This window comes from Neolamprologus multifasciatus, chromosome 18 (assembly GCF_963576455.1).
Source record: "Neolamprologus multifasciatus chromosome 18, fNeoMul1.2, whole genome shotgun sequence".
Classification (NCBI taxonomy): Eukaryota; Metazoa; Chordata; class Actinopteri; order Cichliformes; family Cichlidae; genus Neolamprologus; species Neolamprologus multifasciatus.
The window spans coordinates 26594850-26709514 of NC_140456.1; the positions used below are offsets into that span (position 1 = coordinate 26594850).

Here is a 114665-nt window from a genome sequence, read left to right on the forward strand (position 1 = left end):
ATTTCTCCGGGGCAGTTCCCTGCCGTTATCAATTTGGCTCCATCTACATGGAAATCAAAGCCTTTCCAGAAGTGGAATACGATTAGGGAGGGGGAGAAAAGTCTTTTGGTTCATGCCACCAAAAAACCTACGATGAACCGAGCAAATGAACAACAACAAACACTTCCTGTTATTCTTAATTTAGGGACTGTGTGCGTATTTGCCTAAGTAGAGCCTGTGGAGAGGGGTTTATTAATGCTGACTGGTTGACAGTGGTTGGGAACAGGGAACTGGGGAATTGACAATGGCTGCAGTGGACCCTTTAGTCATTTGTAACTCTTCACTCTTCTCTGTGGATGACTGAAGGGCCATCAATAAGACAAACAATAGTTGCCCACAGACCAGTTGTACCACATATTTTTGACATTGCCCCCATCTGATAACATGTGCTCGCTGCAGGTGGACATTCAACCCACAGCTGCCAATGCGGTGAACCCTAATTTCCCCTTTACAGTGGAGGTGGATGAATGGGTGAACAAGGTGGCACAAAAGTGACGAGTTCCTGCGTAACTCACGAAGCATTTCAACTGCGAGGTTCCTTTTTTGTCTCTGGGCCTTGGAAATGAGGATTAACTCTCGCCTCACAGGACACAGCTGCCTGATTCCACTCCTGACACTGACCTCCTTTGTTTCTTTTTAATGACCAAAGAGTAGATGACTGTGTGTGTTTGTGTGTGTGTGTTTGTGTGCTTGTTTGTGTGTGTGTCCAGTAGCAGGGGTGTCCGATAAAGAGCAGGAGGTTTACAGAGGGGATTAAAACCCAAACAGCAGCTTCCCTCCCTGGTAAACAAAAGTACATGGGGATGTGCAGTGTGTGTGTGTGTGTGTGTGTGTGTGTGTGTGTGTGTGTGTGTGTGTGTGCCACCGCTCGTGACACCAGACAAAAAGAGGAAGACTGAGTCCATCTGTGAAAGCAGCAGGATTAAGCTGAGCTCAAGCCAGGAGCTACACGTCAATCAACCGCTAAGTGTTTGTGCGTGTTCTTGTGCCAATGTGTATATATATGTGTGTGTGTGTGTGTGTGTGTCACATGCACAACTGTACACCCACATACATGTGCTCTTCTGATCCCACAGCGAGGACCCCAACTTTGCTGAATTTGTTCGTAATCTGTGGGATGGAGTGAAGCCAGCGATACGTCAGTCACCCAACATAAAAAAAGAGAAAAACTTTATTTTTCGTGAAATGTGTGAACTCGGTTGGCACCCGAGCATGAATCGTATGTGGCTGACATCTCCTTCATACTGTAATGTGGGATGAAGACGATGCTTTAAAGTGCTTCAAAAACAAGTTTGACAACAAGAGGGCCGACAAAGTAATTAAATAATAATAATAAAATAACATAAATTCATTCTGCAGGAATGTTCTACATCATTAGTGTGCAGTCAGTCCCCCCAACACAGGTCACCCCCTCTCAATGGTTGCTGGTGCTCTGTCTCTCTTTGAGAAGCTTGTTGTCTCCTTGTCAGGACCCCCGACTGTTTGCCCATAATGCACCAGCACTCCTGCATGGCACCCTGTGAGGGGTGGTGGTGGAGGGCAAGTCAGAAGCCTTCAATGCGCGGGCCACAAAGACCAAAGGTAGGCGTGTGCTTGGAGAGGTGGGGGCTTGACCTGGATGTTCCTCAATAAAAGGACCTTGAAGGCAGGGGGTCATTACGCCTGCATGAGCCAGTGAGCGAACCTGGCTTTCTCCCCTTGACAATCTTAAGGGGTAAATTAAAATCAATACAGCCTATGATGAGGCGACTGCAGTGAGACAGGGGTGAGGGAAGGTAGGAGGTGGCGGACAGAGGGAGAGAGAGTGAGCTTGGACTTGATGGATGGCTGGTTAAAGGGGGATGATCAATTACCCTGATGGATTGCTTTTTGGGGATCTCTGAAATGAGACAGATCTCTGCTCTTTAAAGGCAAATTCAGAAGGAATGGAGGCTCCACTCCAGTTTGCATGAGAGCCCTGCAAGGCAGGAATATTATTCACTTACATCTTTGTTGTTGTGAGAAGTGGCAACTGGTCCCTCCTCCTCTCCAGAATCCTTTATTTTTCGAAAATGTTTAATCCCCTTCGTCCCCTCCCCCCTCCACACATTCTCCCTCCAACGGATCCCCTCTCTACATTATTCTCTGTGCATTTTAATTTTTTTCCTTCTTCTGTCACCGGGGGCCCAGTTTTTCCCCGCCTACTCTCCTCATTTAAGCTTGAAACTAGAATACTGGAGCCAAGAAATAGTTAATCTCTCCGGCTGCTGCTATGATTGGCCGCTGTATTCAGCGCTTCAGCCTCCTTGAATGAGAAATAGGGGTAACCAAGCAACTTCAGTGCTGGAGAGAAGAAGATAAAAAAAGCAAAAAGATGATAGGGCTTTACGGGATTTTCACAATGATGGAAGAATTTTGAAGCTGTTAACAGAAGAAAGAAATAAAGAGGCAGAGGCAATGTGATTTCACCTTGAGTGTCCGGCAAATGGAATTAACAAATGGATTTTCTTAAACGCGCTTCCTCCCTCTCTCTCCCTCTCTCGCTCATTGAGGGGGGGAAATAGAGCGCTCAAATGAAGGAGACACAGATGTGGATTAAAACGCACAAATGGGACACTTCAGAAAAGCATCCACTGAGAAAAGGTGAGTAACATCTCAGCTTTTCTTTCTTTTTTTTTGAGGGGTGTGGGGTGAAGAGGTGCTTCAGCATTAAACTGTGAAACTACAGAGCTGTTTAAGGATGCAAGGCAGCTCAGCGACATGTCAAGATTTATAGATGGGATGCGTTGAATGAAAATGGGTTGAGAACCAGTCCGCTGTGGATGACCGGGATACAAACACATACAGAGTGAAAAAAAAATAAAGAAAGAAAAAGGGAAAGAGAAACAAATGTGATCATGAAGCTGTGAACCTGATCGTCGGTGCTGCTTTGATGGATTTGAATGTGGAGTCCTCTGAAGCGCAAACGCCGGTCGCCTGTCAAATAACCCGCTGTCCCACGTCAAATTGCGCATAAATTACAAAGTGACGTTTGGGTTTTGATTGTTTTTAAACGATTTCAGCGCGTTAGCTGCTCATAGGGGCTTTTGGCTGTAGGATTTCGTGTAAAGGAACAAGTGTGAGAACAGGCGAAATCTTTTTTTCTCTCCCCACCACGTCTGTTGCTGTCCCCCCCTCCACAATATTCAAATGAAGAGATGTTCTGCTGCAACAGCAGTAAGTCATCCTCAAACGAGTGCGTGTTAGCCCGCTCCGATGCTGAGCGAATGGATGAATGATGACGCATATGTTGATAAATGTATTGATTTCAGTGCGGAAGCGGTCAGGGAATGCTCGGCGGGCTGCAGTAGTAGGGGCTGAGTACCTGTGGATGAACGGTTGGATGGGAGCGCACAGCGCACAACGGCGCCGGTCTGTCCGGCAGCGGTGAGCAAAAATGTGCCAGAAACCAGTGCGTGGGCCTTCAGTGTGAGTCCTCCGGTCAGCAACGACGTTCGTGGGTCAGTGTGGAGGTGGAAGCATTCCAGTTAGTCTTGGAAGACGTGGATGAGGTGGGTGGGTGGGGGTGGGGGGTAGCGTGAGACACTACTTCCATTTGCGTCATTTAAAATTTTTTATTTTATTTTTTATGTTGATTTTTAATATATGTCTGGATTTGTAGGACTTACTTGCGTTGTATAAGCATGGCTAAACTTTGGTTATTTTATTTTTTTAAAGTCTGTTAACATTCTTGGTTGTATATTTAAAGATAACCCTAGACAACAAGGTGCATCCCTAGTCCAGAGGCATTTCTTTATTAATTAAAAAGAGACAAATATTGACAAAAATATATATTTTTTCTGTTAAATCATTCAATAGAACAGGCTACTGTCCTGGCTGTTTATTATTTTGTTTTTCCCAATCATAACCTCTCAAACCCAACCCCCCTCCCCCTTTGGGTAAAATTGAATTGGAGCCAGTGTTACCAGTTCAAATGCAAAGTTCATTACTGGACCATATGTCAGTCATGATGCTCTGCGTTTTCTACATGGGTGCTTGTATGAGAGCAGCCGTAAATGATGGGAAATGAGCACTGTAGTGGAAATGTAGTAACACAGCAGCCATCAGCTACAGATCAGGGTGCTGCTGAAACACTGTGGCTCACCTGCATCTTGTTCATGCCGTGGTTTGGTGGGATAAAAGCGAAGGTCTGGGGCTCGGATTCTCATGCTGGTGCCAAAATTCACTGGCGATTTCTGCAAGTCGCCCAAACTATCCTTCATAATCTCCTTAGTGAGGATGCTCTGCAACAGAGCCTAAGCTGTGCTCAGTAGGTCGATCGTGGGATGGATGTGTTACCACTCTCACACACACATGCTATAATTTCCGGTTGTCACCCCCAGACATTTCTTTGCAGCCCAGTGTGAATTGTGGGGCTTAAGATAGAGCTCAACAAAACACTAGAGAGCATTAACTTCTCCAGTAAGGCCTTCTTTGTTGGATCTCCCAGTGGAATCAAGGCTCTTCATTTAGCTCCTGAAAGCGAAAGCAGCCGGTGCCTATGGTTGATATAGCTTATCCAATTAAGACCATAATGAATTTTCCCCTTTTGCATTTGGAGGAAAGGTGGTTTGGGTATTTCTTCTCTGTGTTAACTCTTCACGATTGCGTTGCAGCAGTGTTGGAGCGTTTTCAGCCTGTTGTTGTTTTGCACTTCTTAAGTCTTTGGGCTTTTTCACCCCTTTGCCGTACCGTGCACACTCTGCTTCTCTTCTTTTGTTTCTGCTGAAAGCCTGGTGGATTATCGCATTTGTAGTTTCTCTTCATCTCGCAGCGGCATTACCTCAACATGAACTACCAAGTGCTCTGAGGTAATGCGTCTAACGAACAGGGCCTCGTACTGACACTAATGCAGAGTTTCAGACTCAGACACACGACTCCTGGAGTGGCCTGAATCTTTTATAAAAAAAAGTAGCTTTAATGAGCAAGATTGTGCCTGAGTTCTGATTTTTGCTGGTGGCCTTATCACATTTAGTCTGTTCATTAATAAAGATGTGGCCCCTGGCAGAGGCAGGTCAGAGGTGACTTCGCTTGCAGGAGTTGAACAAAAGGGGGGAGATTGCTCCGATAGCGGTGTATTGTAGAAAGCTGAATGATGCACACGTTCACACACCCCCCCCCCCCCCCCCCACCCGCCACCCTCCTGGGAGTGTAATCACCATGACAGGTGCAGGGAGGGTTGGGGCAACTTAATGTGTCAGAAGCAAGAACTCAGACTACATGGTGTGAAATCAAAGAGCAAAAAAAAATAAAACGGCTTTCCATTTTACAGGGTGCCGTGTGCTGCACTAGGTTTTGGGATGAGTAACTTTGTTGAGTTTACATCAGCAAACTGGCACCATCTTGAAATAGTCCAACACAACCCCCCATTAAATTGTTTTGTTTTCTGCTATTTTGATGAACAAACAAAGTGCTAAATTCTAAACTTTAAAGGTATTGGATGGAATAGCAAGTATAAGTTGGTTGTCACATCACACCGTGGAATCTGTCAGTATCACACATTTGACCTGACAATATGTCCATTTTTGCTGTGGTCAGTTTGTGGAAAGCACACGAACTTTGAAGGGAGGACACATTTTGTGATTTTCTTGGGTCAGAGTTTTCATGTTGTTGTTTCTGTATTAAAAATCATACAATATTAGGCATTTAAACTGGACTTTTATTAAAAAGTTGAAGGTAATTGCTTTGATTTGAATCAGTTCTTCACTACCCAACCAAAGCCATTTGGTAGCTAGGTCTCACTGTTACCCTGTGGTTGATTCTTTGTTGACAGAATGGTTTTTGTTGAGCCATAAACCAAAGGAAGTATGGCTTTGATGTGTTGTCTGCTAAAACTGATCTCACAAAGACTTTATCCCTGAAAAACCGAGGTGTATGTTTGTCATGACTGACTTGTGTGATGCTGAGTGATGTATAGGCTTGCTAAATCACAACAAGCAACCTTAAAATGGAGATCCCAGAAACTTTCCTTACCTGGTTGATCGAGCATGCATGAGGACTTAAATGGAGAGCAGTCAATTTGATATTGATGTAGTTCATTTTTCTTCTCACTTTTACACCACCTTGCTCAATATTCCTCTGGTTACCTGTTGGAAAATCTTGCAAAAAAATCTGTTTGTCTTTTAAAATATATACAGAACTTCTGACATTTTTAAAAAATTATATCAGTGATACCATCAGTGGAATTTGTTCTCTGTTGTTTTTGTGGCTTTTATAAAAGTGACATTATTAAAGCACTGAGAATACCTTAATTTCACTGCTCATAATACACAATAATTATCACTTGTTTAAATTCACATTTTAATTACAAGGTGTAATAGATGGTGTTCATTTCTAAATTTACATTTAGAAACACCATTGATAACTATGGAGACAACCAAGCCCAGTTGGTGTTCACAACGTGTCATTGATGGTTAATTACTTTGTGATACAATTAACTGCAAAAATGAAAAGGATACCCATGTTTAGCTAGCACCATAAGCTCTGATTTAACAAAGGAATAGTTATTGAAAGCTATTCAATGTTCAGCAATTCATGCAAGAGCAAAAAGTGTAACAACAAACCCTGGTCTACCCTACTAGCTGTTTGGCTAATGAGGAACTTGGATAGCACCATAAAATAGTGCCTTCCTTTTTTGTTTTATAGTTGCAGAGTTGAGAGTTGCATATGGTCACTAATAGAGATTCATTCCATCCATCATTGTGACTAACAAAGAGCAAAGCACGAGTACTAAAGTCTTCATTCCTGCGCCGGATAAACTTCTGTGCTAACAAGCTAGTGTGCAGCCAGTGGAGCCAAGCTAAAGCTAGCTGTTGCTGTTTGGTTTGAGTCTTTATGCTAAGCTGAGCTCACAGGCTGCTGGCTCCAGCGTCTTATGCAGTTTAAGGTCATGTTGCCCTTATTGATTTTTTCATCTAACTCTCAGCATGAAAGCTGTTTTTAACGTCCTCTAGGACAGCCGTCCTGCTAAGAACCAAAATATCCAGCTTGGACAGACTTCACATCAGCAATATCATGGTAACAGGACTCGCTTATTGAACAATCTCTCAGTAGCGTCAGCAAGCAGTCATACAGAATATAAAATGCGAAACTGGAAAATGTTCAAATGAAAATACTCTTTTTGGACCTGTTTCAGTATAAAAATTGGAAATAGTCCACACTTTACATCCTCCACAGGACAGAGGCTGTAATGCCTTGCAAGTTTCTGTCTTTCTCTTCATAAAGAGTGTCTGAATGGAAAAGCTAATTCTGTTTATGCCTTATTAGTATATATGTTAAATTGTTTCCAATTAAGCTATTATATCCAAAATTAAAGAAAGGCTGAAGATATTAAGCAAATAAATCCACTCACATTTACAAACAATCAAACTTATAAACTTCTCCATCCAAAACTATCTCATTGTGATTTAGACAATTGTAGATAAATATGTACATTCTGCAAAAACAGCAATCGAGTACTGCTTTCCTAACCTCTTGTCACTTATTGCACTGATCCTTTTGAGCTGATAATGTGGCAGTGACCCTAACAGTATAAACAGTTTCACTGGACTCAGATGGGGAAGTGAATTACCAGTCAGTCATACAGTTATTTCCATTGTGCAGAGGCGGGTGGCTAGTAATCCCTGTGCCTTGGCCTGTAACATCTGGTGAGTGAGTGAAGTGTTCAGTGTGAAGCCAGCAGTGTCAGCCTGCCTCCTCGGTTCAACCAAGCAGCCATCACTGCCCGCTTCACTTCCAGAGGACTGGGCAACTTCAATGCATCAGTGACACCAGCCATCACAAGGGACATGTAGCATGCCAAACCAATGATTCATTAGGACTCAATTAGCTGGGAGGCATGGGGCGCCCTGCCATATGCCTCGAGGTTCAACAGCAATCTGTACCCACTCCCCGTTACTATAATCTCAACTGTATTTTGGCACTGTAAAGTCTGTACATGTGTGCTGTATCAGTGGTGTACAGTAGCAGCACAAGGGCTGCAGTCTGCTCCTTTCCGCAGAGGCATCGTCTTTGTGCTATGAAAACAAGTCAGTAGCAGAGTTTTAGCAGCTCTGTTTTCAGCCGCCCAGCTTTTGAGCTGGAAATGAGTCACAATGACCTTCAGCTCAACTCATGTTGCGCCAGTTGGCACCGTATGAAATACTCATCCATCTACTGAAGTATGAGACTGTGGAGCTCCAGATACTGTAAATCTTAGGAGGTAAGAAAGGCCCTCGCTCAGTATCGACTTCTCTTCCCTTGCCAAGAGGCGGCATGCGCTGCAGACAAGATCTATCCGCCCTCAAATCTAGTTTGTCTTCTTATCTGTGCCAAGGTAAAGGACCCCCTCACCTCATTCCACATGCCCCCGCCACTTAATCAAAGTGTTCCATAAACAGAAATAAATGAAATCAGATAGGAGCGGGAGGCAACCCCTTCGGGGTAAAAAAAATCCATTAATCATCAACACTTTTGAGATTTGAAAAGCAAATGCTCATAATTTGCTCTATTTTACATTGATTTGTAGAAATTTTAGGTCAGACGTCCTTGAAGGAACGGCTGAAGCAGGTGTAGGGTTTTCTTTAGCGTATATATTTAAAGTGAAACCTCCCGTGCACATAAGGAAATTAATATCGGCCACACGCCTCCCTCCCTCCATATCTCCAGCGTTTTCCGGCATATGATGGGACGGCTTAGCTGCTCATCCAAATCACATTTGATTGGATAAATTTATATGTAGGGCAATGAAAGCAGGATGAGTCACTGAAAACACTTAACAAGAAAGGGATTTTGGTAAGGCAGTGTTCTCCATACAAACAGGTTTGCATCTCACGTGAAAATCTTTAGCGGAAAATCGGCCATCGTTCAGAAGGTTCTGTTGGTTTGGCTTTTGAATTTTCACATTTTAATTTGTGGAGCCTTTTTTTTGGAGCAAGAAATAGAAAATGAATGCACGTTTTTGCGCATTAAGGCCTAAAGTTTCAATAATACCAGCAATGAGTGAGGATACAGGCAAAGGAAGTCAAGTCGGAGCCACTCTGCCCCAGTTGTAAGCACGTGCAGCCACCCAACTGCACTCCTCCAGCGTTTTCACCGCATTACCCAGAAACGCTGCGTTCGCGTGACCCAATTTATCAGTCTCTCCTCCCCATTCATCTGCTCTCACAGATGCACTACAGGAGGCTCCATAAGAGCATCCATCACCTCAGAGTAGTGCGATCCTTCAGTTTCATCCCGCTGGCCCGTTCTACAACCCTGTTCCCAACAGGCAGGACAGCGGGTCCATATGTGGCTGACGATTATAACAGAGTGCCAGGCTGGCAGCAACAGCCTCGTGTTTCAGTCTGTAAAATATGTAATCAAATATAAGCTTAGCCATGTTTTTCTTCCACTGACAGTCAGTTTAAATATTGTCTCTGCCACATCTCCTTACTGCTGTACTTCTTCAGCCCCCTGGAGATAATTGGGCTGTTTAGTTCAGCCCGGAGGAGCTATCGGATTAAGTTTTCATGTGATTTCATCTCCCCCAGATTCATGTCTTTTTTTTTTTTTTTTCCTAAGTGCTGCCATTTCAATCATTTACAATTTTGGAGTATCTGAGAAGCTAATTTTTTTCAATTCACGAAAAGGAGAACTTTATGCCTCTTATGGGAGGCTGTAGTTTGTGTTTCCAATACTCGGGATGCCCTCATTGGTATAAAAAAGGGAATCCTCACACATCTAAAGAAGTTTCAGCAGCAAAGGCTACGTTACAGCATAACCTTCAGGATTCACCGGAAAGCTGGTGTATTAGACTGCATTAGTATCTTTTTGTAGCGGATAAACTGACTAGTGAGTGTAGAATGTCTTTCATGTGGCCAAGCTGCTACACCGTAAAGATGTAGAAAAGCATAAACAGCATAAATAGATGCTGTAAAACTGCTGTAGCTCTTGCTGAGATCAAAAGAGAAATCTTCAAAAACCAAAGGTTCTCATTCTACCCTTAAAAAACAAAAAAAAAGACAGAATTTATATTCATGCGATCGAAAGTGCGAGGAATGAGAGTACCACCTGAATTATGCTTTTATTTCATCAGCGTACCGCGTGTTTTAATAACCAAGTCTGCTAAATTAAAAGATGCTGGTGCAGAACGTCTCGTAGCAGCGGCTGCAGGGAAGAGCCTCTGTATTTTTTATTTTTTTTGATGTGTGGGAGTTGCACCGAGCAGCGAGCATCTGACACAGCAGCGGCGGTCAGCATGACGCCTTCTGACGAGACCCTTTAGATCACTTCTCATCAGAGCGTCGCAGTTGGAGACCACCCTGATACTTTGCTCTAATCAGCCGTCAAGTGTCATATTCAGAAGGCTTCACTCAGGCTTGTATCCAGCCTCCACTTTTGGTTTATACAAAACAACACCAAACACCGAAGGAGCAGCTCCTTAGAGAGAGAGACGACACTGGTGTTGCTTGTGTGTGCATGATGTTTTTTTGGTGTTGTTTTCGCGATCTGTGTGAGATCCTGACCTTGCGACGCCATTGTAATGAGAGGCAGTGGAATATTTCACTTATCATTAGCAGCATGATTAGCTGCCAATGGGCTGTGCCTGACGTGGTTTAATCCTCCCAGTCTCCAGAGTGCGATAACATATGAGATGACAACAGTTTCACACCCAGTTTCACACCTCCCGTGGTTCCATACGTCGCAGCAGCCTAATCACTCATGTGAGATTAATGAGAGACGTTGAGGTGTGGTGGGAGATTCACTAATTACACCCGCGCATGCTGTAATGTAGTCGGGGGACTGGAGAGTTTGTGTGTCCGAGTGTATGTGTGTGGGTTTCTTAAGCTCCTTTTAATGTACAGTTTTATGAGATACCTGTTACTCCTTAGTGGGCGAGGATGAGCTACAACAAAGGTGACCTCGAGAGGAAAGAAGAAGTGGCTGTGTGGGGAAGTGGAGTAACAAAGTCAAATCACTGCAAAATATCATTAACAAGTAACGTTAACAAGTTGTAGTGTAGAATTATTAAAGGTGCAGTTAGTCATTTCTTTGAGGGGGGGTTATTTTGATGAAAAAAGATTGTTGCACTGATGAATATGTGTGTAATTACGCCTTCAACAATCTGATGCATTCACATAGGTTTGTGGAAGCTGCTAAGTTCCTAGCTTATTTGATTACAATGGCTAGGAAGGACAGCTACCTTCTAATCACATTTCACATATGTGGTTGTTAGAAACATATGTAGTACGCAAAGGAGAAGAAAAGTTGTGTATCACTTGTAGGGACATAAAATTCATGTCTGCGTGAAGGTTCATAGCTACATTTTATTGTTAGAGACGGAGTTCCCTTTAGCAAAGAAGCAAAAAATGAAAAGAAAATGCAAAGAAAAAGAGACAACACCAATAGCATCACACACTCAAGTGTGCATAAACATGTTTGTTTATACTGTCGCACTTACTTATTGTGAGCAGATTAGATTCGATTAGACACGTGACTGTTCAGGCTCTGGACTAGATTATAAATAATAAACTGAATATAAGTTAACATTATGCCAGCTAATTTTATGCTCAAATGTCCTAAAATCACACTTTCCCTCTGATAAACTTAGAGTTTATTCACTAACCATCAGATTCCAATCTTAGATCTACTTCAAAGGCAGTTTTGCTAATGCTGGCTAACAGCAGCAAAAACAGCAACGCTTACCAACAGAAGAGTTCAACATATCCTCATCAACTCACCTCAGTATTGCTGTTATTGGTCAGAACTGAGCTTCACTGACTAATCAACTCATGTATGAGTCTTTTACAAAGGTTCATAACCTCTTTCAGTGTAAATAAAGGTGGCTGTGTTTGACTGACAGCCTACATAACAGGAAAAACCTCAAAGGCAAATCTGGTCGTCACTTTGCTATCTCAGTACACACATTACAGACAAATGGCAGCCAGAGGTTTTGATTTAACTGATTTCATTTAAGTGTTGATATTATTCAAATAAACATTACAAAAAGTAAGGACATTTGTGTGTTGTTACAGCAATTATTTTGTTGCTGTAATGATTGTTCAGCAGAGTTGAGTATGTGGGCTGAATAACTGACCTGGAAAACTTCTCCGTTATCCAGGTCATGATTGTTTAAGGAGCTTGGAAAGACAGAGTATGGACTGTTTTAAGTTTCTTGAAGATGTTTTTTTACCTCTCATCCAAGAGGCTATGTCAGAACTGAGGAAGCCCCTCGAGTGAGAGTTGAAACATCTTCAGGAAACTTAAAGAGGTCTAGACACTTTCTTTCCAAGCTCCTCAATCTGCTACTGAACCCACAGATGCATTACAAATGTGGCACAATTTAAGTGGAAATAAACAGGCATTCCAACACAGTAAGATTTATCGCCAGCAAACATTGTTACAACAAAGAAATAATCCACCAAACTCAATTTCCTTATTTTTTGTGCTAAGTTAAAGTAAAAAATATGGTGTGTACCAAATGTATTTTTATACCAACAGAAAGAAACACACCAGCTGGTTGCAGTCATTATGGAGAAGTCGTAATTTAACGTTTTTAATCTCTCTTGGCTGACTAAACCATACCATTGCTAGGAATATGCATTTGAATTAGGAGGGGTAAGAAAATAAAACTTAGTTGACTGCAATCTGCAATCTACTGACATATATTGGTGAAACTTTACTCACTGTAATCACAGGAATCTTTTGGGCAGTAGATTTGGAGGGGCGACCAAATTAATTGCGGCACTTTTAAAGCAGAACAAGGAATGTTTCAGAATTCAGCTCCACCAGCTTGATGTGCCATAAAAGTGAGAGAGGAGGAGAAAAAGAGGAGAGAAAAATGAGGAGAAATCACTTTTTAGACACAAATAATGGTGCTTTCCTGTTAAGTCACACTGTTAATGTTATAGACAGGCAGGACTGATACGATTTACTGCCCAGCTCCCATTTTAACATTGCTCTTTTATTATTAGCCAAAGCTGCTAGCATCTATCTGAATGATAACCTAACTGGCAGCTAATAAGGCTATGCTAATAGCACTGGTCTTTTGTTTGCTACTGGGAATTTCAGACCTGCTCAGTTTTTCTTTTCTACATTGATTTCTGCTATGAAATTCAGTTTAAGCTTGCATGTCATGTTTTTGAGATACATATCAATGACATTTTGACACTTTTGAATATTAACATATATGGAATTTTAGCAATTTCCCACCAAAATTGTTGAAATGTGTTTAATCTAAAAGCAGAGCAGAAGATGACACTAGAGATCCGTTAAAACATATTTCTGTCAGTTTAACTTAAAATAAAATTAGGTCAGTGTGCTAAAAAATGTTTGCGGCACTTGCTTTTGTCCTTGTACTGCACATCCATCTCTCGTTGCAAGCACCAGCAGTAGCCACCTCATCATACTCGGATCAAATGTTCACTGATAACGTTTTTTCGTCGTGTTTATATCTGAATGAAATCTTTCCCTGCGTTCATTGCTGACATCGTCCAGGTTTGGTGAAAAAAAGTTGAGAGGAGAATGCAAGAAGTGGCATTCTGGGACTCATTTGCTGATACACGTTCAGCATGCTATCAAAAGCTCAGCGTAACTCTCGGCTCTGTGATTGCCAAGAAAATTCTGGGTGACCTGCACAAATGTTTCCCATGTTTCTTTTCTTTTGAACTCATCATGAAGAATTAGTTCACACATTTCAGTAAAAACAAACACTTTCCTTAATTTTGATGCCACTTTTCTCGAGATCAAAGTTTTTTCTTAAATGCTGAAACGCATCACCGTTTCTGTCCAGTCATCCAAGCTGTCTAACACTTTGATTATCATAACTAAACAACTGAACTTTGCAGGAAGAGAAGACGGCACTGTTGGTCAGATGATTACTATCTGATTACCTAATCAGATGTTAATTTTTAGAATCAGCTAGAATCTGAGTAGCATTTTTTTACCACCCTGGTTTGCATATAAAGATTGTATTTCACTTGCTTTGCTTTCAGCAGCTTAGATAAGCCAAATCAGCATTTAGATTGAGATTTCATCTCGCATCCAGCAAATGAAAGTCCAACAAATACCCTTTTCTAGCTCTAATTCAGTTCTCCACCACTCGAAATGGCAAGTTGCTACCTGTTTCTTTCTTTTTTTTGGTCTGCTTGATGCTGAGACATTAGAGTATAGTGGGATTTTCCAAGCACACTTCTGTGCTGTAACTAAAAATTGCACTATGGCTGTTTTCACACATGAACTTCGGAGGTCACGATATTGTTTGGAGTAGTCCTTTCTCAAATCTAAGATACCTTCTCACTTCTGAACATACCTCCTTTTGTTGTGGCTCCTGGTTGACTATTCAGACATGTTCTCACATAAAACTTCTTCTGGTAATATAAAATTTGGGGCTATGGCACATGTGTGAAAATGGCTTGTGAGAACGGTGAGAGTGGAGCAAAAAGATAAACCGTTTAAATCTCAGTAAAGCTGACAGAGCTGCAGGTTTAGCGCATAATTCTCTGCAGGCAAAAACCCACCATCACAATATTATTTTATGGTATTTTTGAAATGTAGACAATACTACTTTGTGACTAATATTATTAATCTACACCTGTTAGAGATCTGAAGAAACTTTCAACAAATCTTTCACACATCTGTTGCTCATTTATTTAGATCTATACAAGGATATACAAATAATACTCCACATTACTACAAATCACTTCCACACGAATGCGTCACTTTTATGGCCGAACATGAAGATGGTGAAAAGAAGTTCTGTTTAAACATTTCTTTCTTCTTTAAAAGAAAGTGCCACAATTTATTTTGGTGCCCCTCCAAATTTCCTGCACAAAAGATTCCTGTGATTGAAGTGTGTAAAGGTTTCACCGCTATTGCAGTCAACTAATTTCCGTTTTCTTACCCCTCCTAATTCAAATGCATAATCCTAGCTATGGTGTCTTCTATAGGACACCCAGTGTTGGGAAGGTTACTCTTAAAATGTATTCCACTACAGATTACAGAATACATGCCCCAAAATGTATTTTGTAACGTATTCGGTTACGTTACTCAGTGAGAGTAACGTATTCTGAATACTTTGGATTACTTAACATATTATCATGCTTTTTACAACTACATGAATGTACTATTGCTGTGTGATTTATTACTATTACTGAAGGCTACTCGCCATACCGATACCAACTAGATTTTTAAATCTTTTTTTTTTTTTTTTTTTTTTTTTTTTTTTTTTTTTTTTTTTTTTTTTTTTTTCGCCTGTCCCATTTGGTTCTTTAGCCGTCAGAATTGTTGTCTGAAGACCAACAAGGATACCCAATGGATTTATTTTGCCAAATGGATCATCATGGCATTGCCGTATTGGTCCATTTGATCGACCTTTGTTTTTATTATTTATTTTATTTTCAGTTGTTACAGACGGGACAGACATGAGTGAGGGATAGGAGAGGGAGAAAGAAAGAGGAAGGAAAAGAAAAACAGAAGGGGAGAGGGACAGTGAGAAAGGGGGGAAGAAAAAATATCTCCGGGATCACCTGTTGAGAGAAAAAGAATAGAAAACAAGCAAAAAACAAAACAAAACAATGCAACATACTATACACAACACCATCGCATTAATCTAGCTAAGTGTAAACAGCAGTAAATACTAAATATTGAATGTTGTTGTGCAGCACGCAGGACAGACAGCGCACAATGTGCTTTGAAGTAGCAGCCAAGAAAGGTGTGATTTAAGTCTACGAATAGTGAACACCCATGTGCACACCTGTGTGGATCGGCGCGCTTGTATTCAAATGGTTTCCCCATGTAATGGTCTGCTAGAGGATGTAGAGAGCCATAGCCCCGTCCCCCAGGGCATGAAGCAGGCATGGAGGAGATCCAGGCCCCAGACATCCAGAGGCCCCAGAGTGCAAGAGCCCAAGGAGGACCACCGGAGGGGCATCCGTGCCACCTTCATGGGAAGGGCTGAGGATCCCCAGATGAGGGGTCACCCAGTAGCCACCGGGCAGAAGCTAGAGGGGGCTGCACCGGCGTGCCCGCCGGCTCTGCCGGCAGCCAGCTGTGCCAGAGTGAACCGAGCCGCAGGCACAGAGGCCGGAGGCCCGAGGGCCCCCCGCGCCCCGGAAGAGGCCTGACCGAGCAGCAGGCGCCAGGCCCCGCCAAGTAGTCACCGGGAGTGAGCTGGTACATACCTGAGCGCCCAGCCCCGGACACCAAGAACCACCAACGCACCGACCCCTGAGGGCATCAGTCACCGGCAGGGAGTGTGGTGAGGGGAGATAGGCCTCCACACTTTGGAGGGCCTTGGAGTTCCCAGAGAGGTGAAGTCTAAGACCCGACCTGACATATAGACACAGACAAACAGGCACACACAGACACAGACATGCATTCCCACCCTCATGCACACATATACAAACACTCAGCACTCACCCAACGCAGGAATAAACGTAAATGGACATGTACACACAATCACACTCCCCAAACATACTCTATATCCCGGGTCCAGGTATCCTCACCCCCAGAGATGGAAACGGCACCCAGACCCAAGAGATGTTACCCTTCCCTCCGGGGTGGAGGCAAGCAGACCGCCCCAGGCTCCGCAGCAGCAGGGAGGCCAATCGGACAGCCAGCATCTCTTCCCAGCCCCCCCGCCCCGATGGCTAGCAGAGAACAGGGGTGTGTTAAGACCCCATACCTCCCTCCTCCCGCTCAAGTGTAGTGTTGCTGCGTGTTGCTCTAAAGTGTATTTAAAACAAGGGAGAGCATGGTGCTGCTGCCAGAGAGCAGCAGGTGTTAGCACGGCCCCTCCCGAGAACCCTCAATGTCTACATGGATTTAAAATTGAGAGGTGGGCACCGGCGCCAGAGGCAGGTTTGAATACACAGACCGTCTACTGGACGCCGTTAACGTGCCCACCCTCAAGGCCCTATATATATATATATATGTGTGTGTTATGAGAGTGTAAGTAATGTGGATGTCTAAGTTGTGAGATAAAATTGAGGCACAGGTGGCCAGAAGAGGACAGAGGGGGGGGGGAATGTCTCCCCTGCACCCTGGTGACACACCCGCACCCCAAAGCCCTACCTGTGTGGGTGGGTGTGGTGGAGCGTGAAGAGGGAGGCAGACGGGGATGGGGAGGAAAAGAAGGGAGGGGAGGGTGTCCCTCCCTAGGGCCAGCTCCCCCGCTGACCCCAATATGCACCCCCGTCCTCTGGTATCCACCAAGGCAAGGGAGCCCAGGCCCATCCAGACCGGGGCCTACGGCAGCAACACCGCCAAGCCCCACAGGACCCGGGGCAGCCCACTCTACCCCACCGCAGAGGAAACTGTACCCACCCCAACATTCAATCATCTCCCAGACTACACAAGACACAGACACCCAGGTTAAGTTTATTCTCCACCTCTCCTATGTCTCTCCCCCACCTGCAGAGTGGACTCCTGCAAAGATGGAACAACCTCCCTGCCAGTTCAAGAGCCCCCCGGTTAGGCCGATGCACAAGAGGCCCCCTGCACCAGGGCTGAGCCCCCGTTTTTTTAAAACGGGGGCTATATTAAGATTTTTAAATCTTAATATAAAATGAGTAACAGTAGGGTGGACATTAGGTAAGGCTGCACTTTTTTCAGCAATCTCGTATACAAAACTATTCTGTACGTATATAAAACAGGTCCGCGGCTCTGAACCGTAGTAAAGGGACCTCTGGCTAATATGTTGGGTTCTGTGTCGGGCTCGTAGCCAAAAAATAGCTTTACTTTGTTGTCTGGGTCAACTTTGCTAGCGAGAGACAAAGAGGCGTTGAAAGGCTGCTCCAACGGAACTTATTGTTTCAGAGGAAAACACGAACACAGCGTACAGTCGAGTCTTAATAGCTTACTTACAACTGGACTACACTGCCCATGAAGCTACATTCTTTAGGGCTATGCCTGTAACACTCTGCCTATTGCCTTCATATTAAATAATTTTTTGAACAATAATTTTAAAAAATATTTCTTCACATCATTACACTGCAAGTAGAGGTGACATGGGCCGCGAGATTGAGACACAGGCATTAGAGCCTCTTAATGCGTGTTTTGTTTCGGTTTTCACCGGCGTGGAATTACCAAAAGTAGAAAGGGGACAGCCTAACATATGAAACAGGAAAAGACCGCCGTGTAATCGCTTTATTTCAACAAAGTAACTGTATTCTAAATACCACCTTTTTAAACGGTAACTGTAACAGAATACAGTTACTCATATTTTGTATTTTAAATACATAACGGCGGTACATGTATTCTGTTACTCCCCAACACTGAGGACAAGCAAGTTTAAGTTAGCCAAGGGAGCTTAAAAACATTAAATTAATGCTACTCCATGACTGAGGTCAGCCGGTGTGTTCCTATTACTGCTGGTGTAAAAATACATTTGATTCATGTTTTTTTGCCATTTCAATCTTCCCCGCAAAAGTCTCAAAAATGGTGTTGAATATTTCCTTGGGTATTGGTATTGACTTTGAAGTTCTGTTACTGTGCCAATCCTAATGGAGCCAGAACTATTGTGTTCTTTAAAATCCTAACCATAAGTGCAATATTGTGCCCATCTCAACATAGGCTTTAGCAAAATGTTGTGACACCAAGTAGAAACACTAAAAACTTTCATTTCAAGTTGGATGTTTTGGGTTTCCCTGAAGTTCATTAATGTTTTCTTGCAGACCACAGGTAAGGCTTTTGTGCTTGATCATGAGCACTTTAATCTCTGCTACACAGGACTGTTGTTGGGAGTACTCCTCATATACCTGTCAATGATTCTGCATTGAACGTGCGTCTTTTAAGATGCGAATAGTTGGAACAACAAACCGTGAAACAAATTCACTGTCAAGTTTCATGAAGAGGCTGCTTGTGTATCTTAATTATACCCATGACCCATGTGTAATTAAAGAGGACACCTTTTGGCTATTTATTTAGTTCAAAGAGAACACAGAGGGAAGAGTGGGGGAAAGCCCTAATTGTCTCATTAATTACTCTCCACATGAAATAATGACCAAACCAAGGTATCCACAGCTCTTTTGTAACTGACAAAAGAGAGCAGAGGAGGGGTGGCAGCAAAATAAAACATGCTTTAACCTCTTTTCACAAACAGGCATTGTGTTGGAAGAGAGGGAGACAAAGAAAAAGAGGGCAAATGAGATCAGGGGCAGGAGGGACGGGAAAAAAGAGGTAAATACGCAATTGAAAGAATAAAAAAGGCTGAGATTGAAAATTATAAATACAGAGCAAATCAAAGAGAGGGAAGCGAGACAGAAGGAGAAAATATTGGCTGTGAGGTATCGTAGTGTTTGTCCAGGCTTTCTGGACTCTGCCCAGTTCTCTCTCCCACCGAACATGGTAAATAGGCTGTTTTAACACACTGTTCAGGCACTGAGACACAAACAAACCAAATCAACACTAAATTAAAGACTCCTCGGGGAGACCACAGACTAACATCAGAGGGGGTGCTTTGGAAAGCCAGATTCAGCAATTAAGTGTTCCAAGAGAGGTCCTGGAGTCTCGTGCCAGTTTCCAGACCTGCTATATTGCCATGGCTGTAATTAGATGAATAAAAGAGGAAATGTATTGTAGCTTGTTTTCTTGCTTTTGTTTACTGCTACCATTGGGAGCAAGTGACACTTTATTAGCCTGAATATGTCTTTTATTGAGGCAGTAGAGGCCTAAGAAATGAAAACTTCCCAAATAAACCCCATTAATATTTGCATCTTGAGACCTATGCTGTGAGTGTATTTCTTTATTTATCTCGTGAGATAAACACACAGACACACACACTCACCCCCTCCTCATACTTGTTTGATCTAAAATGGGCCCAATATCCTCCAGCTAAGCTGGTCAAAAGGATAATGCAGGGGCACTTTGAAGGGCAGCTTCTCACTGCCCTTTGCTTGCCAGCCACGAACATGCTGGAGCCACGCCTTACTGAGTGCACAGCTCAGAGCCCTTTATGGGCAAACCTTAAATCTGCACAGCCAAGCAGCTGCGTTACAACGCTTATTTATACCCTCAACTGAATTTTTTGTATGTATTTTCTTCCCCCTACTTCACAGCTCACACACTTCACTATTCTATCATCAGAGGTCCTCAGTCTTGTCAGAGAGAGGTGAACTAATGGGCCGCGGCTGAGCAGCCTGAGCTCAGAGGCTATCAGTTCCCCCTGGAAGGCCAGGAAGGCAGAGAAAAGGAGAAAGGGGAGGTCCTTCTGTTCTTTAGCCACTATATTTCTTCTTCTTCTCCTTGGGATCACCAACTGCCCTCAGTCTGTTGGTTATCCCTTCCACCACACTGGGCCTTGCAGTCTTTAGAGCAGGGAAAGTGGGACCGTTTGGGGAGGTTAGCACCAATAAGCTTATAAAGACATATTGATCAGAATTGTAACTATGGTTAAGGAAGTGATTCCTCCACACATATCTTCTGTACTGCTATGTCCCAACACAATGCAAAGCAGCTTTCTCAACTCTACTCCCACAGAGGTCCATTATCTTGTGACTAGTGTTATATCCTCATAATACTGTGGCTTATCTGAAAAAGAAGGCAAGCAATAACAGTTGCTTAAGCAGCTGATAACGTGAAAGTTAGAGGAAATGGTCTTGCACTCATTTAGAAGGTCTTATTTTGGCCTCTATTAAAGCAGTCCTCTATAAAGCTGGAACATCTTTCTATTTGTCACCGACTGAGAAAAACGGTAGCTGTTCAGCACTGTAAATAGAGCTCTGTTGAACCAAGTATTCCTTTAACCTTAACTAGAAATGGCTTTATGAATTTCTGCACAGGTAAAACTTTAACCATTAGAGATAAAATATTAACAGCCATCCCACAGATGTGCCTTTAGGTACAGCAACCCTAATAACTACTGATTCTACTTGGATTCTTTCGCTCTGATCAGTCTGCATTATTTTCAATAATGTCTTCCTTTAAATCATTAATATGCATTTTAGACCCCATTCCTAAAATACTGGTCAGGTTTCACCATTAATTAATGCTTCAAATGCATCTATCTTAATAACAGACTACATAGCAGGCTTTTAAGGTGGCAGTAATTATACAAATACTTAAAAAGGCATCACTTGATTAAGCTGCCTTACCTAATTATAGAAAGATTTCTAACCCTTCATTTATTTCAAAAAAATGTTGAACGAGTAGATGTAAAACAGTTAACTGATCATTTATAGAGGATTTGATTATTCAGTAAGGATTTCGAGTCTTCTTTACACACAAAGGTTTATTATGGAGTTCCACAGGGTTCTGTGCTAGGACCAATTCATTTTACATTATGCATGCTTTCTTAGGCAATATTTTTAGAAAACACTGTATACATTTTGAATGCTGAACAGATAACACCCAGCTTTATTAATCCACGAAGCCAGATGAGACAAATTAACTAGTTAAACTACAGGCATATCCTAAAGACATCAGGGCCTGGATGACCTCTGATTTCCAAATTCAGTCCTAGCTGGGACTAGAAAATGAGAGCATATTTCTCCCCTATTAGCTCATCTTTAATGACTCACTGTTAAATTCAGAAATGAATTTAAAACCCTTCTCTTTATAGGCAAAATCTTGAATAATCAATCATATCTTAAAGACCTCGTTATCCTACCTTATTACGCTAACAGTTCAATATCCTAACAGAGAACTTCACTCACAGACTGCATGCTTACTTGTGGTTCCTAAAGTTATCAGAAGCTATAAGCTTTTTGTTAAAGCTTATAGCTAGGGCTGGATCAGGTGACCCTGAACCATCCCTTAGTTGCGGCCTAGGCTGCTGGAGGGCTTCCCATAATGCACTGAGCATTGTTTTATTCACTCACTTCTTCTCGTTGTCTATGTGTTTATACAGCACTCTGCATTTAATGATTAGTAATTATTAAACTCTGGCTTTCTCTCCTGTAGTTTGCCTTTTTTCCTCTCTCTATAAAGTCCTTAAAGTACAGCCTTGCAGAACTATTTCTATGGTGGACCATTACTCTGAAATGCTAACTTTGAAATCTTTAAACATTTTCTCAGTGGCCTTACAGCCATAACTAAGTTTAATGTGATTAACCCTCAGAAAGCCCTGAAACACATGGTCAGAAATGTTAATAGATGCCGTGCTACCATGAAGACCCATGTACCAATGAACCACTCGCTAATCAGGAATCTAATTTGTCCAACAAAATCAAATTAACGTTATCATAGATTAAAGGGCCACCAGACTAGGATGACCTTGTTGTTGATTGTGAACCTGTGATAAGGCCTCTTTCAGAATAGAATAAAATGTCCAAATAAAAATTTTCCAGCAGAAACAGTCGGTCGGTCTGCACGACCGTAGATAACACAAGTTAGCACAGCGAGGCTATTCTGAGAGGAGCTTTCCTAGGCCAGGTTGTGACAGTTGTGTCCCACTCCATAAGCTGGAGGCCATTTAGTAACAAAGATGACCAGCGCGAGGTGCCAGAGCCGGTCTGTCGAACAAATGCTCCACGAGCCCCGGGCCACGCTAGGCTCAGCTAAGAACAGACAGAGATGGTCCTGGGGACGGGGCCTCCCCGCTCCTCAGCTTCAACGTGCAAGCTGGAGTGCAGGCTGCACCTTCCGTCGGGACCACTGTGAATAGAGGTGTAATTGGCCATATCCAGTGATAGATGGGTGTTCAACCTTTGTTGCTCATCAGTGGCAGGATACACAGAGGCTTGTCTCACAATATGAGGTTGATTGTGCAGTCTATTAAACACCAGTCTCAGGAGGAAGTGTTTCTCCTCGGAATGCTGGAGCTTAGAAGAATCTCCAGAAAGATCTGATTCAAAAATTGGCTCGTGCTCAGTGATTGCCTATTATATCCCAGAGACAGTAAACATGATTTAAAAATTGATCACGCTTAATTAATTGCTTTCCTCAGCAGAGACGACTAAAGAACTAGACTCAGTAAATTGTTAGAAAATCACAACCTTTTGTTTCTCGGAAGCATAAATAAAAGCTGTAAATTATAGTTTTTATTTCATTCCAAACCAATTATCATGTTATGCAAATTTCTGGTTGTATGATACATGCAATAATTATGTAATTATGGAAAGCATTTCATCCTAATACAAAGAGTCTGCATGACAAGATACAGACACCTGCATGTCGCCCAGAGGGTCTTTTTGAAGAGAAGGTAAATATTCATATTCCTGTTGAAACTAGAAGGGCTGAATACATTGTGAGCGTCGTGTTAAAGAAGAGCCAACCACACAGTAGATTTGTGATGTTGATTTCTATAAACCAACAGGGTGAAAATTGAGACACAAACAGGTGATGCACATTTCAAGAACAGAGTTTTGAAATTCAGGCAGACAGAAAAAATGCCAGCAGTGAATTAGTGGAGGAAAATAAAGACATGCATGAAGAAATGAAATTGACTTTGCTCAAGGAAGTTTCCCTTTACACGTGAGAGCAGCAGAACAAAAATGAACAAATTAATAAATAAGTGGTGGCTTTTGTCGAGGGCTTTTAACATCCCCTAACAGTTGAGAGAAGCAGGAAAAATGAGCGATGCTCGTTAACTCTGACCCAAATCCTAAGAGACAGTGGGAGCTGTTAAAACACGGAGCAGATTGGGGAGTCTGCGTGACCTAGATAGCATTGGTTTTGAAAAGCAGCCGTACTTCACATTAAATCGCTCCTACGTCTAATATAATGAGGCGTATCTCCCTGGTCGGTAATGAAAATTACATTCTGATAAGGTTCTTTGTGACATAGAAAATACCTCTCCCACCACTGACACTCCGAGGCTCTGTCTGAGTCGCAGTAAAGTGCGCCTTCGTCTGGACTTGGGTGGCATTATCTGGCTCGTAAGTGCACATGAATTGTGACACATGGGCTAGACATCCAGAAGAGAAGCGGTAGTGATGAGACAGCCAGTGGCCAACTGTTGTTCAAAGACGTTATATGTGTCTACAATTGACTTTGGAGACTAGTGGATTAATGCTACACTCACACTGGGAAAAACAGTGATTGGAAGCCATGGTATGACCAAAAGTATTACAGCTGTGTGCAGTGAACTTGTGTGAAGTTGCATATCAAGGGAGTATATGTGACCAGTCGCAGTCACCTACCATCTTCAATGCATCTTTGGCGTGATGGTAGTAACACAGGAATCAGTCAGTCTGCTCTCAGTTTGTGGTCAAATCAGGTCAAGTTGGTGATTATAGGCAATCTATTTGTGATAATATGGTAACTGACTGTAAGAAAGTCCAGCCAAATAGTGATAGATAGTGATGTGGTTGCTGCAGGGCAGCAGTTTAACTACAAAATGAAATAGGTTTTTACTTTTACATAGGAATATAATCATAGTACAACCTCTTAGCAACCAATAGAGCCGAGTCCCATGCTGCAAAGAGATGTGTTGAAAATGAGTTGTGCTTGTCAATGTAGACTGACTCAGTTCATTTCAGTTCAATTTTAGGTATGTAGCCCCAAATCACAACAACGGCCACCTCAATGTGCTTTATATTGTACGAAGAACCCCAACAATCAGACAACCCCCAATGAGAAAGCACTTGGCGACAGTGGGGAGGAGAAACTCCCTTTTAACAGGAAAAAAACCTCTGGCAGAATCAGGCAGCCTTCTGCCATGACCAGCTGGGGGTGAGGGGAGGAAGACTTATACTGATTTGCAATGTGTGGGCAATCTGTCTGTGTTAATGAATAAGAAGGTAATTATTTGTAAACCTTAGCCAGTCGGTCTGAAAGCGTTTGCATTTGAACTGTTGCAGTACTGGAGATTTATTTCATAGATAAAGCTGTTTTTATTGAGTTTGTGGGCAGACAGGAAACACCTCTAGGCTCAGAGAGCACTTATATAAAACAAATTTAAAAATTTATTTTCTAGACTGGGCATAAAAGATGGACACTGTGACTGTGCCACTCATGCGGCAGTATTGCACATATTAGTAGGCAAAATTTGTCCACTGGATACATTGTCTATCCAGGTGTGATGATTAATAAATAGTATGAAATATTTTGAAATTAATCATAAAATGACTAACTGATCACACTCCTACTACACAGACAATGTCAGACAATGTCACACAATGTCACGCGGGACAATGTGTGGCCGGTGCTCGATGGGCTGCATCTCTTTTCAGGACAGCATAGGCTCAAGGCCTCTTTCTCCAACAATGGCACGTCACCATGCCAACAGAAGCTGTGCCAGCCACAGCGTCAGCTTGGCACAGCCGCCGTGTTAGCAGTGGATGATTCAAGGGCATTAAAGCACAGTGTGTGTGTGTGTGTGTGGGGGGGGGTGGTTCTAGTGTATTGGTGGCTGTGCCAGGATTCCCACCACAGTTTGCTCTGAAACAGCCTGTCATTCATTGCTTTCTACTACTTCCCCTCCTCACATGCTGTTGGCCCGAGCTGGGAGCATTACCAATCCATCTTCTGAAAATTTGTTTTGCATGCACAGAAGAACCGGTCATGCTCTAATGTACTATATTTACTCAGAAGCAGAACATAAAAACAAGAACATCAAATATTTCCCCACAGGTCTTCTTCAAGGGTGGGTGCCGAACAGCAAGCATTTGCTGCACTCTCATTACGGACTGATGATCCAGAAGAGATAATAACATCTTTGTTGATTTGTTAAATTAGTTCCTGCCATTTCATATCTTAAATTAATGTTGTAATGAGTGATCAAGGGGCATGTGTCTTTTTAAGTTCTTACCACCTCCATCTTAAAATTAACCATCACCCCCTGTCTCCTTGTCTTGCAGTGCTCAGTGCAAGTGACTGTGATGGGCTGTCAAACCACATCTAAAGTACTCTACCAAAGAATAATATCCACTCCTGACCTACTCTGAAGAAAAATATTTCATTCGATCAATGTCGCAGTCTCCCCCGCAGGGGAATTACTCTTGAACAATAGGTGAACCCTAAGAAAAGAGCAACACTGGACCATGTGATTCTTGACCTTCAAAGAAAGAACTCAGGTGCACTCCAGAAGATGTCAAATCGGATCTGAAGCAGCTCTCGAGAGGATCGCCCAGCTCATAATTCAAGCACTTTTTCATGTTTTGTTTTATCATTACTCAAACACCATGGGCCAAAAGTGACAGAACGTAGTTATTTTTGCTGGATCTTCATCTAATGAGGAGTACCAGACATCTCACCATGGATTTGAAGGAGATTTTCTTCACCAAAGAGCAACAGTGAGAAACATCAGAGTGGGGGGGGGGATTGGACACTGGAGGCTTGGAGGATTAGCTTGGAGTGCTGCTAACCCATGGTGGATCTGCTGTGAGTGGGGAAAGGGACTCAGCGGTGGAGGATGTCAGCAGAGGCCGAACTCCAGCCGGGTGTCAAAACCAGCCAGCGAAAGGAGTCCAGGAGGATCAAAGGTATGTTCTTACCTTTGCAACACCAGAGCGTCTGTAACATAGATGCTTGTAATATATCAGGCTTTATTATGTTTGTTTGGCAAATGAGATAAAGGTCTGAGATATAACGTTAAGGGAAAAGTACTCAAAAGACACGAAACGTGACATGACGAAATGGGAACCTGAAAGCTTTCTTATCTTCATCAGGTGGTGAACGTAACTTTTCACCTCTTGGTGAAACATCTTGGATAGAGTTAAATAGCGCTGGGCTGCACGGAAAAGGCTCCACTCAGTCAGGTTTGTCGAGAGGCTCCCTGTCTCATCCTGGGGATCCAGATGTAGTAACAGCTATTCCATGTAGCCCCAGGCTTCGGTAGCGACGTGATTTAGGTGTCATGGACAGGGTAATTCGCACTCTGTCGCTTTGATGAACAGCATAAGTGAAGTAATAGGACGAGGCATTCTCAGAATGCTCACTGGGAGATTGAAATGGGATTGAAAAGGCTGAGAGGGGGGAGGAACGAGGAGATAGAGGGGCAGAGAGAGTGGGATTCACAGGGAGGGAGAGGAAAGTGAGAAAGAAAAGGATGCTTTCTCTTTCTTCTTCCCCCATCTTCATTTTGGCTTTTTTGTTCTCATTTCTCTGTCCACAAATAAAGCCACTCCCAACTAGTCCTGTAAATCTGGCTTCTGCGGGCTCGCTGTAACGAGGCCACGGGGCCGGGTCCTTTGCGGCTGTTTCATTGGCTCTGTTGACTTGCTCAGATAAATGGCCCGCTGGAGGAGGGCCCATCGATTTCAGTTAAGTGGAGGGGGGGGGAGCAGAGCAAGGGGGCAGTTGCACACGTGGCCATGTGGCTTATTGGCGGGGACTATCAGCACAGGCTATCAGCCCCTGACTTTACCATGCTAATCACATGTGCTGCAGGGACTATTATCACAATCAGCAAACATGCTATTTAGATCCATATAAATGGAAATCAGGCAACATGAATACAAGCAGACTGTCAAGCAGCATGGTGACTTTGAGCCAGCTGGGGCGAGGTGAAGGGCACTATCAAGAATCAGGCTGATGACATACAGAGGAGGGGAGAATTATTGGCCACCATGTACATGTCATTTTTTAATAAGTATTTCCGAAGTGCTGTTAAACAGAGCAAGAAATTTTTAACACAGCTTGTCCAAACATCATGGTTTTATTTTGGATGCTTTCATTATTTAGTTTACACACAAACAGAATAAAACTACAGGTCAACAGGTCAAAATAATTAGCCCTCTTCATGCTAAAAGTCAGTTATGTGGCCTTCTCGCTGGATAACAACCTCCAGTCATTTGTTGTAATTTTCATACGTCTCCTGATCATTTCCAGCCTATTCCTCTTTGGTGAATTTCTCTGAGTTGTCCAGATTTGATGGTCTTCTGCCACAGACCGTAGTCTTCAGTTCATCCTGCAGATTTTTAAGTCAGAGCTTTGTGTTTTGGGTTGTTGTCACGTTGGAAGACAAAGTGATGACCCAGACCCAGTTTTGGTGCTGACTGCTGGAGGTTTTCTTTCAAAATCCTTACCTATCCTTTATTTTTTCAGTGCCTTTTTAGTGTGTGAGCAGGCAGCCACATGCCAAATGGTTAGAACGCAGCGTTCCTTGTTTGAGTCGCCCCGTGGCCCTTTGCTGCATGTCTTGCCCTCTCTTTCTCCCTTATTTCCTATCTATCTCAATTTACTATCCAATAAAAAAGGCCAAAATCAAAACTATTTATCCTTCTTTCTTTATGATTCCTTCCACCTTGACAAGTTTCCCAGTTCCTGATGCACTGAAGCTTACCCACAGCATTATACTTCCACCATCGTGTTTCAGTGTGAGGATAATGTTCTTTAGTTTTAACTGATCTCCCATCTTTCTCCGAGAGTCTCTGTGGCCAAAGATCTCTAGTTACATCCCATCTGACCAAAGAACGTGTTCCCAGTATGCATAATCTCTCTCCAGGTTGTCCTTCCTGTAGTTGTTCTGGGTCTTTAGAAACATCTCTCTCAAGTTTTCTTTCCAGAGTCTTTGAAATCTTTTGTTTCCTAGCTCTGTATATACTCTGTATCTGGAAAATAACACAGGGGGATAATAATATTGACCCTGGTTATTTTGGTTTTTTATCTGAAATAATTTTGTTATTGTGTGTAAATAGAAATAATGAACGCTTTCTAAAGAAAAGTAGAAATACTGTGTTGAAAATCCCCTGCTCTTTAAAAAAACACATGGGAAACATGGAAACCTTTGACAAAATCTTTTAATTTCATAGAGTGGCTAATAATTTAGATTTTATCTGTATATTGATTGATGCATATTTATGTCCACAGGAATATGTAATGACATTTCTGAGTTTAAAGCAGATGGCTGCAATTATTTCATGTTTCTTTCTTGCACAAAAGTTCACTTTAAAAGACAAGTTTAAAAAAACACTACAAAAACATTAGGATACTGAATGAAGAATTCATTCATGGTGGTTTAGCATTTGTCCCACCTGTACAGCACCTGACCAGCGGCGAATGAAAAGAAGTAAATGAATCAACGATCATTCAATCAGCGATGATTCAACAGAACCCAGTGTCCATGCTGTTCCATCAGTTAATGAGTCTGGTACCTAAATGTATTCTCATAACAACAAACTTAAATGTATAGATTTGAATTTCAAAAGATAAACTTATTTGCCTTTTTTTTCTATGAGTTAATTAGAAGGGGTTCTTTGTTTGTTGTTTTAATGAGCCTACTCATAAGGGCTATATACACTCACCAACCAGGTACACCTGTTCAGCTGCTCATTAACACAAATATCTGATTAGTCATTCACATGTAGGCAATTCAATGCATTTAGGCATGTAGACATGCGCGAAATGACCTGCTGAAGTTGAAACTGACATCAGAATATAGAAGAAAGTTGAATTAAGTTACTTTCAGCATGGCATGGTTATTGGTGCCAGACACGCTCATCTGAGCATTTCACAAAGTGCTTATCTCTTAGTCAAACAACCGGCTGTACGGTTCACTGAGAAGGGACTGAAAAAGAGATTATATCTAGTGAGCAGCAGTTCTCTGTGTGAAAATACTTTGATAATGTCGGAGGTCAGAAGAGAATGGCCAGACTGTTTCCAATGGGAAGGAGAAGCTAACTCAAATACTCACTTGTTACTACCAAGCTATGCAGAAGAGCACCTCTGAGCAGAAGACCTCATCACATGTCATGGGTTACAGTTTGTTCGGACTCAACAAAATTGGACAACAGAAGACTGGAAAATGTTGCCTGCTCTGATGAGTCTCAATTTTGGCTGCAACATTCAAATAGGCTCAGAATTGTATGTAAGCATGGATCCATCCTGCCTTGTATCAACGATTCTGGCTGATGGTGGTGCAATAATGGTGTTGGGGAAATTTTCCCGTGACACTCTGGGGCCCTTTTTGCCAGCTGAGCATTGTTTAAGCACCACGGCTTATCTGAGTGTTGTTGCTGACCATCTCTTTTTGACCACAGTGTACCCATCTTCTGATTGTTGCTTCCAGCAGGATGACCCGCCATGTCACAAAGCTTAGATCAAATTGGTTTCTCGAACATGACAATGAGTTCAATGTACTCAAATGGCCTCCAGATCTTGATCCAATATAGCACCTTTGGGGTGTAGTGGAAGGTGCGATTCACATTATGGATGTGCAGCAAACTTATCTGCAGCAACTGTGTGATTCTATCATGTCAATATGGACCGAAATCTCTGAGGAATGTTTCCAGCAACTTGTTGAATCTATGCCACGAATAGCAAATAGTAATAGTTGTACCTAAAAATGATTGTGGTGAGTGTCTGTTTATGTTGATATTGGTTAAAATATCTAATCCAGCTTCATTCTGGACCTGGAACCATAAAGAGGGCATGACAGTGACAGCCTCATTTGTATTTACTGCTCCCCTTCTGCTTTCCCATTCCCATCAAGTTAAGCTTATTTGCAGACTGTTGGACCGATAGACAATGTCTTGCTTTCTTTTCAAGATTGTAAGTAGAACTTTAGAAGTGAATTTAATGAAAGGAAATGACAGAAAAGTAAAGTTTTAGTCAGTCAGAGCAAGAACTGCAAGCCATGGACAGATAGACAGACAAAATATTGTGTTTTTAGTTAATGACCTTGATGATGTTGTTGTTTTTTTAGCAGCTTTGAATTCATTTTATTATTTTTCCACATCTAGCACCTATGTTCCAAGTGCTATTTCCCTGAATTGTGCCAGGACAGGTTTAATAGGCTGTTAGCTTTAACACTAGGTTTTTAAAAAAAGGAAAGAAAGAAATATTTTACTATGAAACAAGAGAATAAATGTTCCTATTTAGCCTTTCAGAGACATGATTCATTCCAAAAAAGTCTCATGGCAGTTTATGACATCTCATCTGCAGAATTACGTTCCTACTGCCCGACCATTCGGTGGTGACCTGGCAAACTACTAGGGGTGCAACGATACACAAAATTGACGGTTCGGTTCGGTTCAATATTTTGGTGTCACGGTTCGATATTTTTTCGATACAAAAAAATGTTCATGCCTTTTTAATTTGTCATTTATTAAAAATATAAATATATATTTTAACTCAAAAGTACAGTTTTTAAATTTAATGTTGCTGAAACAACAAAATAATTGTTTATTACAGAGAAATGGCTCTTTCCAAAATAAAAGCTATACTATACGCTTCTTCTGGGCTATACTCTCAGCAGCATATTAAACATATCAGGTCCCCATAAGGAGAATCATGTGCTAACGGCTGCCTAAACGACTAGGCTAAAGTTTGTAGCATGCGTGCTTGTTGTTTTGTCTGCTTCCACTTGTCTTTGCACTAGGATGATGTCGGCGTAAATGTGCAGTCATATTCGTTGTGTTCCCACTAGTGCTGTCAGCATTAATCTAGTTAAAATGACATTATCGCCATAACGCGGCAAATCTCTGTTAGTTACCGCCCCGTGTGTGGGGCTGGATGGCGTCAACACGTTAACAAGCTAACTGCGCTAACGCACTAATTCCCACAAATTGAGCATTGCGTGGCACATCTGACATACTGTTTTACTTTTGTCCATTACGTGCTTACCATCAGGGTCATGCTTCACATGAAAACCAAGATAGTTCCAAACGCCAGATCTGAATGAGGGTGGGGGAGGTTCAATTTGCCATGTTGCAACGAGAGCTTAACTTCTGTCTCACTAGCTTGCACTGCGCTCAGTGGATCTGCACTAACAGTGCAACCTAGGCGGAGTAGTCGAACGCAGATCCACTGAGCGCTCAACACAGACAGCATCGTCAGAAGAAAAGTTGATAAAATAAATAAGAAATTTTGTATTGTTCGATACATATGCGTACCGAACTGAAAGCACTGTATCGAACGGTTCAATATCGATACGAGTATTGTTGCACCCCTACAAACTACATCAAGTGGTATATTATGGATGCAAAAAATAGGGAAAAGTTTTGAATCCTTTCAAAATGCCACAATATTGCCACTCACAGAATAGAAATAAATTGGAGATAAGCTGCCCATTACAACATAAAAAGATTTGCCCCCTTAGTCATGTCCTGGTTCACCCTCTAATGCATCATCGACCAGTTATTATTTAATTGCTTCTGTATCATTTTCATAAAATTCTGATGCATTTGTGATGAATGCGAAACAATTTAGGGTGAACTTGGTTTTTTGCGTGTCTGTTTTGGTTTTGGCACGCACTTATGTCACTCTCCATTCTTCTCAAAACGGTGAGGAAAAATTCAAACCTGACTGCAGCAAAGTCTGCCGTCATAAAAACCAAAGCTCCCCTCTACCCATCGTCAGAATTGCTTTACATGCGTGACTTTACTCTATCTCCATAGCAACTGTTGCTCTCCCAGTGTAATCTGTGCACCAAAAAAGAGAAACAAAGCAAAAAAGATTCATTTCAAAAAGAAAAGCATGGAGTTGAGGACATGGAAGACACTGAGAGCAGAGGAGAAAAGGGCAGAGAGCAGCTAGCAGACAAGCAGCAGAGTAAATCACTGGTCTCCTCCCATGCTCTAAGAGGCAATACAAATACTACCCATTCAAATCTATTCAAACACTATTTGCCAAGTCATTTGCAGGTATGCTTTTTCCTAACTGTGTCTTGACGTTGCGTCCCCATCAGCTTGGTAATAGCATCATGGAGCCCCCCCCTTCCTAAAGTATCATCCCCACAAAATGCCAGCCAGCACACACCGTCTCCTGTGTGTGACTCCACAGCGAGTCACTGATCTATCCAGTGCACTGACAATTTGCACAAAAGCCTTAATTAATCCTGAAACTGCTTTATTGATCAGCCGTTTAGCCAAACCCTCAATGCTGCGTTTAGTGCCAAAGTTTGGTCGAGGAATTTTCAACGTATTTGTTTATTTTTACATCAGCGAGGGCTGGACGGGGAGAGCACGCACCGCTGTTGAGATTTGTAAATGTGCTTCTGTGTGTTTGCTGAGGCTTGTGAAATTTCTTTTGCGCACATGGAGGGAGGCAGATGGCGCGGACAGATTTTGCTTTTCTCAGACGAGCATTCTCTTCGCTGCTACTTCAGCCTCCTGCGCTGACAGGAAATACCTGTCTTTTTATTTCAGAGAAAATATCGGCTGCTATTGCATATTTCATTATAGCCCGGAGGATGGTGCGTGCGCGTGTGGATGTGTGTGTGGCTAATGGCGAACAGCGACTTTAAAGGAAAAGGACAGGAAGGCACAGATACACACCCAGAGAGGTTCAAAGGTTAAGCTGCCTCTATGCCCAGATCCCCAACAAAAAGTTTCTTGTTGCCAAGTCCTTATATCTGGAGGGGCACTTCTGACTCTCCATCTGCCGCCATCTGTCCCTTTGCTGTCCCCATTCTAGTGTGGCAAGAAGACGGATGCAACACTGTGATCAGAGAGGAGCCCTGAAACAGTATGGAGCAGGGCGAACAGTAATTGTTCTCTCCATGGTCCTGGTGCAGAGCCTGCGTGTCACGTGGGAGGATTGGAGCGTTTGATTTAAAGCCTCTGACATCCTGGATTTTAATGCCCGACTCAGTTTTTTAAAAAAAATCAAATCTTTGTAAGACTACTGAGAAACAAGGGATTTCAGAAATATTGGGAAGCAGGAGACGAGGTCTAAATTTTAACCCTGGACACATGCACTTCAGACCACCAGGCACTAGGACACATAGAGACAAACAGCACACAATACCTCAGGCAATCCACTGTCAGAAAAATTATGAGCATCAGCCTTACGGGCCAGAATCATTGTGAGGACCATTCAACCTTGGGTAATTGTAAATCCAGAAAGCCAGAGGAATATGTGTCACCTCCCGTCACGAACCCATACACACACACGCACACACACCTTCTCGCTTCTCCTCTCTTACAGTGTGTAACAACATGAAACAGCATGCCCCTCAGCTCTTTAGTTTTCAAATACAGCACACTCGCTCATCTGGATCTGAACCCAGAGCACGTAGTGAACAAGTTATGCCACTGACTCAAGACACTCATTTGGTATGCAAGGCCTATTTTTTTTTTTTTTTTTGAGGATCTGTGCATAAATCTCTAAATCCTTCCTGAAGTGTGAGGAGGGCCGTATGCGGTATGTAAAGAAACAAATGGCACAAAACATTTGGTTACAGCTCATCTGAGAGAGTTGCACTGAATTGGACCGATTGTATTTAAAATGCATCTGGAGCAGCATGTATTTTACATTACATTACAGAGTATATGAGTCAGTAAAATCAGGGTGGAATGCATAATAATGCGCGAACAAACTGCGGCCGCTTTGTGAGCAACGATAATTACCTTCCGGGGTTTAGCAAATAGCACACGTGTGGCTACAGTTCGTATTTTTAGGGAGTTCGTCACTAAATCTGAGCGTCCGTTTCTTCACACGCTGCGGTTGATGTTCAGATGTGCCCATTAGCTGTATAACTCCTCTGGCAGTGAAATAAGTCTAAATTAGACCCAGATTTGACAGTCGCTTGCTTAGAGACTTTAATGACTTTAGCATCCTCAAGCCCTTCCCCCTTTTAGAGAATTGTGCCCTCATGAATTAGTGAAGAAGTGTGCACAGCCAAGACAAGCACTTACATTTTACTAAGATGGGGTGGTGGGTGGGTGGGTGGGTGGGGAGACAGACGCTTCTTAATCTGCCCTTTTCGGTTGTTTCCAATTTTTCCTTTTTGGTTTTGACTTGGAAATTGCAGAAACGGAAGACGGGAATTTGGTTAGATGTGGCAGGCAATGGCATTTCTGGGTGGAATAAGCTGATTTTGGCGTAAATGTGACTTTGGAGCACAGCCTGACAGCTTCTGTTAAGGATGTTACACCTTGTCTCGTTGTCGCCCACAGCTTAGCCAGCCCCTTTAATGTGCTGCTAACTGATGTACTGCATGGTCTCCTGACCTAGATTTGAATGAGGAAGAGACTTGAAACTGTTAAATTCTCCAAGGTGCCGGTGACCTTGATTCAAAATCCCTACTATGTCTTTGTGCGACTGCTGCAGGGAGCCGGTGTTTTGCGAGTGACAAAGCCCGCACAGGTTATACAATGTAGACCTACGAGATAACGCTTGAGGCTCGAACCCACATAATCAAAACAGCGAGCGATGAGACAAAATGAGAAAGGTGTCGGTATCAAGGAGATGTCAGGGTGGCTGGAGAGACAGAATAATCAGGAACAAGGAGGGGAGGGGATGACAGTATAGAGCCTGAGGCCATCCAGACACACACGTGAACACCCCCCACTGCCCCCAGCGGCTCACACCATCAGCCCGCCACCTTCTTGCCACCACCCTACATCCATCACACAGAGAGGGCTTGGGTGGATTGTGGGTGAGCGCTGGACCGAGAAGATTCCTCTCAATAGGAGCCATTCAGGCTGGTTTGTCGCTACCAATAGCACCCATGGGAACTCCAGCCATGGGTAGCAACACTGGAGTAAGCACCCCCTCCCTTCAGTCCTGCCTTTGTGTGTGAATGTCCTACAATGCTCTGTGACAGGTGACTGTGGCGCTGACTGTTTTTGATGTTCCAGTTGTTTTCTCATTTAGTGCGCCGGCTTTATCCAACTTCATTTTCAATTTCAAGTTCAATTTTCTTTCCATCTTTGCGCGCCCCTGCTAATTTTCTATTCTTTCTGCATTTCCTATTCCATAAATATTAACACCGGAGCAAAGAGACACGCGCGCAAATACGCACGCACCTACGCACAGACACCGCGCGCAGAAGCCCACGTACCCTCGAGACGGGCACCATACCAAACGCGTTCAATTCAGTTGAGCTCACACGTCTTCATTTCCTGTAATCACTCTCTCGTTCTTATTTCTCCGACTCTTGTCTGTTTCTCTTTCTCTTCCTCTGCAGGTCAGGACCGCACTGAGGCGGGGCTTATTAAGCGTTTCCGCGGAGATGGCGTGCGTTACAAGGCCAAGCTGATTGGGATTGATGAGGTGACAGCCGCACGCGGGGACAAGCTGTGCCAGGACTCCATGATGAAGCTGAAGGTGCAGACTTCTTTGTGTGTGTGTCTGAGGCTGTGTGGACATCACTGAGCATCTTCAATCATCTCAGTCAGATTTGCAAAAAGCATGCTCAGACATGGCTGTGTTGTCTGTTGTTGAATGAATCACAGGAGCTTGTCTTATCCTGTGTATGACTCACTGAAGGTTTGAACTGACCAGATGGAACAAATGAAAGTCCAGCCTTATTATTCCACAGTGTCCTATATAAAGCTACTGTAAGGTTGGCTTGTGCAAAATGGAAGCGGCTTTGTACTTTATTTTAATAGGCTGCTTTATTTTTAGTGTTGCTCAAAGCACTTCGCATATATTCATATGTCTTTGTTTTTTCTTTACCTCCGGGGCAAACTGGCTCCCTATTCTGAGAAATACTTAAATCAGTATATCAGTCAAATAAGAGAATTTTCACTTTTCCGCATGTGCGAGGAAAGTAACCATCCCATCCCCCCACCCCGATCTGTCTCCTGTATGTTTTCTCGTGTCACTCACACTCTATTTTTACAACCAATTTCATGATGTTACACTTGTGGCACATATGCAAACTGCGATAACATGACCCAGATAATACTTCAGCTAGTTTTCCTTGCAAAATATTGAAAGTAAACTAGATCAAATTCAGCCCCAGAGACAGAGAGAGTCAGAAAATGCCTGCATAAAAAGTGGTGGATGAACGAGTTGGGTATTCTTGAACTTACTACATAATCTGCGAGTTGTTTCTATTATTTTTAAATGGGAAGAAGTGTCAGAGAAGTAAGGTAAATGGTGGGGCTGTGGAGAAGGCTTTGTTGGGGATCAGGGGCAGCTGAAATCCCCCCCACCTACAAGCAAGAGGAGAGCGCAGCAGGAGCGAGGCAAATGAAGGGGAGGGTGTGGGACACAAGAAGCAACAACAAACAGGTATGAAGGGCAGCGAGGATTATGATAGGAAGGAGACAGTTTGATGTATGAACTTCTACTTAAAAGGAATTACCTCTATTAAGTCACCTTTCATGAGCTTCTCTCCTCTAAGTGACTGAGCCTGCACATGTTGGATAGACAGATTGGTGAAAATGCTGCCTCTGTTTAGGTTTGTCGATTTAATTTCATGTAAAAGACAAAGTAATAGAGACAGAGTACAGAGTAAATCATGTCTATCATTATAATCAGATGCTTAAATCAGGTCCATTTTATTTTTCAGCTTTGTTTTGAATTTTTAGACCGTGGACAGCTTTAGCTTTTGTGGCTCTTGTTGTTGTTGTTGTTTTTTGTTTATTTATTTGTTTGCAGCCAGAAAAAGTGATTATTATCACATGAGTTGTAGTGGCTATTAGCTGACGCTAGCTTGGTTATCTATGTGCATCACACAGACTTGGGTATCTGCCAATTATAATAAGGTTAAATCAAAAAATTATAATTTAGCTCAGTAAAAGTGGAGCGAAGACTCTTCAGATGGGCTCTTAGTACTCTTAACATTTCAGCGAGCCATCTTTTTTGGTCAGATAATTAGATTGAAAAATATCTCAGAAAGTATCAACACCAGAAATGCAGTCAAGAGGTCCAGTTCAGTGTTGTATATTAGCTGAGCTGAAGCCTGGCAGCTTGCAGCAGCAGCTGTCTGTCCACCTGCCATTCAAAATGGCCACAAATTAGAAGAGTTATTTACAATTCTTCCCATGCACAATAACTATACCGGGTGAAATGAGGTAATAAGATATTTGAAAGAGACAAAAGAAAATCTTATAGAAGGCTGGAAATGCAGTATTATTTTGCTTCAAAGTGTGGCATTTTTGGACTGATTCACTATCGAGCCATGAGTTCTGTTTATCATTTCATTGGCTTCTTCTTCTTAGCGCTGAAAGTTGCTGTTTCTTTGAATTTGGCAATTACAGTGATCTGTTTTGGGGGAAACATTTTGAACTGCCTGATGATTTTAAGATTCACACCTCTGATGTGATTCTTTTCTTTGGTAATGGTCTTATACAAAATTGATGAATAAAACCTGGCTTCTCAGAGACAAAGACGATGTACTCTATTGAGGTGTACTGCAAATAGACCGTTTTAATGTAAACCTGTATCAGGCTCTGGTTTTACATTAAAGGAATAAGACAAATGAATGGCAAGTGATATTTATCAGTTGTGCAAAGAAGCAGCGCGCAAGCATCGCTGCAGTAATTGGCTACAGGATAAGCAGATGAACTGTAAATGCATATTCTCAATGACTTTCCTAGAGCTTAAATGTGTGGGAAGCCCCACTGGAAAAGTAGTATAGCCAGAAGGCAAAACCTCTCATTGCCCATACCCTTTTCAAATGATACAGTACTTCTAATAAAGCAACTTTTTCACTGCTTTGATCAGACATTTCTGCAGTGCCCTCCATATGACTCCGGTAGTCACCAGCTCCCAGCCAGTTACAGTCAATGGAGCAGTCGATACAGAACTGCTATTATCTGGACAGGGGATAGAGAGGGGGTACAGGTCTCTATTGAGCTGCCGTTCACTGCTGTGCTTACTAATCCGCCAAATGGGGATGCCGATGACTGATTGACAACATCCATTGACTCTCCTGCCCACCCACCTCTTTCTCATTTGCTTTATCTCTTTCCTGCTCCTGTTGCTTGTTCTGCTCTTTATCCTTCGCCCTCCTCCTTTATGTACTGTTATTCCTTCAGCTTTTTACTGTATAGTTATTTAAAGCTAGCTCAAAGGTGATTACTGCGAGTCAGGGTTTGTGGTTGTGTTATCAGGTAGGCTTTCAAAGAACTTCTCCTCCCCCTCACATGCCCCACCAGTCGTAGCAGATGGCTCCCCTGCCCCGAGCCTGGTTCTGCCGAAGGTTTCTTCCCGTTAAAAGGGAGTTTTTCCTTCCCACTGTTTCCAAGTGCTTACTCATAGGGGCCCATCTGATTGTTGGGGTTTTCTCTGTGTTATTGTTGAGTCTTTACCTTGCGATTGCCATTGTGATTTGGTGCTATATAAATGAAACTGAACTGAATTGAATTGAATAGCATTGATGCAGTTTTTCCAGACATACTGAGCGCAGAAGGCAAGCTTTTTCTACCCTTATCTCATCTTTCCTCTTCTCCTCTCTTCTATTTTCTCCCAGGCGTTGTTCTGTGAAACACATGTCAAGCACACAGGTCGCATCAAAGGGAACACGGTGGAAATTTTAATTGTTTTCTTTATCAGAGCTGAGAATATGAGAAAAAAGGAGCTGGTGAGATCCATGGGAAAAACATACTTCAAAGGCTGGATTGGGTGTTCAGTCAGCACTATGTGAAGTTGCCGAAGCGAGCTGACGTCGGTCAGCGGCGCGATCCGTTCTGTCAGCAGATCTCACCTTATTGTTGTTAGCCAGCACTTGTGTATTGCCACGTTGAGGTGCAGCACACTTACTTCAAAAAAAGGGAGAGAAAAATGGTTCTAAAGGGGGAAATGGCAATAATAATATAACTCGCTGAACAAGGCGATGTGTGAATTCCTCTGAGAGTGAGGCTTCAAGAAAAAAAGAGCACATGAAAGAACATCCTGTCCTATCACACTTTATGTAACTCCTGTCACCCTGCCCCCAATCTCTACCCCACATCTCCCACTGCCACACTCACCTGAGTCGGAATAGAGGAAGGCTTCATCATCTCCTTTTATCTCCTCATGTCGTTCCCTTTAATCTCCTGCAGGGAATGGCTTCCTCGGCACGTTCCAAAGGGGAGCACAAGCAGAGAGTCTTCTTGACGGTCTCTTTCGGCGGGATCAAGATTTACTGTGAAAGATCAGGGGTGAGTATCACATTAGCGAATAGGCCCGGTTTGTCAGGGCTGCACTGCCAACCTCTGTGCCAGCTGCTGTACCGTGAACCTACAATGCAGGACATCCAGAGGGCAGACGCTCGTACGGCTCAGTTCACAACGGCTGCTCGGGCCGCCATCTTATAAGCCTGACTCCCACAGACATATTCTTGCAGCTGCATTACCTGTAACACATCTTTCGGTGCGTTGACCATATTTCAATCTCTTCTCCAAATGTCAACAGAAATCACGAAATAGCATGATTCATACAGGACAGTTTGCCCTTTAGCCCTTAAAAGTTAAACTTGACAGCACTGGATTGTGGGCCTTGCATTTGCTTTACAACCCAGAGCCAAGTGGTTTTCTCCAGTGCGATTAGGAGAGTGCTGCAGGACCTACTTAAGATCACTCAGGCCCTGTCTGTGTGCTAATGATAGTGCAGTGAGCAGTCTTATGGCGATGATATGAAATGGACTGTTTCCGCCTGCATCCTGGCTTCCACCCCCACCCGGCGGACTCAGAGGCCTGCTGTTCCATTACAGGATGATCAAGGGGCTCGCTTCTCCCCCGTCCCGCGGCGTAGTGTTGGCTAGATAGGCCCACTCTGCTCATCAGCGCTAACCGATAATTAGCACTCAGTTCCACCCCTTAATGATCATTGCCGCTAATGCTAATTACACCGCCGGCTCCACCTCAGCTGTCATTAGAGCTAAACTGATAATTATGCAACAGCGCTCGTCCCATGGCTGCCAGCTCCCGCCCGACCACCAACAGCCTACCCCCCACCCCACCAAACAAAAAAGCCCCTCATCTTTTTGATAATATCTCTTTTCAATGTAACTGGTGGTGATAGTAGTGCGTCTTTCGCCTCTAATGAAAAAGAGCATTAAGCCTCCCGCCACGACCCGCGCAGCTCACCAGCTTTTTGACATGCTCATTTGTTGCTCGGAAATCATGCCCCCTAATGCTCCTCTTTTTATTTACTGATTACTGGCAGTAAATAACACTCCACACTTAATACCCCTCTTGACTTATTTAGGTGGAAATGGGGATCGCTAGAGCACAGGCTGTGTCAGCGAGCATTTAGATGGAAATGCTTCATGTAAAGCTGATGTGATTCGCCACTGAATTGAGTGCCCGAGTCATATTAGTTTTGTATTTTACATTAATCTGAGGCATTACCGGCGACACACGGCGCCGAATATCGGCTAATATTCAAACAAACGCTCCTTCCTGGTGTCTAAGCACATATCTTCTAAGAGAGGAGGAAGCAGATGGGTGTGAAGAGCTGAGTTACTCCTATATACTTATAGTTTTGCAACTGCTAATATCTCTTGCTTGCTAATTTGGCGTTTTTTCATCGAACGGCAACTCGAGTCTTGCTGATATCACAAAACAGCACAAAGCTAAAATCGTGCTACTGGTTTATATCTTTAATGAATGCTAGTTCTGTAGCTACATTATCCATAAAGTTAAATGCGGAGATGAGAGCACTCTTTGAAGCACACTCTGTGTTGTGTTGCATTTGGCTCAACAATATGCAAAAATGTTTTAAGTAGCTTTGACCTACTTTGTCTCCCAGCACAGTTTACAGTACTGTGGTCTGTTTTTTTAAGGGAGGATTTTAAATCATACATCAGGTTTTCATTTCTGCATGTTAAAGTAGAAGAAGACAAATAGGACACGTGAAACAGAAGACCTTTTTTTGTTTAGTTTTAGCTAACACGCTCATCTTTTTTTTGCCATCAAGGTGCTCCTTCATCACCACTCAGTCCATGAGATCAGCTACATTGCCAAGGACACCCGGGATCATCGCGCCTTTGGCTATGTCTGTGGGAAGGAGGGCCACCACAGGTTTGTGGCCATCAAGACCGCGCAGTCTGTGAGTACTTTTCCCCTCTTGATGAATATTTTAATTCTGATTCTTTACATTTGGCAGAAAAGAGAATAACGTTGACTTTGACTCTGACATGTTAGTTGATTAACTTGCCTACAACTCTGTTTAAGGTCTCAGATTATGAACAGTGTATTTCATATTTTAAGTAAAACAATTTCTTCTAGTTATGGATGATGGAGTACTATTAGTACTATAGTATATATGTATATGTATGTATGTATGTGTATATATAGATATAGATATATAGATAGAGAGAGAGAGAGAGAGGTGATACTTTGATTATATACCATCTATTGCTAACCTTTTCTTAATTCAGTCCTTCACCATCATATTCCAATTCTCTCATCCAGGCGGAGCCTCTCATCATTGACCTGCGTGACCTCTTCACACTCATCTACGATATAAAACAGCGGGAGGAGATGGAGAAGAAGGCCCAGAAGGACAAACAGTGCGAGCAGGCAGTGTACCAGGTAGGTTTTCCTGCCTGAAGTCTTTGCGTTTTCTTTTTTTGTTGTTTTCCACTCAGTTTCATTTCTAATTCGGAGGTGAGATCACACATTATAACTCCGCCTGCAATTCATTCACACAACAAATATCTTAACACATTGTAGCTTCCTTTAAAGTGCGACGCTGTTTTGTGTGTTTGTCTGGACCATTGATTTCTGTTCTGAATATCTAACTACAATGGAAAAGCAACAGGTTTTGCTGGTTTGATTTTATCATCATTATTATTATTATTATTATTATTATTACTGTCACTTCTAGGAAATATGTGTTGTTTTGTCTGTGATGTGCCAAATAACTGTTTGATTAAAAAGCAACGTGCTGTCAGTCTATAATTGTGCCTGCTTGCAGGAAATGTCACGCTGCGATGAGTATATTTTTTTGTTGTTGTTGTTGCTGGTGGTGATGTTTGTTTTTTTTTAACATCTTCTCTCAATTTATTCTCTAATGAGACTGAAAAACAAAATGTGTCATCTGCCTTCTGTTCCGCACACACAGACTATCCTGGAAGATGAAGTGGATGATCCAGTTTACCAGGTAGGTCCGTAGGCACTCAGAGCGGGAGCGAAACACGGCTGACTTTGATGCTTTCTAGCTGTTTTCACTTTTTAAGCTTGGAATAAATATATAAACAAATAATCCTTAATTTATATCAGCCACTGACATGCTTGAATTAATGATTCATAAATATTGCACCATTCCAGTAATACACAGTAGACCATCTAGTGGACAGTTTTGTTCAACCATTCAACACCCATTTGCCAGTGCAGTGTTGTAAAACCATATTTTTTCAGTTGATCTGTGTCAATGTTCTGATTTCTTCCAAAGACATGCCCCCCTCCCCTTGACTGGTTGTTATTCCCGTCCCTTTTGCCCTGTGCATTTATTTGGCTCAACATTTTTTTTTCTCTGTGTTTGCTCACACTGAATACAGACAACACTAACTCTTACTCTGAATGCTATGTTCAGTGATACGTCCAACCACCTCCCAGTTCACCTCTGTTCTTTGCTCTTCAAGTATGTTTTCACGTATGATCATTCCATTTGCAGCTTTCAATTTATGTTGATGTTGGTTGACAAAACTCCAGCCTGCTCCCAGAAGGAACTGTTTGACATCTGGGGAAACATGCTTAATTTATTTCTTGCGAAGAGTTAGATAAGTGGACCAGTGCAACTCTCATGTCTGTATCACAGACAGTGTAAAAGCTAGACTTAGCAAACATGACTTCATTCATTGGTTCCTAAAGTCTTAGGATCAGTTTTACGAATGTGTTGTGCCAGCACAAATTGGGTTTAGGCGTAAAAACAAAAGGTACTGTTGGCATTTACAAAGACATCACAGTGACAAGATTGCGTGCAAGAGGTGGGAACTATACTTGTTGCACATGTAGTTCTCAAGATGCAAAATATAGGGACACAAATATTTAAATCAAGTGCACAAAATGATGTATTAATGTTTGTGACATGCAAATTATTGCTAAGTGTGCTAATATTTAATGCCAAAAAAAGCACATCTTATTTTTGTGCTTGATATTGAAATCAACTGACTGGGTTTAGAGAGCAGCGCCACTTTTGTAAATCACCTGAACAACTAAGCACACCTATAAATGCTATTTGGGCATTGCGCTCATGAGCTACTTTAACCCATTTAGTTAATCTGGCCCTTGGTTTTGAAGCCTCGAGGTTGGTGTTCTCACCATCACGATATTGGTTTTAAAAAAAAACACTAACAACCATATGACAAGAGGGGCAGGTCTCATTGTGAACCCGCTCACTGGCTAAAAAAAACTTGTAAGTCATTGGCCAATAAAAACAATACTGATAGTCCTCCATTCTGAAACATAGTATAACCAATATTACATGAAATGAGCAACTCAGCCCATAATGTCATCAGGAAAGACTTTGCCAGCGCATAACAGCTAATGGCTTAACTTGTTGGCCATTTTGGTCACACTGTAGGGTTACTGTTTACAAGAGGAAAACCTGCTAGCTGGGGTTTGATGTTGCTTTTGTTGACGTTGCTTTTTCTCTCACGACCAATGGTTTCATGTCCTGTAGTTTCAACATCACTTTTGAGCATTGTGGGCTTGAAATCACACGAGAAGCCAATATAGGCTCTGTAGTCTTTTTGCAACCACAGCCATCTGGTCTTCTAATAGAATGTAGCTTTGAGCACTTCCACTGGCTTCTCAGATTCAGAGGATACATCCATGTGTTATCCTGCCTATGGTCTCAAAACTGTACCCAAACATGGAACTACAAGACAGTTAGCTTAGCATAAAAAACTAATAGCTAGCCTAACAACCTGGCTGGGTCTAAAGAAAATAAATTAAGCTTACTAGCACCTCTTAAGCTCCCTTTTAAAAAGTAAATTTTGTGTTTTTAGTCCTTGGAAAAATCAAAGGGTAAAAATGACATTTTTGCTAATTTTTCCTCTTCGCTAACTGTGCTAACTTTCTTAAGGTGCTGTCAACCAAAAAAACATCCTAGATTTTTTTTTATAATTCAGTAATTGATATAATACATACTATATACCTTATATCATTAATTAATGTGCTTGTTGCCTGGCTAGCTCTTTTCTGGTCTATATGATAAGCTAATTAGCTGGTTTCAGCTAAGTATTTACGATTGCCAGTGTGATAAAGTAGCAGTTCTCTCATCTTACTCTACACGCAAAATGACTAAGCACATGTCCCAAGATGTGAAACACTTCTTAAACGTTAAAGGAATTAATGACAGATTTTAAGACTTCATTAAAGGATTCAAAGAAAATATTCAGACCAGTAGGTCTGTTTTCTCTGGAAGAGGTGGAGCATTTCTGAGGTTGAAGGAAGACCTCAAGCTAAAACCTCTACACTGCCTTGAACTATTGCCTGACCTGTTATACTTGTGCTCTTTCCTCTTCACACCTCACTTTTTTTCTTCCTCCTTTCATCCTCCCCATTCCTTTTTCCCATGTCCTATTTTTATACACTATCTCATTTCATTTCCCACTTGACACCATCCTCACTCCTGTGTGCTTTCATGTATTCTTGTCATGTTTCACTACCTCTGTCTTTCTGTTTTATATACCAATCTGTCTCTCTCTGCTCTCTCTCTTCCATCTCATTATTCTCTGCACCTATACGCCTTGCCCACTACTTCTGTTCTTTAGTACATAGTGTTTGAGGCTGGACACGAACCCCTCCGTGGCCCCCAGTCAGAGGAGAGCGTTTATCAGGTACAAAGACAAACATTGCCCCCCATTCTTCTTCCCTCTTCATACCCTGTGATAGATAATACAAACAGTACTAATATTATAACTTCGTAGCACATCTTAAAGAATTTAAAAAATGCCAAACTTTCATAAGTACATCAAGCTAATGTTCCTGACGAGGAAATTCTGTAGTAAAATTTCATGCAAACAAAAAAAAAAAACTTTCATGCTGAATATAATTACACGATGAGCACCAGCAGATTATTTTAAAGATGGCTACCTTGCAAACAATGATATCTACTAAATGGTAAAGGGTAACGCTGAAAAGTGTCATAAAGATGATGAATAATGTTGAAAATCTCGAGGGCTGTAACTTTAAAGATGCTGGCATTGAAAAGGCATCAGCTTTACGTTAGAAAAATGATGTCCGAGTCAAGGTCAGTTGTTTAGTCTGAATAGTTCACCCACAGCCTGTATAACATTCTGCTTTTATATATCCAATACGATGACCTTTTGGTTTTAGACCATTTGAAGCTCCAACTAGGACTCCAGGGAGCTGGCGTATGGTTTAATCCAATCCCCCAGCCTCCCTTTTCTTTCGCCCTCTCTTCTCTTCCTCCTCCTCTTTTTGCTTCTCTGTATCTTGCCTTCTTCTGAAGATGAAAGATGCAGAGAGAGTGAGAGATTAATCACTTTCCATGCCATTTGATCTCAGAGTGAAACAAGATCAATAGACTCGGGGAAGAAACGTAACCAAAAGTTAACCAGTCGAAGGAGCGTGGAGGAGTGGGGGGGTGTGACAGATGAGTTTAAGAGCAACAGATAGTTTGGATAATTGTGAACGAAATAAACAGAACAGGCCAGAGCTCAGGAGGTTTTTTTCTTTATATATAGCCAGATAAACTAGTTGAGATGTGGTGTTGCTGATTAACAAATACTCACGAGCCCAGCACACACCGTTCTCAGGCACTGTTTGCAATCGATATTGATTTAAGTAGAATTGATTCGGTGCCGCAACTTTAAAATCTGCATAATCCTATTGCGCTAAACGATGAAAACGCATCTAAATAAATGGCCCAGATAGAAATTGATTCAGACATGTTTCAGCTCTTGTAAGTTCTTGTTCTTAAATACTCAGCCAAGAAAAAAAAAGGTGTTGAATGTGACTTACGTTTGACTCGACCTCCAATCCAATGCAGGTCCCAACCAGTCAGCAGAAGGAAGGGATCTATGATGTCCCAAAACGCCATTTCATGACTGTAGGTGTTTTGTTTTTTTTCGAATTATTATTTACTTTTCCTATTTTTCTACTTGCAAACCTCTCTTTAAGATGCTCTTGAAGGAAGTGCCTTAAGCCACCATCCATTTCTAGTAATTTAATCTGCTGCTATCTAATGGTTTCAGTTATGAATTACAACCGACAGGCTTTTAAAAACAAACTTCTCGAGACAAGGACGAGTCACACAGGGGTGTATGTGTGTGTCTGCGTCTGGTTTTTTTCTGTGACAACAAAGCTACTGATCATGATAAGCATGCTTAAAGAATCGAAACGAATTGATTTGTCAACCAAAAGCATGCATGTCAGCAATTTCACACAACGTTAGAGGACGGGTCTCTTAGCCAAAATCTGAATCTTTGCACAATCTGATTCATGTCAAGACAAAGAGTCTGTTTGCTGGTCCCAACTGACGGTGCAGGGGGCTGATTAGATAAACAAAGGAGTGGCTGCTTCATCTTCCTCAGAGGTCGAGGACGAGAGGTTTGTAGGTGGGGGCGGGTGTCGGGTTGAGCTGCATGAGGTGTAGTCGCAGTTACATACAATCCAAGGCCGCCAAACACTCATAAAAGCTTTACTTTAACAAATAGCATCTGACCAGAGAACAGCATAAAAAGAAATGCACTTTTGACCCCCATCCCCCTGCCATGTCATCTAACTGAAAATATATTTCATCTCATCTTGCTAGGCTTTATGAGTTCTTCACCGCCATGCAGTGACTACGCTGTTACATCTCTCAAGTCGCTTGTAAAGGATAAAAAACATTTATTCAAACCAATTTTGTCAAGCATTAACCCAGTAAGAACCTCCATGTAACCTCTGAAAACAGCTGCGGCAAAGTGCTCTTCTTCTCCTCCTTCTCCTCGCTGTTTCTGTGCTTGTTGCTCAGCCTATCAGACAGATAAACTGTCCCAGCCCCTGTTGCTATCTCACCTGAACAGCCCATGCCAGTATATTAAGTAGCAGCGCTTCCATATCTCTAAGTGTTACTGCTTGTCTGTTCATTCAGTTGGAGCTTTCTGAGAGCCTCGAGCTCCCCTGATGTGTGTCGGTGCCGGCGGGCAGAGATCTCTGTGTACAGTGTTTACCTCGCTCCAAATTCTGACTCATTCTGTCCCCCTCGATGGTTTCGAAATGCAGTTACAATCGGTTATGTCCCAGCTTATCGGAGGAGGACATAAACGCCCTGTCCACAGCAACGTGGATTGCTGTGATTCCTCCCCCTTTTCCTTTCTTTAGTTTGACCACGTTGTGTTTGTGTGTTTGTCTGTTTCTTTTACAGCATGTAAATCCTGTGTGTTTTTGTGCATTTTATGGTGAATCATTGTCTGCTTGTGCATGGCCCCCCCTCCCCTCAGAGACATTTCACGCAACCTAGCCATCTCATAGTCTCTCCCATAGCTAGGTCTCCTCTCCTTTAAGTAGTGTGAGTGGAGGACAGAGGGGACTAGAGCAGGGGTCGCATCTGCCTATAGGGTGAGGTGGCCTCATTGCCTCGGTCGGGTGGTTCCAGGAGCTTCTTCCTTCATTCATTTGATGATATAAACACAGTCCCCCCGTGTATGTGCTCACAGAGGGAAATCAGCATGATAAAGCAGCCCGAGCTCTCATGGGAGGGGTGGGAGTGGAGGGGCTCTTGATTGGCGCACATAAGAATATCTAATCAGAGTCTGCTTTACAGGGCTGAATAGCCTTTTACCCACTCAATTATAGCGAGCTACGAAAGATTCATTTTAGATCCATTTTCTGATAATGAATCGAGGGGACAGTTGTTTCTTGCCATCCGCGGCACAAACTGCCTTTGTGAGTAACATTCACTTCCCCGCACCTACCCACCCATGCAACCACCGTACCCTATCCGGAGATGAATTTAAGGCTTCATGGTTGTGCAAGTCTCATTTGCGTGATGTATCACTGGCCTTTGTCTTTCTCTCTTCCTCATTCTTCGGTTCGACTGACAGAATATCAACCACTTTGATCTTTTCGGCGACATGTCAACTCCTCCTTCGGTGAGTACTATAACACAAACCCTCTTTTTTTTTTAGCTCCAACATGTAATGTCATTTAATTTCATTAGGTTATTTACTGAGATCTAAATGACCTGAATATGTGGCAGACACTGCAGCCAAAGACTTTTAGGTGACTTTGATAGCACGGTGACATCTGTGCGTGTGTGTGTATGCATTTCCTCCCAGATGCCCCCATCACCTGCCAACACACTGGACCCTAGCAGGAGCAGCCGCCAGCAGCAACACACTCCTGCTGAGCTGTACGCCCCCTTCAGCCCCACCTCTGTGCCATCAGGTATCCATACCCAGGCTGAAACGCTTCATCGTTTTCCACAATGCGAGAAAAAATAAAGAACGCCAGTGGCGACGTGGCTCTTTGATGTTCAGTTCATGAAAAATCTTGCCAAGATTTAGCAGTGAGCGAATTTAAGGACCGCACACAGAGATGCAGTTTAATTAGGCTGTAAACCTGTGGTGAGATACAGCAAAGTGGTGTTACTTGAAGGACCACTACAGTGATTTTGCATACTTTACTGAAACAACTGGCATTGTAACAAACTGGAGAAAAAAAGATATATCATTTAAAACAGCAGCTCGCTGAAGAGCAACATCCTTTTAGATGCAAGAAACAACAACCTTCACAATCATTCTTTTCACAGTGTGTCTGTCTAAGATAACAGCGCTTATAATATGAAGTCAGCAGGCCTCATGCAGGAACATTGTTGTAGTTCTTATTTATACTACATGTGCAGCACTGGTTTCCAACTGGATTGTACATTGATTGTACCTCTGTATGTTCCCTAATATACATTTATAGCCAGTCATCTGTCTGACTTTGACTTGGTTTCATTCACAGTAAGATTTAAAGAGTAAGAAGGAAAAATGAAATTTAAGTCATTCTGATGACTTGGAGCACTACAGCAGCAAACCATTTTCAAACAAGTTTGTGACTGTACTATCACAAATAATAGCATAAATGTGACAAAAATATGATTTGGAAAGATTATAGTGCCAAAAGGAGGTCGACAAGAAAAGTCCCTGTGAATCTAAGACTGTAAAAAGAATGATTACATCTCTTTTACTCTTATATTCAGAATTAAATAGCTCATTTTTAAAGATTGGAAGTATTTATAGATGAGTATCTGTCATTTTAATAATGTGCACTGAATTGGTAACCACGGAGACCTTTAATCGTTTCCTTTTCTTTTCTCTGTCACTCTTGTTCCTGTTTCAGGTTATATGACCATGGGCCCTGTGCAGGCAGCACAGTGGGCTCAGCAGCCATTTTCCGCCCAGGCTCAGACTCTGGCCTTCCCTGTGCAGGCACCTCTGCAGGTGGCTCAGGTCCTCCCCAGTGGTCAGCCGGTCATCTGGAGCCAGGCCAACATTTTCCCTGCTACACAGCAGCAGTGGGCAGCTATGGCAGCCTACATGCCGGCCCAGACAGTGGGCGTGGGGGGCCACGCCATCCCGGCCGCCATGCTCCAGGGCTTAGTACCCATAACCACAATGTGCCCCCAGGCCTGCGATCTATCAGCCCCGTCCTCAGCCATCACCAGCCCCCAGCATACGGCCGACCCCACCCTGCTCCAGAAGCAGCTCAGCCTGTGTAAAGAAGGCCTCGACTCAGATGCAGGTGAGGGTCCTTCTACATCGGGAGCAGCTGTATCAGTAGAACCTGGTGCTGTATCAGCAGGGGTGAGCAGGTGCGGCACCCCAGGCCTCATGAGTGTACCGGACACACTGGCCTGCAGTCAGCTCCTGCCACCTCCAGCTGCGACCCAGGAAGAAGAAGGGAGCTGTAGTGACCTTGATCTCTCTAGGATGACTCTGAGCCCAGGTACATCGACTTCACCGTCTACTGAGTCTCGTAAGTGTTTTATATTATTTACCTTCTACATAATTACTCAAACCAGCATCTGTGCCACTTTATATGACTAGCTCAATGCATTTTTTCCATCTTCTCAATCCCCTTTTGAAAAAGGTCAACACTTTGGACAACAGTGGGCTTACAAATGTTTGGTTTAGTTCTGTGCAGATATTCCTCCATAGAGAATGACTGAACAGAAGTATTTTCTAAATCCACCAGGCGTGTGAAATGTTTTTAGTTACTTATATTATTGTAACAATTATATGTACTACCTTAAAATAAGTTACATGCATATAGTTTTAATACATGTAATTAAAAAAAAACTGGCTGCAACGACTTGGCTAACATTAGCTAAGAACTTGTCAATCGCAAGTCATTAATCAATGAAAATACCACATATAATTGTACATTTTGTAACATAAAATGACCAAAATTTACAAAACACTTGTACATGTTTTATATTCACTGTGGTACAAATCAACACCCAGGCTAATTAGCAATTAGCTACTTAATTAGCAATTAGCAACTGGGCTAATGAGCAAATGTTAGCACACTAACATTGCTGTACACCTGCTAAAAATCAAAAAGCTAATATATTAGCATGCAGACATTAGCATTCACCTCAGTTTTATATAGCCTACATAATGTCACAAAACTACTAGCGTCTCTGTACATCGTGCCTTGTGTCTTTACAGCTTTAACCAAAAAACTCTGTTAACCTTAAGAAAATGAAGAGGGTTGTCCTTAGTTTTGTAGAATGTCAAGTACATTAGATAAAAAGGATAGGTGATGACAAGCAATAAAGGTCATAGTTTTACACTTACTGCTTCCCTATAAGCACATCCATGCTACCAGCCACGATGCCAGAATACTCACGGAGCAGATTAGCACAAAATCCATCTATAAGTCCTTTTACTGTGTTCTGTGAATATTTTTCTTTCATCTTTATGATTATGTTCTTCTCCTTAGCATCCACTCCAGCCCCACAGCAGAGCTCATCTTCAGACTGCCCCCCTTCCCAAGGCAGTGACCCACCCACAGATCACTCCCCTGTTGACCCTGAGGGCAACTCCAGCAACGCTAAGGAGGAACAATCGGTGAGGACAGCCCCTCTGGGGGTCATGTCAGTCATTTAGATTCATAGATTTTTCATAGAACAGCTGACTAGCATGATGCTACAATCCATTACTGCCACATGGGTGACCTATTCTCAATTATGTAACATGTAATTACGCAGATTAGAATGTCGTGATTATTATGGCCAAATTCGAGTTTAACCTTTTTTCTAGAAAAATGTCAAGTCAATTAAACACAAAAGGTCAAAAATGATTTAAGTGCTTTGATTAGATCATGTATAATAAGGCAAAATTTCAAGGTAATTAAACTCGATGTCACTTTCCTAAATGTTTTCCTGTTTTTCGGGGGAAATGCAGGAGGTTTAACAAGCTGAGAATCGCCTGATCTTGACAAACACGTCACGTCTAAAGGAGAAATTTTATTGTGTTTTCTCTTTCAGGGCTCTGCCGTTGTGCCCAGCGAAGCTGCTGATCCTCCACAGGATCAGACATGTCCACAGGAAGACAGCTAGAGAACATCAGACAGTGAGTTGGTATTTCATGGCTTCCTTCTTTCTCTGATTTTCTCAGTTAAATATCAGCTGTCTTCACGTTGTTGCATTTGGGTCCTCTCTCGCCAGCTCCTCTCATCCTGCTCTTCCCTCTCTCTGTCTCTTTTTATTATCCTTGTATTTTCACCTGTCAGTATATCTCCTTTTTCCGTGTGAATGAGTGGCCAGTTGAGAAAGGGCCTTGGTTTAAATTCTGTTTCTGTCCTCCAGCTCTCTGCGTCGTCCCAGAAATAAGAAAGGCACAATGTTGCCACCTTGTGACGAAAGTTGTAACAGCACTAGTGCTGCTAAGTGATTTTGAAATTATTGCTGTTTGTCTTTTAGGGTGATGGAAGCTCTAAAGGCCGAAACATGAGCTCACGAGAAAAAGAAGAAAAGAGAGATGAGCGACTGTGAGCAGCAGCATCTCACAGCCTGAAACACAGACTGCTGTTTTTTTTTCAACCTTTAAAGGATATTTTGGCAGTTATGTAATAGCTGGCTATCCTAGGATCTGCTTTCCTCCAGAGGCCGCTTACTGTACTGTACTGTACTCCAGACTTTGGCTTCATCGTCCAATCAATTGACCTTTCAACCAGGAAGTGACCTTTTATCTTTGACCGAAACTGACAACAGGAGGTGATTGCGTCCTCCTGTTCTGGATTAATGAGTTTATATCTGCAATGATGTAAAAGACAAAAGAAAAAAAACAACATGGTTACACTGATGATGCAAATTATTTTTTGGAAAAGAGAGAGGAGCAGCGTCCTACTGGATGCGGTTGACCTTCAAGTTCGTCAGCTGCCACCAGCAAACACTGTGCACAGCAGGAAGATTTGCCAAATGTTCTCATAGCGTCGCTCCACCGACTCAGCCATTTGCATGAACAGACCTAACGTGGGTTCAGCGGACTCGGCTGTGAGCAGAGCTGATCTCCGCAGCTTCCTTCTAGGCCTGCAACAATTTTTTTAAAAAAAAGAAAAGTTATTTCATTTTTGTTTTTATTTTATAAGCTGTGAATTCTCGGTTGATGACGCTGAGTCACTGCAGATATCCACATGACTCTGAGGCATCAGCATGGAAATCAAGATTTGCCAAACATCTATTTTGTAAATAAGAATCTTCCCACTCCCCCACACCCGAGCCTCTGTGCCATAAGATAGCTCTCTGCCTCTTGGATGCCAACTACCTGTGTTTCTCTCAAACAATGCCCTACCAGCACCTCCTTCTTCTTTTTTTTCTTTCTTTTTTTTGACATCTGGACATTTGTCTTGCCTTTTTCTTTTCTTTTTTTAAATTTCAAAAACTGTCTTCTGTTCAGTTAGTGAGAAATGAACTGTGAATCTGTGTTACATTGTCATTAAAAATAAAATTAAAAAAAAACTACTAGACCCAGTTTTTGCTCATTTTGAACTTGAAAAATGACACGAGCGACGGGGCCGAAACGACAACCGCTTTTTCTTTTTTGTTGTAGTGATAGGACGCTTTGCTTTTTAGATATTTGACATTTCCAACCGAGGTCACGTTGTTTACACTTTGCCTGTCATCTAACCGTATCTCTGGTTTAATAGGCGAGCAGAATCAACTCATCCTGCACTGACGCGGCTCGATCACGCCAAGCTCGGAGACGGTCGATAGCGTTTCGATGCCTTATCGCGTTTCTTTTTATCGTCTTTTATCGTTTTCTTTTTCATTTGTCGGTGTATACAGTAAGCAGGTCATTGTTGTGACAAAGCACTTAGGCATACTGTAGGTCTGCTCCACTGAAGTAAGATGGTTGAAAAGACAGGCGACTTTATATAATATGAACAATAGAGATATCACTATTAACTGCTAGACTTACAAAAACAAATGGTAACTGTACCCCTGCTTGTGTAAGAAAAATGAGAAATAGTCCCAAAATATTTTGTAAATTTTATTTATGAAATTAAGAATTGTCATGAAAAAGGAAAAAAAAAGGACTTTTGTACGTCTATGACTTCCCCCATACACTGTACCCATGCCACTGTTCAGTCACAAATAAAATACCATGTGATTCCCACCTTTGCCTTTGCTGTTTTTTGGTTTTTTTTAGTGTGTGTGTATGTGTATGAAAAATTACATCTCCAGATTTTTACAGATTCATCCATATTTAAGCAAGTATTTAGAGGGGAAAAGCTTTTGCTGAAACTGCAAAAAACTCATTATCTGGTTTTCGAAAAGTGGTGACTGTTTTAGTGACAAATCAAAAAGTTACTATTGTGCAGTTTAGTGTATCCGAGTTTTTTCTCCTTGTTTTCCTTCGTTAAAAAAAAGGCTTCCTGACAGCCACCCTCCCACTGAGGCCATTTCTGATTAAAATTCAGCGAACAGTAAATAAATCAGCTGAAGATTCAGATGCGTCTGTCAGGACCTGTGTCGGGTCTTTCCAGGATTTTTCCCCCAGGGTGACTTTCAGATACTGTTCGTCACTTTCTTCTGTCTTCTATTTGTCCAGTTTCCTCAAATTTTTTGAATGACACACTGCACACCATGCTAAGCTAAGTATGTGCAAAAGACATACTTTTGCACATACTGGTGCAAAAGTATGTCTGTAAAACTGTACTTTGGCATTTTTCATAGATGCAACTAAAGAAATGGGAACAAAATATCATTTAAATTGGTTATTGGTTATGTGTAGACACAACACTGGTTTTATTCCTTGTTAGGTGCCTTCTAATGCTTGAAATATCCATAGGTTAGTCTTAAGTGGTTTAACAACAACAACAACGACAACAAAGCCACTCATGTGAAAATGATCAGGTACATAGACAGGACTGAAAATACGTGGAAAAGTAACCAATGTAAGAAAATGTCTAAAGACACAATTTAATTTGCTAGGTTTTGTTATTCTAGCCCAGTTTGAATGAGTAATAGGTCAGTGTTAGTGGCTCAACAACAAACAGAAAACATTCCTGGAAAAATGGCCACTGGACTGAAAATGAGGAGAAAGAAGAACTTTGAAAGACTTTTGGAAAGCCTGGAGAACTATCGCTCAAGACCACTTTAAAACATTACAACAAAGTCTGGCTCCTTCAAAACAAAATAGAAAGAAATTAGGGGTGGCTCAAGACTTTTGCACAGGAGTGTATATACTTTAGTACTGTACTTAAATGTCTGCATATGACTTAGCTTCTACCACTACTATCTTTACAAAGCAGAAGCCTAAATTTTGAATGTATAACATGACAAAGCAGCCGTTGCAGACTCAGTGTGAGTCATGGCAGTTTCATTACTTTCATTGCTTTTCACTAAGTACAGCTGACTCCTGTGGTTGTGTCATTCTGTGAAATCCCGCAAACCAGTCAAGATAAATAAAGCTTAAAGGTCACACGTAGGGAAACATGATTCAAATGACTTTGCTGGAATTTTCTTCATTACAAACTCTTGATATTTCACCACTGGCATATTTTAATGGAAATACTTTATAGGCATCCAGATTCATTGATTCCTAGAGATTATACAGACTAAGGTTTATGAAAACTAAAAATACATCCATATAATTTGGGCTGACCAAACCTGCAAGCTAAGCAAATTCTATAATGTTTAAGTAAACTTGAGGTATGTGTCCCAGCCACACAGACAACACCATAACACTGGCTTTGTGGCCCTGAATGCCTGCAGTATTCTGACTCCAGCTCCACGTCTGACTTTAATGGCAGCAGTTCATATGCAGTCCATTATTGATCAGGCTGTGTTTACATAGAGAGCAGAGTGTCTTCTCCTCATTCACAGTCAGTCACAACACACAAACATGCTTTCTGTGGTGATACAGAGCAGTGCAATCAATTTGCACAGTTGTCTACTCCACGTTACTTTGAGTTTGGTGCTGCTAAGGTAGGAGATTTATTTTTTTTAACTGCAATGAATTGATAAGCTTATTTTTCATTTGCTGAGTAAGTTCCACAGGAATTAATTGTTGTAACTATTTATCTGTCAAAGACCAGCTGACAAACTAGGAAGTTTAGAAGCACCTCATTTGACACTTAAATCTGTATTCCTTTCACAAGCTATTATATTTTGATCAGATGCTTTTGAAAAAAACACATGACCTTTGCTCCCAGTGCCGCATTGCTCTATTTGTTTTGATGTGGGTTTTTAATCTGCATGTAACAGTAACGCTGCAGTGGCCACAGGAAGCAATGAAGACCCTAGCAGTCGTCAAGCCAGGTCAGTGGGTGACCCAGTGGTAATTCACCCAGTGGATTGCATTTTGTCAGAGTGGAGCGCATGGTCACGTTGTGACATCTGTCAAAAGAAGAAAGTAAGTATAATGGCTATGAGATGTTAGTTAAATCAACAAGAACATACGGTGAAATCTGCAGAAATATGACTGGATCTCATCAGACAATCTGATTCATGCAGCTGTGCATAAGCAAAGCATGTGCTGCCTCACAGAGCAGCTGACCAGTGGACAAATACAAGCAGAACTTAAGTCTGAATGCAGTGCTTTAATAAAAAATTAGAAAAAAAATACAGTCATTGTTAGTCCAAGAATGTGGAACAGCCTCTGATTCAGCCTCATGTGAATTTATCCCCAACAATGGTTGGTCATTGGTTATACTGTAGACTGCTTTAGAGATAGGGCAAACAAAATTAAAGACTATTTAAAAGAATTTGTTTGAAAGTAGATGAGCAGAGCTACTATTCTCAAGTCTGAACCATGAAGCTTCAGGCAGCAGTCGGCTAATAGTAGATCATCTACAGTGGAAACGGCTTACCTGGTTCAGTCCAAATGTAGAATTTGCCTAGAAGACCTATATATTTTAAAAATAAATCTGCTAAATTATGCTAAATATAAAAATGCTAAATTAGCCTGCGAGCTAACTTAGCATGGTTTCAAAAATGGGAATTTTTGGCAAAAGGCAAATAAAATATGTTTCCTAAAATATCAAAAGTTGAAACAAAATCTTTCATCTCAAACTCAGAAATCAAGCAATACTATTTTTAGTTGAACTAACCCACAGAATTACAAGCCAGATAAACTTCTTAAATCAAATGTTACATTTCCACAGTCAGATTAGCTTAATTTAGCGTAGTTTAGACTGGATGAATCATTCCTATGGGGCTAGGATTGAGAGCTAAATCTGGAGCATTCTACATTTTGACACTTGTGACCTGTTTTTGTGAAAGCCGAGAGCTCAGTGTCTGGTGAAGGACTCAGCTGATATACTTCAGTGCTCTATTTTATCCACTTTACAAGTAAGGGGATTAATAACCTTGACATGACAAAGTGGAAAGAGCCCGCTAATGTGATTTCAGCTGATAGCTCCCCGGGAGCAGTTTTCAGGCCACCGTTATTGGATACTGGCAAAATCTCTTGTGTTTCTGTGACCCGCAACATCACAGTATCACTATGCCAAAGTGGAGCAGCCTTCTCAGTTTGGAGGGGAACAGTGCAATTCCCATGCCAGGGAGGAGGAAGCCTGTAATGTTCCAGCCCGCTACACTTGTGACAGTGTTCCTCTCTGTGAGGGCTTCCTCTGCACCCAAACAGGTAACTCCAACACTAGTCGGAATAGAAACCGCACAGCAGTAGTTTTTCAATGTTTAAGAATTCCCATTGCATGGATGTTACTGTTATGTGTTTGATATAATCAAGTCTTCCCTCCAGTCAGAAAATTTCAAATTATCTAGCAATTTTACTTTTACTGGGTTCAGCCGCTATATAATCGTAAATGATCTAATTTTAAACAAAGTTTTTGACTGTCAAATCTAGATACAACTTAAATTTTACTGATTGAGCTATTTTCGGAGTGACTGGAAAAACTGGAGATTGCAGCACAAATGAGCATCCTCCAAAGGGTGACAGGGGGTCAGCAGGGTCTTGAAATAGAGTGGCTAGTCCTCCAGGATGCAAGGAGCCAGTCGAGGTGGTTGAGACATCTGACCAGGATGCCTCCTTAGTGCCTCCTAGGTGAGGTGTTCTGGGAAGGGGCCCCAGGGAAGACCCAGGATTCACTGGAGTGATTACATTTTGGGAATAAGTTGTGACTTTCTGGAGTCAAGGTTCTTTATTTGGAGCAGAGTCCAACTTGCTTTATTCCTTAAGATTAGCAAACTGATGACCGCCACTTGACAAAGAGACATGTTGAGAATCAAATCAACTCTTCATCTAATTCTTATCTAACTCTTCACTTGAAAGTAAAAAAAAACTTTTGAAACACATTTTTTTGATTTTATGTTACAGATAATTTTGCAAAATGGATCCAATTCTGCAAACATGCTTATTCTGCACACTGCCTGTCTGGAAAGAAGTTATGGATTAACACCATATATTCCTCTGCTCTGTCAGGTCGCTGTATTCCTAGAACTCTGCAGTGTAATGGGGAGGATGACTGTGGGGACATGTCAGATGAAAATGGCTGCAGGAAGGTTCCCAAGCCCTGCAGGCAGGAGGCTGAGGAGTACTGGGGAATCGAAAACCTTGCCAAAGGGTGAGCTATGTTTCCACTAGTATGTCTTGTCTTGTGTTATTATTTATGTTTTATGTACTTTTTATCTATCCAATCTTCTAAATCCAATCCATGCACAGTTAGAATCATTGCTGTTCTTTCAGAATAAACATCTTGAACAGTAACCTGGAAGGACTGGTGCTTGATAACAGATACTATGCAGGCAGCTGCCTGCCCCACTACATCCAGGACGTCAGATTCAGGAAGCCCTACAACTTACAACAGTACACCTTTCAGGTGAAAAAGCAGACAAATACACTTCTGTCCAGTATTGTGGTCTAGTATTCATAAACGAATTCATTTACTAATGGTTTATTGAAGTTTTAAAACAAAATGTTGCCATGTTGCTATGCCATTGTTATATCATTGCAGTATCATCTGTGTTCAAAGTACTCTTAATATGACTATTTGTTTTAAGTTTTTATTATTTTTTGAACATTTAAAGAAACAGTAGGGGTCCGAGGCACTTTCCAAAGTGTTAAAATAAGACGAACACAGGTCACAAGCCCAGTGTTTAACACTGAAGCCTGCTTTTTCTAGCTCTGGCACCTCGCCTCTGTCCCCCAATAGGCACAGTCTTGGTGATCTAGGAAACTTAAATTTCACCCAGCCCTCCATATATTTTAAAACATTTTCCCATATTGGGGAGACCAGTGGATATTCCCACATAGCATGCACTAGCTTACCCTTTGCTTTTTATGCACTTCCAACACAAGTCATCTTTACTAATTTTATAAAGTCTCATCTGTGTGTAATAGTACCTGTTGAGAATTTTATATTGGATAAATTTACCTCTAGCTTCCCTTATGTAAAACCCATTTTCAGAGATGATTGAATCCCATGTTCCCTTATCAAAGGATCAATTCAGATCTTTTTGTAAGTAAGGGTGTAAGTAAAAGGAAATTATCTAGAAGATTTGTCTCCTGAGACAGCTTTATTTTATCTTTCAAACAATCTCTAATTTGCAAATATTGCCAGAAATGGCCGGGTCCTTCCAAATTAAACTTTACTGTCAGATCGTTAAAAGACATGAGCGTGTTCTCTTCACTTTTTTGTGCCATTGTGGCCAGTAAATTGTTTGTTTACCTTTTTTAATTTTGGGGTTGTGCCACAGGGGTGCACATTTTTGAAAGTATGGGGACAGATTAAAGCTCTTGTGAACCTCTTGCCACACCCTTTTTGAAAACTTTAAAATAGGGTTTTCTACTCTATACCCTTTGTTGTCTTGTTTTTGAGCTAACACCTCAATGGGGATGAACAGAAAGGCCAGTTCACGCTTAATATGACTAATTAACCATTACCATTTAGTTTTCACACAAAACATTTATTCATTTATTTATTTATTTATTTTGTCCACAGACGAGAGGCTCCTATGATTTTAGCCTGCAGGCTTTTGAATCCTACTCTGACTACATGGACTACACCATGAAGGAGCGCACTAGCAAAACCATTGTTTCCTTCGGCTTTAGTTTTCCAGGAATTTTCGAGTTTGGCTTCAACTACAATGATAACAAATACAGCAAGTCAGTTAAGAAACTTCGCAGTGCCTCTGGGAAGGTGAGGTGTCATGTTTTGGGTTGTTTTTAATGCGTGCAGATCTCTTTACATTACCTTGAACTTCTCACTCTGTTTTCAAATATCCACATATCCAAAATGTACGTTGTATTAACTTTGACTTTAACTTTGGTAACTTTGACCTGCATTCTCTGATGCCCAGACAAACAGATTTGTGAGGGCCAAGGCAGAGCTGGAGTTGGCCCAGTACATGCTGAAGCCGGATGATTTAATGCTACACCCCGAGTTTCTACAGCGCCTACGCGCCCTGCCACAGGCTTATGATTATGGGGAATACAGGCAGATTTACAGGGACTATGGCACCCACTATGTCACCGAGGCTGCCCTGGGAGGAGACTATGAGCACACCATTATTTTGGACAAAGAGAAGCTTGCAAAGACAGGTAGGAGTCCTCAACAAGCTTTAGTTAGGCGTTCTCAGTCAGTTGTTTCCATATTTAGATGACATGACAAGAAATCCTAGACCGTTACTGTTAGAAATAAGCTGTCAACACTTTAAGACTGTTTGAACTAGTCTTTAATTTATTCAGTGAAAGAAACGGTCTCTGAGGTTTTTTTCTCTTTATCCCAGAATATTCTTTAGAAGACTACAAGAACTGCGTACAGGCAGGTTTAAAGGCTGGCGCAAACATAGAGGGTGTCTATGTATCAGTGGGGTTTCACGGGGGATCCTGTGATGGCCTGCTGAACGAGATGGGAGGTGGGGTCTCCTGTTTGATCATAGTTCTGTCAGTCTGTCTTACATTGAGCAGATAAGCTTAAGTAAGTAATTTGTGTCTTTCCAGAGGAGAAAGGGACTGACAGTGAGGTGGAAGACTTTGTTGCTATCGTAAGAGGTGGAAGTAGCGAATCCGTCTCTGCTTTGTTGTCCAAAAAGCTTCCCACCCCTGAACTAATGAGGCTATGGGGTGAAGGTGTGCGGTTCAACCCTGACTTCATTCGCCAAACGGTGAGTTCGGTTCATTTCAGTTCAATTAAATTTTATTTATATAGCACCAAATCACAGTAACAGACACCTCAATGTGCTTTCTATTGTAAGGGGAAGATACTAAAATAACAAAGAAAACAACAACAATCAGATGAACTTCTATTAGCAAAGAAGAGCCAGGCTCAGGAAGAGCAGCCAGCCTGGGAACCCCCCAGCAGCCTAGGCCTATTGCAGTCTTTCTGTCTATTGCTTCTATTTTGGCTGTGCTACATGCTGGAGTCCCACACATAATACTCTACAATGGGTGTGTTTGTTTTTGCCTATATATTTTTTTTTTACATGAATCCAGTAAATAGTTCGTTTTGTTCATTTTTTAAAAATATTTCTCAGCTTCGGCTCAGAAATGTGATGGAATTATCCACACGGCATCTGACCTCACTAATTGATGCATGACAAGCACTGGCACAATCACACAGAGGCAAAGTACAAACCTAGCTGATCAATGGCAAGAGCAAACACAAAATGATGCCAAATAGCAAGTGTGCCAAAGACAAATAGGCTGCCATGCTGCAGCACAGTCAGGTTTCAGCACTTGTGGAGCTTCCCAGTAAGCTCAGTACAAAAAAAGGAGAGAATTTTATTTGGACAGTAAAAAGATCCTGGATTTAAAACAGTATTTATGTCTTATTAGACACGGCCACTCTATGAGCTGGTGACCTCCAGAGACTTTTCCCATCATGCTATCCTGAAAAGAAACCTGAAGAGAGCCCTGTCAGAGTACCTGGCAGAGGCTAGTCCGTGCCGGTGTGCTCCCTGTCGCAACAATGGAGTGGCTGTTCTGAAAGGTAACCCAGGGGATAGTTGTTGTTGTTGAGCAACAACTATTAACATGGAGTGATTCCTTTGTTCCATCTCCATCATTTATTCACAGAAAACTCAATGCACTACTTTGTATCATAAGATACTTATGATAGCTTTACTTTGATGTAATAAGGATGTGTCTTTCATCAAAGACTCAAGAAGTAATTGCAACATCTTATTACAATCCCATTTTTCTACTGTTTTGTTTAAGTTTCAGCTGGAAAGCAATCTAAATGTGATATCTGGTGATGATTATAGTGATGGCAAATAGTGACAGTGAAGGAAATATCTTTTTTCCTTCTTAACAGGTACAAGGTGTGACTGTGTGTGTCCTGTTGGCTATACTGGAAGAGCCTGTGAGATCACTAACAGGAAAAAAGGTTAAGACAACTTTAAAAAATAATAACAATAATAATAATCTGGTAACAGTGTTGTATTTGTTTTATTTATGTCCACTAATTGTGCTGAGACACTGACATGAGGTATGGTATCATCCGTTCTGACAGAAATAGCCATTGATGGCAACTGGAGCTGCTGGGGTGCGTGGTCATCCTGCAGCGGAGGGCAAAAGACAAGAAGTCGACAGTGCAACAACCCTCTACCCAGCAATGGAGGCATGGCATGCACAGGACTGCAGCAAGAGTCTACTGCCTGCTTTTAAAATCCCCTGTCAAAGATGCCATAAAGATTTATAAAAGAGATGTTCAGTGTCTGGTACATTTGTCTTGTATTTGACTGTCCAGTGTGACATGATGATTCTCCTTGACAATGCTTCATCTCCCTATGCAAGTATTAAAAAAAATGTTAACCCCAGTGGATTATGTCTTGATTCTAGGCCTCGTCTTTGTATTTTTTATCCCGACCTGTTTCAGATACTTAGCTTCTGTTAACAAGATTCGACCATCAGATTTAAAGTAATTCACAAAACTGTCACATAAAGTACAGTACTGTGCAGCTGGAGGTGCTGGGGTGCGTGGTCATTCTGCAGTGGAGGGCAAAAGACAAGGAGAGAAGTGGTAAATGGACTGGTTCTTATAAAGTGCTTTTAAAAAATAAAAGTATATATATTTATTTATTTATACCATACTTGAGCGCTCAAAGAGCTTTTTACAACATGTCTCATTCATCCATTCATGAAAGCACTTTTCTCTACGTCTAACACTCGCAAACATTAACAGTCAAATGGAACCATTTGGAATAATTTGGGGTTCAGTATTTTGTCCAAGGATACTTTGTCATGCAGGCTGGAGCAGTCCAGGATCAAACTCCCAACCCTCCATCTGGTAGACGATCTGCTTCTACTTCCTGAGCCAAAAAACACCCCACAGTGGAAAAAAGGTGCAGAGATTTATTGAAACATATGAAAGGATCATAATAAATATGTAAGGCAAAAACAGAGTTTGGACAGTAGTAACAACCATTTCTCATTGGTGAGGATCAAATGTCTTTCAGATACTTTTCATTTGCTGTAGATAGTCTTTCAGGCAAGTTACTTTTTAATTTTTCCTCCACTTGTCTAGTTTCCTCAAATTTTTTATTGACACTGCACACTGTGGAAAGCTATGGCAATTTTTCAGTAAATAAAAAATTTTCCACAAACTGCAGACAATTTTTTTGTTTCCTTGCCAGCTTTAGTCAGGCATTGGAAAATATCATTAAATACAATTTATTTTTTTATTTTTTTATTTTTTTATAAATCTACCAAGATACAATTTTTTTATACCCTTAATTGTGGCCCCCAGACTGTGGAACTCTCTCCCTTTGAGCCTAGGATCTGTGGACTCAGTGGTCGCTTTTAAAAACAGCTAAAAACCCATCTTTTTAAACTTGCTTTTGGTTGATTTTTATTTTTAGATTTTAGCTTCTGTGAAGCACTTTGTGATTTTTATCTTGAAAGGTTCTACATAAATAAAGTTTTACTTACTTACTTTACTAAAGACTCTTTGGGAATCAGCTTGTTGGTGCAAAAATACCATTTTATGCCTGTCAACTTGTGTTGTCTTTGATATTCTTCATCAAATTGAAAAAAAAATCAACAAAAGAAAAGAGAACAAATTAAATGTTTTTGTGACAGGCTGCCAGTAACAGTACGGTGCCTAATTTATCATTTAAAATTTGTTCTTTCATCCTAAATTTTAATACCGTTTCATCCCTTGAGTTAGGTGTCTTTTTTTGCTTAAATGACTCATAGGTCAATAAAACAATAAAACCTTCCTGTGAAAATGGTCGGGTACAAAGACTGGACACAAAATCTGCATAAACATACATTTATTCGGAAATACAGAAAATCTGATTTTCTCTTTTATTTGTGAGCACTTTAATGTTTACAAAGGAATACAAAAAATGCTCACTAAGTAGTTAACACATCTTCACTCAGCAATCTGAAAGAAACGTGTGTTTAACAGGGCCAAGTCTGAGAAGCAGAGCCCAAGCAGGTGGCTCCGCCATTCTGAGGTGGAGGATTATTACACACTCGTGTCCTGGTCTTCCTCCTCGATGTACAGGGTGACCAGGCCCCCCAGCAGGACCACGATCCATCTGCCTTGGTTCCTGTTGATGAAAATTAAAGGTGTTGATTATGAACTGTAGGGTGTAGATCCATTAACAGCTCAATTTTTGAGTTTCACTAAAAACAGATTAGATGACTATTTGAATATGAATGTTGAATCAGTGGAGAACTATCACCGCAGTCGGTTCACTCTAGCTCAGCTATTATGTTGCTTTGGGCTACAAAAGGCAACAGTAAAGAGGAGCTGCTCCCTTTTTTTTCCAAGGGGCCACTACAGCAGATGGAGCCACACATTTTGATTTGGCAAAGATCGCATGCCTTATGCTCTTCCTGACACAACCCTGCCATCTAACTGGGCTTGATGACTGGCACTAAGAGCACATTACCTTGTGATCATCCTGAGGGTGGGTTTGTGTTTCCTTCCCTTCTGGAACCGAGGAGCTTTTGGATTTAAGGCGAATGTGTTAACCACTACACCATGGAGCCACACAACAGTCACAGTACTGGGTCGTGTGACCCAGTGTTTAAGTTTTATTGTATTTTGTTATTCATTTGTGTTCTAGCTTCAGTTTAGTTTATCGAATTAATTTCTACGATGCCCAGGTTGCTGTTCTAGTCCTTTGTTTGTGTTTGTTTCTCCTGCTAAACAGGTGAAAATAGATTCAGGAGCAACAGGACTTAATGCTACTAAATCTTTGATTTTATTTATTTTTTGCTGTGTTTTACTTGCATCTATTTGAAAGAGTGAGTGTAAACACAAAAAATTATTTTATATGATGGAATATGCAGAAAATAGGTTTAAATGTTAAACAAATTCCTTCAAATCAAACAATGTTATATATAATTTAATTTTTGCTTGATGCAATGTGCATAAAGTTAAAAGATTAAAACTAATAAAACAAGGTTTTAAAAGAGACTTTTTTATTTGATTCAGTTTTATATGATGGATTATTCAGAAAATAGAATTGGGCTGAAAGGTCTGTTGCTTTATTCAGTTGTGTATCATGTTTTTAAAAAAGTAACTAGGTAATAAAGTAACTAATTACTTTTGAAAATAAGTAATCAGTAAAGTAACAGGATTACGTTCTCGAAGAAGTAATCCGTAATTAGTAACTAATGACTATTTTCAAGTTACTTGACCAACACTGGTCATATACAAGTGAAGCTTGTCTGCTGAATGTTAAAAAATTACGACTACAATATTTGTCACAGTTGTATTTTTACTTGTTTCTAATGTCTTTTGAAATAAGGTGTATGATTTGAACATGTTCAGCTTGTTTCTGTTTCTTCTTCTCACCGCTTCGGTTGGTCTCTTCGCAGGCGTACCCCTGGTAGCCTGAGCTACAGATGCAATTACAAGATGTGCCTGAGAGGACAGGAATCCCATTGTTGCTGCAGGGGGCACAGCGGCACGGGTCAAACTGCTGCAGATACTCATCAATGGCTCGCTGCAAGTTGGCCAGTCTGTCACCTACGTGGTCAGCAGCTGTGCTGATACGTACAAGCTCATGAATCGGCATGATCTAGTTTACAGGGCATGTGGGACAGAGACAGGACGAGAAGAAAGAGGAAAGTTCATTACAAGAAGATGTCAGCAGTGTGTTGAGATAAATGACACTCAGATTTATAACATTTGTTGAAGAGCAAGATATATAATTCATCTTGATTCACACATAATTTTACCTATTTTTACTGAGTTACCTCATAATCAATGAGTGTTGGGTTATATTTAAGAGATAACCCCCACTTCTGGTATATGTCAGGGTTCCTGATAGCCCTCAGACCAGCGCTCCTGTCTGTGATTCCTCCGCTTACTTTTGTAACAACGTCGTGAATAATAGCTGAACCTCCTCTTCTATCTGTGCATACAAAAACAAATCAAAAGAAACTATAACCCTGTTTTTATAAGAAATGAAAAAAGTTACAAATAAAGCAATTTAACTAGCTAATTTAGATAAAGACAGAATTTCCATTTTTCACCTTCACTGAAATCTCCGCCTTTGTCGCATAATTGCCCTGACAGTTTGGGCTCTATTGCTGCACTGCTGCCAACTGGAATACTCAAACCAAACGAGGCACCAAAGCATGAACCAGCTTGATCAGCGTTAATATCTGTAAACATTGGGGAAAAGACAAAACAAGGGTTACTTTACATCGCATGTGATAATGTGGTAGGGTACTCTGATTACAAAATGGAAAACTCCAGTACTTAAGTTTCTCATTGTTGTTTTGTTGACAATCACGACATGTTCCAGGGTTCCACCCATAGTTCCCTCTGTGATATAGTGGGTGCCAAATGTGTTGAAGAAGCGAGAGTACATCCCAAAGTCGTATTCCTCTGGGAGCTCCATGAGTGAAACATAGAAATCTTCATGAAGCATCAGCTTATTAGTTCTCATCTTGAAGCGAGCGGTTTGCACTTCTGAATTAAGCCAAATGAAACTTAAATCCTGAGGGGGAAAAAACAAAAAAACAATATAACAACTAGATTTTGCACTTTGAATGGAAACAACAAATATACAAAGAAACAAAATGTGCCACCCTTCAGTTCTTTATATTTTGTTTCTGTGGCAAAGGGGTCTGGGCCAGACGTGAACCCAAGGTGCTCCATTGAACCTTGTGGTTGAACATAAAATAGTGTTGTTGTTTTTTTACTAATCAGGTGATTGCCAAAGTGCTTTTAGCTGATAACTTTTTCAGTTTGTCCTTAAAAAAAAACTAGAGGAAGAAGTCTACACAGGTGAACGATGTCTGAAAGTTTTCTTCCCAAGAAATAGAAAAATCCAGCAAAATAGGCGGAGCTGAAAGATGCATCTTCACTAGATCCATTTGGATCTTGTTGAAATTGATGGAACTATGAACACAGACAAGTACTTTCATATTTTGAGCTACCACACAATACCCTCTGGGAAGCATCTGATTGGTAACAGGTTCATTGTTCAGCATGACAATGATCCCAAACACACAGTCTTAATATAACATAACATAATAACATATGTGAATTCTGACCAGTCACAAGAGACAGTTTCACATTGACCTAAGTAACAATTTCATGGTTCAAAGAGTGCACCACTCAGTCTCTTATCTCTTGCTTTGTCTCACCAATATGACAGAAACTATATGAATAAGATGACATTTCCTTAATTACACTTTGGATCTCACATTTAAATGAATGGAACGCTTACTTTGGTCTTCGCAGTTCACAGACAAAAATAATAATGATAGCTTTTGAATTGTTCTCTTAATTTGTACATGCGTGTGCTTCTGTAATTATGAGGCTCAGCCCAAACTAATTTGGTCCATTAAAAACCAGAATCCTGACGACATGCCTGCCTGAACATTAACATCACTGAAGCAGTGTGGAATAATTTTGACCATTTTCCTTTGAACGTCCTTCCAGAAGCCTGGAACTTTTCCTGAAAGCTACTCAAAGACATCTTGCTTAGAGAGTTTAGACTATGTTAAAGAGCGAATGGTAGTCATACCAAATCTTGACTTTCAGACTGATTTAAATTGTATACATTTAATTGACATATTTACCATTTTAATCCCAAAATATAAAGCAATGAAGAGGAGCTCAATAGTTCCACACAGTACTGTACAATCTTGCTGACACTATATTCTTGTTTGACCACTGAAGCTAATGCTAGGTAGCTTAAAAGTTCTTAGCTTAAGGCACCTGTTGAGCTAGCTAGCTCAAGCCAGTTGGATTGAATGTGACCTCTTATAAACAATCTAGTTAGCCATAGGTTAATTATTTACTGGTAGCCTCAGTAGCTAGAAATAAGCTATTTAACTCTAAATTATTTAATGCTAAATTAAAAATGAATTAGCAGTGATTTCAAATAATTAACATTAATATATTTTAACAACAACAATATCAACAGTAATTGTTTTCATTTAAAACATTTTAATATTCGAGTGAAAAGAATATACCTGGCTTTTAAACTGTGTTATGTTTTTGAGAAATGAGTTTTCACTGCTGCCATCCAGTCCCACTTCCACATGGTAGATTCCAACTGTGAAGCCACTGTTGGACGATGACACTGTTTTCCTTGCTTTCAGCAGGCTCACCATGTCATCAAAATATTCCGAAGAGCCCTTTGATGATGCTTGGGCCTGTAACAGGTTAGATACGTTAAAATATTTTTGTAGAATAAAATAAAACAAAAAATCAGAACATTACAGTACCATAAAATGGTAAGTATGGTAGTTGTATGGTTTTCTGTAGTTTTTTTCATCTTCATTGTAGTGCAGGTTCTCGCAGAATGCATCATACGTGAATTTTCTCCATTCGCCATTATAGACATATTCACACTCGCCTCCAAAATATCTTGGGTCAAGTACATGATCCATTAATTCTCCACTTAAAACACTATAGCTACAAGAAAGAAGAACAGTGCAAATTAAGAAATTACATTCAGATACAGATCTATCTTTTTTCAAGACAAAGAAATAGTGTGATATGAATGCATATCAAAGGTTCAATTGGATCGGCATTTTACAGCTAAAACTGTTTCTGGAGCAAAGTATTTTGTTTTTTTTTGGGGGGGGGGGGGGGGGGGGGTCGGTCACAGGGGTGCCTGTCAGTAAGAGGGTCCTGGGTTAAAATTCAGGCAGAGGTTTCTGTGTGGAGTTTGCATGTCATTGTCATGGTCCCCGTGCCTGCCCAGCCGGCCTCACAAGGCTACACTTGTGTTTTTGCTTTCTCTCTCTCTCTCTCTCTCTCCCCTACCTCTCTGCCTGGGCGGAGCTCACTGCTGGCTCCCGCCCTTGGCTCACACACCTGTTGGCGATCAGCTGATTTCCCGACTACTATTTGAGGATGGGCCACAGATCTTCTCATCGCTGGATGATTGTGCTACTAACTTTACCTTCCCGGACCTCCCAGCTGTACGAACGTGTGTGAGTTGGATGTGAGCGAGCGTGAGAGAGAGAACCTTCCCCTAATCCCTTGGAACCCTGGATTTTCCCCGTCACTGTATATATTATCGCACTGGTGTGTAAATAAACGGTGCTCTGAGACGTCAACCTGTTCTGCGCTTGAGTCCCTGCTTTCAGATTGTGACAGTCATCCATGCCAGCGTAGGTTCTCTCTGGGTGCTCCAGCTTCCTCTCACAGTCCAGAGTATGGGATAGGTTTATTGTCCACAAGTGGGAATATGAATGGCTGTCTATCTCTCTATGTTATGTATACCTTGCTTCTCATCCTATGACTGCTAGGAGAAGCTCTAGCGCCCCTGTGACCCAGAAATGGATAAGTAGAAAAAAATGGATGGTGGAGTGAAATAGTCACAGTTTTAGATCAACGTAAAAAAATGTGTATTTTAACAATTCTCGACTACAGAAGCAAACTTTAAGAAGAGGTACTTAATTAATGTATTACATAAATATTGATCACCAATTACCAACTGATCACCAATGGGTGTGACCGCTGGAGTATTATCAGGGTTGTGATTCACATTTATCCCAGCTACCATAGAGGGAGAGGCAGGGTACACCCTGGACCTTTTAGACAACGCAGAGAGACAGGCAACCATTCGCGCTCACATTCACAGCTATGGGCAATTTAGAATCACCAATTAACCTAACCCCACTCCCTGCATGTCTTTGGACTGTGGGAGGAAGCCGGAGAACCCAGAGAGACACCCACGCAAATATAAGGAGAACATGCAAACTCCAATCAAACCCAGGACCTTCTTGCTGTGAGGCAACAACGCCACCGTGCTGACATTGTTTGACAACTCCTTCATAAAAAAAAAGCAAAAAATGCTTTTATTGTGGCAGGGTCCTTTTAATGCAGTTATTTTATATATAAGGTCTTGAAACAGCTTGGCATTTTATTGTTCACACAAAATATATTATGACTTGAGGTGGCAAAACTGAGTTCTTTTTTTAAAAAAAATACACACTCAAAGAATCTGCTAACAATCTTTTTACTTGCTGTTATATTTTAGGTCCTATTTTATAGCAACTTCAAAAGGTGCAACTTTTACTTTGAAGGCAAAATGTCAGTTTCTGATATGCGTCGCATGTGTTTTTTCTTTTTTCTTTAATTAGTTTACAGATAATTGAATAAGCTAATGGTTCAGTGAATGGTAATTCACATCTTTATCCAAAACAAAAGGAAGGAAAACTTTAGAGTGACCATTTTCCTCAAGCTACTGGTTGTGATTAAAAATAAATAAATATTAAATCTTAGAATAATACAGAAAATCTCTGTTTGCATGTTTGTTTCTTTGGCCACCAACTCGTCCTACACAATCAGGAGTTGAGCCACCAAACTTGGCGCACAGGTAAAAATTAGGCCCCAGAGGTTTTAATCAATAGCAGAAATTATGCTTCATCGTGTTGCCTAGCAACTACCCAGTAGCATGGGTAAAATGTTGCTGGGTAGTTTTTCACATTTATGCACCTAGAATATTTTGTAAAAACATGACATTATTTTTATTTTACCACAATTTACCACATTTATATCCATAAAGGGTGAATTATAAATTGTACAGTGTCATGTTGCCTGGCAACCACCTAGCAATTAATTACCTATTTCTTTCACATTTATGCACCAAAAAAAACCTTATAAATGTATTTTAATAATTTAAATCTTAGGCCACAAGCAGGCCAAACAATACTGAAAGGTGGCTTTCACCAGGGTCACAGCGGTATGCCAGTTTCAAGGCATAACAATAGACAATATAAAAGATCGCTGTAGCCACTGAGATGCCACTGACTGCTAATCGAAGTCCCATATTGTACAACTTTCCATAGGTGATGTAAACTACATGTGCATGTGCATTCATCACAGCACATTATTTACCCTTGCGTGCCACGCTCCGCACCAGGGATCGGTATGAGGGTGGAACACTTGTCGTTTCTCTGGTTAACATTTTCACATCCATCCTCATCAGAAAAATCATCACAGTCTGACTCTCCATTACATTGAAGCGAACGGCTGATGCAACGCCCTAGAAACAAAGTAAGTAAGGACGCACATTTATCAGAACTGACTTCCTGACACACAAATGCTTGCAGCATGCCATGCATGTTAGTGAAAAGACATAGAGAAATCACCTTCAGCATTTGTCGCCTGAATGGTCGTAGATGGTCCTTACCTGTTTCTTTGCAGGTGAAGCTCTCTTCACAGTAATCTGGGACCAGACATGGCGTGGTTGATCTGGGACATATCTCCCTCCTCCAGAGTATATCAATACACTCAGTCCCACCAAACTGTGAAGGTTTCTCTAAGTATCGGAAACTGAACTAAAACCAAGTTCAAAATGAGTTAAATTCTCTGAATTCATCCATTCATGCTCATAGTAGAAGAATCGTACAACATTTGATATTTATTGATGAGTTATAAAGTTATAAGAGAACTTCCAGGAACATCGGGGACAGAGTACAGCCACGGCCCACTTTATTGACTCTCCTGATGTGATCTGTGTTACTTTGCAAAACAAACTGTGAAATGTCAGTGTTTGGAAGAAAGTTGCAGTAGCAAAGTATTGCACAAGCCAGCCATACCAAACAATGTGAACAACATTAATCATATTTAAATGTTTAGTGAAAAAAAGCATAATCACCTTTCTGTCTGTGCAGGAGTCACATGGTGTCCAAGATGACCAGCTCCCCAGTCTACAGTCAATAGGTGTCGGTTTGTTCACAGCTCTGGCCCTCCTGACCCACATAATTATTATTATTATCTTAGTTCCATTTGTAAATCCCATTGTGTATGGAATATGATAAATAAAAGCTATTAAGGTGTAAAAGCAAAAAGTGGTGAGGTGAAAAATACTGTACCTGTTTTTAGCTGTTGTCCATGGCGTCCTGGATGCGTCAACAATTGTGTCAGAACTGACAAACAGATGCAGTGTGCATAAACCAAGGAGTAAACGAAGGAATGTCCCCATAGTGAAAATAAACAGCGATTCCTAAAGACTCAGAGCCACATCGCAAATCAGATATTGTGATCCTGAAGGGGTCCTGAGGGGACTCTTGACACTGTTGTCTTGATCAGCCACAGTAAATGATTGATCAAGAGTAAACACATGCGATTACAACAGTTAGGAAAGTTTTTCTCTGTCTTTTTTAAAAATCATCTATTACAACCTTTTTCTATGACATACTTTACAAATGTGAAACTGAATCTTCACTGTGTGCAAAGTTGATATCCATTTATTTAAATTATGATATGTAATGAAATTTTCCGACACCTCACCGAATTTCATGAGTCTTCTTGGAGAGGTGAGAGGTTGATATGGACAAAAGAAGAAGAATTAAAATTAAAAACTGTAAGTGGAAAATTAGTTATCATTATCAAAATAAATCCCTATCCACACACGTTGCGCCTTCGACGCTTCTGATTCGTTGATCAAGGAAACGTGAACGCGCACGTAGGTCGAGTGCAGCACGCAGGTGCGTCATTCAGCGGCTCTTTCAAATTGTTTGTTTTAGCCTTCACCGTGATTAACCAGAGCTGTTAGGTCGCTGTTTAAAAAAAATAAAGTAAACAGCGTCTCGGTATTAAAATTGAAACCGTCTTTCAAATGCTCGGTCCTTAACAGTGATGACAGACAGAAGCTACAATGGAAGAGGTAAAGTTACAAGGCTTTTATAGCAGGTTTAATTAGCTAAAGGGCAGTTGAATAGAAAGTTAATTTACTTATATTGCTTTTCTTTATGCTAATGTGCTGCTGCTGCTTTACTCTTTCTAACACATGAGTATGGCTTTCTTAAATAACTGATAGAACGGAGTAAAAAATACTTTTGAAATAACAAATCATCATTTTTACGACCAACCCAGTTAAATATATGAAAGTCGTTTCGGTGCTCACAGTGATAGCAGTTTTTCTTTTGATCGCTTTTGAGAAACATGGATGTCTTAAATTTTCTACATCTATTATTGATTAAAACAATATATGAAGGCTTAATCTGTTCAGTAGCATCTTAATTAACCAACAAACACTTGGGTTTTAATTGACCAGCGACGTGTGAAAAGAAAAGCCTCGTAATTACCAAAAGGGTGTAGTTTTGGTAATTAGAAAGTAAGCTTAAACCAGAGACATTAAATTTAGGGGCGCGGATTACTACTTTAAACTCTGCAGTTAGAAAAATAGTTTTAAATTACCAAAAAAAGGTGCCTTCACGTGTCATTTGTATGATTGGTAGGTAAGGTAGGATTGGAAACTTAGAAAGTTTATTTTCATTCCTGTTTCTCAGCATATGCAAACATTACCTATTGAATTTTGTTGGACAGATGGAACGTAAAATTATTTCTGTATCACTTTCAGGGGAGTAAGTGAGGAAAATACGTATTTTGTCATTTTTGTAGGCTTATCTCTTTACCCCTTGAATGCCAAGCAGCAACCATTGAAGCTTTTTTTTCCTAAACTGAGCAGTTTCTGTCATATTTTGGGCCTGCTTATAGAAACAATGACTGGGTTTGTACCAGAGGTTAGTGAGGGTGGTCTCTGCCCATGTAGCTGTCCTTGGAAAAAGACAAACACTTCTAATGGTTGTCACACCACGTCTTTATGGATATATACTGAGGTGTCAGCGCTCGTCATTAAGGGTTCAGAGGAGGGCATCAAACCTTGTCTTTATGAGGGAAAAGAGTTAAACTAACCTTTTTTTTTTTTTCAGGAGGGACCAATCAACTTCAAAGCACTGAGGGCCAAATTTCAGGAAGAGGCTCTCCTGGCTCAATCCAAAACCAGCCGTCCAGCTGTTGCTGAAAAACCCAAACAGATTCTTCCACCTGGAGGTCACTGCACTGTGGTTAGCAGTATTAATACTGCTGCAGAAAACAAGACACCAGCGGTTCCTCGTGTCATTTTCAGAGATGCACTGCGACTGTCTGGAGGCAAGAGGCCGATTTCCTTTCCGCTGCAACCTCAGCGGACCTCCCTGTCATCTCAGCTTACTAATGGAGACGGCACAGCAAGGCATTCTCGATACATGCCCCTGGTGCTTCCTGTCCTGCCTGCAAAAGATCAGAAGACAGAAACACCAGTCAGGAGAGAGTACAAACCCGAACCAGAGTCGGGGAAGGAAGCCTTGCCACAAACTAAAATCAAGAAGAAGGATTTGCTGCTTCCATTCAAATCAGTCAAAGCATCAAAGGTCAGTGCGGAAAGCGGAGAGGAGCCCACATGTGGTGATTTGACCACCAGACCGTGTAGCGCTCCTGGTGAGTTGCCATCAGTGGAAAAACAAACCACAGAGGATGGGGCTTCACTCCAAAGTGACCAATCAAACAGTGAATACCCCCTCTCCAGTCCAGATGTCCCAGTCACCCCTCCTTCAGCAGAGACCACAGTCGATTCTGACAATAAAATTATGAGCACTTTGGAGAGGGCCAAGAAGAAATTCTCACGCCGAAACATGTTGATCTCTTCCAAACCCAAGAGCTTGCATTCCCCTGACAACACAGGCAAAGAGTTCAGTCCACCACCGAGGACCACTGACCTGCCCACACCCCCACCAGTGTGTCTTTCACATCTGGCTTGTATCTCAGCCCGGCCTTTCTTCAAAACCAACAACGCTTTATGCAGTAAGTTATATGCAGAGTGACAAATGTCAAAATCTGCAGTTTCATTGTGGGTGTTAATGTTAGAACATAAATTATTATATACATTGCTAATACTATTCATATTTAATGCTTTTTCCCCTCAAGAATCAGCACTGGATAAGCAGCTTGGCAGAGAGAAATCTAAGAATCTGCCAGTGAAGACTGTTGAACTTCATCCACCATGTGTCCCACTGAAGAAGCCTCTGCCTGATCTGAGAACACTGGGGCCAGTGCCGGCAAAGCCCCTCAGACCTCCATTAGTAGATCTCAGCTATTACCATGTGCCTCTGTTTACTGGTATGAGAGTCTCAGCAAGTCTACACACATGGCCACTGGGAGCAATAGCAGAGGATAGATTTGCGTTAAAAACCTATTCGAAAATGTCAGCGAAGGTTAGCTGATGCGTTTTAGCAAATTCTGTCCTCCTCTTGCTGTCACATAGACAGTTTACCTGCATCTCAAACTGCACATTAGGTGTCGGAATAATCGGACAAATTACTTGGGCTGCGATCAGTCATATTAGAAAACATAGGTGACAACAAAAGGTTTCTTGATCTTAAGAAAAACCTGATTAATGTTGGAAAAATGTATGTTTATTTTATTTTAGGTTTTAACATCAGCTGCTGTCTATATAGAGTCAGTTAGAATTATTATTTATTAGCAGTACTCCTAATAACATCTCAGGTTAAACAGATGCATGTTGGAAAGGGCTATCAGTCTGTTTATAGACATTAATGTTTCATTTCTTCGTCTTTTCCCTCTTTTTGCATCTTCAGTTCTGTGGCCACAGTTTATGTGCTTAGTCATCAGTGACTTAGCATTATCCTCTCTGCAGTTCACATTATTCCTCTTTTTGTGGTGAGGCCTAACATCTGTTCAAATACTGCTTTTACTTTCTTATTATAGTGGTGTCACCGAACGTTAGCCAAGCAGAGTCTGAGCACCCACCCGTCTCCAACCCTCTGTTGGATGCCCCAGAGTTTCCAGACTTTGAAAATACAGAGATGGAAACAGCAGAAAGTGGAGGTGTTGATGTTGCTGCACTAGAACTGGAGGCCTTAGACTTAGTCAGCGCTAACCCTCACACAGCTGTCGACGCTGAGCATCCACAAGCTGACTTGTCAGCGCATGATCCTGCGGGGCCCGGTGTGATCTCCATCATCCAAGATCTGAACCTTGGCAGTGAAAACATAATACCCCTTGATCCAGCCAGCTTCCCTGAACCAATAAACTTGTTAGAGTTCCCAGAGCCTGCTATACCACAGCAGTGGTCCCAGAGCAAAGAGGTGCTTGTCGATTCTTTTCCTAAATCTCCGTCTGATGAAACTGATGTGGGAGTTGCTGAGTGTCAGTCTTTCCCAGAGGAAAGAGAGCTTAGTAGCCACTCGTGGTAAGTTTTATAGTAACTGGAATTTTTTTTCTTCTTCTTCTTCATATAACAGTGTGCTGTTTATACATTCCCCTTACAGTGGACATCAACAGGACAGTTACTATGAAACATATACTAACATATATGAAGATGTTGAGAATATGAACAAATTCACTTTGAGCCAAAACTCCACTAAAAGAAAAGGCGGACTGAAGAGTAAGTACTTCACACAGATTTTATTCTTAAAATAAAACCATTTGCAGACATTTATTCTCATCTATAATCACTGTTTGTTTTTGTTTTGTACAGATCCATACGCGGACCACCAGCCAAAGGTAACTCATTTTTAAATCAGAGTATATAATTATCTTAGCAACTTTAAAAAGTGTATTTTAGTGTGTTTTATGTATCTAGTGTTGTCTTTTTTGGGTTTTTTCTCAAAAGGAGTCGTCATGTGTTAGAAGGCAAAAGAATCCATGGTATGCTTTTTCTTTTTTCCCTTCTTTCATTCTCGTAAACGTAATACCTTTGTTCTGTCATTGACACTGTGACATCCATTCCCTTCCTATGGTTATCAAACTGCAGGGTTTGTGTATCGGGTGAACATTTGGCACATAATCATATGCACAGGTATGTCAGACATGTAAATCTTTTTCCTGAACATGTGATTTTAAAAAAACAACCAAGAAAAACAAACAAGCTGCTCGTATACCTAATCCCTTTTTTCACATTTTTCTTAGCATGATGAACACTCCCAACCCCGGCGACCATAAAGAACAGAAGAAGCGGGAGAAACAACGATTGGAAAAGGAAAAAAAGGAGCAAAAAGAGAGGGAGAAGAAGGAAAATGAAATGAAAAAGAAGTTTAAAGTAAGGGGGTGATTTGTTTTGAGATGATGACTTTTGATTTTAGTTTTCTTCGGTTACTGTTTATTCAGCTTTTCTAAGTCATCAGTTGGCAAATGTTACTTCCTGAATTTTTAGTTGTTGTTTTTTTTTAAATAAAACTTCAAACATGGAATCAATGCAGCATCTCTTCAAAGATGTAAAACACAAATGTTTTACTTTTTTTGCTGCTTAGGTGTTTGTAAGACAGTGCAGCTCATTGCTAAGATGTGACTCTTATAATGTATAACAGATGGATGTGGCTTTACGGTCTGAAAAAGTACTATATATCTTTCTTTCTAATAGCCAGCAGAGGGTGACACCTCTGTTTTTTGGAAATAAAAAAAAAAATCCTTTCATGTATAACCTCAGTAAATGTGTTCCTGATGTGATCAATTTCACTAACTAGAAGTCTAATTTCAAGTCTTTATGAGTACAGCCTGTGAGTGTTACATCTAAGGACAGCTTCTGAAAATGAAACCAGTGCAGAAAGTGTTAAAAACTCCAGTACCTGTAGGAATCCCCATAGTCTCGGGTTAAACTGTCCAACTTTACAGCATTAAAAAGCGTGTTTACAACCTGGTACAAAAAACAGTTTTCACTGCTGTGGATCGTTCACTTGCTCATAACAACTCTGAGTGGCTAAGTCGATTTTACAGGTGTTCAGACACCAACACCTGAAGCCAATTAGTAAGTGCCTTGTAATCTTAGCAATAATTAGTAGGTAGGTGTGTGTGTGTGTGTGTGTGTGTGTGTGTGTGTGTGTGTGTGTGTGTGTGTGTGTGTGTGTGTGTGTGTGTGTGTGTGTGTGTGTGTGTGTGTGTGTGTGTGTGTGTGTGTGTGTGTGTGTGTGTGTGTGTGTGTGTGTGTGTGTGTGTGTGTGTGTGTACGTTGCAGCCGCAGGGTTTATGAATGCAGCTTGCTCTCCAAGCTTGCAAACATTAGCAGATTAATTGGCACTCCAGCCTCTGTCCATCCAAAAAGAAAAAAGACCGGGCAGTGGTCAAAATGTTAATATTGAACCTTAAAACTCTAACATCATCGTGGATATGTCCATCGTTTACATGCAGTCTTTTACGTGACCTCGTAGGTGACTGGGGATGAAGAGCCGATGTACCATGCCAAGGTGATGGTGGCCAGTAAAGTCCGCAAGAATGATCTGCCTGTGAAGAGCGGGGACACGGTCAGCATTATCCGCACCACCAACTGCCCCAAAGGCAAATGGTTGGCCCGAGACGCCAACAACAAGTGTGAGTTCACTTTTGTGTTATTTGTAAGTATGAAATAAGAATGGCTTAATCACATCTGGACTTTAAAAACATAGCATGGATACAACAGACGTCGATGTAACAGGAGTGTTTCCGCATTTGGTGTCGTTACTTTGCTGCTCTCTCTTTGCAGATGGTTATATTTCAGTGATGAATGTGGAGCTAAATATCAAGGAGATGCTGGAACTCGGCAAGAAGGCTCAAGCAGCAGGGCGAGGAGGCAACATGGAGGGAGATAACATAAGTATTGGAAGCAGGTACTGTGTAGCACACTGATCAAATTTTTAGTTTCTCAATTAAAAGAAAAGTGTCATGATTCACTTTTTTCTTTGTTTTTCAGATCCTCAAACCAGCCTTTTCTAACAAGCAGTTGTAAGTTTCAGGAGGCTCTGCATGACTGACTGAGTGCTGCTGCACTGAGGCTGGATCCCAGCCAGTATCACTTAACTGCTGTCATCTGCTTTACGGCCGGGTGTTATTTTATGATACTGATGGAATTCATGGGCTTTCATTAGCATGCTTGTCAGGCTTCATTGTTTATTTTATTCCCTTTTCCTTCTTCACACAGTCACAGATGACAGTGAGGAGTGGGCCTATGAAGATGAGACCCTCTCACCATTCAGTGAGAGCCAGTGAGATGTTTGGCATTTATTCAAAGCAGCTTTTTGATCAGTGTCACTTCTAAAAATGACAAATGAACACTAAATATTCTTTCTCTTCAATTTGGGTAGCAGCTTTTCTCAGCAGACGGCTTCAGTGCCCGAGACGTGTGAGTACATTTTTATGTCCCGTCCTTTTGAAGTTGAAACGGGCCAACAGAAGATGCCTATCCGCACCCCCACCCTCTCCTGTTTAAAGGGAACTCTGGTTGTTTTATGCAATGGCAGACTGTGGCAGGGCTTTGATGTGCACTTTTACCATATGTTTTTCTTACTTCCTCCCTCTTCAGTCTGCATTTTAACTAACCCCGTTCCTGTCTCGCCCTTCCGCTTACACCTCTGCCCTTCATTTGTTCACTTTGTCAGCATGTGTTCATGCTGGTGCCCAGAACACACCGAATGACGCCAACTTGGACGACCTGCACTCGCAGTAAGTCTCAAACACGGATGTCAGAGCAGACACATTATTTCCCTTTCCAACCCTTCATAAACATTACTGCACAGCTTCTTAGCAAGGGTGTATATGCTGTGTTGTGGACTAATTTATGATCACTTACTGTGTTAATGAGCAAGTAAATATTAAAGGTGGAAGAGAAGCAAAAACAATATTGGGACACATTTTACAAGGTCCTTGAAGCTGTAGCGATACAGGGAGTGTTTCTAGAGACCTCCACTGATTACAGGAGAGACTGAAGACTATCATTGCCACACTGGATGATAAACTTAAAAATCTTAGCTGATTAACAGTCTGCCTGAGAAAGGCGAATCACCACACCGAGAAACCGGCTAATTGCTCAGTTCTCTTTTTGTTAACCTGTTACTTGTGTATGATTTTTCTTGATTGGCATCATTTTCTTTTACAAAATGATTAAAAACTCCAATTATAATCATCTGTGAGGTATTCCAGTTTATTCTTTTGGGCGAGCAACTGTATAAATCTAAAAGCTATTCAATTTGTAATCACATCCAATGAAGGGAGGGCGCCAGCTGGTAAAATGTTGGCCAATTTACTTGAAATTTAAGCGAAACAATTAATCAGAAGTGAGAAAAGCTGCTGATTGTCTAAGTGAGCAAAGCTTGAAGTCCAAAATATTTGGATATTTTAAATCCTAAGTGGCAGAAATGGTTAAATAACCAATGCTTGCTGTGTTATTTAACCTACTTATCAACATCTTACTAATACACAAAGGATCGCCACTATTCTTTTTTGTTTGTTTTTTTTAAACTGTGGATTTGTAACATAAGTTTTTTTCTTTTTTTTTTTTTTTATGGAACACTGAGTTTAGGTTAAGCCTAAAACTAAATTATAAAAATTGACTTTGATAGCATTGCCTTGAAGGCTTTTACCTTAGCTGAAGGAAGCTTTTTGAGCCTTTTATAACCAGGCTTTTATTTTGAAATCTCAGGCCAATACAAATTTGCTAAAACGTTTTGTCTTCTGTTCCAGAAGTACAAAAAGTAGCCTTTAATAAAAAGCTCTGCTTCAAGGACTTTAGTCGAGGTGGTGTTGTGTTGGGTTCTGCTCACCCTGCACAGTCTTGTTTCTGTGTAAGAATTTGGAAGCTGGACAAAATAAAACAACTAAATGTGCAACATTACTTCTGCTCTTCAGAATTAAGCATGAAGCCCTGCAGAAGTTGGCAGTCTTCTTTCACCAGACCAAAGATGAACTTGGTGATGTCCATGATGATGATGGAGCAAAGTTTACAAGGTTTTATTTTTGTAACCTTTAACCTCAGACACTATTTATGCAAACTTGTCGTGTTTCTAGCTGCTTGTCTTTATATTCAACAGCACTGTTCTTTCCTCTTCTTGTGTCCTGTTTAGCCATGAACCTCAGAGTAAGTGGTTTGTTTTGGTTTTCCCCTCCCCTTCTCTGCCATGGCTCCACTGTTGTCACCACATGTCGCCCTCACTGATAATGGTGAAGCTAAACACGGGGTACTCATACACACTGGAGACTTTTTCCCTAATGGAAAATGACTTGAGAAACCTTTATCTGCTTTAAATGACCTGGAGTCATGCTGCTGTTATTTTGTGTTGCTGGTTGTTCAAAGCTGACGTGACACTTGTATCTGTTCGTCTTTATCTAGACTTCTTGAGTGCGGTTGAGGAGCCTCCATATCCGTAAGTGTCGCCTGTTTCCTTCTGATCAGAAAGCCCAACTTTGTTATTATGACAAACATTAAACTGAGTACTCATAGAAGTATGTACTGTAATACTTGGGGTTAGGTAAGATGTTTTTTCTTTCTCATAAACGGGTGTAATGCCTTGTGTTCTTCTTGACAGTGAACAAGAAGTTGACTTCACAGAGCTGGAACTTCTTCCTCCCCCACCGCTATATGCTGACACCTAATTATCACTCTGTGGAGCTTGATGTTATGACTTTGACCCTCTGCTGTGAAGGAAAAAAACCCTCATGAATACTAATTGAACTGTGATATCACCTACTAGTTGCGAATAGTAGTTGTTTTTTTGTTTGTTTGTTTATTTTCATTACTCTGGAAGTCACTGAAATGAGTAGATGGTGCACATATTAAACCGTTACACTTTGTCTAAATACCAGTAACAGTAGTTAAGTGTTCACTTGTGGTTGCTTAGTTATGACTGTTTCCAGAAATGTTGTTTACATTTCTTTCTTTCTTTTTGCTGTTGTTTCAGTGTAACATCTAATAAATAGTTGACATTGAGTTATGCTTTTATGACACAGTTTGGTTTTCCTATCCTGTTTGTGTACAGTCTTTTCTTATGATTGAGTTTGAGGCAGTGGTTGGGGAACTCCAAGCCTCAAGGGCTGGTGTCCTGCAGCTTTTAGATGTGTCCTTGATCCGACACAGCTGATTTAAATTGCTAAATTACCTCAACATGTTTTGAAGTTCTCCAGAGGCCTGGTAAAAAAACGAATCATTTGATTCATGTGTGTTGACCCAGGGTGCAATCTAAAATATGCAGGACACTGTCACATGAGACCTGGACTTCTTCCCCCCTGTGTTAAAGCATCCCAGTACTGAGGCTGTGCTTATCAGGGTTAAAAATGATATCTTAAGAACATATGATATGGGCGGGTGTTCTATCCTTGTATTACTTCACAAATGTGTTCTTTACCTCACGCTGGCGTCCTCAGTCCAAAGACATGCACGCTGGAGTGAATTGCTCTGTTCAGTGATATAAATGAATAATCTGGGCTGGATTTAGGTGGTGGCTGTGCCTCAGTAACTTAATTTTGTCAACTGTAATTAACTTGCATCTATTGCAGTGCTCAAATTGCTTCAGTCCAACTGCAACCCTGAATTGGACAGCAGAAGAAAATGGATGAGCACAAAGTCTGCAAAATCAAGGAAATTTTCCTACTGGTTTTCCCCTCCATCTATGAGTTATTTAAAGTGGAAAATGAGAACTTGCTCCAGAATTTGAAGGAGAGAAAAAAAAGTTTCTTTTTCTTTGCTTTGTTGCTGCTGTGTTGACTGGGGCGCCCCTCAGCCCTGAGAGGTGAGTGGGGTGGGGGGAGTCCCCACCGGGCACATGAAAGAGGAGGAGCCGGAGGAGGGGTTTTCTTGAAAGGCTGTGACAGGACCTATCCCTGCAGAAACGAGTAAAGGATGGTTAGAAGAAGGTGAGCCATTAGTGAGGAGCGAGTAGTTTCCACAGTGTTTTCCAGCTGACTAAAGATACTCGCGTGACCGCTCCTACTAAGGATTCCTGTAGAGACACGTGTTGTAGACCGAGAAATAAACTCCAACAGCTATCAATTCATTTTTATTCTGCTTCCTCCTTCTTTTAACCAAACACGCAAACGCTTTAAATGCAACGCTGTCTGATCTATGAGAAAGCCATGGCAGCCAACACGAAGAACGGCGGGAGTTCGCTCAACAACAATAACTGCAAAGACCACAGCAGGAGGAAGCTGCTGGTCGGAGTGGATCTGTTCTGCCTGTTTTTAGGTAAGAGTCGCGTCACGTTACTGTGGGCACCTTTGGCGGGAAGTTTGCGGGTTCTTGCTCGTTTCATTGTTACTTCTGCCGTGTTTCAAATGGACCGTTTCTCGCTCGTGCGCGGCTGCCCCGGCTTATACTCGATACCAGGGATGCCGAGCTCGTTTGATGTCGTGACACTTTCTTTAAGAGAAAAGTAGTTTTTTACTGCACATTTCATTCCCGAGGCTTCTCAATATAAGAAAAAGAAGTGCAGTTTAGAAATGCTGCAGCATGTTAGTGGAAGAAAGTGGACTCTGCAAGACTCTTTGGGCGGAAATTGTAAGAAATAAATGTGTGAAAGTCTGCCCAGGCTGTCCTGTATTAATAAAGCTAAAAAAAAAAATTGCTAATTCATTCATTGTATTTATTTATTTTCTGTGGAGGCGTAAAAAGAACAGGCATGTAGATTTGTGGAAAAAACGGAACTTTACTGTCATTTAATGATTTATCGGTAGCTTCATTACTGTAGCATGTATGGCTGTGGGGGAAAGTCTTAATCAGTAGAAAAAATTCTGAATATGCAGTTTAAAGGTCAAAATGTATTCCTTATTTTCCAAAGACATCCACATTAAAGTCCTTCCCAGGCCGATTCTAGTCCTCAGACCATATGTTTGACACCACTGAGTAATAATATAAATCTATTTTTCCTGTAGTTCATTTGTGATATTAAAACACTGCATTTGCATCTCTTTTCTTCATGTCTGCTGTAAAAATGTGTATTAAATAAGACAAAAAGTGATAATATCACATGTGATTCTGCCACTCCAGCTTTCACAAACTTTGTAACTAAAACAAAGCATTAGCTACTCTGGCCTGTTTATTTAGCTATTAAAGTACATGTGGTTTTCCAAAAATTACATTAGCTTAACCCCTAAAAAATGCAGTCCAAGTGGAAAGAAATTAATAAAGTGCTCCAGGAGGGATATACATTCCTTTGGTCTCCACCCACACCTGTATGGACTTCTGCTTTGACTGTTCATTTTATTTTCCAGAATGACCCACATTCCAAAGCAGCAGGAATTCTTCAGATCTGAACATCTGGCATAATATTTCTGTGTGTGTGGTGTAATTAAGGGAAGTGGTGAAAAGGTCAGAGCTAAGTGTGTGTGTGGGGATCCATTCTGGTCCTGTGATGTTCAGCAGCTGCACACACTGGGTGAAACATTCAGAACATGAAAGTCCCCGTTTTAAAAGTGGGGAGGGTGCTGTGTGGTTCAGACCCTTGACTTCATTTTCTGCTGTGATACAACCACATGTTTGCATCTTGTTGTTCAGTGGAATATTGGTGTAAAGTCATGATTGCGAACACCGCAGCAGTGGTAAGATAAAGCCGCAACTATACTGGATAGCGGTAAAGCTATTGTTAACAGTGGTTTAGACGACAAACAATCTTTCTTTGACAAGCTATATTTAGTTTAAGTGTAATTTTATTTTTTGTATCTCTGTGGAGGGTAAATCCCCGTCGTTTCTCCTGTATGTACATAACTTCCCACAGAGGAGCTTGTCAACAAACCAAGAGTGTTTTTTCTGGCTAAAGATGTGGCTTTAACAGAGCAACCACAAGGAGGAAACGTCTGGCCAGCGCTGGTTAATCACCACTTCTCCTTCATTCTCACACACTGATTTGTACTTCTGGGGAAAACTGCATCCCAGGATATTGCTCCCCAGCTCTGTCATGCACTTTGTGTGAATGTGCTCCCCATGGACACGCCAGTGCATGTAAAGATAACAACAGGGGGAGTCGGCTGGATGAGAAAGTCATGCTGATTCAGTGTTGACTAGAACTGAATTGGGAGAAGGAAAAAGAAAGATGCCCCTCAATCAGCCCCGAGGCGAGGGGGTGATTGGGTTCACGTTAACTCTAAGCTGTAGCAACTGACTCTCCAGTTAATCGCCTGATCACGTTTACCCGTGCCTTTGCCCAGCTTCACAACTAAGCTGGTGATTGGCGGTTAATGGGTAACCGTCTGAATTTTTTACCACACCTTTTTTTTTTTTTTTTTTTTTTTAATCCCTTAAGGCCTGCTCACCAGAATGAGAAAAACAGAGAACCTCACTTTCATAATGTGTTTCATTACTAATTGTAATTGGATGCGTTGGAAGCCAACACAAGCCTCTACAAGCAAAACAAGCAAAACTGAAACTAAAAATGTCTTTATATTTAGAATTTGGTTTACTATTCCTTTGGGAATAGTAAACGTGAGCTTGGTTTCTTTCTGAAACGAGTTATTTCCAGTTAATCCAGTCTCTTTCCAGGAACTCGTAGGCTCCTCGATTCCTCCTTGTGACACAGTTTCTATAAAAAAAAGCTCGACCCACAGACCTTTTAGAAAAGAGAAAAGCACTGAGGTGTTCCAGTTTAAATGTTTGTGTTAAATGATATTGTGAGTCCAGTGTGGCAGTCAAGATGTGATTCAATTGATTTCACTGGGATTTTCATTAAAACCCAAGCAAGCAGACCTGCGCCAACCCCCCACCCCCCATGCTGAAATTGTGAAGTAGCTCAATTGCTGAATGACTGTGTGTGTGGGGGTGAAAACAACTTCATCTGTGTATATGTCACAGCTGCCTCAGACGTGTATGTATACTTTTTTAGGCCAGCAGACAGTGAGGGATCCCTGCAAGTGGAAAATGTGCGTCTGTTTGTTTTTAATAGCCGTGGTGGCGAATGCCTCCTGGAGTATAGTGAGGATTGAATTCGGAGTGTGCGTCTACTGCATATTTATTCTAGTTTCCACAAGGTGTGGCTGCATGGAGCTGTCACATCTTAATGATGCGTCTTCTGCCGTGTTTCGACGTTACGCCGCGCTCATTCGTGAGCTGAAAAAGTCATCATCGGTCTTTGTTTACAGGGTTTGCCTATTTTCACATTTGGTCTCCACAGTTGTTTTGGAGAAGACGTGCGAGAAGGAGATCATGAACTGCAGGGAAAAAAAAATCTTCCAGCATTCTGCTTGTTTTTTATTGTCTTTGGGCCGATGCTGCTGGCGCGAATGGTAGACTCACGCCTGCTGACTGGTGTTGTTGTTGGCAGTGATGAGGACGCCCTCCACCACCTCGCCCTCCCCCCCTGACTTTTAGATGAGGGGGAAAGGAGGAAGGAGGGCAGGGAAAATCCCAAGATGCCACACTCACTGCTGATGCTGCAGCTCTGTTTCGGATGCAGGGGGTCAAAGGACTGTGGAAGAAAAACCTGAGGCAAGCAGGGCGTCACTTTTTTTTCTTTTTCTTTTTTAATATATTCCAATCACCGCTTTGGAACCGTTGACCTCACGCTGGTTCCTCAAAAGCTGTGACCTCTTAAGTTCATCAGGCCGTTTGCCATCCATTGGTTTCTTTCCATCAGTCTCTGGCCTTGTGGTTTGTGGGTTTGCGAATGTGTTTAGCTGCGGTCGCAGGGGTCGGGGCTCTTGGGTCAAAGTGTTTCACATGTAGCATTTTGAGCTTCTGTGCCCTTTTTTTTTATTATTATTTTCCCTCCCTAAATCCTTTGTATCAGCAGTTTGAACAGACTAAGTCCCTGCTTTGGAAAGGCTCGTGTTGCTCTTTTCATAGCCAGACTAACCAAACTGAAGGGATCAGACATGCAGGATTTAGCAGACTTTAAACTGCAGTGTATTTTTACAGTTCCAGAGCTGTTAATATGTCCCACCCTGCTCTTTTTCTTTTTTCTTCTTCACTGGACCTGCTTCACAGCCGCTCCATCCAGGTGTTTGTTTGAAGAACAACAGTGAAAGCGAGAGAATTAATAATGTGAATCCTGCTGAATGTGGCAGGAGTTACCCCGGCATTCAGAGTGCCAGAGTTCTGTCTGTAACCTGAGGCCAGCCCACAGCTGAACCTTCAAAGGCACCCTCGAGTCAGCTGTATGTTTGTGTGTGTGTGTGTGTGTGTGTGTGTGTGTGTGTGTGTGTGTGTGTAACGGGGCTCAGCAGTGACTGGAGCATGTGTTGACATTTATTTTGAGAAATTGTGCCCGCTCCCCCCCAAAACGACCACCAGTCTGCTTGTTTTTCTTCATGTCTGCAGATCGCGAACGTCTTCAGAGAGTGGCTCGAAAGCTAAACGGTGCTTTGAAGTCGTTTGAAAGTGTGTTTTCCAAATTCTGTCCGAGATTTGAGGCCTCCCCCTGGGTACCCTCAAATATCAAAGTCCTCGCTGAAGTCTGTTAGGAAATTGACGGGGAAAATAAGCTGTTGTTTTGGGGGGGTTGGCTTGCATCTTAGCTACGCCCACTCTGTTTGTTGTCGGAAGACAAATAAGATCTTTTTGGCACTTTTGCCGAAAAACACTCAGTCTATCGGACACAAACACCTCCCCCGAGGCGTCTTTTAAAAGGGCCTTTTTAAGAGTACTTCAGCAGGAAAGGAAGGACTGATAGCATGTGTTTTTTCTTGTCAGTTAACAGCAGCATTGCCTCCTAAGAACAGGGCCCGTCTTACCCTCTTAACGGGAACTTGAAATCATTTGATGCTATTCTCGGCTCAAGCGGTTCACTTAAGTCAAGTGCAAAATGGTGATGATTTGATTTAATGGTTATCATTTTTTCTTCTTTTTACGATAACGGGCAAACGGGATGCGATAAGCTCGTAAACTTACTGTAAATGTTTTAAATGTGTTTTGTTTTTTTCTGTCTGTTGATCCAACATGTCTGTGTTTGTGGTCCTGTGTCTGTCCAACCATGCAGTGATGCTCGTTGCCGTGCTGTTGCACAAATTTCCCTTCCCGCCTTACCAGAGAGGATTCTCCTGCAGTGACAGCAGCATCAATCTGCCTTATAAGAACAGCACAGTGTCCACTGCGGTGCTCACGGCAGTGGGCTTCACTGTGCCTGTGGTCTCAGTAAGTTCCTGCGCGGTGAAGTAAGAAAACGAGAGAACACGTCGGGACGCTCTCAGTTCATTACCGGCTGCACTGTGACACCTTGGGGGGGGTCTGATTGGTTCAGCAGCCTCTCACTCACTCTGTGGTTTTGTCTCATTGACTGTAAATCATGTACATTACCGCCAACCATTTTCCACTGCGCGGTGTCGTTAACTTTCAGATTTAATCGCTGCCCTTCAGGCTGCCTCGGTTTCCATTTATTTCACTGCTTCAATAAAATTAAATATTTTACACTTTAGAAATGGGACTATATAATAATGCAATTACCAGCAAATCCCTAAGATGATCAAAGAGTCATCTAGTCTATGAAATCTTAAAAAATGATCCTAAAAACACACACACACAGTTTCCCACACTCTTGCTTATGTATGTTTTTTAAAAAAGATTTTCACTTCACTAAATTTTCTGTTATATGCTTGGATTTGGATATATGTGTTATCCCAAATCTGAGCTCGTTTTTCTATCAGAGAGAATAAGTCAGTTTTCAGCTGGCTTGGAGAGTTACAGATAAGTCTGAAAGCAGTGATTGTCCAAAATCCGTCTTAAAACAGGTTGTAGTTTAACAAAACTGGAATAATTTCTCCATCGGTTGTGGATAGCAGCCACAGAATGAACTGAGCCGGTCCCACGTGTTTGCTCGTTACCTCTTGCTTGTATCCGCGTCCTCCTGTAATTTGCGTGGCATTAACCCAGCACCTCCGTCTCTCTTTCTCCCTCTCCCTTTCTTCTCCATCACCCATCCCCACCAACCCTCCTTCCTCTCTGTGCCGCTCGCTGCTTCTTCACACTAGCCGGCCTGCCTTTCTTGGTCATTGAAACCAGCGCAGTTCAGCCTTACCATAGAGGGTTTTACTGCGACGATGAGTCCATCAAGTATCCGGCCAAAAACGGAGACACCATTAGCGACGGTGTGCTTAGCGCTGCTGGCATTCTAATCTCCATCCTCTCTGTAAGTCCTCTCACCCTGACCACTAATGTCATCACCTCCTCTCATGTTTTTGCACCTTGCCCATATACTAGCAGCACTGTTGAACTGCAGTTGATCTTAACCATCCTTTGTCATCATCCATCAGTCTTTATTCATTGTTACAGCCAAGTGTCCAGCACAGATTTGTAGTAACGCTGTTACACTTTTCCAGCTGTTAGATTAGAACAGTTGTGTTTTCCACCAAGTAAACCCGCAATCTTCTCTGTGCGCTTTACTGTATGTGCTGAGAAATGCGGGGTTTATCGTTGGGCTTTATCTTACGGTTGATGCGTTCTGGCCATAAACTGAGATTGTCCTGGGAGATGGCTGGAACGACGACTCCTCGTACCTGCATCATCACGCCTTATTATTAGTTTCACCCCGTTCTAGATAACAGCCTGTCAACATTTTCGCAGGGCTTTGCCTTGGGGGATGAGGGGTGGGATTTAAGATGATTTAGGTGATTGCAGCAAAAGGCACTGAGTAGGTTTTTGGAAATTCCTGTGAGAAAGCGATGACGACGAACCTGTGCACATTTCCTGTAAATCAAATCAAATTTTTATTTGCCACGATGATGAAGCCCAACGGCCCTTTCTGCTCCAGATAATGTTGCTGCTTCAGGTTTCAGATGGCCATCACCGGGCCCTTTAGAGAGAAGCCTAACATTTCACAAACACCTCAGAGTGCACAGCTGCACTTAAAATAATCCACGCGTGTAAAACATGTTGATGTGAGTATAGGTGTATAAAAATCCTCAATGTTTAGACCACAGTTTTACTTGACAATTTCATTTGTACAGCAAAAAAATGGAAATTTTTACGAGAGGCCTGATGATGAGTTGATGATTCAGTTATAAATACAGTCAACACCTGGTATTCGCGGGGGTTAGGGACCACAGCTGCCACGAAAAACTCAAATCCACAAATACTTGAAACCCCGTCTAAAAACGCTTATAACTGCATATTTTAATAGTGCAAACACTAAATATATCTTAAGCTATCATCCTTATGAAAATAAGGAGCAAATATTTTAGGTATCCTTTCTGAAAAAAATCCATGAATAGTTTGGAATTAGGGTCCACAGAAAAATCCCCAAATAGGCGAAAGGTCGACTGAAGATTAATTCTATTGTTCTAGTGCAGGGGTGGGCAATCTCAGGCCACGAGGGCCGGTGTCCCTGCAGGTTTTAGATCTCACCTTGGGTCAACAACCCTGAATCACATGATTAGTTTGTTACCAGGCCTCTGGAGAACTTCAGGACATGTTGAGGAGGTAATTTCGCCATTTAAATCAGCTGTGTTGGTTCGAGGACACATCTAAAACCTGCAGGGACACCGGCCCTCGTGGACTGAGATTGCCCTCCCCTGTTCTAGTGCATTTCCAGTTCACTAGTTACGTAAACGGCTATTAAAAATTACGTCTCAGCAAACTACAAACCTTCAGCGTGCATTAAAGGCCTCACACTGGTGATCACGGTAAAGGAACTGTGGTACGATACCGTAGATCCTTTGATCGTGGTTATAGAATTGCGACAGGATAAATGCACACACAGTATTTTACACAAATACCACTGACATGCAAGAAAGTGAGCACAAACATCCAAATCACACGCAATAACGGATAAATAAGACTAAAATAAATGGACAGCAAGGTAACACAGGCACTTTCTTAACTACGTGCGAACCCATTATTCTTACATTTATAGTCTCAGCCAAGAAACACATTGAAATACTCACAGTATGTATACATTACAGGTTGTCATTTTCCAAATGATTTATGTAATGGGTTTGTCAATAAGACAACATCAGACATCACTGAAAAATCTGTGATTTTTCACACGAATGCGTTGACATTTCTATGTGATGCTGCAGCCTGGACAGGAGCATGGAGCATGCACACATTAATGATGATGATGATGATGATAATTCTGCTCAGCGCTGCTGCACATGCTGTCACCTGACAGAGCGACATGTCGCCGGTTGTCATTGTCTCGCCCTGCAGTCACCAGCACAGACTCTGGGCCCTCAGGGGCTTTTAATGGTGAGGAGACCTGGCTGTGCAATTATGGTTGTTTGGTTAAATACTGTAATTGCTGGGGTGGAATTGTGGCGAAAGCCCCAAACAAGAAGGCTCTGCCAAATATCGCATTTTCCCCACTTTAAAATCCACGTTTTCTTTTTTTTTCTTTTTCCCTCCCCCTGGAGCGTTCTGGCCAACCTCTCTGAACCAGAAGGCGCAAACATTAAGCCATTTAGTGCTTCATTTCCCACTATAGAACTAGAATCCAATGTGTCGTAAATGATTTATGCCCAACTTTATTAGAATGGAAGAAAACACTGTGTCACTTTGGAAATGCGAAACTTTCGACATAAGCCACAAATCAGTGTCCTGCCCCACGATTATCTTTGAGGTTTCAGTGCAACAGCCATAGATTCTCGAATGCCAGCTCGTTCGCAAAGTATAAAACAAAAATCTCTCAAAGAAGGAGAACCAGATGTGTTTTGTCCCCCTTCCCCTCTTTCCCATGAAAGCCGCTGAGCTGTGTCGAGCCGGCTCTAAAGGCCTGAGTGGTGGGAAAATGACACGCTCGCACTATCAGCTTGTTAAATCTTCTTAAGGGGCTATCCCTCTGCAGAGAGGCTTTCCTAGAATCCGACTTATTTCTGTGCCGCTCGAAAGAATTTCTTATGAAGCTGAGACACTAACATGAAAACAACCCACAAGTCCCTTGTGAAGTCTGAGCTGTTTCGGTAAGGCGGCCAGCGGAGGGGAAAAACAAACGTGCCCCCGACGAGCGCCTGTGGAGTCTGGCCTCCAGAATCAGACACAGCACCCAGCTCAGCGATTCTCCTGATTAGAACCACCGGGGCCCGGCCCCTCCTCCCTCCTCCGATGCTGACTTCCATCCTTCCACTCTCGAGCTGAGACAACAGCGGATGAGGAGGAAGGGGAGGAGGGAGGCTGAGGGGGGGGTTGCGAGGCGTTTTTGAGGTCCAGCAGCTGTTTTGAGTTACCTCCTCCTAAACACGCCTCACTCCATCAGTCGCTGGTTTAGACTGCGGTCTATTTACACACTTCTAGAAAACTATACAAGGTGGACTCGGTCTGACACCCCCCATCCCCCCCCACCCCGGTCGTCTCACTGTTTTTATAGTTGTAGAATGGCACAGGTAAACACTTCAAACTCTAAACAAGCTCTTCTCAAAGAATCACTGCATTCTCTTGTAGCTGTAATAACAACATCTATGGTCTTAATAGTTAATAGTGTGTTCATTATTTATTTGTTCTGATATTTAACATATAAATGAATAAAAACTCCCTCAGGAATAGGTCTTTGTTGTCTTTGTTACCAGTCGTGTCACTGAAACTGTTTCCCGTCTCTCCCCCTCAGATTATAATTGGTGAGAGCTACAGGATCTACTTTTTGAATGAAGGCTCCAAGTCTTTTGTGGGGAACCCGTACATTTCCGCTCTGTACAAGCAGGTCGGGGTGTTCATCTTCGGCTGTGCAGTCAGCCATTCCTTCACCAATATCGCCAAAGTGTCAGTGGGCCGTCTGCGTCCTCACTTTCTTGACGTGTGCGATCCTGACTTCTCCACGGTCAACTGCTCTCTGGGCTACATCACTGACTACCAGTGTCGGGGCCCGGAGAGCAAAGTTCAAGAGGCCAGGTATAACGGGCAAAGCTCAAAATGTTCTAAATATCCCAAATAAAATGCTTGATTGGCCGCTGTGTTTTTAAGCCGTTTCCAAATGCTGACTGCCATCTGCTCTCCTCAGGAAGTCTTTCTTCTCTGGACATGCATCCTTCTCCATGTACACGATGCTTTATTTGGTGGTAAGTTTCTGACCTTTTTATTCTCGTACCGTCTTACTCATCCTGTTATTCTCTGCATGAATACTCAGTATGTCATCGTCTCTCTCTTGCAGTTTTACCTCCAGTCTCGCTTTACTTGGCATGGAGCCCGTCTGCTTCGCCCTTTAACCCAGTTCACCCTCATCATGATGTCTTTCTACACTGGCTTGTCCCGCGTGTCTGATCACAAGCACCACCCCACTGACGTGCTGGCTGGTTTCGTACAAGGAGCCCTGGTGGCTTACTGCATAGTGAGTGGCTGTGTTGCAAACTAGTGCACTAGATTTGTTCAGAAATTGAAGAGAGCACAGGCTAAATCTTTCTAATAGAATGATGCCATTCTATTGGACAATCCCCTCGCTTTTATTTTATTTTGAAAGTTCAGTCGGTGCTAACCAAAAAGCCCACCTTGCGTTTCTCTAGTGGCTTCTTTGCCCACCAGGTTGGTGTTGTGGATGTCCTCACTCTCATTAGATTTTCTCCAATTACTATCCTACTCCTGCATCACCACAAATGTTTATCTGTAGAAAATGATGTTTTTTGTGTGTGTGGATGCTGTTGGGGTCTATATGTTAAGTCTTAGGATGACAGTGAGCATTATCTATGGAGTGTAAACTAATGGTTTCCATATCAGTATGTAAGAAAATGACAATGGTAATGATGTTCTATATTGGGTGAGACTGTGCCTTGTAAATGATGCAAAGATTTTTTCCTTTCATCATTTAAACGCACAGTCGGTTTATAATTTATGTTGCAAAAAGCATGTTTACAAGTGGAAAAAGCAAAGGGACCACATACAGAACCCTGAGGAACACCAAACTATTTCTAAAGGACAAAGTACGAGTGAAAGTAGGAGGAATAAGACTTTAAATGGGAGGAAAAAAATACATTTGTCTAGTACTGACATACTCCCTCCATATAAACAATGCATTGTCTATTTTCTATCTTACATTCTTAATGTTATTTGATTACATTTTAAACCTTTTGCACCTTTGCTCAGACGTTAAAGGAGTGTTCTCTCTATGCTCTCCACAGGTCTTCTTTGTGTCAGACTTGTTCAAGCCCAAAGGAAGACGCTCTACTTTGTCTTCAACCCCTCTGAAGAAAGAACTTGTCCCCGCCATAGACATCAGAGAGCGGAGCAACCACCTCATCATAGCATAGAGATGGCTGCAGAGTGACTGTATATAACCCTGACCTGTGCCTCTCTTTTTTTTTTAAATCACAACTACAGCCACTAGTCAATACTGAATAATGGAAACTTCAAAGATCTGGAAAATGCAGACAAATCCGGAGTCTTGAACATCTCACTGGATGAGAAGACGCTGCGGAAAAGCAGTTAAGCGACTTTAGCTTTCTGAATGGAAATTTGTCTTTATTTCCCCTCCGATTTACCAGACAATCTCAGAGTGGAAAAGAGAGCTGACCTCCTTTTGATTAAGAGATCCTTGTCCCTGTTTTGTGTTATGAAGATTGCTGGAGATGTCAACTGGCAGCTGTAAACAAAGCTGTGTGCGGCTTTCTTGCCTCAGCTGCATCTATGAGTGCCGGGCGCTACTCGCTCACTGTGTGACCTGTCCTAACAAACCATGGCAACCAAACAAATTCCTTAATTTCAGGAAGGATGTTTTTTTTCGTTTGGTTTGATTGTAAAACAAGCAGTCTGTGTGATTTATAGCACTAAACTCAGTATTCTTTGTCACCACTTGAATGACATAGAGTGAAGCTTTTGGAAAGCTTTGTAAGCCGTCAAGTTTAAAAAAAAAAAAAAAAAATGTGCACGATGTAATGTTGTAGAAGCTGCACAGAAGTAACAGTAGTTGGGAAGTACAGTGAAGGCGTATGTTTTGGATGTGGGCCTGTTTCTGCTGGGCAGGACAAGCCCACACTGAGCCATTTAATGAAATGCCTGTTGTATGTACCAAGCGGGTACTCACAAGTGTTTGAGGTGTGTGTGTGTGTGGCCTTTATGGCCAGTGTACCTTAATGTCAAGTTTGTATATCTCAGTGTTTATAGCCAGAGAACAAACACCTGCTCCAACTGACACAACTCAAAACAGGAGCACTGTTGGGTGCAGGGACTGCTGTACTATTAGTAATAGTACTAATCTTGGTGATGATTCCCATGATGACAAATCCTGTGATGTATTGGATTCTATACAGGTGTGTGTCTGTGTGTGTGTATATATGTTCAGTACATCTGTATATGCACACATACACCTAAAAACAACAAGACGCGCACTCATAGAGCAGCAGCTACCTGTTTCAGTACCAAAGCACAATTTAGTCATTATTCTCAGCACATTGTAAATAACTCAAAGTCATGTAAAGTAACACAAAAGGGCTAGCAACAAGCTAGAGCTAGCTCTGCATTATATAATAGACGACCATTTTATAATGACGCCAGTATATTTGTATGTTTTTAATGTAATTACCTAGCACAATGATAACTGTAACCACTGGGTGAAATATCAAAATGTCATCCTAACTCGACGGAGTTGAAACTTTAGTCTGACGTGTTTATAAATGTACTTTATATAGAATCTGAGCATTCTTGTATATTTTTTATTTTTCCCCCCGCGTGTTGTGTTGTTCGTGCTGTGCTGTGCGTGTGTACAGCAGGCATTTTGGTGAAATGTCCACTATGACTCTGACACCTGTGTAAATGGAATACGAGCTTCTTGAAGAGGCAGAGCATGAATATTAAGTTTTATGAAAAAAACAAAGCTCTCTAAGCAGACAGCTTCAGTACTTTTTTTTTTTTTTAAAGAGTTTGAGTATTTTTCTAACTTTGTGAAATTTTGTACGATGAAACTGTGTGATTATATCAAAAATAAAAATGTCTTTAATAAAACGCCTAAAACCAAGAGCGAGAGTGTGTTTGGTTATGTTATTTTACTTGAAGACAAAAAAGAAAATCTCCAAAATTCTGTTTCTTTATATCTCTGTAGTCGCTGGCAAGCCAGTGCGTGTGATGGAGCGATTTTTGGGTGTGGGGCAATACTAGACTTCCATGCGGAGCTTCCTGTGGGGGAAATGGTGAACATTCCAGGCTTTAACCCCTCTCCCCAATGACTCGCTGGAATAATATAGAGTCCACACAAACTATGGCAGAGCGGTAAAATACATTCACATGTGAAAACGCTTGGAGGCTATATAGTTTGCCTGCCCTTATATAAATGTATATGTTTTCCACAGGTTGTGCTGTTTAACTGTACGTTTCTTTATGTGCCAGCATGTTCTCCTGAGCTGCTGAGGCACGGCGCCCAGAGGGAGACCAGAACTGATTAGTTTAATAAGCTGCAAAATGTGTTTTGTTTATATGACTATGTCAAGAGTAATGCTATTGTGTACTAGCTGCCTTGTGTTATGACTACTGCTAAATTACTGTTTCCAGTGTCTTAATTTGCCACAAGACTACACCATACTGTGTGTTTGTGTGTGTGTGTCCACTCTGAGCTAGGCTACATTATGGATTATTTTTAGGTATTCTATGTGGAACACAGTCCAAAACAAAACATCTCAATAATTCCTGAATGGATTCACATAGCTGCAGTACAGACCGTTTTTGTACACTTCCTAGGTTTCCTCCTTAAAACCTCACGTTACCCTACTCTGCCTTCTCTGTCCCACTGATACTCGCTTCTGCAGATCTGGCAAATGGGCCGTTGCTGGTTCATGTAAAAAGCATTACTACAGCTGTGTTACTGTCACCAGAAACTCTGCATTTAAAAATCGGGCATATTCAGATGCTGATGGGATTAAAAACAGTGTTAAGGGCTTGAATGTAACAGACGTCTGTTTTCACGTAAATATTCAGCACTCCAACTTTGAATTACATTTGCTCTCTATAGAGAATGAACCCAGTTATTTATGGTAGTGATCATCACAGTGTAAAACTAAGGCAGGAATATCAGTCTATGCAGGAATCATAAGCCATTTTGATACCATTTCATTGGCTTTGCTGCAAATGAAAGTGACAATAAGTGCACTGGAGAGGCAACAAAAAGACCCCCGTCAAGAAAGGGAACAGGGAACAGAGGGGGGAACAACTAAGCTGTAGTGCCTCTTCACTTCACTGTGCAATACTTTTTGTGCAATACTTTTTGTTAATAGTCAACGGTACAATAGACTTCAATACTTGAAATGTGCAATTCACTTGTATTTTTATTTTTAATTTTATTCCTATTTATTCTATTTATCCCCTTCGTATATTTTATTTATATATGTCTCTGTATTTATATATGTGTGTGTATATATATAATATTCTGCTCACGCTCTGTAACTTCTGTCGGTGCTGTGCTTTTGGAAACCGAATTTCCCAGAGGAACCCACCCGAGGGATTAATAAAGTCTTATCTTATCTTATCTTATCTTAGTTCCTCTTTCTTAAATATTGCAGATTTGTTGACTGCACATCTGAATGGGTTCACCTGATAAAGTGTCCGGCGAGTGCATACAGCTTGCACCTTTTTCATTAATTATTGCACCTTTCAAAATAAATGAGTAAGAAAAAGTGTGTCAGACTTCAGCAATTACACTATTTCATTTGGGATGCAGTGGTTACATTAGACACGCCCAGCTAAAGTATTCAAATTTTAGTGTCTCACTGCCTTTGTGTAATTAAAAACACAAGACGCTGTGAAAGAATACCAGTTGAATGTATTTGAATTGTTAAAATGAGAACTTTATGCGTAACATGTGTGGTGTAATCAACTCATTTAAATCCTGAAGACATTTCACTTTTAGTTTGATCAACTGTTGGAAGTTTGCGTGCCAAATATGGCAGCATCTTCAAACCCAAGACGCACAGTCGCATTCTCTCTTCAACAAATGCGCACGTCCACCGGCACAAGCTTGACGCGGTGTTTCTGTTTGCGACCCGGTCCTGAACCACTTCATTAAATCATCAGTGGTGCGAGATGTGCTCAAAGCTGTGCTCGTATCAACAGCTGTTACTGAAGGCGACAGGGGCTGTGTGCAGAGTATATTTTTACGAGTCACCACACCAACAAACAAAGTCCTGTTCTGTTTTTGTTTGTTTGTTTCTTTGTTTTCCACTTTTTTTTCTTTCCTGAATGTGATTCAGAGGCTTTCTTAATCAGAAGCTCTCAGCACTGAAGTAATGAAATCCTTGTCATGTGGTTTGGAGGGGGGAACAAAAAGAGAAGTTGCTGCTGTGTTTTCCCACTGTGGTTTAACTCCTGATATTTGTGAAGTAATTACTCTGTGTGACTTACAAATTCTTCCCATGAACTCTGCGGCACTGTTGTGGTCGGTCTGAAGTCTTTCTTCTTTGTTGTTTGCCCCCTGCATACACAGAGACTTTAAAAGCCATCTAAGATTATTTGTCATGCAACTCTTATTAGCGATGGTGTTTCTCGTCATGCGTGCACAATGTTCCGAGGGCATCCTTTCAGATGTTTTTTGGTAGTTTGGACAGAAAAGAAAAACAGCATTTGTGTAGTTGTAGTTTTTTTAACTATTGCAGTTAGAAGAAAACGAGACCTGGTCTATTCTTCGACAAAGTTTGGCCTTGCTGCTCCTTCCGTCAACTTTGAAGCCCGTCGTGGAGTTTGACGCCACATGATATTATTGGCAGGACTTGCTGAGGTCACTGGTCCTCTCCCTCTGACAGATGGAGGGATGCTGAGAGGAAGCGTGGCACACCCTCCGAGTGCCCTCGCTGATAAGTGACCTCATTACGGCTCCGCTGGGCATGTTTTTCTTATTCACAGAACAGAATGATGACGGCTGGCTCCTCGGGGGACCTCGGCTTTTGAGCTGTGCCAAGTTTTCTGACTTTCTGAGAGTTTTTCTCTTCTTGGCTCACGGCTCACAATTAGTTTCAAAGACAATCAATACCAGGCTGAAATACTCACATTACACAGAAACACATCGCGTTATGTGATATCTCTATACCAGCAGCTTGTGAGAACATTTAAAGACCAGGTGTTTTTAACATGTTATTATGTAAGCTTATTTTATCCGCTCCATCACTCATGCTAATACAATACAAGCTAACGCGCCTTCTGAAACCTCTAAGCGCTAATGTTAGCCATAATATATTGCGTCCATGCCCAGAAGCTCTTATTCTTGGCAGAATCTTGGGGTTAAGTTCTGCTGCTGTAAGCAGTTTTCTGAATACGTGTCTCTTTCCTCTCTCCTCGTTTCTCTCTTTGTTCTCCTTGTACCTACAGACTGTAAACATCAGGAGGAAGGCCAAATTTCTGCCATAACATTTGCTATATCAGGACCCTCAGCCTAAAACACTCTGAAATATATAGACTACTTAGAGTTAGTAATGTTAGGATTGTACAGACACTACTGCTTGCTCCTGAAGTTTTGGAGACGTCTCTCTTTGTCTGTGGAAGTCACGTCACGTGTGGATGGCTAGCAATCATTATTTTTTGATAGTGTCTTTTATTGCTTGTGATGGGGTGCTGATGATGATCGAACTATTGATCTGAGAAATTTGTCTCAGATTCTGACATGTCCCAGCCTCAAAAGCCAGGGATCAGACCGACTGGGCCTCCATCTTTGAATGCTTTGAAAAGGAATCAGTTGACATGATTCGGGCATTTTACAGGAATGCCTCCTGGACACCTCGTGGGTGAGGTGTTCCGTGCATGTCTTAATGGGAGGAGGCCCTAGGGTAGACTCAGGATAATCAGGGAAGATTATATCTCTCGGCTGTCCTGGGAGCAACTTGGTGTAAGCGGGAGGAGGTGGCTGGGGAGAGAAAGTTCTGGGCTTCTTTTCTTAGGCTGCTGCCCCCGTGACCCTCGGCCCGGATAAGCTGGAGAAAATGGACGGATGGATTCTGACATCACAACAACCTCTGGGGAAGTTATTTCGGTCCTCAGAGCATTCCTAACTATTATAACGACCTTTTGCCTGTTTAAACAGTCAAGTTCTCTCTTTTAAAATAAAATGGATTTCCTGACAGTGAAAGCTTTTCATTTATTTATAGTATTGATTTTTATACTGTTTCCCCCCCACACATTACATAATGTAAAAGAGCGATTACCATAATATATGGTGCATGTAATGACATTACTCATGTAATCATTCTGTTGAAATTTGGCACTTCTGTGATTTCTTTTGGTAACTGTTTCCTCTCTAAAGCATTGTTGTTGTTGTGGTCGTGAGAGAAAAATGGCCAAGATTTCCTCCAAGTTGATGTGTGCATTAATGTGTGCTCAAATATGGGACTTTGCAGGAGTCCTAGATTATTTTTCCAAATTTTAACTCGCCAGTTCTCCAAGACTTTTTTTTTTTTTTTTTTAGATGTATCTGTCCTAAATTTCAGATCCTGATTCATGTTGATGGTAGGGAAAAGCAGATTTCAGAAAAAGGTTCTGAAAGTGTGTTGAGGGACCAGTATTTGATATATGATGCTAACATTTCACAGCATTCATTATGGATGTTTTGTACCATCATTTTTTATGCAGATCAGAGACGGTCGAGCAGAGCCGCACTGATTTGAGTTGGAATGACCCACATTCAGATTCTCCGAGGGATGATCCGTTTCAAATTTGATAGCATGATTATGAGGTGGACTTTGCAGTTTTAGCTACCCTAACAACTACAACACTAATAGAAGGAATGGTGAAAACTTACAGACGATTGTAAGTTTCATTTAGTGGGAATTTTACTTTACTTTTACTGCTTTCTATCAAGTCAAATATATTGACCTCCATAAAATCTCAATACCCAAGCAACATGTTATTCAAAGCCATTAGTCACAGAAAACCTGCCTCTACATACCCCAGAAACATATTCCATCCCAGCCCCAACTCCTCAAACTGATTTCCCAATCCCAAATCCCAAGGCCATGTACTCCCTCTTATTTCTTTCTCCGCTGAAGAATTTGAACAAATTACCTCCATATGTGTCTGAAGGAGTCCCATGGGAGGAGGGCCGAGAAGAATATAGTGCTGACAGAACACAAACACTGACTTCATCAAACACTGCAAGCATGCTCTGATGCTCACCATATGCTCACCTGGCACTAGCAGGCATTTGCTGACAGCACAGCAGCATCTCACCAGTGAGGTTCTTTATCTTCTTCTGCCACATGTTCAGTATCTGAGGAGCGGAGGAGCGCGGAGGCTGGTCATGGTAGCTGCTATCACCGCTGAGGCAAAACATCACCACACAGCGGAGGGTCTGTGCTTACACAAGCCTTCGAATGATAAGTTAACAGTGAGATAGCAAAGATTGAAAATGCCAATCAAATTTCAATATTTCTTGTGTACGTTAACAGAATCGCTCTCTGTGGAGCCTCAAAGAAGCAGAGGGGAAGACCGAGTATACGTTTCCATTGGTGACTGACGTTACACCTCAGGTACTGCACTCTGTACGGCCCACTGAAACCTGTATTTCCACTGGCACCTGGCCAGAGGCTTTTGACCTTGTTCGCTTTCGTTCTCATGCCATTTGCCAGTGACCTTCCAGGCAATGAAAAGCATGCCTCCGGAGAAATATCGCTTACAGAAAGCCTTCGCCGGTTTTAAAGAGAAAAATCACCTAATTAAGCGCAGCAGTAATTCATACAATCATCAATGTGTCTGGAGCTATGGTACTCCCTCTGCGCTGACCTCCACCATTAGGAATGTGTGATTCAGCAGGGGAGAGAAAAGTGGACTGCTCCTATCTACTGAGTGCCAAGCTGTGCTGTAACGGAGCTACGGGCTGATCCAGAGGGACTCCATCAGCGGGCTCTGCCTCCTCCCAGGCGTCTTTAACAGCACAACATGCACAGATAGATTGAGGGGGAGGATCTTTAAGGATTTGGCAATAACAGCCTTTCTGAGTACCAAAAGTGCTATTGCACTGAAGGCTGTTTTATTCTGTTTCATTTGGACCCTTTGCTCAGCTGTTCGACTTGTTATTTGATGGTGGTTAGAGATCCTTATTAGAAATCCAACAACACTGGGTGCTGGTTTAGCTCAGTGGGTGAGCAGGCAACCATGTGCCAGGTTTGAGTCTGATCTGCGTGGCTTCCCATTTCTCTCTCCGTGCTTTCCTGTCTATCTTCACTGTTTCTATCCGATAAAGGCAACACAGAAAAAAAAGAAATCCAACAACACATTCCACGTTAGACTGAACAGTTATATAAGTTACCTTATTGCTGTTCTGCTGGACAACATTCACAAGAAAGCACTGATTACTAAAGTCACCCCATGGGAGGCCAGAGATTGGAATCAGTGACTCTGAGCACACTGGAATTTTGATTTCTTTGCTCTGATCATCTAAACCTAGCATCAGCGTCTTTTTACTGGAGGAGGTAGACAGAAATCTGACAAAGCAACATGTGAGTCAAGTCATGCAGCTGACTCACATCTGGGAAAAGAGATGGAAGGTGATGACTTAAGCCTTGGAAATGAAAGTAGTTCCCAAAGCATGCGATAGCCTCAGTCTCTTCTCGTAACCAGCACTTATTAGTGACAATGGGTCAAACGTGTGATGTGAAAATGGTCACCTTCAGTGGAAAACCCACAGGAGATTGTGTCCATCAGCTAAACGGTGTGATTTTCTTAATCTGATTATTTTGGTTTTAAAACCCACAACTTGACACTTCACTGTCCTCGGTTCACCCTCCCTGCTGTCGTTGGCTCTGTTTGCAGCTCTTAAACCCTAATGCACTCTACAGGCAAACCTTAGCAGCTCAAAAGCCAGGCGTAACCCTCAGCACTCGACGAAGAGTAAGACAGAGCAAAAAGGGAGAGAATATCGGACATTGTTTACAGACAGCTCCAGATCAATGATAATGTCAGCATTCCCACGAGTGGCCAAAAAAATCAATAAATGCAGTTAGAAAAAGATAATAATACAAGAGGAGGGGATATTGATAGTTTTTCTGAAATGAGATGCTATATGTATTGATCAACTGGCGGTAGCTATATTGATTAAGTTGTTCATCAATATTTCTGTTGTTGTACATCTATTAGGGTAGCCTCCTTTAATCTATACATGCATGTAATCTTGTTTATTGCTTATTTAATTAGGCTAGTAATAAAATAAGTATAATACATATGGATTAGTGCTTTGGTAATCTTCTGTGGACAGTATATTGATAAGTCTGGTGACTTGATGTCTATAATGATGGATTTACTGCATTATATTCTTTGGAACAACACTGACAGAATCACTTTGTCTACACAGCCTGTAAATTAAAGTGTAATTGTAGAGCTGTTTAATGAAACCAATACCAATAATGGTAAGTAAATAAAGGTAAAATGGAAGAATTGTGTTTTATAGTCTAGTAAGTTCTATTGTTTCCGATCACCAGCTGAGGCAGGGTAGTTAGATTTGGTACTGTGGGATCCTGGCTTGGATTAAACAGTAACACACCTGTGGAACGGGCCTTTTTATCTGACTTATAAATAAAGTATTCCTAAAAGAGTTCAGCATCCACCATTAAGTATGCATTACTAAATCGAATGAAAAAAGCAGAAATGTAGAAGTAAATGTCCAATTTCTATTATGAATTAGCTAATATGTCAGCAGATACAGCAGTATTTGCAAGTAAAAAGTAAGTGCAATTTTGCAATTTCATTAGTGCAGCATCCATTTCAAGAGAAACATCCCAAAGTGTTTCACAACAAAATGCTAGAACATAGAAAAAGTTAACCAACGGCAAGTCTAAATGTTAAAGGGTCTAATGCTGGACTTCATTGGACTGTGTTGGTTTTAGCACAGTGTACCCAGTAAACTGTACTGCTTAATGTTTATCAAAAGTAGTATCAGAAGGCAGTAGCGGTTTTTGATACGGGCGACACGGGCGGTTGCCCGGGGCGGCATCGTGGTGGGGGGGCGGCATCACGGGCATCGGCAAAAAAAAAAATTAAAATAAAAAATTGCTCGTACTCTTGCTGCCCCGACATCATGCCAGCGCATACTGGGGATGTCATAGGCACCGATCGGTTTTCTATCGCCCATTTGCTGGGAGTAAGGGCGCCCTCCGTTTGCGAGTTGCGCCTGCTGCTTGCGGCACTGGGAGGAGAGGGCAGAGCGGCGGGGGATTCACTGGCCGGCTGGAGCAGCATCTAATAACCAACTCGCAAAATAAAACAAAATAAAAACAAAACAACAAACACGAAAACACCAGACATCATGATACAGACTTATAATTTGCGCCAATTTTTTTTTTTTTTTCGAAATTCTATACGCGAAAAGTGAGCACGAGAGCCCTCGGTGCGCCTGCTTACTGCTGAAGTCAAAGTAAACTTTATTGTCATCTCCACTACATACAGTCCAATATATAGAGAGACGAGACAACGAGGCTCCAGTTACAGCAGTGCAAGTAAACAAACAATAAATATAAGAAGAGTAAGAAAATAAATCTACACTTTAGGACCAGGGGTAAAGGGATCAATAACAATTTAACATTTATAATTTACAGTTTGATGATTTAAAGTCTCACACACAACCCGTCGAAAGGGGAGGGGGGCCGGCTGCTTCCAAATAGAGCACATTTCATTTATAATGTTGTAAATCCAAGCCCATTATGTATTCATGATTTGAATCCTGGGTTGTGTGAAATCCCAGAAATAAACCTTAGACAAAGTGAATCTGTAAACTAAGGTGTAGGTCTATTAGGTTATGTTGTGGCGATCCTCAAATTGGGGGACGGGTGTTCATACTGGAGTGCAAAATTAAAATGGAAGATGGACAAGAAAAGTTCAAAGCCATCAGGTGCTCAGTTTAGAAAAAATAGAAAAGAAGAGAAACGAGCAAAAGATACAGGTAAGCAGATGTGTCATTGGATAATGGCAGGTCATCCTGAAACAATCAGAGTCAGAATCAGAATACTTTATTTATCCCTAAGGAAATAATGTGGATTATAGTTGCTCCAAAAAGAAATGGTAAAAATAGCAACAGTAACAGATTAAACTCCAAACAATACATTATGTTACAGATTTTAATATTAAATTTTAATATTTGTGTGTGTGTGTGGGGGGGGGGGGGGGGCGCAGAGGGATTGTTCGCCCGGGGCGCCAAACAGGCTAGGACCGCCACTGTCAGAAGGGACATCAAACCAAAATATCTGAAATTCTTTCCTGTGTTGGAACTCGCATCGGTTCCCAGAAGTTTAAATGTTTTCTTGGGAAGGATAGGAAGATCTTTCCTCTGTGCACTGGATTCTCCAGCTCCTCCTTACTCCAGGCGGTAGAGATCCCTGAGTGATGCCTGGCCTTTCTCCGGAGCTCTGGGAGGAAAATCCTGTTTAATGTCTCCACAGTAACATTCCCTGGGGTTATTTATTCAGGAATGTTAATGTGCTTAGAATCTACTAGCCAGTATGGCCTCTGACACAGGCTCCTCTGGGTTTTCCTATCAAGCATTCAATCAGGCGCAGCACTAGCTCTTTGGTGCCGCTGCCATCTGTTTAAACAACAAAGATTGATGCAGCAGGAATCTATTGATGACCCTGCAGTCAGACAGTGCGGCTTATCAGTGTGTGCACAAGCCTGCCCGGATGCTCATCCACGCAGTGTGCGCTTCTGCCTGTGTTTTGCTTCAGTCTGACATTGTAACGTGCAGCAGGAAACAGAAGCAGTTTAATGTTTGCGAGGCCTTCTGTAAAAAAAAAAATTCATGGACTACTTAGCATGCCTGTCATGCATTGTAAATGCTGTGTCCTCTTCCAGGATTTGTGCTTTATGTCATGGTTTGACTGAACACAACGCCATTACAGGATGTAAATGGGCCTCTCTTTACGTGTGAGATTCATTACTTTTCCACATTCATTTAATCTCTCTGTAGGTCCCTAAGTGGAAACAGATGCACAGAGCAGCGTGATTGCTTAACTAAAAATTCATGCACTGCAGGAGTTATTAACTAACGGTTCCCCTCTTTACACTGCACCTTTACTTTACAGTGTTTAGGCCTACTGTGAAATCCATAAAATAAATGTTTTCAAACACACACTTACTTGACTTCTGTCGACATCAATAATGCTTTCATATTTGCTATAAGGCGCCTCCAGCAGTGAGGCAAAATATAAATGATGCCATATAACTGATCATCAATATAAGCTAATGTTGTTATTTTTTTTAAAAATGTAGTTGCACAAAACAAACACCACAACAATTTGACTTACCGTCGTGGGGGCGGTTTTAAAATCAGTGAGACTAAAGAGAATGAAAGTTTATACACTTGCAGTTAAGAAGAAGGCGGGAACAAGAAATAATCAATTGAAATAAAGCATTATGAAAATGTAATTTTTATGATATACAGTAGCAGGCACATTTTTTTGAGCCACCCCAAATTTCTTTATATATGCTAGGAAAACTGGAAGTAGGTGCAGAACTTTTTGAATCAACTACAAATTTATATTTAAATATAGTGTAAGTATAGTGTAAATCTCTACAATTTATGAGCATATAATGGAGGCAAGAGGGTGCACAACAACTTATGTAAAACTGAAGTGGCAGAGAGAGTTGGGAGTGAACATATCTGATGAGGAATGGTCACAAATCTGGAAAAAACAGCAGGCAACAACATCATCATGTGTTTGGAGATTGCATTGCTGGAAAAATGTCATTCGATTTTTTATAACACCCAAAATTAGAAGCAAACACACTTCATTACCACAACCGTGTTGGGGAAGCTTTGGAGATGTAAATGTGAATCATTCCCATGTGTTCTGGTTCTGTCCCAAGATCGTAAAATCTTGGGACAGAACCCAAGAGTCTTGTACATTATTATATCTTGGTGTCATTATGGGAAATGTGTTGAAAGAACATAGATACATATTGAAAATTATGTTCAGGAAGTCCTGATAAGTATGCCCAATAATAAGGCTCCAGGTCCAGATGGCTTTCTAGCACCAGGACGATTCTAGCACCAGTTTTTTACAAAACGTTGTTAGAAATCAAAGAAAAGGGCAGACTTCCATCAAATATGAATTCTGCAAACATTAATCTCCTGCTAAAACCAGGCAAAGACCCTGTATATCCCTCAAGCTATCGTCCAATATCCCTTATAAATGTAGACCTCAAAATAATCTGCAAAGCTCTCTCAAAGAGATTAGAGAAAATAACCCCCCTCCTAATTCATCCTGACCAAACTGGTTTCATAAAAGGTAGGCACTCATCAACAAATACACGTAGATTACTTAATTTAATAGACTACTCATACAGTAAAAACCTTGAAACTACAATATTTTCTTTAGATGCAGAAAAAGCATTTGACAGAGTTAACTGGAAATTTCTATTTGCAACTTTACACAAATTTGGTTTTGGATCCTCTTTCATTAACTGGTTAAAAATATTACATAATTCCCCAACAGCTTGTGTCAAAACAAATGACCAAACATCCTCCAGCTTCTCTCTCTTGAGGGGCACCAGGCAGGGATGCCCACTAGTGATGGGTCGTTCGCGAACGAAATGGCTCTTAGAGCCGACTCTTTGAAGTGAACGACGCGAGCCGTCTCCTTATTGGGAGCCTTGAGGGTTTTTTTTTTTCTTTCTCTCACCCTCTCTCTCGCCCTTTTTTCCGCTAAACTCCGCACACGCGGCCTGTACTTTGCGCTGGCAGAGGGGGGAGGGGCGTTAGTTACACTGGCAGCAGCACAGGAACAGAGCCAGAGAGAAAGAGAGCGAGGGACAACAACGTCACATTAGAAAGGTATAGTAATCCTCCACTATTTTCAGTTGCAGATGATAAAGGATTCAGAAATCATGCAGGTCCATATGACAGAGAATGTGCATCTTCTTTTTGTTTTAATATTTTAATTTATATTTAATTGTGTTGTGGTTGCAGTGTTTTGTGTTGTTTCACGTTAAATTTGTTTAAAAGGAAAAAGCTGAAAATGTAAATAGTTAAAAGTTTAAAATGTAAATAGTTGTTTTTTGTATTATATGATTTATTTATTACATTTTATGTGGAGTGAATAAATAAAGTATATTCATGGTGGCCCTTAGAGACAAAGCACGTACAAACTCCAAAACACGTAAAAACTCAGAAGCACGTACAAACTCCAAAACACGTGCATATGAGTGCTTGTCTATAAATACACAAACAATACACACATGCTTTGAATTGTGTAATTTAAGTGATCTGGGTAGCTCTGTTTTGGAAGTTCAGTTAACGCTAGAAATGTGTTTTGGAGTTTGTACGTGCTTTTTGGAGTTTGTATATGCTTTAGAGTTTGTACGTGCTTTGTCTCTAGGGGCCATATATACACATATATAAATAAAACCACTTTTTTTTACATTAGTAATTCCTTTTCTGCATAATTTTATATTATTGTTAATGATAAATTAATTAAAGCAACAAAACAAACCGAAGAGCCGGTTCGGAGCCGAAAGAGCCGGCTCTTTTTAGTGAGCCGAGCCGAAAAAGCCGTATCTCTAAAAAGAGCCGGAAATCCCATCACTAATGCCCACTTTCCCCTTCACTGTTTGCAGTTTTTATTGAACCACTAGCAGCAGCAATTAGACAGAATTCAGTAATTAAGGGCATAAAATGCAAGCACGTGGAACATAAAATCAGCCTTTATGCGGATGATGTGTTACTTTTTCTCCAAAACTCACAAACCAATATCTCTGGGGTAATTGAATTGATAAACTCTTTTGTAAGAATATCAGATTACTCAATTAACTGGTCAAAATCTACAGTCCTCCCGATTAATTGCTCCTTCCATAATTCTTCTTCTACACCACTGCAATCGGAAAAATATTTAGGTATTAATGTTTCTCCCAAGCTTGCAGATCTGACTAAATTAAACCATATCCCACTTTTAAAGAAAGTAGAAGGCGATCTGGCTAGATGGAAATGTCTACCCATATCACTCATGGGAAGGGTTTCAGCTATAAAAATGATGGTCTTACCAAAAATAAATTATTTATTCTCAATGATCCCAACTAAACCGCCACAAGATTGGTTCAGATCTCTAGATTCATATATGTCCAAATTCCTTTGGAAAAATAAACCCCCATGTATAAGCTTAAAAACACTGCAAAATGATAAAGGAGGATTAGGACTACCTAACTTTCAGCACTACTTCTTAGCCAACAGGCTTCAGTTTGTCTCAGGATGGCTAAAACATACCCTCTTAGATGAACCTTGGCTAGATGTATAACAAGCACTTTGCAATAATCTAGAGATTTCAGGTCTACCATTTATCAGCTCAAACATCCAATGACATGAATGCTTCAAAAGCATCAGCATCAGCTCTTCTCTGACAGCATGGTGGGAGTTTCTAAAGTTGACGGAGTCTTCATTAATCCCATGCAAACGTACACCTATCTAACAACCCTGACATATTACAAAACAATAATATGATAAACTTTTCAGATTGGAGTGCTAAAGGAATCAAATACTTAGAACATATATTAGAAGGAACAGAATTTATTCCATTTGACAGACTAGTTACACAATATGGGATCAACAAGAAAAGATTTTTAGAATATCAACAAATGAAATCCATAGTAAAAAAGAAATTTAAACCGGGTCACATTGAACTACAAACACCACCAAGTGTGGTTCAATGTCTTACTCTTAAAACCCCCAAATTACTATCCAAAATATACAGAATGCTTTCTAAAACAGATGAATCAATATCACTTCCTATTGCAAAATGGGAAGCGGATTTATCAGTTAACTTATCTGGTCTCAGATATGCTTACAAACCTTTCATTTAATTAGAAATCCCAGTCTTCAATTAATTCAATACAAAATACTACATAGAGTGCACTATACAGGTCATCGGATGTTCAAGATGGGCTTTACGTCTACCAACAACTGCTCACACTGTCAAACCAATTCACCGGACAATTGTATCCACGCTCTTTGGTTCTGTCCACCAGTTCAGAAGTTTTGGCGCGAGATATGTGAAGACTTATCAAAGTGTCTGAAATGTAACATTCCAACTTCCCCTTTAGTGTGTTTGTTGGGGAGCTTAGATAATGTCACTACAGATAAGAATATAGCCCATATGGTTTTCACTGCCCTATGCATAGCCAAGAAAACAGTCCTCATGAACTGGAAAAATAAAAATAATCTTAATTCTAACCAATATAGAAATTATCTATTAGATTACATTAGTCTTGATACAGCCTCTGCCACCACATCAAATCAATTGCTCTGGACTCCTTTGATCAGCTCCATCACCTAGTGGGGGGTCATAGTTTGGCTCCTACCTCAAAGCACACTGTGCGCTGTCAATCTTACGTGCTGCACAATAATGTTTAATATTTAGTATTTACTGTTATATTCCCATAGATCATCGTGATGTTGTTTATTATGTTGCTCTTTTTTTCCTGCTTGTTTTCTCTTTTTTTCTTTCTCAACAGGTGATCCAGGTGATTGATATATGTATTTTTTGTCTGCTTATTTTGTTGGTTTTTGTTTTTTGCCCTTTATCCCCATCCCTCTTCTCCGCTGTTTTTCTTTCCCTCTTTCTTTCTCCCCTTTCTTTTCCCCAGTCAGGTCTGTCCTGTATTTAACAAGTGAAAATAAAATAAAATAAACAATAAAAGGTGAATCAAATAGACCATTACGGCAAGGCTGGAATGGTCCATTTGGTAAAGTAAATCCATTGGGCAGCTTTCTTCGCCTTTAGACAATAATTGTGATGGCAAAAAGAGCCAAACGGGACAGGCAACAAAATAAAAAAAATAATAAAATAAAAAACATTATGATTGCAGCCTGTAAAAAGGAAATCACAAGAAAATGGTACAAGATAGACCCACCATCGCAGGATGAATGGATCAAAATTATAGACGAAATACGAATTATGGAACAATTGACTTACAGAATAAGGACTCAGAAAGATTCAATACCATCAAAAGTGGGAGAAATGGACTGATTACATAAACTCGACAGGATAAAGACCATCACACTGATAATGAGAAACTTCAAAATCAAATTGTAGAAACATGCTGACTCAACACGTTCTTTTTATACCTGTTTTATTTATTTAATTTTTTTTCTTTCTTTTTCTTTTTATGTTCTTCTTTGTTGTTACCCTCCATCTCCCCTGTATAATGTTTAAAGAAAAACAATACAAAGAAATTATCAAAAAACAAATATAGTGCAAAGCAAAAAACAACATGGATTCATCACTCCATCAGACGCATCACCACGGATCTTGTGTAATTTGGCGTAACCTTCAAGAAGAAAGTACCATCAGGTATTTTCCACAATGGTGGATCAAAATCTGATGTTACTTTTTTAATCAGTTTTCACAAGATGCCCAACACCACTGGCTGAAATGCAATCCAAACCATGACACAGCCTCCACAGTGTTTTACAGATGGCTGCAGACACTCACTGTTGTACGTCTCTCCTTACCTCCTCCATATGCATTTACAATGATTTGAAAAAGTGGTATTTGCATTTATCACTCTGTAAGACCTGCTGCCGTTAACTTTAGTCCAGGGTTGGTGTAATTTAGCATACCTCAGCATTTTCTCCTTGCTATCCTCTTGGAAAAATGTCTTCTTGACAGCCAGGCACTGAGACTTTCTGAAGAGGCTTTGGCAAACTGAAACTGAAAAGCCAGATGCATCTCTCAGGTCCTGTGTCAGGTCTTTGCTTTCAGATACTGTTAATCTGATGTAGACTTTTTTTAAAATTCCTGCTAATCGTCTTTTTCCTCCGCTTGTTTAGTTTCCTTACATTATTATGCCTGTCAAATGGTTTATATTGAGTTTAAGAAATGACAACAAACAATATGTTTTTTTCCACAGGCCTCCAAATTATGGAGGCCTGTTCTAGGTCTGGTCACGGCAGATGGCCCCGCCCCTCCCTGAGCCTGGTTCTGCTGGAGGTTTCTTCCAGCGAAAAGGGAGTTTTTCCTTCCCACTGTCGCCAAAGTGCTTGCTCATAGGGGGTCATGTGATTGTTGGGTTTTTCTCTGTATGTATTATTGCAGGGTCTACCTTACAATATAAAGTGCCTTGAGCCAACTGTTATAATTTGGCGCTGTATAAATAAAATTGAATTGAACAGATTTGAAAATTATGCATTAAGACTTGTGTACAGTATTGTACACACCTACATTATCAAGGGGCCATTTTCTTCTCCCTCACCTACACAGACGTCATTGTGTATCATAGCTGACTGCAATGCATGAAGTATCACAGAATCACTGTGCGATGTTTCTTCGTTTTCACCAAAGCTCAACAGATAAAGTCCCAACCTCTGTGCTAAGCTAAACAAGAAGAAGCTTAATATGTGCAGATGTAAGAGTGGCATTAATCTTCTCATTTAAATTCTTAACTGAGGGAAATATACATTTTTTCCCCCAAGATGTTGAACTTTTTCTCCCCAACATTAGGATTTTACAGTCTTCTTAAATATCTTCTATACTACATATTTGACATGTGATGATTTCCACACTTTCAAGCTTATTTTTCTTTGCCAACTTGAACGAACGGCTGAGCGTTTCCTGGTCTTGTTGCGCTGTAGGAATCCAGGGATCCTCGTCCTCAGTGATTGGCTTTGTTTGCATGTGACTGCCTTCCACAGACCACGTGAAGCAGCAGGATTTCCTGGCTCGCTCGCCTCATTTGTAATGCTGTTTTTCTGACCCTCGACTCAAACATGTTTGCCCTAGTTCATGCTCATTATTTGGGGATTTGGGCTCTAAGGATGTTAATATATCTTTTTTCCTTTCTTTCTTTTAACGATCAGGGTGACTCTCTGCAGTCCAGTGGATGTGGTTTTAATTCTGCTCTTCACATGTTTCAGGTGTTTGAGTAGGGTAAAAGTAGGGTAACTGCCGTAACAAACCTCCTGCCCTCTTTATGATCCACAGTAAATCACGTTTAATTGCAATGGCAGAAGCAGTAAAATCATATCTGCTCGTAATGTTCCCCTTTCAATGATATCCACATTTTGACCATTTTTTAATGTTTACGCAACTTTATAATTTCCCTAAAACTGGAAGTCAGAGGCCCTGACTCATAAAGAAACAACATAATTCCTTCGGTGCTCAACTGTTTTTATGATTAACCACTGCGTCATGTAACGCTGACTTTAGGGTCACTTGCACATTTCCTGAAAGAGGTGGGCAGTAATTTATGCCCCCATACACCAAGTGAAACCTGATTTTTATTCACTCCTCACTTCAGCTCCATGCTTTTTTTCCAGTCCAGGAAGCTGCAGAATGCTGTGTCACATTTGACAAATTTACCATCAGTGTTAATGCATCTCTCTGATGAAGTCACTGAAACGTGCTCGCAGCAGTCGGGCACCTTTGTCAACAAACTTGGACATTTAATGGCCGAGCTTTCCTATAAAGTTACAACAACTACATTCTCCTGGTATACGCGATGACCTCACGGTGTTGACTTAGGCTCAGTTTTCAGGATTCGACAGGCTCAGTGGTGAAACTTGATCCGTACTCTTAAGAAAACAAAACTTGTGATTGTAAATCCCTGAAGTGCAAAGATATGACTTGATTTTTCAGACCAGAATGTGTCACCCTTTTATGGAGAGCTTGGAAATGTTGAATACATGCTGCCATCTGCAGGCCATTTCAGAAAATCTCGTTTACATTTGAGCTTCAGCTGATGCTCTGTTACAAAGGTCAAAAGAAGGTCTTATTTATAGTTCTGATTATTTTCACTGAATTAAAGTGTTTAACTGATGCACATTGTAAAAATACAGCAACTAAGTGGTTTAGAAGGTGAGAAGAGGTCATAACCTTTTGCTTTAGTAACGCTCAAAGATGGCACAAACCATTCTACAGGAATTTTAATCTTTGATATAAATCTTGCACTCATGGTTAATGCCAGATGTTAATTTTGTCATTTTGTTGCAGGTTAAACAACATCTTTCTTTTAAGACTACATGGACAGGGGGGAAAAAAACATGTGCATTTATCTTATTAGCCCTGTGACAGACTGGATAAACAGAAGAGGATGGATGGATTTATCTGTGCAAAAATTCATGTTTCAAGGAAGATTATGTAGTGCAACTAAAAGCAAAAAAAATTCTTACATTTATGCTTCGTGATTCTAAAAATAAATTAGCAACAATGACAGCAACACATTTCTTTCTACGAAAAGTCTTGATCCAGCCCTCATGACTTTTTATTTCTCTTCTAATCAGCGACACTTTCCTGTTATTTCTAAAGTTTTCAATCATTTTTAGTCCAGTCCTTATACCTGAATTCTTATGTCTTATGTGCTTTTTGCTTCTTTGTTTGTTAGCTACTTAACACTGACCTATGAGTAATTCAAGCATAAATAACTCATTATAATCATTAGATTCCCATCCCCTGTGTAATACCATCTGGATAGTATCTGATTGAAAATGGCTTCACAAACACACAGTGACACACACTGTTAGTCATGCAGTAGATTGGCCTCCCCAGAGCCCAGAGCTCAACATTACTGACATTTACAGTAATTTGCTGTAATTTCTATTTACAGCACAGTTACTGTAAATCTCATCTACAGTAATTTGCAGTAACGTGGAATCATCCTGAAAACATCAAAAGAAGAGCTGCGTTTCTCCAGAAACCTGGAGAACTTAAAAAATTACAAGGAAGCCTGACTAAGAGAATTCTGTCTGTGTTGGAGAAGAAAGGTGGTCGTACAAAATATTAACTTTGAACTCCTTAGAAATGTGTTTACCCTGTTTTTATATGAATGGGTTTTTGTTGTTGAGTTTTATTTTTTGAAGTTTCAATAAATTGTTGCATCTTTTCTTGATTGTCCTCACAAAATGTTAAGAATTAAGAGGTTGCTCAAGACTTTTACACACCAGAATACCTGCGTGTTAAAAACACAGTTCTGATATTGAATTTGATCCATTTATACAATTTCTATGAGGGCAGTAATCCCCAACAGCAACTACTGTGACTCCTATATAAAGTTGACCTGAAATGGTCACTATAACA

At 41.3% G+C, this 114665-nt stretch overlaps 5 protein-coding genes across 23 annotated transcripts; 4 read left to right on the top strand and 1 right to left on the bottom strand.

The window, feature by feature from the left end:
* Positions 1 to 1802: 1802 nt before the first annotated feature.
* LOC146498153 (disabled homolog 1-like) lies at positions 1803 to 54542 on the top strand. 3 transcript variants are annotated; one of them, XM_085139757.1, is made up of 15 exons: positions 1804 to 2661; positions 25755 to 26378; positions 35750 to 35889; positions 39558 to 39656; positions 41416 to 41547; positions 41913 to 42032; positions 42565 to 42603; positions 45221 to 45286; positions 46462 to 46521; positions 48500 to 48547; positions 48734 to 48842; positions 49782 to 50417; positions 51387 to 51514; positions 51934 to 52018; positions 52369 to 54542. In XM_085139757.1, exons 2-14 carry the CDS (start codon positions 26309 to 26311, stop codon positions 52003 to 52005), a joined length of 1719 nt encoding a protein of 572 aa, XP_084995883.1. In that variant the 5' UTR covers positions 1804 to 2661; positions 25755 to 26308; the 3' UTR covers positions 52006 to 52018; positions 52369 to 54542. The 3 variants fall into 3 exon arrangements, with proteins under 3 accessions (XP_084995885.1, XP_084995883.1, XP_084995884.1); XM_085139758.1 differs by lacking the exon at positions 1804 to 2661 and adding an exon at positions 2668 to 3569; XM_085139759.1 differs by lacking the exons at positions 45221 to 45286; positions 46462 to 46521 and having other exon boundaries at positions 1803 to 2661.
* Positions 54543 to 55740: 1198 nt separating this feature from the next.
* On the top strand, positions 55741 to 62673 carry c8b (complement component 8, beta polypeptide). Its single transcript, XM_085139755.1, has 12 exons — positions 55741 to 55878; positions 56158 to 56305; positions 57391 to 57538; positions 58337 to 58478; positions 58601 to 58733; positions 59856 to 60053; positions 60214 to 60454; positions 60643 to 60771; positions 60857 to 61020; positions 61691 to 61844; positions 62169 to 62240; positions 62367 to 62673. The coding sequence occupies exons 1-12, from the start codon at positions 55796 to 55798 to the stop codon at positions 62519 to 62521; spliced, it is 1767 nt and encodes a 588-aa protein (XP_084995881.1). The 5' UTR covers positions 55741 to 55795; the 3' UTR covers positions 62522 to 62673.
* Positions 62674 to 64111: 1438 nt separating this feature from the next.
* Positions 64112 to 72374, bottom strand: c8a (complement component 8, alpha polypeptide). Of its 2 annotated transcripts, none has more exons than XM_085139754.1 (11): positions 72167 to 72374; positions 71950 to 72043; positions 71482 to 71629; positions 71187 to 71334; positions 68561 to 68744; positions 68306 to 68488; positions 66579 to 66819; positions 66350 to 66481; positions 66071 to 66228; positions 65667 to 65892; positions 64112 to 64410 (listed from the first exon to the last, which is right to left on the bottom strand). In XM_085139754.1, the coding sequence occupies exons 1-11, from the start codon at positions 72274 to 72276 to the stop codon at positions 64259 to 64261; spliced, it is 1776 nt and encodes a 591-aa protein (XP_084995880.1). In that variant the 5' UTR covers positions 72277 to 72374; the 3' UTR covers positions 64112 to 64258. The 2 variants fall into 2 exon arrangements, with proteins under 2 accessions (XP_084995880.1, XP_084995879.1); XM_085139753.1 differs by having other exon boundaries at positions 68561 to 68750.
* A 392-nt stretch (positions 72375 to 72766) lies between these two features.
* On the top strand, positions 72767 to 81519 carry LOC146498156 (uncharacterized). Of its 15 annotated transcripts, none has more exons than XR_014870520.1 (19): positions 72767 to 72960; positions 74009 to 74918; positions 75042 to 75233; positions 75843 to 76326; positions 76406 to 76521; positions 76615 to 76640; positions 76720 to 76784; positions 76891 to 76935; positions 77046 to 77175; positions 78281 to 78440; positions 78592 to 78715; positions 78799 to 78830; positions 79027 to 79080; positions 79190 to 79227; positions 79484 to 79547; positions 80730 to 80828; positions 80912 to 81058; positions 81211 to 81244; positions 81407 to 81519. XR_014870520.1 is itself a non-coding variant. In XM_085139739.1 (19 exons), the coding sequence occupies exons 1-18, from the start codon at positions 72952 to 72954 to the stop codon at positions 81227 to 81229; spliced, it is 2724 nt and encodes a 907-aa protein (XP_084995865.1). In that variant the 5' UTR covers positions 72768 to 72951; the 3' UTR covers positions 81230 to 81244; positions 81407 to 81519. The 15 variants fall into 15 exon arrangements, 12 of the variants coding, with proteins under 12 accessions (XP_084995865.1, XP_084995866.1, XP_084995877.1 ...); XR_014870521.1 differs by having other exon boundaries at positions 79193 to 79227; XR_014870522.1 differs by having other exon boundaries at positions 72768 to 72960; positions 80945 to 81058.
* Positions 81520 to 82593: 1074 nt separating this feature from the next.
* LOC146498157 (phospholipid phosphatase 3-like) lies at positions 82594 to 95665 on the top strand. Of its 2 annotated transcripts, none has more exons than XM_085139761.1 (6): positions 82594 to 83058; positions 87779 to 87933; positions 92333 to 92613; positions 92723 to 92780; positions 92873 to 93049; positions 93834 to 95665. In XM_085139761.1, exons 1-6 carry the CDS (start codon positions 82920 to 82922, stop codon positions 93960 to 93962), a joined length of 939 nt encoding a protein of 312 aa, XP_084995887.1. In that variant the 5' UTR covers positions 82594 to 82919; the 3' UTR covers positions 93963 to 95665. The 2 variants fall into 2 exon arrangements, with proteins under 2 accessions (XP_084995887.1, XP_084995886.1); XM_085139760.1 differs by lacking the exon at positions 87779 to 87933 and adding an exon at positions 88767 to 88924 and having other exon boundaries at positions 82600 to 83058.
* Positions 95666 to 114665: the final 19000 nt, after the last annotated feature.

Coding starts and splice junctions, on each gene's coding strand:
- c8a (XM_085139753.1), bottom strand. CDS start 72,276: ATGGGGACATTCCTTCGTTTACTCCTTGGTTTATGCACACTGCATCTG. Junction 68,489..68,560: donor ACCATACTTACCATTTTATG/GTACTGTAATGT, acceptor AACCTGTTACAG/GCCCAAGCATCATCAAAGGG. Junction 66,482..66,578: donor AACAACAATGAGAAACTTAA/GTACTGGAGTTT, acceptor CAATGTTTACAG/ATATTAACGCTGATCAAGCT.
- LOC146498156 (XM_085139739.1), top strand. Junction 76,327..76,405: donor GAGCTTAGTAGCCACTCGTG/GTAAGTTTTATA, acceptor TTCCCCTTACAG/TGGACATCAACAGGACAGTT. Junction 80,829..80,911: donor GATGGAGCAAAGTTTACAAG/GTTTTATTTTTG, acceptor TATATTCAACAG/CACTGTTCTTTCCTCTTCTT.
- LOC146498153 (XM_085139757.1), top strand. CDS start 26,309: ATGTCAGCAGAGGCCGAACTCCAGCCGGGTGTCAAAACCAGCCAGCGA. Junction 26,379..35,749: donor GGAGTCCAGGAGGATCAAAG/GTATGTTCTTAC, acceptor CTTCCTCTGCAG/GTCAGGACCGCACTGAGGCG. Junction 45,287..46,461: donor CAGAGGAGAGCGTTTATCAG/GTACAAAGACAA, acceptor AATCCAATGCAG/GTCCCAACCAGTCAGCAGAA.
- LOC146498157 (XM_085139760.1), top strand. CDS start 82,920: ATGCAACGCTGTCTGATCTATGAGAAAGCCATGGCAGCCAACACGAAG. Junction 83,059..88,766: donor TCTGTTCTGCCTGTTTTTAG/GTAAGAGTCGCG, acceptor TCTTCACACTAG/CCGGCCTGCCTTTCTTGGTC. Junction 92,614..92,722: donor AGCAAAGTTCAAGAGGCCAG/GTATAACGGGCA, acceptor TGCTCTCCTCAG/GAAGTCTTTCTTCTCTGGAC.
- c8b (XM_085139755.1), top strand. CDS start 55,796: ATGCTTTCTGTGGTGATACAGAGCAGTGCAATCAATTTGCACAGTTGT. Junction 55,879..56,157: donor TTGAGTTTGGTGCTGCTAAG/GTAGGAGATTTA, acceptor TGCATGTAACAG/TAACGCTGCAGTGGCCACAG. Junction 58,479..58,600: donor ATCGAAAACCTTGCCAAAGG/GTGAGCTATGTT, acceptor CTGTTCTTTCAG/AATAAACATCTTGAACAGTA.